This window comes from Phocoena phocoena, chromosome 17 (genome assembly GCF_963924675.1).
Source record: "Phocoena phocoena chromosome 17, mPhoPho1.1, whole genome shotgun sequence".
NCBI lineage: Eukaryota > Metazoa > Chordata > Mammalia > Artiodactyla > Phocoenidae > Phocoena > Phocoena phocoena.
In genome coordinates, this window is record NC_089235.1 from 80,219,130 (window position 1) to 80,331,956 (window position 112,827).

The 112,827-nt window shown below is 59.2% G+C and overlaps 3 protein-coding genes across 11 annotated transcripts; 1 reads left to right on the forward strand and 2 right to left on the reverse strand.

Moving 5' to 3' along the window:
• Nucleotides 1-29,816: 29,816 nt before the first annotated feature.
• Nucleotides 29,817-85,869, reverse strand: LOC136137009 (plectin). Of its 8 annotated transcripts, none has more exons than XM_065895265.1 (32): nt 85,677-85,869; nt 52,245-52,306; nt 51,733-51,822; nt 50,843-50,920; nt 50,668-50,760; nt 49,571-49,737; nt 48,854-48,969; nt 48,670-48,776; nt 48,476-48,595; nt 48,302-48,397; nt 47,960-48,087; nt 47,633-47,726; nt 47,004-47,158; nt 46,648-46,918; nt 46,495-46,572; nt 46,230-46,391; nt 45,971-46,075; nt 45,759-45,854; nt 45,412-45,537; nt 44,167-44,319; nt 43,941-44,095; nt 43,732-43,858; nt 43,462-43,645; nt 43,220-43,377; nt 42,921-43,099; nt 41,584-41,722; nt 41,125-41,481; nt 40,971-41,054; nt 40,703-40,807; nt 40,512-40,610; nt 36,136-39,516; nt 29,817-36,035 (listed from the first exon to the last, which is right to left on the reverse strand). In XM_065895265.1, the coding sequence occupies exons 1-32, from the start codon at nt 85,867-85,869 to the stop codon at nt 29,817-29,819; spliced, it is 13,677 nt and encodes a 4,558-aa protein (XP_065751337.1). The 8 variants fall into 8 exon arrangements, with proteins under 8 accessions (XP_065751337.1, XP_065751341.1, XP_065751336.1 ...); XM_065895269.1 differs by lacking the exon at nt 85,677-85,869 and adding an exon at nt 83,816-83,900; XM_065895264.1 differs by lacking the exon at nt 85,677-85,869 and adding an exon at nt 63,433-63,970.
• A 2,027-nt stretch (nt 85,870-87,896) lies between these two features.
• PARP10 (poly(ADP-ribose) polymerase family member 10) lies at nt 87,897-94,885 on the reverse strand. The gene is given in 11 exon segments (XM_065895165.1): nt 87,897-88,216; nt 88,293-88,467; nt 91,807-91,940; nt 92,025-92,660; nt 92,849-92,945; nt 93,067-93,288; nt 93,399-93,982; nt 94,063-94,299; nt 94,372-94,626; nt 94,704-94,821; nt 94,823-94,885. Coding segments are annotated over 11 exon segments (2,841 nt in total).
• A 2,504-nt stretch (nt 94,886-97,389) lies between these two features.
• GRINA (glutamate ionotropic receptor NMDA type subunit associated protein 1) lies at nt 97,390-100,665 on the forward strand. 2 transcript variants are annotated; one of them, XM_065895331.1, is made up of 8 exons: nt 97,390-97,519; nt 98,502-98,712; nt 98,743-98,889; nt 98,973-99,085; nt 99,157-99,357; nt 99,486-99,614; nt 99,710-99,853; nt 99,935-100,665. In XM_065895331.1, exons 2-8 carry the CDS (start codon nt 98,526-98,528, stop codon nt 100,082-100,084), a joined length of 1,071 nt encoding a protein of 356 aa, XP_065751403.1. In that variant the 5' UTR covers nt 97,390-97,519; nt 98,502-98,525; the 3' UTR covers nt 100,085-100,665. The 2 variants fall into 2 exon arrangements, with proteins under 2 accessions (XP_065751403.1, XP_065751402.1); XM_065895330.1 differs by lacking the exon at nt 97,390-97,519 and having other exon boundaries at nt 98,508-98,889.
• Nucleotides 100,666-112,827: the final 12,162 nt, after the last annotated feature.

A 112,827-nucleotide genomic window follows, 5' to 3' on the forward strand; every position in this document is an offset into this window, starting at 1 on the left:
TCAGGGTACCCAGTGACCGCGTGCTCGGCGGCCAGCGGCTTCTCCTTCCGCTCCAGGCCCACCAGGCCCTGCTGCAGGGCCTCAGACGCGAGGAGCAGCTGGCCCTGCCCGGGGCTGCCTGGGCCTCCAGCAGAGCCAGCTCGAGCCCAAAGGGCAGGAGACCCTGCTTCATGACAGCGTAGAGACGCTGGGCCTGGCCCGAGGCCTCTACGTACACGCCGGCGATGCTCCTGGCCTGGGTGGACGTGGCTGCCTTGGCCTGGGGCCCAGATGGGGTGCCGGTGCCCAGCACGGCCTTCACGGTCTCAGGGACGACAGCCGTCTCAGTGCCATTGGTGACCAGGAGGTTGAGAGGAGAGACATGGCTGTTCATCGCACAGAACTTGCTCAGCCAGGGTCCACCCTCTGCTCCCTGTGGGGATGGAAAGGCTCTGTGAGGGGCCCGAGACAGCCCAGGTGGGTGGGAGGGCAGACACGGTCAGAAGGTCAACCCTGCACCCTGGACCCACCTCCAGTGCAGCCGGCCCTCCTGAGGGAGGGGTGTCACATCCAGCTTCGGTCCCTCCCCTTGCCCTGCAGCTCCCAGGAGGGGACCATGTGAGCACAGGGACCCCACGGTAGCCTTGGGGGGTGCGGGCTCTGTTTTCTCCTATAGGCCATCCTCTGGCCTCCATCTCAACCCCGCACCCTCGTCCCCCTCCCCCCAGGGTCCTGGTGCAGAGGCTCGGCCTCCACCCACCCTTGGCCTCAATACCCAGCCGATGACCAGTCCCTGCCTTGCCCTTGGGTGGTCTCCATGTATTCGTGTGCTTCTCCCTCCCCCTTCCCAGTGACCCCTCCAAATCCTTCCCCACCTTAATCCACTGCTGCCCTGGTCTCTGCTCCCTCCTGGCTCCCCACCGGGCTTCAGCCAGGTCCCTGCCCTCTGTCCCAAGTCTCTCACCTCAGCCCGGCTGTGTGCCCCTCTGCCCACCCTGGCCCCATGTCCTCTGGGCCATGGCCTCTGGAAATAGGGTCTTTGCAGATGTAATTAAGTTAAGGTTAAGGTGAGGTCACACTGGTGTAGAGAGGCCCTTATTCCAACACGACTGTGTCCTCACAGGAAGACAGACAGGGGGACGATGCCCAGCCCACAGAAGCAGACTGGAGGCGTGCAGCTTCAGGCCCCAAACCCAGCATTGCCACCAAACGCCAGAAGCACTGATTCCAGGTCCTGGCCCCTCAACTGTGGAAGAATAAGGTTCTGTTGTTTGAAGCCTCCCGGGCTGCGGTAATTGTCCCCTCCCGGCCCCAGGAGCCAGTCCACGTCCTGCTTCCACAGAACCACACCTGCAGTCCCCGGTCCTGGTCCACACTGTCCTCGCCTCCCGCAGCTCCCCAAAGCCTCACACGGGGTCTCGGGAGAAGGCTCAGCCCCACGCGCCCTCGCCCCCGCTCCGCAGCTCTTGCTGAGGTAACCTCGGACTCCAGCTGCCAAACCCCACAAACGCATTTTCGATTTGACCTCCCGACCTCTGGGTCACGGGGCATGGGGGACCCTCCTCCCTGGTGACATTTCCCCGTTCAGCCAGAGAGCTCCCCTGATCGCAGCTGGAGCCCAGCCTGTCCTGGGGTCACGGAACCGCGTGTCCAGCTGCCTCCTGGACACCTATGCCCAGCGGTCTCGCAAGGAGCCTCAAGTTCCATGGTGCCCCCAGAAGTGCTGGCTGTGAGCAGCTCTCCGTCACCCGCTCTGCAGAGCCTGAACCCTAAATCCCCCCACGGCCCCTCTCTCCCCATAGCTGGGCCCAAGAGGTGCTCCTTTGTGTCTGCTGAGACCCCTGGGTAAAATCCTTTTGCCCCCTTTCCCTGCCCGGATGTTGGGCCCAGAGCCCCGGTGGCGCCTTCAGCTGGTCTGCTGCTGGGTCTCGGAGTGTGTGCCAGGCCCAGGCAGACGTGGAGGTGGTGGCTTGGCGCTCACCCGCCCCGCCCCCGCCCCCGGCCAGGTTCCAGGAGGCACGGCACTTGCTTTCCCCGAAGCGGCACTTGCTTTCCCGAAGCGAGCAGGCCGTGCAGTGCGGGCGCGCAGGGCACATCATCATGCCTTTGAGAAGGTGGGAAGAGGACGTGGGGTGGGGAGAGAGGAGCGCTGTTAAGATCCAGGCCTTGGGCTTCCCTGGTGGCGCAGTGGTTGAGGGTCCGCCTGCCGATGCAGGGGACGCGGGTTCGTGCCCCGGTCTGGGAAGATCCCACATGCCGCGGAGCGGCTGGGCCCGTGGGCCATGGCCGCTGAGCCTGCGCGTCCGGAGCCTGTGCTCCGCAACGGGAGAGGCTGCAGCAGTGAGAGGCCCACGTACCGCAAAAAAAAAAAAAAAAAAAGATCCAGGCCTTGGGAAAGAACACAAAAGGCTTTGTTCGAGTGACCAGCTGGACGCCTGAGCAGGGTTCCAGGGCCCGGTGTGACCGTGGTGGACGCAAGGCTGCCCTGACCTCCTTCTAGGGGTGGCTGAGGCTGCCCTGACCTCCTTCTAGGGGTGGCTGAGACTCTGCACCACCAGCCAGCTTGTCTCCCTGCCATCTGCTTCCTCCCCTCCTTCCCCAGGCCACTCCCTGAAACCGTGTCAGACTCTGCTTCCGGGAGCTGACCTGGACGCGTGCCGTGCTGCCCACCTGCCCAGTGACCAGCCTGCTTCCTTTGTATGGTGTGCCTCGTTCCAGGACGGCCTTCAGAGGGTTTGTGAGCAGAGGAAGCCTCAGGTAACAGGGCCACCGGGGTGGCTGGAGCAGTAAGCTGATCACCTGAAGTCTGGCAGGGGACCAGGGTGGGAAAGAAAAAAGGCACTTCGCTACCCAGCAAAGGCGGGAGGGCTTTCTGGGCCACGGGGTCAGGAGCAGCCAGTGGGAGGGGGGGGGGGGGGCGGGCTGCAGGCTGTGTTGTCCCGCCGGGAGCCCAGCAAGGAAAACCAGAGGAGCAGGACAGACTCCTGAGCGGGAAGCTCAAGTTTCCTGAACAGCAGGGATTCGTGGGAGGGAGGGTGCTGGGTCCCTGAGGGCCATTGTTGGGGGAGGGCCTGAGGGGCTGGGAGAGGCCCTGTGCCTGCGGCTCTGCCCGACGCAGCTGGGTAACCGTGGCTGGGCCATGGCCCGTTTGGTCAGCAGCAACCTTGGGCCTGGTATGAGCCTCCCTGGTCCCTGACCAGGCAGGACATGAAGAGGGGCCTGGGAGTGGGTGCCTTGAGTCTGAAGTGGGGACCTTGGGGAAGCAGCTGGACGGAGAGGTCTGGAGCTCGGGAGAGACAGACCAGGGCATGTGAGGGGTGTCCAGGGCCTGGGGAGTGGGCGACAAAGCAGTTTCAAGGCTGGGAGACACAGAAGAGCCCAATCGCACAGAAGCCAAAAGACAGGTGTCCCAGAGAGGCGGTTACCAGCAGAAGTGGCAATGGCATGTGGCTAGAGGGGAGGGTGGCCTCGTGGCTGGGGGAGGGGCCGAACGGATTTCCCAGGACTGGAAAGGGACTCTGAGAGGAGGCCCCTCCTGTGGCTTCCTGGGAGCAGCCCCACTTCAGGTGGCCCAGGGGACAAGAGGTGGGAGGGCAATTCCTGAGGAGGGTGGGTCCACATCCCTGGGAGGGGGCGTCACCTACCAGTACCCTGAAGGGCAGCCCGCACAGGCCAGGCTGGGCTGGGGGTTGCGGAAGGGCCTCTCTGGCTGTCCATCTAAGCCAAATCACAACAGAACCGGATGGCCAGGCTGCCTCAGGCTCACACATGGAGACAGTGACCTTGGTTGGCCTTTGGCCCACTTTGAGCAGCGTCAGAAAGATCCCACCCCCCAGCACTGGGTGCAGACTGCAGGGATCGGTGGCCATAGGGAAACTCCGCACGATGGGCGGGTCAGGGAGAGAGCAGAGTCACGGAGGCTGGAGCCCATGGCAGAGCCCCTCCCGCCTCTACCTCCCAAGGGCCTCGAGATGGCCCCACGCAGGGGTCCCTGGTGCCCATCCACCCCCGACGGCAAGTAGCCCCCTCCGTCGGTAAGCACTGGCCTCCCTCACCCCAGCACCGGGCCGGGAGCCAGCCCCCCCTCTCAATTCGTCAGCCTAATTGCCTCGCGCCCTGGACGCTCGGACTGGCTCCAGCTGCAAGGCAGGGGGCGGGGCAGGAAGGAATCGGACCTGCACTGCCCCACCCAGGCGCGCACCAGTCCTGCCCCGAAACCCCTGGGCAGGCGGGACCCCTGCTACGTCTCCCACGCCCGTGCGGGGAACCAGGCTCGGGGGCGACTGCCAGGACTCCCGCGCACCAGGGCTAGTTGGGAGGGAACCGGGCCTCAGAGCCCCGCTTGCCCGGAGCGGAGCCCAGGACCCCGGGCCACCTCCGGGCGCGTCGCGCCCGCCCCAGCCTCTGCAGGCCCCGGGCCGAGAGCCCCCGTAGGTGTCTCGGCTTCGCTCGGCGGCCGCCCCTCCCGGGCCGGCCTGGCTGTCCCACCTGCCCGGACGGTGCCCGCAGCACTCCGTACGCAGTTCCTCCGTTCGCTGCTGTGCCTGCGACCGGCGCCTCCCGGTTTAAACCCGCTCAGGCCCCTCCCCGGGGCGGCACGTGGTGCTTCCGATGGGTGCGGGCGCCCTGAAGCCGGGAGGGGCGCGGGACCGGGAAGCCCACGCGGGGCCGGGTCGACGCCCCCGCGCGCTCCCCTTGGCCGCCACGGTCTGTGAACACCCCTAGGCGGGGAGGAGGGCGGCTGCCGAGGAGCAGGGTCCTCTCGCTCCTACCCAGCCCCTTTCGTCAGCTCCCCCAGAGTCACCGCGAAGGAACGCGGGCGGCCGCAGGGAGCAGGGTGCGTCCCGCGCCGCCCTGACGGCCTCTGAACGGAGTTTGCAAGGTAAATGCGGCCCCGCCCGCCGCGCGCAGAGTTTCGCTTTACAAACGTGACTTCATCGCCCGAGGGGGCCCATGGGGCCGCTGGTACAGGTGTTGACCTCGACCCAGGGACCCCTCTTGTCCAGTCCCCTTCGTCGTCCAGGCCTCGCTCCCGCCTCGGGGCCGGCGGCTTGCGCTGCTGCTTCGTCCTGGGGCTGCCGGGCCAGGCTGTCCTCAGAGGCTGCCTCCATGACCGAGTGGCTTCCCTGCCTTGACCGTGGAAGAGATGGGGTCTCTGTCCCCAGCAGGCTTCCAGTCTGTCTGGAAGGGATGACCAGGCCTTGCCCCATGGGTTAAGCACCTCCACCTGGGATCGGAGCAGGCGTTCTGTCCAGCAGGAGGACCTGGGCCCCTTCTCAGACGCCAGTCCCAGCGCCCACCTTCCGGGGCCGGGGACTCCTGGAGCAGCTGAGGAAGAAGGGCCAGAGCCTGGCAGGCTGGGGCCACAGCCCAGGACAGGAGCCACACGTGGATCTTCTGGCTGGTCCTCCCCTTTGCTGCCCAGAGATCCCAGATGGATGGGGTGGAGCAGGTGCCCCTTGGCCCCCAGGGTCGGGACCCAAGGCCTGTCATCCTCTGTCCCCATTCCCGGCCCTGAGGACTCAGTCTTTCCCCTTCCCCAGGCCTCACTTCTTTCGGGGTCATTCTTGACCAGATGCTCATCCAGGGCCACCCAGCCACCTCCGACACGCACCATGAGAGCACCTGGAGACACCTGCGCAGGCACAGGGGCTGGGGGGGCCGGGCTTCCAGGGTAGAGGGTGCCAGCGTTGGCTCCCGTGGCTCTGTCCTCACTCCCACCCCCAGGCCCACGCTCACACCTGCTCACCAAGGCCTCCTGGACCCTGGGCCGACCTTTGGCCGCCTGTGTCCTTGTCGCTGTCTGCGTACCCCACCCTGGCTATGCTATGTGGCTGCTGCTGGCCGCTGGAGAGGCCTGACCTGATAGAGTAGTGAGCTCCAGCCTGGGCCCCTACCCCCCTGCCCAAGGCATGTCAGGCCAGCTGCCTTCGGCCCGTCTCTGCTCACCAAACGCCAGGACGCCGTCCATGAGGTCCTGCTGGAAAACGTGCCGAGATGGCTGCGGCTCGTGGCCGGGAGTGCCGCCCGGAGCCTCTCCTCTGTGGGGTCGGGTCGCTGCAGGCAGCACTGCTGCCAGGCCACGAAACCCAGGTGTGGGCCAGCTCCTCGCTGTGGGAAGGAGGTGTGAGGCTGCCCAGGCCCGGGTCTCTCTGTGCCCAGGGGTGGGTAGCACGCCTGCCTGTGCCGTCCCTGCCCCAGCCGTGCCCGCTGGTCCTCATCCCTCCAGCTCCTCTCGCTGTGGCTCTAGCCCCCTGTGGTGGCCTCCAGCTCAGATCTTCCGGGAACCCTCCCGGGGGGCAAGCCTCGATGACCGTCCTGCTCCCGAGGCCCTTGGGCTGTCCCTGGTCAGCCAGAGCTGCTGCCGTCCTTGGAGCTCTGGTTGCCACTGTTCTATGAATAACCACTCTGGGGACCGCATATAAGTGGCATCACGCCGTGTTGGTCCTCTTGTGTCCAGCTTATTTTACATAGCGTAGTGACTTTAAACTTCATCCGGGCGGTGTCAGACATCAGGATTTCATTCTTTTTAAAGCCTGCCCCGTATTCCATTGTGTGTATATACCCAATGTGCTTTATGCTTTCATCTGTCGGTGGATACTTGCGTTGCTTCGTCTTTCCTTTCTGGAAGCTTACCCTCACTCCCGTTGCATGTCAGGGGCTGGCTGAGGCTCTGCCACCTTCACTTCAGGATCCAGGCTGATGAAATCACCATAATCTGGAATATCGCTGGTCCTCCTGGCTTAAGGAGCGAGAACTTGGGAAGGTCTTATAGTGGCAGCTAAATGCTCTGGTGTGAAGGGGCCACGTGCCGCTTCCTCTCATACCCCACTGGCCAGCACTGGTCATATGGCCCCCCTGACCACGAGGGGTGGCAATGCCGTCCTCCTGTGCACTGGATGGATGGTGAACGGTACTCGTGACCACACAGCCCCTCATTCAAAACCATCACACTTATCCCACCTGTCATGATTTTAGTCATTCAGTTTTATAGTTCATCCTCTAAATCAGCGGTCCCCAACTTTGTGGCACGAGGGACCAGTTTTGTAGAAGACGGTTTTTCCATGATGCGGGGATGGAGGGGGAGGACGGTTCAGGAGGTAACGCGAGCGGTGGGGAGGGGCAGATGAAGCGTCACGTGCTTGCCCGCTACCAGTCCGCGGCCGGGGGCTTGGGGACCCCTACTCTAAATAACGAGGAGCACAATTTGCCGCCGATGATCGCTTTCCTCATAAGTGGTCTGGCATCGTGCTATGGCAGGTTCCTATGATTTCTGCCAAGTGAAGACTATTGACTTTATCCCACGTGTGCAGTTGTTCAGACGCTCTCCTGATCCCTAGACAGCGCCTCGCCCAAAGCTGAACCTACTACAGGCACAGCCCAGAGATCACCTACAAGGTAACATTTCTGCCATTGAATAACTTGGGGTTTAAAACCTGAACTTCATAGAACATGTATATCACTCAGTTCTCTTTCTAGAGATATTTACACAGGAACATTTTATCTTCACATCACCCCAAATCAATAAACGAGCTTTAATCGAACAGTGGGCAGGGGAAATCTTGAATGAAACCTCAGATAGGATGGCTAGATGGCCATGACCACCTGAGGGTGTTGTGCAAAGCTCGGGGTCAACAAATGTCTGTGTGGGTGGTGGGATGGGGTGGGGCTAAAAGAAGCCACGTCCCTGCAGATGGACTTGTTAGCATCCGTGTTCATCGCCGTGTTTGGGAAGCAGTGTGTTTAGCACTTCACACTCACTTATCTGTATGTGTACTGAGTGGCTTTTAGTTACATTATAATTTTCCCCACGTAGATGTCCAACTGATATTTTTGCGGAGAATGTCTAATTCTTGGGAATATTCTCTTGCCGTTAAAGGGAAGAGGCCTGTGTGTGATCAATCACAGTACACGGCCTAAATTTTTTTTTCATATAATGTCTATTCCATAGCATAGGTTATCTTTTTCAAACGCTAAAAAAACTTTGCACACTCGCTATTATTACTGATGTGCAAATCACATTTTCACGTTTACTAAGATTGTGGATAAATGCTTTGTCCCCATCCTCACTCATCAGTTCATTTTTTTCATGCCAAAAGAGGTTGAAATCAAAGCAAAATACATAATCTTTTGAGTGTCATATATTATAAAGAAACCAGGCTCTGGGGCTTCCCTGGTGGCGCAGTGGTTGGGAGTCCGCCTGCCGATGCAGGGGACACGGGTTCGTGCCCCGGTCCGGGAGGATCCCACGTGCCGCGGAGCGGCTGGGCCCGTGAGCCATGGCCGCTGAGCCTGCGCGTCCGGAGCCTGTGCTCCGCAACGGGAGAGGCCGCGACAGTGAGAGGTCCGCGTACCGCAAAAAAAAAACCAGGCTCTACATTTTGTTAAATGTCACCTTTTGGAAGAATACATGTTTAATAAGTTTCCAAAAACATCCTACCCGTGCCCGCTGTTTTGGAGATTAGAAATCTGTATGTGCGGTGGACAGGTTTCAAGACCAGTGTCCCGTGTTTGATATTCCCAGCGGGGGATTTCCTTGAAGAGGCTTGCTGGTCAGTTCTCACGCGTTGTTCTCGACGACGTCAGAGCATCAGCCCCTTCAGCGACTGGACTGTTTCTTCCTCAGGAGGTGGTGTGGAGCCTCCCAGACAACACCACACTCCCTTTCTCTGTCAGAAAGCTGGGGTAAATTGTATATATTTGTATAACTGAAACACTTTGCCGTGTACTTTAAACTATACGTCTATATATATATTTTTTGTGTGTGTGTGGGGTATGCGGGCCTCTCACTGATGTGGCCTCTCTCGTTGCGGAGCACAGGCTCCGGACGCGCAGGCTCAGCGGCCATGGCTCACGGGCCCAGCCGCTCCGCGGCATGTGGGATCCTCCCGGACCGGGGCACGAACCCGTGTCCCTGCATCGGCAGGCGGACTCCCAACCACTGCGCCACCAGGGAAGTCCCAATATGTATACATTTTAAGTAATATAGGATGGTAACTGAAAGAGAAAGATTAAAAAACAGGAAGCTGGAGTAAAATACGACTTTTTGTTCGAACAGACCCTTTGCTGCCACCTGCTGGAGAACTCTCGGAATAAATATCCACTTTTGCCACCAATTTTTGGAGGCCGTGAAGCCATAACTGAGACGCGTTACAGTGGAAATGAGAAGCACTCCTCTGAATCAGGAAGGTGCCGGTGCCTTCTTAGAGCGGGTGTTCTCGCGGTCAGGGAGCCCGTAAGTCTCCCCGCTCCTGCTGCCTGGCCTGGGCCAATCGTGAAGAAAGAAAGAGTCGGACCGAGGAGGACCAGACGGCGGGCGTGAAACGAGCACCCAGATGTAGACCCCGCCACGCCCTGGTTCCCTGGCGGGCCGCGAAGGCTGTCCGAGGGTGGGAAGCGCCGCTGGCCCAGAGAGGGTCAGGGCAAACCCGTGTTTGCACCGTCTCTGTCCAGTGGCCTCAGGTCAGGCCATCGGAGAAGCCCCTGTCCTCTCCAGGATGGTGGGGGGAGGCGCATTTCCCAGCCTCTGCCCTCCTTTTCACCTTGGCTGTGGTCCCTCAGGGTGTGGCTGCCCCTGGGGGTGGGGGAGTGGGCGCTCAAGACCCCAACCCATCAGCCCACTCCCCTCTTTGCAGGGCCCTTGTCCAGCACTCACGGCCCCTTGGTGCCCCCTGGGAACCCCCCGGCTCTGAAATGTATCAGGGTGGGACACGGGTGAAAGCAGCTGGGATTCTGGCAGGCCTGCTCGTGGTCTGGCCTTCCGTCAGGACTCTCAGGGTGGCAACTGTGTCCCATGCAGACGTTCCCACCTGCTACCCGTCCGTGCTCACTGGCTGGAGCGTCTCTGCAGAAAGAAACTCCTGTCTCCTACTGTTTGGTTACCCAGTGTCCCTGTTTGTGTAGCAAAAGCAGGATACATGCTTGATTTTTTTTTTCAATTTAATAGTTCTCCAAATCTTGGATACTTAAGTCGCTTCCCATTTTTCACAATTATTCCCTTCTTTCCTTTTTTTGCTATTGAGGTAAAATACACACGCCGTAAAAGTTATCACCTGAGCCATTTCTTAACGCGTACAGTTAAGTGGCATTAGGTGTATTCGTGACCATAACCCTTCATCTTGTAAACAGAAACAGTATCCATGGAACCACAACTCTCCCCCTGCCCCCAGCCCTGGCACCACCCTTCTACTTTCTGTCTCTATAATTTTGATGACTCCAGGTGCCTCATATGAGTGGAGTCCTGCAGTCTTGTCTTTTTGAGACTGGCTGACCTCACTGAGCAGTTTGTCGTCCAGTTTCGTCCATGGTGGTAGCACATGTCATAACTGCCTTCCTCTTTAAGGCTGAATAATGTCCCATCGCGTGTACAGACTACAGTTTACTTATTCGCACATCCATCCGTGGACACTTGGGTTGCTCCCATGTTTTAGCTATTCTGAATAATGCTGCATTGAACATGGGTGTACAAATATCCATTCGAGTCCTTACTTTCAATTGTTTTGTGTATACACCTGGAAATGGAATTGCTGGATCATGTGGTGATTATATTTTTAACTTTTTCAGGCCCCTCCGTACTGTTTCCGCAGCAGTTGTACCATTTTACATTCGCACCAAAGGGCACAAGGGTTCCATTACTCCACACCCTCACCAGCACTTGTCATTTTCTGTTTTTCTCATAGTAGCCGTGCAGACGGATGTGAGGAGGCATCTCGCTGTAGTTTTTTTTTTTTTTTTTTTTTTTTGCGGTACGCTGGCCTCTCACTGTTGTGGTCTCTCCCGCTACGGAGCACAGGCTCCGGACGCGCAGGCTCAGCTCAGCGGTCATGTCTCACGGGCCCAGCCGCTCCGCGGCATGTGGGATCCTCCCGGACCCGGGCACGAACCCGTGTCCCCTGCATCGGCAGGCAGACTCTCAACCACTGCGCCACCGGGGAAACCCTCGCTGTAGTTTTGATTTGCATCTCCCTAATGATTAGTGGTGCTGAGCACATTTTTGTGTACTTAGTGGCCATTTGAATATCTTCTTTGGAGAAATGTCTATTCAAGTCCTTTGCCCATTATTGAATTGGGTTGTTTGTTTTGTAGCTGTTGAGTTTTAGGAATTCTCTATAAATTCTGAATAATAATCAGGGATATGATTTGCAAATGTTTTCTCCCATTCTGTGGGTTGCCTTTTTACTCTGAGGACAGTGTCTTTAGATAAACAAAATTTTCAAATTTTCATAACGTCTTATTTGTCTTTTTTCTTCTTTTGTTGCCTGTGCCTTTGGTGTCGTACCTAAGAAGTCACTGCCAAATCAAAAGGCATGCATTCTCAGGCTTCCCTGGTGGCGCAGTGGTTGAGGGTCCGCCTGCCGATGCAGGGGACACGGGTTCGTGCCCCGGTCCGGGAAGATCCCACATGCCGCGGAGCGGCTGGGCACGTGAGCCATGGCCGCTGAGTCATGCGTTCTTTTATTCGATGATTTATTCTGAGTGTTTTATAGTTTTAGGTCTTAAAATTAAATCTTTGAACCACTCTGAGTTAATTTTTGCCTCCCCTGCCTCATGCCAGGCCCTCTGCCAGCAGCGTGCGTGGTCCCCAAAGGGCTCAGCCTGGAACCACAGGCTCAGCTTCATGCCAGGGGGCAGCACTGCCTCAGCCCCTGAAGGATGGACCCCCCCATATGTGCCAGGGGCTCTGGCCCCGTCTGGCTGCATCTCAGTCCATTCCTAGACCGGAGGGGGCCCAGCAGCCTGACCAGGAGGTGCCTGCTGGCAGCACGAGTGTGACGATCACTGGGTTTCCAGAACTTCTGGGCACCCCTGTGCCCCCTGACCGGGGTCAGCTGTTTCGACAATAAAATCTGTAATATTATGTGGTCACCCAGGGACCTTGCAGAGCCAGGCTAATAAACAGCAGACAGACCCCTTAGAAACAGGGGAAAGAGAAACCCGTCTGCCGTAGCAGTGTGGGTGAGGAATATCCCGCCACATATCAGTAAACAAAGGATGTTGCGGCGACCCACACCCTGCCACGGCGCGTCCTGAGGAGACCCAGGATAAGAAAGCACAGGATACAGCCCCAGGTAGCCGAGGTGCAGGTCAAAGGAGTTTCAGTGAGCCGGACCCTTGCCTCTTCCCGCAGGTAGAAGAGCGCTAAATTCCTTGAGATGTCTGGGTTTCTTTAATGAACAGTAATCTTTTGATGTTCCGACTACCTGATCTTTGTTGCTGAAACTGCCGTGTATCTCGGCCCCTCCCTGACCTCTTTGGAGCAGAACCTCAGAGCCATCTGAGAGGCTGTCCTCCGGGCGCGAGTCCTCGGTTTTGTCTGCCAGAGAAAACATGCTTCTCAGCTTTTCCATTGTGTGCTCTTTTCAGTCAACGGCAGGCTCAGCAGTTCCCAGCCCAGATCGGCCTGAGGCCACACAGGCCCCAGCCGGTGGCCTTCCCGCCCACATCTTTGTAAAAGATCCCTTTGTTACACACGCCTCACCTCCCCTGCTTCATGTCAGGACTCCAGACCGCAGACACACTGTATTTCCACTCCTTTAAGGGTCAATTTTGACATGAATATTTAACAAAGTGCAGAATTAATCAAAATCCACCTCCTCGTCCTGAAAAATACTAAGGCATTAAAGTGTTTTAACCGGGTGTGCTTCTACTTTACATGTTACTGATGTCTGATACAATTTTAAATCCACCGTTTCTTTCTCATTTTAACCTCTGCTTGTCACAGTACATGAATATCTCACCGGTTGGAAGTAACTTGGGTTACGTGCTGTGAAATGAAACGTATTTTATGGCAAGACAAGAAACTTTTAAACAGAAAGTCTCTGCCCTTTGGCCCCCTCTCCCCGCACCATGAATCAAGTATCTGCCTTACTCACCGACCAGAACTCCCCAGAGGCAGAAATACCTGCTCAACCGTAAAAAGCAACATTCTCCCAGCATCAACAAGACAGCTCCCTAAAAGATAACATTCCTCCTCCATCTTGTAGGGGGCACATGACCCACCAGGATGACGCTTAGACCTGGATTGTGTAAACTGTCAATGATACACCATTTGATGTGCTGTCTCAAAAAACTTACATGAACTGTGTCTTGACTTCTAACCAGGGAACAGTTTCTCAGAGTTTTCTGAGATGTTCTTTCTGGGTTATAATCCTCAAATTTGGCTCAAATAAAATTTTCCATTTCTTTCTGAGATCAACTGGTTAATTTTTCATCGATAGTGGCTTACTTCCAACTTTACCTTCTGTCCAAGAATGCCGCAAGTTGGCCACGTCTCCTTGGGCACGTGTGAGATTTCTCATTGTAGAGACCTATTTGTGAAAAAGCCAGATCACAGGGGTTGATTTGAAGTAGGTTTTGGCTGATGCGTTCCCCAGGCCCTCCTGAGTCTCCTCGTCCCCTCAGCCCCAGGCATCAACTGAGCTACTTGCCATCACTCTAGGTTACTGTGCGTTGCCCAGAACTTTATATAAATGGGATCAAACAATGTGTGCTCTTTTGTTGTCTGGGTTCTTTCTTTCTTTTTTTTTTTTTTGCAGTACGCGGGCCTCTCACAGCTGTGGCCTCTCCCGTTGCGGAGCACAGGCTCCGGACGCGCAGGCTCAGCGGCCATGGCTCACGGGCCCAGCCGCTCCGCGGCACGTGGGATCTTCCCGGACCGGGGCACGAATCCGTGTCCCCCGCATCGGCAGGCGGACTCTCAACCACTGCGCCACCAGGGAAGCCCTGTTGTCTGGGTTCTTTCATTCAGCATAATTATTTTGAGATTCACCCATGGCGTTGCAGGTATCGGTAGCTCACTTCTTTTTATTGCTGAGCTGTTTTACATGGTGTGGTTAGACCACAATTTGTTCATCCACCAACTAGTTGATAAACATCTGGTTACCCTCCAGTTTGGGGCTATTACAAATAAAGCTGCTATGACTAGCCAAGTCTCCGCATGGACACATTGCTGTCTGCTGGGTAAATACCTAGGACTGTGGCTGAACCATTTTACCTTCCCAACAGCTTCATCTAAGAGCTCCCGTGGCCCCACATCTTCACCGACACTTGACGTGCTCAGTGTTTTTATTTTAGGTTTTCTAGTGGGTGTGTAATGTTCTCTCATCATAGTTTTAATTTTTATTCCCTGATGACTAGTGAAGTTGAGCATCTTTCCTTGTGCCATTCACCATCCCTATATCTTCATCGGTGAAGTGTCTGTTCAAAACTTTTGCCCATTTTCAAACTGGTCTGTTTTCCTTTACTGAGTATTGAGAGTTCTTGCCTTGTGGGGTCTTAGTTCCCCGATCAGGAATTGAACCCAGGCCCTCAACAGTGAAAGCAGAGACTCCTAACCACTGGACTGCCAGGGAATTCCCATAAATTCTTAATTTTGATGAAATCTAACCTATCAATTTTTCTTCTATTGATCGTGCTTTTAGGGTTACGTCTAAGAAATCTTTGCTTAACCCAAAAATCACAAATACTTTTCTCATATATTTTGTTTTAGATTTTTATTTTTATTTATTTATTTTTTGCGGTACGCGGGCCTCTCACTGTTGTGGCCTCTCCCGTTGCGGAGCACGGGCTCCGGACGCGCAGGCTCAGCGGCCATGGCTCACGGGCCCAGCCGCTCCGCGGCACGTGGGATCCTCCCGGACCGGGGCACGAACCCACGTCCCCTGCATCGGCAGGCGGACTCTCAACCACTGCACCACCAGGGAAGCCCGAGTTTTATGGTTTTAAGATTCCAATTTGATCCATTCTGAGTTCATTTCTGTAACAGTGTGAGGTTCATTTTCTGCATGGAGACATCCAGTGGTTCCAGCATCATTTGTTGAAAGATTACCCTTGATGCACTGAATTACTTTTGTGCTTTTATTTCAAATCAGACGACAATACACGCATGGTTCTATTTCTGGACTTCATTGATGTATGTTGACATCAATTCCACACTGTCTTGATTACTATACATTTACAGTAAGTCTTAAAGTCAGAGAGTATAAGTCCTTCAAATTTGCTTTTCCTTTTCAAGGTTGTTTTGGTCATTCTTGGTCCTTTGCTTTCTCATAATAATTTTAAAATTAGCTTGTCAGTTTCTTTTTTTTTTTTTTAAGAAGATGTTGGGGGTAGGAGTTTATTAATTAATTAATTTATTTTTGCTGTGTTGCGTCTTCGTTTCTGTGCGAGGGCTTTCTCTAGTTGTGGCAAGCGGGGGCCACTCTTGATCGTGGTGCGCGGGCCTCTCACTATGGCGGCCTCTCTTGTTGCGGAGCACAGGCTCCAGACGCGCAGGCTCAGTAGTTGTGGCTCACGGGCCTAGTTGCTCCGCGGCACGTGGGATCCTCCCAGACCAGGGCTCGAACCTGTGTCCCCTGCATTAGCAGGCAGATTCTCAACCACTGCGCCACCAGGGAAGCCCCTTGTCAGTTTCTTTAAAAAAAGAAATCTGCTGGGATTTTGATGGAGCTGCATTGACTCTATAGTTTGATTCGGAGGGAAATATCTCAACATTGAGTTTTCCCATCTATGAACAAGGTCTTTCTCTCCATCAATTTACTTGTTTAATTTCTCTCAGCAATGTTTTGTAGTTTTCAGTGTTCAAGTCCTACACATCTTTTGTCAGAATTACTCCTATTTCATGCTTTTGATGCTATTTTTAAACGATATTTTAAATTTCCATTTCTAACTGTTCATTATTAGAATACAGAAGTGCAACTGATTTTTGTATCCTGATCTTATATCCCACAGTCTTGCTAAACTCATTGACTAATTCTAGCAGCTTTTTTGTAGAGTCTCTGAGATTTTCTACGTAGACAATCATGTCACTGGTGAATGAAAACAGTTTTATTTCTTCCTTTCCAATACGGATGTCTTCTATTTATTTATTATTATTTTTCCCTTACTGACATGGCTAGAACCTCTAGTACAATGTTGCCTTGTTCCTGACCTTTGGGGCAAAGCATTCAGTCTTTCACCATTAAATATGATATTAGCTGTGGGTATTTCCTAGACGCCTTTTTTTCCAGTTAAGGAAGTTCCTTCCTCTTCAGTTTTCTGGGAGAGTTTGTATAGAATTGGTATTATTTTCTTCCTTAACTGTTCGGTAGAATTTCCCAGTGAAGCCATCTGTAACTGGAGCTTGCTTTGTGGGAAGGATTTTAAACCACAAATTCAATTTCTTTCCCAGATACAGAGCTATTCAGGTCATCTATTTCTTGGGTGAGCTTTAGTAGTTTTTACCTTTTGAGAAAGTTGTGTCTTTCATCTAGGTTGTTGAATTTATTGATACAAACTTGTTCATAACATTCCCTTTTCATGTTTTTAATATCTGTGGTGATGTCACTTCTCTCATTCCTGATACTGGTAATTTTTATCTTCTCTCTTTTTTTCCTGGTTAGTTTTTCTAGATATTTAGTAATTTTATTGTCTCAAAAAAGTAGCTTTCGGTGGCGTTGATTTTTCCCTGTTCCTTATTATTTTTCGGTTTTCCATTTCATTGATTCCTGCTCTGATCTTTGTTATTTCTAGTCTTCTTCTTACTATGAGTTTCATTTCCTCTTTTTTTTTTTAACATCTTTATTGGGGTATAATTGCTTTACAATGGTGTGTTAGTTTCTGCTTTATAACAAAGTGAATCAGTTATACATATACATATGTTCCCATATGTCTTCCCTCCTGCGTCTCCCTCCCTCCCACCCTCCCTATCCCACCCCTCCAGGCTGTCACAAAGCACCGAGCCGATATCCCTGTGCCTGCGGCTGCTTCCCACTAGCTATCTACCTTACGTTTGTTAGTGTGTATATGTCCATGACTCTCTCTCGCCCTGTCAAAACTCACCCCTCCCCCTCCCCATATCCTCAAGTCCGTTCTCCAGTAAGTCTGCGTCTTTATTCCTGTCTTACCCCTAGGTTCTTCATGACATTTTTTTTCCTTAAATTCCATATATCTGTGTTAGCATACAGTATCTGTCTTTTTCTTTCTGACTTACTTCACTCTGTATGACAGACTCTAGGTCTATCCACCTCATTACAAATAGCTCAATTTCGTTTCTTTTTATGGCTGAGTAATATTCCATTGTATATATGTGCCACATCTTCTTTATCCATTCATCCGATGATGGGCACTTAGGTTGTTTCCGTCCCCTGGCTATTGTAAATAGAGCTGCAATGAACATTTTGGTACATGACTCTTTTTGAATTATGGTTTTCTCAGGGTATATGCCCAGTAGTGGGATTGCTGGGTCATACGGTAGTTCTATTTGTAGTTTTTTAAGGAACCTCCATACTGTTCTCCATAGTGGCTGTACCAATTCACATTCCCACCAGCAGTGCAAGAGTGTTCCCTTTTCTCCACACCCACTCCAGCATTTATTGTTTCTAGATTTTTTGATGATGGCCATTCTGACTGGTGTGAGACGATATCTCATTGTAGTTTTGATTTGCATTTCTCTAATGATTAATGACGTTGAGCATTCTTTCATGTGTTTGTTGGCACTCTGTATATCTTCTTTGGAGAAATGTCTATTTAGGTCTTCTGCCCATTTTTGGATTGGGTTGTTTGTTTTTCTGTTATTGAGCCGCTTGTAAATTTTGGAGATTAATCCTTTGTCAGTTGCTTCATTTGCAAATATTTTCTCCCATTCTGAGGGTTGTCTTTTGGTCTTGTTTATGGTTTCCTTTGCTGTGCAAAAGCTTTGAAGTTTCATTAGGTCCCATTTGTTTATTTTTGTTTTTATTTCCATTACTCTAGGAGGTGGGTCAGAAAGGATCTTGCTGTGCTTTATGTTATAGAGCATTTCCTCTTTTTTGTTTCTAATTCCATAAGATAGTAGCTGAGGTCATTGCTTTGAGACCTTTCTTCTTTTCTAATATAGGTGCTTAATGCTATAAATTTCCTTTTTTTAATTTTAATTTTATTGGAGTATAATTGATATACAATGTTGTGTTAGTTTCAGGTGTACAACAAAGTGATTCAGTTATACATATACATACATTCATTCTTTTTTGGGGGGAGGGTGGGATACTGCACAGCTTGTGGGATCTTAGTTCCCTGACCAGGGATTGAACCCGGGCCACTGGCAGTGAGAGTGCAGAGTCCTAACCACTGGACCACAAGGGAAGTCCCTGTTCATCCTTTTCTAGATTCTTTTCTCAGGTTTCTCTTTTATAGGTTAGCCCAGAATATTGAGTACAGCTCCCTGTGCTCTACAGTAGGTCCTTGTTGATTATCTATCTTATCTATAGTAGTGTGTGTGTATGTTCATCCCAAGCTCCTGATTTATCCCTCCCCCCCACGCCATGTTTCCCCTTTGGTAACCATAAGTTTGTTTTCAATATCTGTAAGTTTGTTTTTGTTTTGTAAATAAGTTCATTGGTTTCATTCTTAAAAATTAGATTCCACATATGAGTGATATGTGATATTTGTCTTTGTCTGACTTACTTCACTTAATATGATAATCTCTAGGTCCATCCATGTTGCTGCAAATGGCATTATTTCATTCTTTTTATACGGCTGAGTAATATTCCATTGTATATATGTACCACATCTTCTTTATCCATTCACCTGTGGATGGAGATTTAGGTTGCTTCCATGTCCTGGCTATTGTAAATAGTGCTGCTATGAACATTGAGGTGCATGTATCCTTTCGAATTAGAGTTTTCTCTGGATATATGTCCAGGAGTGGGATTGCTGGATCATATGGTAGCTCTATTTTTAGTTTTTTAAGGAACCTCCATACTATTCTCCATAGTGTAGGAGGATTCCCTTTTCTCCACACCCTCTCCAGCATTTATTATTTGTAGGTTTTTAAATTCTTTTTTCTTTTTTTTTTTTGGCGGTACGCGGGCCTCTCACAGTTGTGGCCTCTCCCGTTGCGGAGCACAGGCTCCGGACGCGCAGCCTCAGCGGCCATGGCTCACGGGCCTAGCTGCTCCACGGCATGTGGGATCTTCCCAGACCGGAGCACGAACGCGTGTCCCCTGCATCGGCAGGCGGACTACTCAACCACCGCGCCACCAGGGAAGCCCCCTCATTGTAGTTTTGATTTGCATTTGTCTGATAATTAGTGATGTGGAGCATCTTTTCATGTGTTTGTTGGCCAAATGTATGTCTTATTTGGAGAAACGTCGGTTTAGATCTTCTGCCCATTTTTTTGATTGAGTTGCTCGTTGTTTTGACATAGAGCTGCATGAGCTGTTTTGGAGATTAATGCCTTGTCGGTTGCTTTGTTTGCAAATATTTTCTCCCATTCTGTGGGTTTTTTGTCTTGTTTATGGTTTCCTCTTCTGTGCAGAAGCTTTTACGTTTGATGAGGTCCCATTTGCTTTTGTTTTTGTTTTTTAAAAAGTTTTCATTACTCTAGAGATGGATCAAAAAAGATCTTGCTGCGATTTATGTCAAAGAGCGTTCTGCCTATGTTTTCTGCTAAGCGTTTATAGTGTTGGCCTTACATTTAGGTTTCTGATCCATTTCGCATTTATTTTTGTGTATGGTGTCAGGGAATTTTGTTGTTGTTGTTTCTCGGGGTTTTTGTTTGTTTGCTTTTTGGCCACGCAGCATGCAGGATCTTAGGTCCCTGACCAGGGATTGAACTCATGCTCCCTGCACTGGGAGCACGGAGTCTTAACCAGTGGACTGCCAGGGAAGTCCCTAGGGAGGTTCTAGTTTCATTAGCTGTCCAGTTTTCCCAGCACTGTTTATTGAAGAGACTGTCTTTTCTCCATTGTGTATTCACTGTATATTCTCACCTCCTTTGTCATATATTAATTGACCATAGGTGCGTGGGTTTATTTCTGGGCTTTCTATCCTGTTCCACTGGTCTATACTTCTGTTTTTGTGCCAGTACCATACTGTTTTAATTACTGTAGCTTTGTAGTTTAATGCTATACATTTCTAAGTACTGTTTTAGCTGTATCTCTCAAACTTTTGACATGCTGTATTCTAATTTTTATTCAGTTTGAAATGCTCTGTAATTTCCCATTTGACTTCTTTTACCCATGAACTATCTAGAAGCTTATTATCTAGTTTCCAAACATTTGGGGATTTTCCAGATACTTTTTTGCCATTGATCTAATTCCACTGTGTCAGACAGCACACTTTTTAATGCCTGAATCATTTTAAAGTGGTTAAGATTTATTTTATGGCCCAGTATATGGTCTATATTAGTAAATGTTATGTGTGCACTTAAAAGAATGTATTCTGCTATTGTTGGGTGGAGTATTCTAAATGTTAATTAGGTCAGGTTGGTTGTAGTGCTATTCAAGATTTCTATAATCTTACTGACTTTATGTCTATTTGTCCTATCAGTTATTGAGGGAGTGGATTTGTCAATTTCCTGTTGCATTTCTGTTACTTTTGGCGTTGTGTATTTTGAAGCACTGTTATTAGGTGCATAAAAATTGGATTGTTATGTCCACCTGATGAATTGACTGCTTTGCTGTTATGATATAAGCCTCTTTATCCCTGGCAATATCCTTTACTCTAAAATCTACTTTGCCTAATAGTAGCAGAGCCTCTCCGGCTTTCTTATGATAAAACTCAGCCTCGAGTATTCAGCTGAGTCCTGATCAGTGCACTTGTGTGAGAAATGGCTGGGGAAAGAACACTCAGAAGAATCAGAACAATCCCAGGAGGTCACATAGAAAATACTGTTATATTTTATTTAAAATGTTGTTTATGTTCATAGGTGACAGCCTTATTGTTTTTAGCTTTTTCTCAGTTTTTATTTCTAATATGGTAATATTGATAGATAGGACCCACATCATCAAAACTCTTGTGGTTCTCAGTTTTTTTTTTTTTTTTTTTTTTTTGTGGTACGTGGGCCTCTCACTGCTGTGGCCTCTCCCGTTGCGGAGCACAGGCTCCGGACGTGCAGGCTCAGCGGCCATGGCTCACGGGCCCAGCCGCTCCGCGGCATGTGGGATCTTCCTGGACCGGGGCACGAACCCGTGTCCCCTGCGTCGGCAGGTGGACTCTCAACCACTGCGCCACCAGGGAAGCCCCTCAGTAATTTTTAAGACTGTAAAGTTGTCCTGAGACCAAAGATTTGAAAACAACTGGTTTAGACAAAGTCGCATATTTGCCATTTTATTTGCTCATCCTCTTCTTCCATGTCAGACGATCTTTCTAAGGTAATTTTGCTTTTCCTGATGTAACTTTTAGGAGTTTCTTTGGTGAGAATCTCTTGGTTTTATATCATCATAGATTTTGTCTTTAAAAGAATGTTATTTCACCTATTAGTTTTTAAATCTTTAAAAAACTTGTAGTAAAATACACCTAACATAAAATTTATCATTTTAACTATTGTAAGCGTACAATCAGTGGCGTTAAGTACGTTCACAACGTGGTGCAACCATCCCCACCATCTACTTGCAGAACTTTTTCATTCCTCCAAGCGGAAACCCCACACCCATAAACACTCTTCTTCCTCCCCCCCAGCCACTGGAAACGATTTCTTTTTTAACAGGACAACTTTATTGAGATGCAATTCACATACTATACAACTCGCCCCTTGAACGTGTATGATTCAATGGTTTTTAGCACATTCACAGGCTTGTGAAACCACCGTCAGTTTTAGAACATTTTCATCACCCCCGAAAGGAATCCTGTACCCATTAACAGTCACTCCCTACTTCCTACCAATCCCTCTCCCCAGCCCTAGATAGCCACTACTCTACTTTCTGTCCTTATAGATGTACCTATTCTGGACATTTCTCATAAATGGATTCATACAATAGATGGTCTTTTATAATTGGCTTCTTTCACTTAGCATAACATTTTCAAGGTTCATCTATTGATGTAGCATTGTTGTAGCATGTATTAGTATCCATTCCTATTATTTCAGCTAACATTCCATTGTATGGATATACTACATTTTATTTACCCACCATCAGTTGATGGACATTTGACATACTTCTACTTTTTGGCTATTATGAGTAATGCTGCTGTGAACATTTGTGTACAAGTTTTTGTGTGGACATATGTTTCACTTATCTTGGGTAGATATCTAGGAGTGGTACTGCCCAGTCATATGGTAACTTTATGTTTAACTCTTGAGAAACTGACAGAAACTGTTGATTTTCAAAGCTGTTGCAGCATTTTACATTTTCACAAGGTATAAGGGTTCCAATTGCCCCACATCCTCTCCTGTTGTTATTTGTCTTTTTTTTTTTTTTTTTTCAATCATAGCCATCCTACTGGCTGGGAAGTGGCGCCTTATTGTGGCTTTGATTTACATTTCCCTGATGGCTCATGACATTAAGCATCTTTTCATATGCTTTTTGGCCATGTGTAAACCTCTTTGGAGAAGTATCTGTTGAGCTCCTTTGCCCATTTTAAAATTGGGTTTTTGTCTTTTTATTATTGAGTTGTCGGTGTTCTTTATGTATTCTGGATACAAGGCCCTTCTCAGATTATATGAGATATCTAAATATTTTCTCCCACACTGAGGTTTTTTTTTCAGTTTCTTGGTGGTGTCCTTTGATGTGTAAAAGTTTTAAATTTTGATAGAGTCAAATTTATCTATTGTTTCCATTGATCATTTGTGCTTTTGGTGTCATATCAAAAAATTATTGCCTAGGGGACTTCCCTGGTGGTCCAGTGGTTAAGACCCCATGTTTCCACTGCAGGGGGCACAGTTTTGATCCCTGGTTGGGGAACTAAGATCCTGCATGCCGTGCGGCGTGGCCAAAAACGAAAGAAAACAAAACCAACCAAACAAAAATTATTGCCTAATCCAAGGTCATGAACATTTACGTCTATGTTTTCTTCTAAAACTCTTGCATTTGGGCGTTTGATCCATTTTGATTTAATTTATGTGTACAGTGTGAGGTAGAGGTCTAACTTAATTCTTTGGCATATGGGTATCCAGTTTTCCCAGCACCATTTACTGAGAAAACTATTCTTTTCCCTGTTGAATGGTCTTGGTATCCTTGTCAAAGATCAATTGACCATAGATATATCGGCTTAGTTTTGGACTCTCAGTTCTATTTCATCCAATTATCTGTCTATCGTCATACCAACATCACATTGTTTTGATTACTGTAGCTTTGAGGTAAATTTTGAAATTGGGAAGTGTGATTCATCCAATATCGTTCTTTTTTTTTTTTCAAGATTGTTTCGACTATTCTGAATTCCTTAATATCCATGTGAATTTTAGGATTGACTTGTCAACTTCTGCAAAGAATGCAGCTGGAATTTTTATAGGAATTTATTTTGTAGATCAATTTGAGGAGTACTGCTATCTGAACAATATTAAGGCTTCCAATCCATGAACATGAGATGCCTTTCCATTTATTTAGTTCTTTAATTTTTTTAACAATGCTTTGTAATTTTCAGAATATAAGTTTTGCATATCTTTTGCTTACTTTATTCCCAAGTTTATTCTTTCTGATACTATTTAAATGCAATTCTTTTTTTAATTTTCAAATTGTTCATTACAAATGTATAGAAATATAATTGGTTTTTGTATACTGATCTTGTATCCCACAAACTTGCCGAACTTGTTTATTGGCTTTCATAGTTTTTTTAGTAGATCCTTAAGATTTTCTATATAGAAAATCACGTCATCTGCAAATAAAGAGAGTTTTACTTCTTCTTTTCCAATCTTGCTGACTTTTATTTCGTTTTCTTGCTTTATTGCCCTGGGTAGACTCTCAAATACAATGCTCAACAGACGTGGGAAAAGTGGACATCTTTATTCACCGTATTTCTTAAGTGGTAAAGCTTGACACACATTTAGCTTAGTGCTTCTCAAGCATTAATGTGGGAAAATACCTCACCTGTCCTCCTCAAAACTGTCAAGGTCAGCAAAAGCAAAGTTTTGAGAAACCATCTTAGCCAAGAGGAGCCTAAGGTAGGTAATATGATGACGAAATGTAATACGGTGTCCAGGATGAGATCCTGTAACATGAAAAGAACATTAGGTAAAAAATAAGAAGAATATATGACTAAAATACAGATTTTAGTTGACAGTAAGATATTGGTTCACTAATTGTGACAAATGTACCGTATTACTGTAAGATGTTAATAGGAGAAACAGTATGGGGTATATGGGAACTTTCTGTATTATCGTCACTATGTTTCTGTAACTCTTGAACTATTCTACAATTTGAAGTTTATTTTTAAATGGCATTAATGTGCTTATTTGTTATAATGCAGATCGTGACTCGGTGGACCTGTGGCAGGGCCCCAGGATCCTGCGTTTCCAAAAGATCCAGGATGCGTGGCCCACACTTTAAGAAGATTTCACTTTTGCTAATGAGTTTAAATGTCATCCTTTTGTGGGTAATCTGTTTTTTCTCTCTGACGGCTTTAAAATTTTTTCTCAGGGACTTCCTCGGCGGTCCGGTGGTTAGGACTCCGTGCTTTCGCCGCTGTGGCGAAATAATAATAATAAAATAATAAATAATAATAAATAATAATAAAATAAAATTTTTTCTCTTTGTCTTTGGTTTTCTATGATTTTGCTACAGTGTGTTTTGATATGGATACTTCATTTGCCACGATTGGATTTTATTATGCTTCTTGGATATAATGACCCATGCTTTTCATCATTTTGGAAAACAATGATCAGCTATAATTTCTTCAAAAATTATCTCCCTATTTCCTTCAGGATCTTCTAGAACTACAGTTAGACCGAAGTTAGAGTATTGTGTTATATGCTGTCTGTTAACCTCTTTCATATTTCCCTGTGTCTCTGGAATGAATTCTGAGTAACTTTTTCAGATCTGTCTTCCAATTTACTCTTCTTCCACTGTGTCTAATCCACTGCTGAATCAATCCACTGAGTTTTAAACATGATTCTATGGTTTATTCCTGGAAGTTCAACTAAATTCCTTTACAATCTTCTTGAGTTTTTTAGATGGAGCCTCATTTCTCGTATTGTAAATGCTTTCACTTCATAATCATTTTCAGCAAACTTACTATATATTCTTTACTGAATAATCCAATGTCCTAAGTCCCTTGGGTTCTAATTCTGCTTTTGTTTATGCTGACTTATTCATAACGGTTTGTTTTCATTTGCCTTGTAATTTTGAATTGTGAGATCGTGTTTGAAAGACTGGGTTTTATCTCTGGGAATCCTGTGAGGCCTTGCGGGCAAGATCCCCAGAGAAGGCTGTGTTCGCTCCACAGCCACAGCCCACCTGGGGCCACGCGGGCTTAGTTTCTCCACGTGGGCTTCCCCAGAACGTACAGGCAGAAGACCTGAGGTGACAAATGTCCAGTGGAGACTTTTCTTTGCACCCAGGGAGGTTCCTTCCGTCAGCATCTGCCCGTGCGGGGGTGTCGCGAGCGCACGTGCTCACTACGCAGAGCCCACTGGGGACACAGGCGTCGTGTAGCACCTGCCTGTGCGGCCCAGGCCCGCGTTCTTGCCCCTGAGGATCTGCGGCAGCCCGAGGTTTGGGCTTTCTAGGGTCAGCAGACTCCTCAGGGAAGCGTCAGCCCCCACGCTGAAGTTCTGCTTCATTTTTCACCCCTGAGGGTTTCCTTTTCTTTCTTGTGACCTCAGGTACCTGAGAAGGTATTGGTTTACAGTGGGAGGTTTACAGAGGGAGGGTGTCTGGGTCTGTCATGCAGCTGCCGCTGTGAAGGTGTCGTTGTTTAAGCAGGTGCAGTTGGTGATCCACTCAGAGCCCATCTCGGGGGGGTGGGTGTGCCCATCCCCCAGCTGCTGTGGACTCACACCAGCGCCCTTAGCGAGAGGTGCCCTTGGACGACAGAGTTGCCTGGCTGACAGGTGCCTGGGAGCCGCCTGCCCCCACCCAGGGCAGCCCGTAGTCCACGGCTGGAGGGGGGATATCAGCCTGGACCCCTTGTCGCTGGAGAAACAGCTCTCTGAGGTGAAACTCACAGTCCTGGGACACCCACGGATCAGGCCACGCGTGGTGGGGTTCGCCGAAGCCACACCTTCACCCACTGCTTTTCTCACCCCCTCTCCCGAGAGCACAGCCCCCGTAAACCAGGTGCACCTGGACCGCCGTCGTGGGCTCTGCTTCTGGGGAACTGATCTGAGACAGGTGGTGCCGGGCGTGGTCCCGGAAGCACCCTCCACAGCAGGGTTCGGGGTTGGACGCGCACGGCTCACCTCCGGCCGTGGTGGACGTTGTTAGTCCCAGCACCTAGAGCAGGACAGGTGCTCAGAGCATATGTGGTGAAACGTGCCGCGTATGGGCAGGGGGAGGGCACAGGTACCATGGCGGGGGCGTGGCCCAAACCGTGTGCCCCGAATCCACGTGCTGCAGGGCTGACTCCTGGACCTCAGGATGGGACTGTGTCCGGAGATGGCATCTTTAAAGAGGTGATCAAGGTACATGAGGTCATGAGGGTGGCCCCAACCCAATCCGACAGGTGTCCTCACAAGAAGAGAAGGTCGAGACATAGACACGCACAGAGGTCGGCCCCATGAGGACTGAGAGAAGTCGGCCATCCACGTGCCAAGGAGAGAGGCCTCAGGAGGAACCAGCCCTGCTGCCTGTTTTTTTTTTTTTTTTTTTGGTTGCGCTGCGCTGCTTGTGGGATCTTAGTTCCCCGACCAGGGATCGAACCCGGGCCCTCAGCAGCGAGAGCGTGGAGTCCTAACCACTGGACCGCCAGGGAATTCCCATCCCTCCCTGCTGACAAGCTGATCGCAGACTTCGGCTTCCGGAACTGAGAGGTACATTTCTGTCATTTAAAAGCCCCTATCCTGTGGTACTTGTTGTGGCAGCCCCGGCAGCAAGAACATGATGTGGGGTCTCCGGCGAGGCCCCCAAGGAGAGCCCCAGCTCTGAAGTGAGGACAGAGCACGTGCGGCCCCCGCAGAGCTGTTCCTAGAGTGCTCCTGGGGCTGGGGGGCTGCACATCTGACCACAGGACGTGGGTGGGTGCGACCACAGCTCCCGTCTGGAGCTGGTGCCCTGAGACCCACCGACATACAGTTGGCGGGCTGGGCGAGGGCTTAGGGTAAGGGGGAGTGGACGCCAGGCCCTGGCTCACGCAGAGCCAGAGGGCTACATGAGCAGGTGGCCCGCACCACCACTTCCCCCACTACTGCCAGACCGCAGCCTTGCAGAGGGTCCCCACGAGGGCACGGAGGAGGAGGCCTGGCCGGGTGCACCATGGCACGTGTGGTGCGTCAGGCCGCACGCAGGCGCAGCCCCACTCGGGGCTGCCAACAGTGGCTGGGGAAACCCCTGGCTGGAGCTTCTGCAGTGCACTGGGTGACCCCCGGAGCGGAGAGGACAGCGGCTCCCGGGTGGCCAGGAGGAGCGGCCGGGCCGGCTGGTCAGGGCCTGAGAGCATCGGGGTGGAGGACGGGAACGAGGGGCTGGCGGCCACGGGAGTGAGGTCTTACATCACGTGCTGACGTCTGCTGGGAGCGGCGTGAGGAGCTACTGAGCCGCCCGCGGACCGCAGGACTTGCCCAATGGGTGCCGGGCTCACAACCGCGCCGGCCCAGCAAGCACAGGCTGGCGACACACCCCCTCCCAGCCTGGCCCGAGGCCACCCAGCAAGAGGGACACTGACCACTTCAGCTCGGCTGCCTTTGCCTCTCAGCCTACCTGCGGGTTCCTGCAAAACATCACCTTGGACCTCAGACCCCTCTTCTGGCACGGGGGTACCGCAGGGCTCCAGGCCTACAGGAAGCTGCTGGCCTGGCAGAATGTTGGACGGCCTCATAAGGAAGTAGCTGACACCCTGAGGGACTGCAGCACCGTCCTTCCGGATGTGGGCGTGACCTTGAGTCAATGACCCCAGAAGGCGGCCCACCGGGTCTGGGAACCCAGGAGTGGGAGCAGAAGCGGCCCAGCCCCAACAGGTTCCGGGACCCGCCGCGGTGCAGGTGCTTCTTGTCCCTGCAACTTCAGGCTGTGAGACCCTCGCGGTCCTGGTCGGCGAAGGAAAACATGGCCACCCGGGGCGTGGCGGGAGTGTCCCACTCAATTCACAGCCACGGCTACCACCTGGCCAGGCGGCTGCTCGTTGCCGTAGACCAGCAGGCCAGGTGGGCACCATCCTGGCCGGGAGGACCCTGACCACCCATGGAGGCAGGGCTGCTGCCCCGGGCATCTCAGTACTTCCACGCTCAGGTTTAACTGCAAGTGGGCAAGAGAGCAGAGCCCGACAAGGGCTGGGTAACCGGGACTTTAGACCCCCGAGGATGAGGAGCCACCCCCCTGGGGCAAAGCAGGGAGATGGCATCGGTCAGGGCCTCATGGCCTCAGAGCCAGTGGCTCACCGGGGCTGTGGCTTGCCCCACTCACCCTCCTCCACCGGCCGCCGCTCAGGCTCGTGACCGCACCCTTCTCTGGAGGGTTACCCTTGGCCGACACGGACCAACTTACCCAGGGGTCACGCTGCCTCTTCCACACAGTCAATGACCGACCGAAGGGCGCGTAAGACCCCCGGCTCAGACGTAAGCGCCAATCACAAACCCAGCCTGGGGGGCTGGGCCGAGGGACAGGTCACCACCTGGGCTGAGCAGGCCCCAGCTGGCCCGGCCTCCACCTCGCCCCACGCTCTGGATCACTCAGCCTGGGTTTCTCTGAGGGGTGCGGCCCCCGGCCAGCGTCTTCACGAGACCCGGTTCTTCTGCCCCAGGCCAGGACACAGTGGCCAAGCTCAGAGCCTGGGGCTGCAGCGCCCCCTCAGCCCCACACACAAGCTGACCTCAGGACAAAAAGTGAGACGGGACCCGCGGCAAAGTTGGAATTGCTTTTATTTGGGCGAGCGCCGCAGGCCCGCCGTGGTCGGGTTAGTGTTCTGTCCTCAGAGGCAGCCGAAGCCTGGGCCTCCACCCGCCACCTACCTGGGTTAGTGGGACGTGCAAAGCTCAGTCGGAGAGCAGAGGCGGGGGCGGAAGCCACCAGGGCGCGGGGCTGGATGGAACAGGACTGGTGGCACCGGGCTGGGCTGCCTTGTCCCCAGGCCCAACACAGGGACTGAGGAGCCCTGGGAGAGGCAGGCAGGCAGGCAGGCAGCACCCAGGGTGGGGTTCCACAGGTTCCAGGGGACAGTGGGCCCACGGAGGGCAAGAGGCCTGCAGAAGCCCAGTCATTCCCGGCCGGCACGCCCAAGAGCTGGGCAGTGGTGAGCCTTTCACCAGGAGGGTCTGTCTCCCACCCCAGGTCTGGGTCCTCAGGGCCTGGGGTGCGAAGGGGGACACAGAAGGCACTTACTAGGGAGCTGAGGCTGGAAGGCTGAAGCCAGAGGCGTGGGGTCTCGGGCGCAGGTTGGGGGCGGGGAATGGAGCCGGGAACAGGCTGGGGCCTGGCCCGGGGCCAGCTGGGTCTGCAGACTGGACCCTCATCTTCCCACGGGGAAGGGGCTTCCCTGGGCAGCCTAGAAGAGATGGCTGACCCAGGACTCGCTTCCTCCCTCCCCAGCAAGGCCCACTGAGCAAGCAGGTCAGTCCCGGAAACGGGAGAAAACGCTGGCGCTGAGGGCCCTGCTACTGGCGGGGCCGATGCCTGCTGGCCGAGCAGGTGGCTGGGGGTTGGGTGGGGCCGGCCTACAGGGCTGGGGGAACCTCGCCCAGATGGAACCCCCCCGGGGAGATGAGAGGGCTGAGTTGGGGGCCCAGCTCTGGACCCTCCAAGGCACCTGGCTGTGGTGAGTGGCAGGTAAAGAGAAGCGGGGAGACCTGGGGTGGGGGGGTGGTTGGGGGCGCGAGGTGGTCAGTGGGGCTGGACTGGCCCCGGCCCCCAAGAGACAGGCTGTCTGGACAACAGATACATGTTAACGTGTTAGTCTGTACTTTTTGGTTAAACTTTAGGCACCGCTTGGGAGGAAGACATCTTGAAACATTAAAGACCCCAGCACCTGGGCGGGGAGTCTGGCCACATGCAGAGCGGGAGGCGGGGTGCGGGAAGGGGTCAGGCTGCCGCTGACTCGGGGCCCCCCGCGGAGGGCGCGGGCCCCGAGGCGTAGCGGCGGCCATAGCCCGAGGACGAGTAGGACGAGGAAGAGAAGGTCATGGAGAAGCCCGAGCCGGTGGCGTCAAAGCTGCCGCGACGGGACCCAGCCCGGGAGCCGGTGCGCGAGCTGGGGCGCGAGCCGGCCGCGGAGCCGGAGCCGCTGATGCTGTAGGGGCTGTAGTAGCCCTTGCTGGACTGGGCGGCAGCCTCCAGCAGCCGCAGGCCCGTGCCCTCCTCCACCATGCTGCGGTCCAGCGCGTCCTTGTAGGAGATCTTGAGCTTGGTCTTGGGGCAGGTGAGGTACTTGGAGTAGGCGCTAACGTCGCGCAGCTTCTGGGCGGTGCGGGCATCCACGGTGCCGCGCTGCAGGGCCTCGTCCAGGGCCACGCGGCCCGGCGTGTCGGGCTCGATGAGGCCGCCCGTCAGGTACTGCACCTCCAGGAAGCGCTGGCCCGCCTCGTAGTAGAGCCAGCCCTTCTTCAGGGCCTGGGCGGCCGACATCTTGGTCTTGGTGCGTGGGTCCTCGAAGCCGCAGAAGGCCTTCTGGGCCAGGTTGATGCGGTCCACCATGATCTTGTCCACCAGGCCCTTGTTGACGGCGTCGGTGACGGGGAAGCGCTCGCCAGTGCTGGGGTCGATGATGCCCCCGGTGCAGGCCTGCGCCTCCAGCAAACGCTGCCCAGTGATGTTGTCCACCAGGTTGCGGTGCATGGCCTCCGTGATAGACACCTTCTCCAGCGTCTCCGTGTCCAGGATGCCAGCCACGGGGCCCGTCTCCTCGGTGGGGTCGGACCAGGAGGCCAGCTGGGTCCTGGAGACAGCGGGGCTGATGGTGTAGGAAGACGAGGAGCCCACGGAGGACGAGCGTGAGCGGAAGCCGCCGGCGTTGCCTGAGAGCATGTCGGCGAACTCGGCGATGGAGAGCGTGCCGGCGCGGTACTGGTCCAGCGCCGAGCGGTCGATGAGGCTCTTGGCGATGGCCTCATCGATGTCGTACTGGCGGCCCGAGCGGCGGTCGATGATCATGGACTTGACCACGCCGTCCGATGAGGAGATGGTGATCTCCTCCCACTCGCACTCCTGCTCGGACAGCTCCAGGTAGGTCTGGTGGTCGATGAGGCCCTTGCGGTAGGCCTCGTACACCGACATCTCCTTGCCCGTCTCCGGGTCCACGATGACCACACGCCGCTTGCGCACCGAGGACTTAGAGGATGTCTTCCGCTCCCGCTTCTTCTCCTTCAGCGGCAGGAGCCGCAGCCCCGTCTGGGGGTCAGTGACGCAGCGCTCCATCAGCTGCAGGTAGGTGAGGTTCTCCTCCGTGTTGGGGTCAAAGAAGCCCTTGGTGTCGTCCGAGGGGTCGGTCAGGATCTCATTCATCTCCTCGTCAAAGAGGCCGCGCTGGTAGGCCACGTCCACGGGCAGGCGGTGGCTCTCCTCGGGGTCGATGATGCCGCCCGTGGCGATCTGGGCCTCCAGCAGCCGGATGCCGTGGTCCTTCAGGATCAGACCCTTCTTCATGGCCTGGAAGAGGGAGATGAGCTTCCCGGAGTAGGGGTCCTTGTAGCCGGTGACAGCACGCTCGGCCGACAGCAGCTTGTCCTTAAACTCGGGACCCACGATGCCCATGCGCACGGCCTCCTCCACGGTTAGCTTGAGCCCCTTGATGGGGTCGATGACGTAGCCGGTGGCCGCCTGTGCCTCCAGGAGCTCGAAGGCCGTGCCGGGGCGAATGATACCCTTCTTCATGGCCTGGTACACCGACAGCCGCTCCTTGGTGGCGTCGACGAGGACGCCGGCGATGCTGCTGGTGCCCTCGAGGAACTTCTGCAGGTTCTTGGAGACCTCCTCGACGGAGGTCAGGCCCTCCTGCAGCCGCAGCGCCGTGGCCTCGTCCATGACCTGCGAGCGCACCAGCTCCTCCACCGTGATCTGCTTGCGCAAGCCGCGGAAGGTCAGCTTGCGGGCATCCGCGAGCGGCAGGAGGAGCTGGCCGCTGGCCTCGTCGCGGCGGCACCGCCGGAGCAGCTGCGTGTAGCTGAGGCGCTCGTCCGTGGAGGGGTCCACGTAGCTGCGCACCTCGCTGGGCTCTGACAGCCGGTCGTGCGTGTCCTTGTCGAGGTAGCCGCGCTGGTAGGCCACCTCCAGCGGGAGGTGGAAGCCTAGACGCGGGTCGATGATGCCGCCCGTGGCCAGCTGAGCGTCCAACAGCCGCAGGGCCTCCTCGGTGGGGATCAGGTCCTTCTTCATGGCCTGGAAGAGCGAGATGGTCTGCTCCGTGTAGGGGTCACGGTAGCCGGTCACGGCCCGCTCAGCCGACAGCAGCCGGTCGTGCAGCTCGGGGCCCACCAGGCCCTTCCGCACGGCCTCATCCACGGCCAGCCGCTCGCCCTTCACCGGGTCCAGCAGGAAGCCCGTGGCCGCTTGTGCCTCTAGTAGCTGGCGGGCCACCTCAGCACTCAGCTGCCCCTTCTTGAGGGCCTGATAGATGGTCAGCGTCTGCCTGGAGCTGGACTGGTAGATGCCGGCCACACAACCCGTGCCGTAGAGGTAGTGCCAGGCGGACTCGGCTTCCAGCACCTCGTGGAGGCTCCTGGTGCCCTCCCGGAGCAGGCCGTAGGACTCGCGGGAGATGACCCGGGCCTCGTACAGGCTCTCGGGGGTGACGCGGCGGCCGACGTGGTCGTAGGAAGCCAGGTTCTGCGAGCGGACTATCTCGGTTTTCTCGATGATCTCGATGATGATGATGATCATACGCTCCTTCGTCACGCGGCCGGCCTGGAAGTCGGCCATCAGCTGGGCCCGCTGCTCCTGGGGGATCAGGTCCGACTGCATCACCTCCCACAGGGACATGGTGGAGCCACTGTGGCCACCGCTCCCAGGGATGTTGATCTGTGTCTCCTCGAAGGCCCTCCGGGTCTCCTCCTCGGTGTACACCCGCGTGGTCTCCACCACCTCTGCTTTCTCTGCCCCTCTCAGCGGCAGGAGCCGCAGGCCCGTCTCGGGGTCCTCCACGCAGCGCTCCAGCAGCTGCAGGTAAGTGAGGTTCTCGTGCGTGTTGGGGTCGAAGAAGCCCTTGGTGTCGTCGCTGGGGTCCTGCAGGACGCGGTTCGTCTCCTCGTCGAAGTAGCCGCGCCGGTAGGCCACGTCCACGGGCAGGCGGTGGCTGTGCACGGGGTCGATGATGCCGCCCGTGGCGATCTGGGCCTCCAGCAGGCGGATGCCGTGCTCCCTGAGGACCAGGCCCTTCTTCATGGCCTGGAAGAGAGAGATGGTGCTGCCTGAGTAGGGATCCTTGTAGCCCGTCACGGCCTTCTCAGCCGACAGCAGCTTCTCATGCAGCTCAGGGCCCACGACGCCGGCCTTCACGGCCTCGTGCACGTACAGACGCTGGTTCCGCACAGGGTCCACCAGAAAGCCAGTGGCTGCCTGGGCCTCAAGCAGGAGGGTGGCGGTGCTGGGCCTGAGCAGGCCGCGCCGCATGGCCTCGTAGATGGTCACCTTCTCTTTGGAGTCCTCCAGGTAGATGCCGGCAAGGCAGCCGCTCCCCTGGAGGAGTGTCTGCACCGAGTCCAGCTCCGAGAGGTCCTTGACCGACGTCTTGCCGTCCTTGAGCTGCTCATACTGGGTGCTGTCGAGGACCCCGGCGGCCAGGAGCTCACTGGCCGGCACAGGGACTCGGAGGCCACTGAAGGAGAGCCTCTCCCGCCGCACGGTCTCCGCTTCCTCCACGATGGTGACGAGGATCTTGATAATCTTCTCCACGGTGACCTTGCCCGTGCGGAACTGGCTCAGCAGCTCCTGCCGCTGCTCGGCCGTGAAGTACTCGGAGCTGATGAGCTCCCACACTGTCACCGTCCTGCCCTGGAAGCTACCCACGGGGACCTCGACGGTGGCCTTCTGGAAGGCCTCACGGGCCTGGAGCTCGGAGTAGAGCTCCTGCTGCCGGGCCCGGGCAGCGTCCTCCGAGAGCGGCAGCAGGCTCAGCCCCGTCAGCTGGTCGGGGCGGCACTGCTGCTGGAGGTGGCTGTAGGTGACGGGCTGCCACGTACGGGATTCGTAGTAGGTCTTGGCGTTGTCCTCGGGTGCTGAAAGGGCGGTGCTGGTCTCCTTATCCAGGTAGCCCCGGGCACAGGCGACGTCCAGGGGCACACGGTGGCTCTTGCTGGGGTCCACGATGCCACCTGTGGACAGCTGGGCGTCCAGCAGACGCAGGCCCTGCTCCCTGGGGATGAGACCCTTCTTCAGGGCCTGGAACAGGGACACGCTCTGCCCTGAGTACGGGTCCTTGTAGCCTGTCACAGCCTTCTCGGCCGACAGCAGCTTCTCGTGTAGCTCGGGACCCACGAGGCCGGCGCGCACTGCCTCGTCCACAGTCAGCCGTGCGCTGGTGGCGGGGTCGATGATGTGCCCGGTGCCGGCCTGGGCCTCCAGCAGGGCCACGGCCGCCTCTGGCCGCAGCAGATCTCTCCTCAGGGCCTCGTAGATGCTCAGCTTCTGCCCTGCCTCCTCTAGCCACACACCCGCGATGAGGCCGGAGCCCCGCAGGGCCCTCCGCACGGCCTCCACCTCGGCTACCTCCTGCACGGAGCGCTCGCCCCGCTGCAGCTGGCGGAAGAGCTCACGGTCAATGACCCTGCTCTCGAGCAGCTCCGCAGCAGGGACCAGGGCACGCAGGCCCTCGAAGCAGAGCTGGCCCTTCTGTTCGTGCTCCTCGACCACGGTGATGACGATCCTGATAATCTTCTCCACGGTGACCTTGCCCGTGCGGAACTGCCGCAGCAGATCCCGTCGCTGCTCGGCCGTGAAGTACTCGGAGTTGATGAGCTCCCAGATGGTCACCGTCCTGCCCTGGAACTTGCCGAACGGAGCGGACACGGTGGCCTTCTCAAACACGTCCCGGGCCTCCGAGTCGGTGTAGACCAGCTCACCACCCTTGGCAGCCTGGTCCGTGAGCGGCAGGAGCCGCAGGCCCGTCTCGGGGTCCTCCACGCAGCGCTCCAGCAGCTGCAGGTAAGTGAGGTTCTCGTGCGTGTTGGGGTCGAAGAAGCCCTTGGTGTCGTCGCTGGGGTCCTGCAGGACGCGGTTCATCTCCTCGTCGAAGTAGCCGCGCCGGTAGGCCACGTCCACGGGCAGGCGGTGGCTGTGCACGGGGTCGATGATGCCGCCCGTGGCGATCTGGGCCTCCAGCAGGCGGATGCCGTGCTCCCGGACGATGAGGTCCTTCTTCATGGCCTGGAAGAGAGAGATCTGCTCCCCGGTGTAGGGGTCCTTGTAGCCGGTGACGGCGCGCTCGGCCGCCAGCAGCTTGTGATGCAGCTCAGGGCCCACGACGCCCTCCTTCACGGCCTCGTTGACGGCCAGCCGCCTGTTGCGCACGGGGTCCAGGAGGAAGCCTGAGGCCGCCTGCGCCTCGAGCAGGATGAGGGCTGTGCCCGGGCTCAGCAGGTGCCTCCTCAGGGCCGCGTAGACGCTCAGCTTCTCGTCGGCAGGCTTCAGCAGCAAGCCGGCGATGCTGCTGCGGCCCTGCAGGTAGCGGCGCACGTCCTCCCGCTGAGCGAGCTCAGCCACCGTGGTGCGGCCCTGCGCCAGCCGCTGGAGCTCCTCTGTGCTCAGAATGCCCGCCTCCTGCAGCCGCTGGGCCGGCACCTTCTGCCGAAGGCCGTCAAAGGCGTGCTCGGGCTCCGCCACGGCGGCCGGGCCGTCGGCTGCGTCCTGGCCATTGGGCAGGGCTCTGGCGGCCGCGGCCTGAGAGGGAGCGACCTCCCCCGGGTGGGCGAGCGCAGCCCGGCGCTCCTCCTCCAGGTGCTGCAGCCGCTCTCGCAGCCTCTGGTTCTCCTCCGCCAGCAGCTTCTCCTGCTCCTGCCGCTGCAGCTCCAGGCACCGCAGCTCCTCCTGCTTGCGCCGCACCCCCTCCTCGGCCTCGCGCTGCCGCCGCCGGGCCTCCTCCATGCTGGCCGCCAGCTGCTCCTTCTCCTGCTGCAGCTGCTGCTGCTGCCGCCGCTGCTCCTCACGCAGCTGCTGCGCCTTGGCCACCTCGTCCCGGAAGAGCTGCTCCAGCTTGGCCTTCTCCTGCTCGATGAGGTGCTCCCGCCGCAGCAGGCTGTCCTTCTCGGAGAGGAAGCTCTGCTGCAGGGCCTGGGTCTCCTGAAGCAGCTGCTCCTGCCGCGCCACCTGCACCTGCGAAGGGGGAGGGGCGGTCAGGGTCACGCGGGCCCCCGGGAGCACCTGCCTGAGGGCAGACCCCGCCCCCGATCCCTGCCCACGCGCGGGGAGATACCTCCTCAGACTTGAGCTGCAGCAGCTGCGCCTCCTGCTTGAGCTTGTCCTTCTCGCGCTCCAGCTCCGCGATGGCCTCCCGCAGGCGCTCGGCATCCTGGTCGCTTTGTTGCCGCTGGGTCTCGAGCGTCTGCACCAGCGTCTCCTTCTCCTGCGTGGCGAGCTCCGTGCGGTACAGCCTGTCGCCTATCTCCTCCGCCTGCTTCCGGAAGCGCTGGGCGTCCTCCTCCGCGCGGGCCTGAGCCCGGCTCATCTCGGCCACGCGCAGCCTGAGCCGCTCCGCCTCGGCACTCATCTCCAGCTGCCGCTGCCGCTCCGTCTCCAGAGTCTTCTGGAAGCCCTGCGTCTCCTGTGCCAGCTGCTGCGCCATCTGCTCCTTGTCCTCCTGTAGCCGCCGGGCCTGCTCTTGGGCGAGCTCCTTCTGCTGCTGCAGCAGCTCCGCCTCCGCCTTGAGCCGCGTGGCCTCCTGCACCGCCTGCATCTTCTCCTTGAGCATCTTCTCCGCCAGGGCCCGCTGCTGGACCAGGTCTTCCTCCGCCAGCTGCCGCAGCCGCGCCGCCTCCTGGGCCGCCACGCTCAGCCGCGCGGCCTCCTCCGCCACCTGCTTCATCTTCTCCGCCTCCTCCTGCAGGAGGCGCTGCGTGTTGTCCTTGTCGCGCAGAACGAGCGCGCGGTTCTCCGCCTCGATGCGGGCCTTGAGCTTGCCCAGCTCCTCCATCTGCACACGCAGCGAGAACAGCTCTTCCTCCACCTGGCCGCGCTGGCGGGCCGCCTCCGTCACCTCCGCCTTCAGTCGCTGCAGCTCCTCGTCCAGGATGCTCTTCTGGTGGTCGGTCTCCTCCAGCTGCAGCCGCAGAGCCGTCAGCTCCTGCTCGACCTGCGCCTTCTGCCGCAGCGCCTGCTCGGCGAACTGCTTGTGCTTCTCCATCTCGGCGTCGGCCGCCTGCTTCTGCCGCAGGGCCGCCTGCTCCGCCTGCGCCCGCCGCGCCGCCTCCTGCTCGGCTTCCTTGCGCAGCTTCTCGGCGGCAGCCTGGGCCTGCGCCCGCGCCTGCGCCTGCGCCTCCGCCGACTGCTTCAGCCGCTCCGCCTCCTCCACTTGCCGCCGGGACTGCGCCGCCTCGCGCTCGGCCCGCTCCCGCGCCGCCTCCGCCTCCTCTGCCGCCCTCCGGGCCGCCTCGGCCTCACTGCGCAGACGCTCCAGCACGCTCTGCTCCTGCTGGAGCGTCTGCTGCAGCTCCTGCTCCTTCTGCTGCACCGCGAACGCGTGCGCCTTTTCCTCCGCCTGCAGCCGCTTCTGGGCGGCCTCCTGGGCCAGCTGCAGCTGCCGAGCCGACTCCTGCTCTGCTCGCTCACGCAGGCGCCGCGCCTCCTCCACCTTGGCCTTGAGCCGCTCCACCTCCTCCAGCGCGGCCTTCCGTTGCCGCGCGGCCTCCTCCTCGGCCGCCAGGCTCTTCTGCACACGCTCCTCGGCCTCGCGGCGCCGCCGCTCCTCCTCCGCCGCCAGCTGCCGCTGCCGGGCGGCCTCCTGCTCCGCCTGCTCCTTGCTGCGCAGCGTGTCCTCGGCGTTGCCACGGATCCGCCCCAGCTCCAGCTCCAGCTCCGCCTTGCCGGCGGCCGCCTTCTCAAAGCTCCCCTTGAGCGCCAGGATCTCCTCCTCCACCTGCCGCCGCTGCCTCAGCGTGTCCTCCACCAGCCCCTTCTGCCGCTCCAGCTCGCTCTCCGACGCCTTGCGCAGCTGCGCCAGCCGCTCCTCGATGTCGGCCTTGTGCTGGGCCGCCTGCTCCTCCAGAAGCCGCCGCTGGAAAGCCTCGTCTTCTGCCAGCCGCCGCAGGCGCTCGTTCTCCGCCTCCTTCTCCTTGAGCGCGATCTCCGCCTCCGTCTTGAGCCGCGTGGCCTCGCTGATGGCGGCCAGCTTCTCGGCCAGCACCCGTTCTGCCTCCGCCCGCTGCCGCGCGGCATCGTCCTCCGCCAGCTGCCGCTGCCGCTTGGCCTCCTCCGCCAGGGCGCGCAGGCGGGCGGCCTCCTCCGCCAGCGCGCGGAACCGGCCGGCCTCGGCTTCCAGCCTCTGCTTGGACTTCTCGCTGGTGGAGCGTGACTCCTCCTCGGCCCGCGCCTTGCTGGCCAGCAGCACCTCCATCTCAGCCCGCACGTTGGCCAGCTCGGCCTCCAGCTCCCGGCGCTTCTGCGTGGCCGCGGCCGCCTCCCGCTGCAGCCGCGCCAGCTCCTCCTCTAGCAGCTGTCGCTGCTGCTCCCCCTGCTCCGTCTCGGCCCGCAGCCGGATCAGCTCCTGCTCCGCCGCCAGGCGCTGCTGCGCGGTGCCCTCCGCCAGCTGCCGCTGCTTCTCCAGCTCCCGCTCGGCCAGCTCGCGCTGCCGCACGGCCTGCTCCTCCGCCTTGCCGCGCCGCCGCGCCTCCCGCTCCGCCTCCTCCTTCTGCTTCTCCGCCTCGGCCTGTGCCAGGCTCTTCTGCTGCGCCACCTCCTCCGCCTGCAGCCGCAGCCGCAGCGCCTCGTTGGCCTTCAGCTGCCAGCGCTCCAGCTCCCGCTCCGCCTCCGCGCGGGCGTGCTCGGCCTCGGCCTGCTGCTGTGCGCGCCGCGTGGCCTCCTCCCGCAGCTGCACCACGGCCACGTGCTCTTCCTTGAGGGTGCGCTCCAGCTGCGCTGTCTTCTCGGCGAAGGAGGCGTGCTCGCTCTGCAGCTCTGCCTCGGCGCTGCGCTGCGCCGTCTCCAGGGCCACCTGCACTTGGCGTGCCCGCTCCGCCTCTGCCTGCCGCAGGCGCCGCTCCGCCTCCTCTGCCTGCAGCCGCAGCTCCTCCAGCGCCCGCAGGGCCCGCTGCTTCTCGCGAGCCGCCTCAGCCTCCGCCTGCACACGCAGGGCCAGCTCGGCCTCCGCCTGCCGCTTGCGCTGGGTCTCGTCTTGCACCTGCCGCCGCAGGCGCTCCGCCTCCTCCTGGGCCTGCCGCTTCTGCGCCTCGGCCTCTTCTGCCCGCGCACGCAGCGCCTGCAGCTCGCCCTCCGCCCCGCCGCGCTGGCGCTCGGTGGCCTCCAGCTGCAGGCGCACCACACGGATCTCCTCTTCGATCCGCAGCCGGCTGCGCTCGGCCGCCTCCACCTGCCGGGCCTTGGCCTGGATCTCCGCCTCCGAGCTCTGCCGCAGGTGCTGCAGCTCCTCCTGGATGCTGCGCTTCTGCTGCTGCGCGTCCACCGCCACCTCCTCCCGGCGCGCCACCTCCTCCTGCATGCGCCGCTGGAGCTCCTGGGCCTCGCGCTCTGCCAGCGCTTTCGCCTGCGCGTGCGCCTCGGCCAGCTGCCGCTGCTTCTCCAGCGCGGCCTCCACCTCGGCCAGTCGCTCCCGCTCCTCTGCCCGCTGCTGCTCTGCCAGCCTCTGCGGCCGCAGCAGAGAGAGGGAGAAAACCAGAGAGAGGAGTGAGCACGGAGCAGGTGCTCCCGGCACACGACACGGTGCCACCACAGCTCACCCTGACAGCGCGGTGCAGGGGTTGGAAGGGGACAGAGGTCCCGGCCCAGCTGAGGGAGGCTGCGTGCACCCACCCAGGGCACTTGGGGCAGTGAGCGCAACCTGGCCCCACAGTGCTCACCGGCCCGGGGGTAGGAGACCCAGATGTTCTCCCCTCTTCCCGCAGACAGGCGAGAGAGACACACAGACGGGGGGCGGGGGGAGGGGGAGGGGGGGAGAGAGAGAGAGAGAGAGAGAGAGAGAGCGAGCGCGAGAGCAAGCAAAGCAGGGTGCTCACAGGGCCTGGGAGCCGCGCCCGCCATACAGCCCTGCCTGAGCACCGCTGAATGCCCGGTGGCCTGGCTCTGGCCACAGGTCCCCTCTCCCTGACCCCGCGGGGCAGGGTGGCCAGCGTGGGACATCAGCACAGATCTGAGCAAGTTCGGAAGGGGGACTCGATAGCCTGCGGTTCTGAGCAGAGAGGAAGCTGCAGGTAGGCCAGACGGAGGGGTCACCCAGGAGGCAGGAGGAACAAGACGGGGAAGGTACCCTTCCTCACCCAAGCACCTCGGGGCACCCCTCCCCGGCCCCCATGACCCAACAGCCCAAAGTTCTTGCAGAGCAAGTGGCCAAGCAAAGAGGCCGATGCAGAGTCCCGAAGAGGCACACATGTGAGAGCCGCTGGGACGCCTGGTGGGGGCAAGTGCCAACACAGAAGAGGAAGAGAAGGTGCCAGCCACCACAGGGAGAGCAGTGCAGCATCGGGCCAAGGTGGGCTGGGCCGCAGGTGAGGCGAGCCTGGGGACAGGCTGTGCTGCGGGGAGCTGGGGGGAGGGCGTGGGGAGAGCTCAGGCGGTCTCCTAGGGGCCACATCTGGGGCAAGGTGGGCAGCAGGATGGCCTTCCCACCCCGGCGGGTCATACCTCCTCCTCCTCCATACGCCGCAGAGTCTCAGCGATGAACTTGATATACTGGCTTGTGAGCGTGCTCAGCTCGCTGTAGCGGGTACGCAGGTCCACGTACTGGGGGGTGGGAGGGAGGAGGCGCCCAGAGTTAGCCCTGCCCCTGCTGACTCAGGCTCAGCCCACCCGCCAGCCCTGCCCCTCAGCCTCACCTCCTGGATGACGCTCTCGGAGCCCGACTGGACCTTGGGCTTCTTGGCTGGTGAGGCCACCGGCTCCAGCTGTGCCTTGTACGTGACCAGCTGAAGCTCATAGTCCTGCAGGGACACGCTGGTTGGCCGCCAGCTCTGCCCTCCCCACCCTGCCCCTGAACCTGCCCACAGGCTTTGCCCAGCACCGCCTGGCCTGGGGGGCCCCCCTGAGGTCACAGGCCCACCACCTGCACGTCTCCCCTGGGACACGAGGCTGCAAAGACCTCACCTTGATGGCATTGATGTACTGCTTCGCGAACCTCTGGCACTCCTCCACCTTCTCTCCGTGGCGCTCGATATCTTCCAGCAGCGCCTGGGAGAGCAGGGTGGTCAGCAGCCAGAGGGCGCACCACGCCCCCCCCGCCCGGCCGGGGCCCACCTACCTTCTCCTGCCGCAGCTGCTCTCGCACGGCCTGGCTGTCGGCCAGTGGCACGGCCTGGATCTGCTCCTGCCTCTGCTTGGCGTCCTGCAGCCAGGCGCCCAGCGGGTCCGCGCTCTCGCGGTAGTAACACAGCTGGCGGCCCAGCTGCTCGAGCTCGCGCTGCCGCACGTCGGTCTGGGCCAGCACGGCCTGCCAGCGCTCCAGCAGCAGGGCGACCCGCTCACGCCAGCGCTCCACCTCCACGTCCCGCTCGCCGTGTCGCTGTTGCAGCCGCTCGCCCACCTCCTGGGCCCCCCGCAGCTCGTCCCGCAGGGCATCGAACACAGGCTGCTGCGCCTCCGCCTGGGCCCGAAGCTTCTGTTGGGTCAGAGAAGAGGGGTGCCGTTTCAGCCTGAGGCCCCTGCCACTGGCCCCGGCGTCTCTGGGCCCTCACGGCAGGGCGCGGGCCTGTGGCGGTACCTTCAGCGCAGCCTTGGTGGCCTCGAGCTCTGGGAGGGTGGCGGGCACGGCCTGGGCCTCCTTGAGCTGCTCCTCGTGGGCCCTGAGCACCTCCTCGGCCCCCTGCGTGCTGCGGATCACCAGGCTGATGGTCTTGAGCCTGCGGGAGAGCAGGGCTCAGAGCGGGGCTGGGGTGGCCTGGAGGAAGCAGCCAGGCCACCATGGTGGAACCCAGACCTGGTGGAACCCCAGACCTGGTGGAACCCAGACCTGGTGGAACCCCAGACCTGGTGGAACCCCAAACCTGGTGGAACCCAGACCTGGTGGAACCCCAGACCTGGTGGAACCCAGACCTGGTGGAACCCCAGACCTGGTGGAACCCCAGACCTGGTGGCCAGCTGACCCCTGTGGTCATGGGCTCCAGGGAGAAGAGTGTACACGTGTAGGCAGAAGGTGGTCGGGGACCTCGGACACGGGGATGCTCCAGCTCCAGCCTGAGTCCTGGAGGGAGGTTGTGCTGGCCAAGGGAGCCCCTGTCAGCCTTCCAGCCCCCAGACTGGGTGAGGGGGACACCATGTGCCTGACAGGGACGCTCCTCACAGACAGCACGTGGGGTGCGCGCAGGAAGGCTGGGTAAGAGACAGAAACGAAGACCAGGGCCTCGGAGGACAGATCACGTCGGGACTGAGAGGAGCAGTGGAGAGTTTACCACTAAGCTACCGCAAGCGATCTTTGAGCCGTGTGAGTGCGTGCACCCTGAAATGCGCTGTGAGGGAAAAAGAGGTACCCATGTCTGGGGGCGGGGGCAAGGAGGAGGCAGGGGCCCTGGTGAGGACTCCGCATTCCCCGGGAGGCACTGGGGCGGAAAGGCCTGTGAGAGAGGGGATCGGGACCCTCTCAGCACCCTGGCCCTCTGCTGTGTCATCCTGCCCACCCTGCCTGCTCTCCGCAGGGCCTCATCCCCACCTTCCGCCAAGAAGCCCCTCCCCCAAGGTTGCCGGTGCCCCCGGATGCCCGGTCCTGACCTACCCCGCGATGCGCCCCGGCCCCTCACCTCTGCCCACACGCCTTCCACATCAGTGACCCTCCCCTACCACCCTCCCGCGGGTGGGAGGCCCTAAGTCCTCCTCTAATAGTCCCTCAACTCCTGTCACCCCACGTCCAGTCATCAGGTAGCCCTGCCTCCAAGGCACACCAGGACTGAACCCCTCCGGCCACCTCTGCGACCCCCACCCTGGTCCACACTGGCCATTCCTTGGCCAGACCCCACCTCGTTGGCACCGTTGCCCTGCCAGTCCACACACTCCCCAAGACGCCCCTTCGGTCACAGCCCCCCGGCCGCCGTCAGGTGCACTCACTTCTCCAGGTAAATGGCGGACAGGCTGCGGACCTGCTCCAACTTGCCCAGGGTCAGCTCCAGCTCTGAACGCAGAGTGGGGGCAGCGGGTGACGGCTCGGGCAGGGCCAGAACCTTCTCGGCCTCGGCAGAGAGCCGGGCAACCCCCTTGCCCAGCCCCTCCACCTCAGCCTGTGCTTTCTACGAGAGACGGAGCAGGAGGCGAGCTGAGCCCGCACGCCCAGCACACGGCACGCGTGCAAGGCCGGGGTCGGGCGCAGCACGGGGTGGGGGTGGGGTGGGGGGATGGACGGGGCTTGCCTGCTGCTCGGTGATGCGCTGAGCGCACTCCCGCGCGGGCTCCTTGTCCAGCGGCAGCCGCAGGCGGTGCACGGTGCGCGTCTCGCAGGCCTCCAGCTGCAGCCGGATGTCCTTGAGCTCTGAGATGCAGCGCTGACAGCGGGACGACTCCTGCTCGCCTGCGGACGCGTCCAGCTCACAGGCTGCCCCAGCCCTGCCCTCCGCCGCCACGCCCCACCCCCCACCCGGCGGCACCCGCCTACCCTGCTCCAGGCTCTGCAGCAGCTGCTGGTAGTGGCGGCTGCAGGAGCCGTACTCGCGCTCAGCCTGCAGCCGGTCCTCAGGCCCGAAGCCACCAGCGTCCTGGCTGTCCCGCAGGAAGGCCTGGTAGTGCAGCTCCAGGCTTCGCAGGGCCTGGCGCTGCTCCTCTGGTTTCAGCGTGCGGAACTGCAGACGGCACGAGGGCTGAGCACGGCCGCAGGAAGACCCCTGCTGCCCGGCACCACCCACAGTGCCCAGCGGGGCGGTCGTACCGTGACCAGGGACCAGGAGCGGATGAGCTGCATGTCGCGGCTGAGGCTCTGCCACGCCAGAAGGCTCTTCATTTCCGTGTGCAGCTGGTGCCACAACGCAACCGAGGCCTGGTGCTGGGCCTCCAGCCTGCCAGGTCGGGGCACAGTCAGAGGCGTCCGGGGACCCGCCCGACACCACCCTCTCCAGCTGCATACCCAGGACCACGCACCTGGCGACGGCCTGCTGGGCCTCCTGGTTGGGCGGGGGCACTAGAAAGCACACGGAGGGCACGGCGGCCTCGCTGCAGGAGCTGCTGAGCACCTTCCAGTGGAATGGCTGCGCAGGGCCTACCATCTGGCACTCGTCACCCTTGTGCACGGTCACCTGAAGCAGTCAGAGCGTCGCAGCGTGGCCCCACCCACACCCATGCCCACCCTGCCCGGCCCAACCCTCACCTCCACCTGCTTGTAGTCGCACACGGCCAGCAGCGGCACGCGGCCCCGCACGGGGTGCGCTGGGTTGCGGGGCTTTAGCTGCACGATGGCCTTGGCCCGCTTGGCCAGGCCCGAGAGGTGCCCCCTGTACTCGTTTAGCTGTTCCTTCTCGTCCTGCAGAGGGAGGGGCGGCTCAGAGACCATCATCCGGCGTCAGACACCGAGCGCCCAGACGGGGGTCTGTGAGGACCCATGTGCCCACCCCGGGAAATGCAGGAGCACCCCTGGACCCCCCAACACCCTGAGATCCCGCGTCCTTCCAACTGCCCCCAGAATGCTGTGGGGCTTGGCACTCAGCCAGGACAGGCGCCCGGTCCCACCGACACTCCTTCCTTCCCAGTTAGGACAGAAGGGCTTCCCCAGCCCCCCTCACATGTGACGTCCTTCGGGGGGGGCCCCACAGCGTCCTCTCCCCTCTGCCCTCCCCTGTCCTGCTGTGGAAGGTCGCCCACCTCCTCCCATCCAGCCACTCTGAGGGATGGAGGACCGTCCAAGGCTGCAGGTCAGGGTCCACGCGGAAGCTGCCTGCACCTCTCCCGCCCCCTCCTGGGCCAATGCTGCCACTGAGGGGGCCTGCTGGACCCCAGGCTTCACTGAGCCCCACTCCTGACCACAGGAGCTCCAGGTGGCAGAGCCTGCCAACTTCCTCTCTCCTCCATCACTCCCTGCCCCAGGGCACCTGAGCAACGCACTCAGCTGCCTGTGTCCTCCTCAGCCCTCCCGACTGCGCCTGCCCCAGACTGTCAGGCCCGAGATGCTGATGGACCTGCCTGTGGTGACATGGCTGGCAACAGAGCAGCTGACTCAGGCCTCTACTCCCTTCAGGGCCTGTGTGGGTGGTGGGGTGCTCGTACCAGCTCTGGCCAGCCACCTGCCCCCAGGCCAGGACCCTGCCGCTAAGCTCTCGGTTCACCCATACCCCCACCCCACTGTGCTGACCTCCAGCCCCTATCGTGCCTCCTGACCCCTGCTGGCAGCTCTAGTCACCACTCTCCGCCTCCAGAGGGACCTTTCCAGGGCATCGATGCAGCCCAGACACCGGGCCAGCCTCTCCCTGTGCTCCCCTGGCCCTGGACCCTGCCACCTCGATGCCTGCCGCTGCCTGTGCCCCTCCAGCCCCACAGGCCAAGAGGCCGGGCCTCAGCGTCTGTCTCCTGCCTGGCTGCACGGCCCTGGGCTCGGCGGGGGCCCGGGTGGTCGGCTCACCTGGGCGTCCTGCAGCAGGTCCTCGAGCCGAGTGACGGTGATAGAACGGTCACAGGTGTACTTCCTGCGCAGCGTCTCCTGCAGTTTCCGCAGCTGCTCCTCAGCCTCCCGCACGTCCGAGAAGAACTGCGGCGGCAGAAATGCGTCACGCTAGGCCAACAGCCGAAAGCCCCCGGCCAGAGCTGCCCCAGCACGGGCCGGAGGGGCTGGACCCAACAACCGGGGAGGATTCTGATGCGAGGTCCGTGGGACAGTGCGTGGGGTCGATTGTCCACGTCCGCACGGACACGGGGAGGGGCTCCTCGAGGTCACTAGCAGAGCCGGGGGTTGGGGAGCCCAGTTCTCACCTGGAAGTAGGCGGTGTTGTCCTTTAGGTGCGCCTCGATACAACAGCACAGCTGCAGCGTCCAGCTCCACTGGGTCTGCAGGGCCGCCTGGAAGGACTGCAGCACAGCACGTGGCCCTGTCGGGCCCTGCCCCGCACAGGGGCTCGGGGGGAACCCCCCAGCCCTGCCCCGCCACACCAGGGGCCCGGGGGGTCCCCGCATCCCCACCCCACCTCCACCGTGGGCCGGGCAGGGTGGTCTTCCCGAAGCAGGCGGTCGCCGGTGCCCTGGAGCTCTTTGATTTTCTTTTCCTTCAGCTCTAGTTCGTGCATCAGGGCCTGACACGGAGGCAAGGGCTCTCAGGGGCGGTGCCAGGGCCGCGTCGGGGTCCACCCGTCTCCCGCCAAGCACCACCCGGGGTCTGGAGCCGGACCCGCGCTGGGGAGGGCAGTCGTGGGAGGGGAGGGCCCGGAGGCTGGCCACCTGCCTCACCGAGTAGCCCTCCTTCTTGGCGGCCATGTTGGTGTTGCGGTCGCTCCAGTCGAAGCCCACCTCCTCCTCCTCCCTGTCACTCAGCCACATCAGCTCCTTGGTGGCGGCGGCCACAAAGCCATGCAGGCTCTCCAGGGACCGGAGGCGGGCCTTGGAGGAGCTCTGTGAGCAGGCAGGCGGGGAGTGTGTCAGCCCCGCGCCCCACTCCCACTCCCCCGCCCCCCTCCCACCCCCCCACCGCGGCTCCCAGCCGGCCGCCACTCACGAGCAGCCTGGCGTACTGCAGGTCCAGCCGACCCAGGCAGTCTCGGTAGGCGCCCCGGGTGGCCGGGGAGAGCTGGCCCTGTGGGAGGTGAGGAGGGGTGAGGCCTGTGGTGGCCAGGACCTGGCCCGCGCCCACCGCCCGGCCCCCACTCACCTCGTCAGTGCGCGCCCGCTCGATCTTGGTCCGGAACTCCTCGACCGATTGGTGCAGGCCTCGGTGGCTGCCCAGCTGCGCCTCCACGCTGGGCAGGTCCACGCCCCACTCAGCGCTGTCCAGCCGGCGCTGGTTCTCCTCCACCCAGGCCAGCAGGTCCTGCAGGTAGCGCAGGGTGGAGTCCTCGAGCTCGGGGTGCCTCGGCGTGCTCCGCAGACGCAGGTTGTACTCGGTGCGGATGGCCACCAGACGCTCATGCAGGCGGTACACCCTGTGGGCGGGGCAGGGGTCAGGAGGGGTCAGCAGAAGCGGGGTGCCCTCCCCAGGCCCTGGGGGTGGGGGGGGGCCTGGCCCACCTGCGGTACATCTGCTCGCCCTGCGGGTGCCGCCCATCCTTGAGAGTCTGCACGTCGTTGAACAGCGTCCGGATCATGCTGTCCGCCTTGTCCAGGTCCCGCTCCAGCTCGCCCGCCCGCTGCGGGGCCTTGCCTGAGGCCAGCAGCCGGACATCCTGCAAGGTGGTCGCCCTGACTCACAGCCTGGCCACCCCACCGCCCGCCTGCCTGCATGAGGCTCCCCCGCTGCCTCGAGGCCCACCCCCATCCTTTCCCTTTCCTCCCCGTCCACCACGGCACGTTCTTCTGATGTTTCTGGCGAAACCTGCAGCCCCCACCTCTCTGAGGGACCCAGGACCAGGCCCAAAGGCCTCCACTAGGGCCCAGGAGCCGGATGGTTCGTGGTCTTGTCCTCCAGCAACCACCCCTGAAAAGTTCTCCCCAAGACAGCCCCTGTCCAGGCCCTCTGGGCCCCATGGGTCTGGGTCCCTCCAGACGGCAGCGCTCAGGGCGGGCCTGGTGCCCAGGAGCCAGCTCTGCCTCAAGCTAGCGGTCTGAGTCTGCGCCACACCCAGAGGGAGGAGCGCTCAGGGCCCGCTTCCCTCCCCCAGGCCTCCCCACTCAGGCCCACCCTCGTGCCCGCCCCTCACCGACTGCAGCAGGGCGTCGGCCTGGTTCAGCTGCTCTTCACACAACCCGGCCTCCATCTGCAGTTTGCTCACGACACGCTGAAGACGCTCTAGTCTGCGGCCCAGAGCAGCCACGGGACCCCCAGTGAGTGGCGTCGGCCACCAGGCTCCCTGCCGCAGAGCGCAGCTCCCCTCCTGCTCCCGGCCTGCCAGCTCAGTGTGGGTTTCCCAGCCTCGGGGAGGGGGCATTTCCTCCCCAGGCGGTGACTCACCCTCGGGGTGGCTTCCCTGCCACCGCAGGGCCCCACCCGCCGCCCAGCTGCCCCGTCCACCCCAGCGCCCGCCCACCTCTCAAACTCGCTGCGGAGCTGCTTCTCCCGCTCCAGGATGGCCACGTGCAGCTTGCCCCACTCCTTCTCCACATCCAGCGGGTGGTAGCCGGGGGGCATCTTGAGCTGGCCTGCTTGCACCGCCCCCTGTGGGCAGGGGCCTAGCTCAGGCCTGGGCCAGCAGAGGCTTGGGGGTCACCCGGGCCCCCGGCCCACCCGACCTGAAACAGCCCTGGTCCCAGCTCTGTGGTAAGGCCGGGCCAAGCCTGCTGGAGGGGGGCCCCACAGGCCCCGGGCTCCCGGGCAGCTTCACTCACCTCCAGAATGCCCCCCGCTCCCCTCCCTCCAGGACACCCCTCACCTCCAAGGACTGGTAGATGCCCTTGGACCGGTTCTTGTCCGCCTCCTTGGCTGGAAGCTCCGTCTCCTTAAACTTCAAGAACTGGCACCACAGGATCTGGGGACAAGAGCTGTCAGCAGACAAACCTGGGGCCCCACAGTGGGCACAGGACCCCGGCTAAGCAGAGAAACCCACCTCGATCTCTTCGAAGCTGGAGGGGAAGCGGCGCTCCTCGAAGCCAGCCGTGTGTGCCCGGATCCACTGCAGCAACAGCAGCACCAGCTCGCGGTACTCCTGCCAGCGCAGCTGCAGCTCCTGGGGAGAGGGCGACGGGCCGTCAGGGGCCCGCCTATCCCCCGCCCGCCCCGGGCCTGCCGGCCAGCACTCACGTTAGCCTTCACCCCGTCCTGCACGTCGGGCACCCGGGGCATGGCATCGTACAAGGATGAGACGTAGGTGATGATGGACTTCTCGTCGGGCTGAGGGACGTCCACATCTGCGGGGGAGGAGGGTCAGAGGGGCCTCAGCGAGCGGCAGGGGAGGAGAGAGTGAGGCGGGGGCCGCGGCACGTACCCTCAGGGTCCAGGAGCCTTGTCACCCCCAGGTCCCGCTCTGCCACGGAGAAGGCCTGGTCCAGGTTCTCCAGGTTGGTCTGACGATACACCTTGTTCATGTCGATGAGCGTAGGCCTGTGGGCAAAGGAGCGGGTGGGGCAGGCAGGCGGGAACACAGGGGCAGCGAGGCCCACCGGGCAGGTCAGCGCACAGACATGCCCTCCACAGGCCCCCAGAGACACAGAACCCCCAGCACACGTTCATCCTGAAAAACACCCCCACCCCACTAGCGTCCAGTCCCACCCACCCAGGCAGCCCACCTGCAGGTGCTGCACACATTGGGCCCTGGCCCCAGGAGCTCAAGGCGCCTACAGTGAGCACAGGCACAGGGTGGGGTGCCGGTCAGCCTGGGCCCCCCGCAGGGCCGACCCCACACAGGCCCCTTCTGGGGTGTCCACGTGGGGCCAGCGCTCATGGCTCTGAAAACCAGCAGGCTGCTGTCCTCTGGCCTCGAGGAAGCCGGCACGGCCTCAGGAAGGTCCCAGGAGGAGGCGCGAAGGGCGTGCGTAGGGCTGGGCCTACTCGCCTGCACCCTCCCAGGGAGGCGGGCTGGCGCTGGTGCCTGTCCCCGTGGGCGGCAGACGCCTCCTCGCCCCCACTCGTTTGAAGTTGCCCAGCTGAAGGGCTGCAGGGATGCCCCCGACCCACAGTGCCCTCCCTGCCCCGGGCCGCGTACTTGTGCCGGTGGATAATGGCGTTGAAGAGGCGGCCATCTCGCCAGCTGGAGGTGAAGTTGTCACAGCGCAGGCCCTGGAAGCCCTCTATCATGCGCTGGGACCACAGCAGCAGCTTCTCCTTGGCTGTCATGTCCTCCGACTGCCCGCTCACCTGGATGTCCGAGATCTGCCCCACACAGCGGGCAGGAGACGGGAGCTCAGCCACGGCCACCGACCTGCCCGGCGCCCAGTCAGGGTGCACGGGAGCTGCCAGACCAGCTGAAGCAGGCTGGGGCCGCAGGGACCCGCCACACCTCAGTGTCACAAGCCGAGGCCACTCTAGGCAGCAGCTGCCACAGAATGTCAGGCCCCCAGCCCCTGCCGTCGCCACATGGTGGGTGCCCTGGGCTCCCTCCTCCTGGGGCACACCCCGCACCCCGCAAGGCAGGCATGGATCAGAGTTGGTGGATGGTGGGCGCATGGAGCTCACCCAGAAGTCCCAGGCCTAGAAAAGGCTGTCACGAGGGGCAGGGGGCGGGGCAGGGCCTCCCTGACTGCAGGCCAGGGTTATGTCCCGGGGTGAGGCCACAGCAATGCCCGGGCCCTGCACTCAGTCCAATCCTTCAGGCCTGGGTCTGCCAGCCTGTCTGCTCCCCCGCCTGCCTGGCCCTAGTTATCTGTCTGTCTGTCGGCCTGCCCGCCTGTGTGACTCAGCTACTGTGCCAGCCAGGCTCTGCCTGCCCAGCTCTCAGATTTGCGGCTTCCTGTGCGGGCCAGGCAGGCAGTGGGTGAGTCAGCCCATGCAGTGGGGTGCTTCTCTAGAACCTTCCCTGGGGCAGGAGGCCACACCAAGAGTAGAGAATGCATTCCTCTGCAGGGAGGCTCTGCGGGCCCTGCCCAGTCAGGGCCAGAGGGCACGGGATAGGCAGGCCTTGGAGAGAGGCCTGGGCCTTGAGGCCACGGAGCTAGCACAGGGCAGCGGCACGGGCTGACGGGAAGGCTCCAAGTGCCAGGATGCTGAGGGCCCCAGCTCCGAGGCCGCACGCCTAGCCGGGTGCCAGGCCAGCCCCGCCGGAGACTCCAGGGGCGGCAGAGGGTCAGCGGGCGGCCATGCTACCTGGAAGTGCAGGATGATGGTCCAGATCAGGCCGAGGGTCAGCTTGGGGTTGCCATCGGCAATATCATCGTTCCTGATGTTCACCAGCTTCACCTGTGAGCAAGCTGCCCTCAGTCGTGCCCCCGAGCGGGCCGGAGAAGGGGGCTGGGGCCTGCGGCCAGGTGGGCGGCATTACCTGGCGGTGCCGGAGATAGTCCAGGGCGATCTGCACGTTCTGCAGCTTGTGGAAGCGCATCCGGCCCTTCTCCCGCGGCTGGGAGGGGAAGCAGGGCCGTTCAGCGGCCCCAGAGCCCGGTCACAGCCCGTCCTACGGCTGCGGTGTCTGCCCGCCCTCCGAACCCCCAAGGTATCCATAGTGAGGGTCTTCCCCAGCAGGGCAGCAGCCCTTCCCTGACCCGGGTCCACCCACCCCAGCTGGGAAGGGGGGGCCACTGGCCCAGGGGCCAGGCCCAGCAGGGACCAGGCTGCGGGAAGGAAGGAGGGGGAGGGGAGGAGACAATAGCCAGGAAGCCACGGTGGGGGGGGGGGGGGAGGGCGGTGGCTTTGGGGGAGGGGTCCTCCTGCTGGGTGGTGGCAGCCCCTGGCGGGTCTCAGGCCCGGCCCAGGCGGTGCGGCAGGCACGATGGCAGGCAGCTGGATGCAGGGCCGTTTGCCAGCCCAAGTGCCATCGGCCCTGGGTGAGCTGGGCTCCTGGTCTCAGGGAGCCCACGTGCCGCCGTGGCCAGCGGGCACAACCACTCACCAGGCGCGAGCTCCTGATTACGTCCCGCTCTCTTGGCTGCCCGGCCAGAGCAGGGCAAAGGGTAAAGGGCAGAGATCAAAGTTCAGAGTCCAAGCAGCAGAGAAACCAAAGCAGAGCAGAGCGTGAGGTTACGGTGTCAAGGCTCCAGCACGGAGGGCAGCAGGGCTGTGTGCCGCGGGCCGCTCCCAGGCCAGGCCCGACACTCCGACCAGGAGGCGCAGTGGGGGGCGAGGCCAGGCCGGACACGGAGAGGGCACGGGGAAAGACCCCAGGAGGGAACGCAGGCGGGGCCTCGGAGGGGGCGGGCGGTTGGGCGCACGTACCAGGCTGTCCCCTGAGAGCACCTCCAGGAGAGAGATGAGGTTGTGGCCATCACGGAGGTCTTCATACAGGTCACTGATGTGCCTCTGTGCCTGCAGGGGCAGAGGACTGGGCTGGCCGCAGGTCCCCAGAACCACCGACAGGCCCAGAGGGCATGAGGCAGGGGCCCACAGAAGACGCCCACCCCCGAGGAGGCACCTACCTCTGCCCTCCAGTGCTACACAGAGAGACCAGGAGAGATGGAGAGAAGGAGGAGGGGGACAGAGACAGGAGGCAGGAGCGAGCGAGGGGAGGAAGCACACAGAAAAGGACAGGTTTCAGAGGTGGGAGGTGAGTTCCCAGGGCAGAGAGGGATGGCCCCGAGCGGCTGGGTGGCAGGAGGGGTGTGGGCCCTTGTTCGGGCTGGAGGGCCAGGGGCACGCTGCTTCACCCCCACCCGCAGTCTCCTCAGCCCCTGCGACACGCGCACGCAACGCAGGCACTTCACACACCCACGTGTGCGCATGCCACCAACCTTGATGAGGTGCTTGTTGACCCACTTGGTGAAGGTTTTCTTCTGCACACGGTCCCGCTCATCTGGAGAGACAGGGCCAGGTTACCTGGGGCCTGCGAGGAGCCCTGCAAGCTCCCAGGAGGTGACCACCACGCAGATGACGGTGGCTGGCGCCTGAAGGGGGCCTCAGCCTCACAAGGCAACCCAGCCTCCCTGCCCCTGCCCAACGACGCCCTCCTCAGCCCTGGACAGGTGGGGAGGGGGCAGGCACACGGTGCCCACCGCTGGGTCTCCTTACTGTCTCCCCCTGAAGCTGGGAGGGTCTGGAGCTGGCAGCCGCACCTGGAGCCACAGCACACAGGTCCCGGCCTGCCCCTCCCCCCCCACAGGCTGCCTCCCAGGGCCCTGGGCTGGGCAGGGATGTGGCGAGGGTGAAGCTCTGTCCTCCCCACAGGGCAGTGGGCCTTTCCCGGCACACAGAGAGCCGTCCCCCCCCCCCCCCACTGCCCGACACCCGAGGCCCACAGGCCACTGCCGGCCTCTCTGTGCTGGGCATGGGTGGCTGGCCCCCCGACCCCGGCAGCTCTGCACCTGGGCCAGGACACAGCACGCTCCCCGTGGCGCCAGCCACCTGTCTCAGTCTGTCCCCCAAATTCAGACCCTCAGAGTCTGGGCCCCACCCCACCCAGTGCCACGTTTCCCACGGCAGGAACTGGGCCCTTCCTGCCCCACGACTGCCCTGCCGAGCGAGGAGTGCCCGCTACCTTTCTTGCCCTCTGAAGCCCTGAGCACAGCCAGGTAGAGGTTGTCCTCCGAGCTGGTTCTCTTGTGACCCAGGCCCTTGGGCTCGGGCACTTGGAGCCAGTTCTGAGACATGATGCCGCGCCCACCCCTTCGGCGCTCTGTCCCTCGGTCCCCAGGTGCTGTGCTCCGCGGCGAAGGTGCTCGCTCAGCTCAGCTCAGCTCAGCTCAGAGCCCAGCCGGTGGGGCCACGCCCAGCCCGCAGTACTCCCCAACTGCTGTCCCCGCCCCTGGAGCCCTACCCCACCCAGCACAACCCCCAGAGAGGGAGTGTCCCTGCGGGAAGGAGGAAGGTGACCCCTCCCCCATGGCCACACCCACAGCCCGACAGAAACAGGAAACCCAGGGGTTTCCTCACCCACCCAGCCTGCTGCAGCCCCCGGCGGGACCCGGGGGTACAAGGGGACCTGGCAACTCGCCGGAATCACAGGGAACCACACGCCTTCCTCACGGCCACTCCAAAGGAGGGCCCCCCCACAGGGAGGGTACCTGAGTGCTGCTGGGCCCAGGGAGCCCACGGGTCACACGTCTTGGGCAAGCACCGGCTCAGGGCTGCCGAGCCCAGGGCTACCCCTGTGCGTGCCCACGCTACCTGCTGGAGGGGCTCTAAGGAGCGACCCCCAAGCTGAGTGACACCCGGCTTGGGGGGGTGCAAGGGCCCATCCCTTCCTTGCAGCCCCCCTAAATCATCCCTTCTTATAGACCTACATGCCCTCTGTGGGGTGGGAGCCAGGCTCCACTGTGCCCCTGGCTCCAGGGCCACTATGGTCCAGTGCCAGGCGGGCCCTTCCCGAGCTGCCCACCAGGCACGTCCTGGAGCAGTGCCCCATCCGAAGGCAGAGCACACAGCAGGGCGGGAGGGGGCACATAGCCGAGCGCTGACTCACCCAGCAGGACTGCCCAGCCCTGAGCCGCAGGAACTCTGCCCCACGGTAGGGAGGGGGGGTCTGGGGCCAGAGGGGAGCACGGGGCGGCGGGGGGGGGGGGGGGGGGGCGGCAGCCAGTGAGTCAGGGATGGGGAGGCCCCCCTCCCCCGCACGGTGACTCACAGGAAAGGAAGCCGCACCTGGGGGCAGTGGGGGCAGGACGGGTGGGGCGCACAGATAACAGCTATTTGGGCTGTGAAGGTGGGAGGACAAAGGGCACCGGGGTGCCGCCTGGCCTGCTCCCTCTGGTCTCGCACACAGCTGCCCCTGGAAGCGTGGGGACTGCCCAGGCTGCCCGACCACCGCAGGAAAGAATGCACCGCCCCGACCACAGAATTTTCCAGGCAGATGTGATGTGATCCAGCTGTCAGCGCTGCCCCCCCCCATGCCCACAGCCTCTGCTCCAGGGAAACCTCACCCCACCCCATCCCCGCTTGCCCTTCTGTAGCCACAGGAGGGCGCCCAAACCCCATGGGGTAGGGGGTGCCCAAGCCAGGTGAAGCTGCTTACACCCCACCCCTGGCCCTAGGGGCACAGCCAGACTTCCGGGGCTCTGCTGAATGTCACATCCCTCCCGACCTCGGAGAGGCCCCTCAGGCCCCAAGCCCAGACTGCACCTGCTCTACACACCCCGCAGCCTCTGTGCAGGGCCTGGAGAGGCCCCACAGACATCAGCTCTTCACCCTCCAGAGGCGCTCCAGAATCCCAAATCTGACCCCACGCTGGCCAGCACTCCCAGGACAGGGTCACCGAGAAGGTCTAACACCCACTGCCCCTCCCCGGGTTTGGATCCTGCAGAAACGCAGCCGCTCATCCTAGCAGAAGTTCAAAAAGCCGGTACTGAGCGCCTGCTGTATGCAGGCTCGGGGCTAGTCCAGCTGTAACAGGGAGGTGAGGTCTCTGCCTGCAGGGGCAGGGGTGTCATTCTGGGGAGGGGCACACACACGAGGCCCCTGGGAATGAGCCAGGAGCTGGAGCAGGGAATCCAGGACAAGCAGGACCCACTGGACTTGGTGAGCCCCCAGCCCAGGCCCCAGCCCCAGCTCCTTCTCCAGATTTCTCTCTGCCACCGAGGGGCCTCCAAGGATGCTGTCTCACCGTCTGGGATGGGGTTCCACCTCCTCCTCCCAAGCCTGGCTCCAGCGCCCGGCCCCCCTGGAAGCCCTCTTGCCTCTGAGCTCCCCCCAGGGTCTCAGAGCTCGTCCTCTCCCCCCTCCACAGCCCCTCCCTCCAGCCCTGCCAACTAGCCCCTCGCCCCTAGCTGTAGATGCTCCCTCCCCTGTCCATCCTATTGGGGCCCTCAAACCCAGAGACAACCCCTCCCAGGCCGGCCCTGCCCCGCCTGACTCCCCACAGGCCAGGCTGCAGCACATCTCAGCCGGCCCTCCCCAGAACATTCCCCAGCACTGGTGCGCCTGCACATCTGCCTGACCCCCGTCCTGTCCACCAGCCCAGCGTCCCCTAGAGCTGCCCATGCCCTCTGAAGAGTATCAATGCCCCCTCCTACAGATATGGAAACTAAGGCTGGAAGCCCCCCACGATTCGTGGAGCCGCTCCTGGGACAGGAAGCTTGCAGACGGAGAAGGGTACCTCGGCCCAGGAGAGGCGGGAGGCCGAGGGCCTGCAGCCCCGCCCCCAGCTCCTCCCTCACCCCTCACGCGGCCGACTGCCAACTGCCTGGTGCCCAGAAGCCGAGGCCCAGGCCCAAGCCGCCCCGCCCACCTCCCCCTCCCCCTTCTCCAGAGGGAACAAAGGGGCAGAGGGGACCTCACTCCGCCTTCCTCCCCAGGTGTTTCCGGAGCTGAGCCTGCGGGTGGGGCTGCACTTGGGCTGGGCAGCACCCGGTGGCGGAGATGACAAGGAGGCAGAGGCAGGTGACCCCCCCTGCACCACCACCCTCCAGCCGCATGCACCCACCTACGCAGCACAGCTGCCCGTAGAGGTAGCCCCTGCGGGCCTGCTCGCAGCCCCCATCCAGCCAGCACGGCCGTTCCAGCACAACCTCCTTCTGCGTGGCAAGAGCGACTCCCGCCCCCCGTGTGCCGGGCGCAGCCATGAGCAAACGGGGCGGTGCAGCGCCTGCTTCCCAGCCCGCCCGCTCTTCTCTCCACACCCTCCCCAGCCGTGGCGGCGGGCCAGACGCCGAGAACCTGCCCCCGGCGGGCGCCCCGCCCCATGTGAGCCTGGAAGCCGCGCCCCTACGTGGAGGGAGAGGACCCGGCTAGGCCTGGGGGACTGGGGGCAGGGGGAGGCTGCCCTCGAAGACAAAGAGGCCTGGGAACTCCCTAAGATAACCGCTCCCTGGGACAACGCTCCCTGCAGGATTCGAGGGAGAGGCTGGGGGCAGTGCGGGGAGCAGGGGCTGAGACAGCCGGGAACAGAGCAGGAGGGGCACCAAGGGCAGCAGGGACGGGGAGCAGGCTAGGACGGCGGCCGAAGGGGAGCCCCTTCCCCACGTGGGGACAGGGCACAGCAGCAGGCTGAGGGAGGGAGGCCAACCCACAGCAAAGAAGTCCTGGCCCGAGCGTTTTTATTGACCGTCCCTGCCGCTGAGTCACCAGCTGCTCCCCAGCCCCCAAGGCCACGCCTAGAAGGCCGGTCCGGACTCAGACCTAGGGCCCAGCGGGCCCAGCATCCCTGCCAGGGGCCAGCTCTGGCCACCCCCACTGAGGGCAAGCCTCCACACTCCAGGCTATGCCCAGTGCGGACCGGCAGGTCCCCAGTGGGGCAGTCCCTCTGGCCAGAACCCCAGTCCCCAGGCCCCCCCCCCCGCCCCCCCCCCCCCCCCCCCCCCCCCCCCCCCCGCTCATTCACTTGAGTGGAGGCCCCACCCTCCTGGGCCGCACGCAGCTGCTGCCAAGGGCTACAGCCCAGAACGGGTGACCTGGAGCAGGGGGCGGGCAGAGCACAGCCAGGCTGCCGGTCCCAGGCGTTCCTAGGCCCTGGCCATGGGCGCTTAGGCACCTGCCTCACCTCTGCGCAGGGGTGGGAAGGCTCCGCCCAGGCCCATCCCCACCTCAGTCCTGGGCAGGAGCTCTCCCAAGACCTGCCCCGGGACACCCGGCCTGTACCTGCCAGCTGCAGTTTCTGTGCATAGTCCCCTGTGCTCACCCTGTCCCTGACTGCTAGAGAGGGACCTCCCTTCCGGACTGGACGCTCCTGCACTGCCCCTGCCGCCCACTCCCCACCTGTCCGGAGCCCCCCCTCCCAGCAGGGGGCTCCAGGCTGACGACGCCACAGAGCCCCGGCCCTGCCCAGAGAAGCAGGGTAGGAGGCGGGGGCAACACCGCCTCTGAGCACGTGCCAGAGCTGCTTCCCCGGGACGGAAGGGGAGGGCGTAGGGAGACGCAGGGGCGGGAGGGAGGCGGCCCCTTGCCCGCCCCGCCCTCAGCCTCCTGACGGGGTGGCGGCTGGTGACAGCAGCCCGGGCAGTAGCCACCAGCGGGCTTACCTTGCTCATCCTGCGCCCGCCGGCGCCCCCTGTGCCAGTGCCACACAGCGGCCAGGGTGACAACGTGGCCCACGACCACCAGGGAAGGGAACAGACTGCCCGACGGCTCCATGGCTCTGGAGAGCAGAGCAGGCGGAATCGCCCTTCGGAAGGGCTGCTCGAGGCCGGGCAGCCCCCTCCCTTCCCCGAGCGGAGAGGACGGCGGGGGGTGCCCGGGACCAGGGACCGCCCCCTGCAGGACCGCCCTACCACCGTCCGCCAGGCGCCCAGAGACCGGCCCTGGCGCTGCTGCCGCTGCCGCTGCTGCTGCACCAACTGTGCTCCCGCCAGCCCCCCTCTCAACCCCTCCCGGCCGCTCCGCGCTCCCCACCCTCCCAGGCGGCGCCGGCTCAGCTGTCCCAGCGCAGCTATCACGCTGTCACGCTCAAGGTTAGCGGGAGCCTTAACCCCTGCCCACCCTCGGCCACACCCGCCAGGAGGAGGGGCCTACGGGGAAGCCAGGCCGAGCGGCAGCCCCCCCACAGCCTGGGCCCTGGGCGGCCTCAGCACAGTCCTGCCCCCACCCCCACCAGGAGGGCGACCGTGGTGCCCGAGCACCCCACTCTGCCTCCAAGGGTACCCTCTGGTGACAGCTGCCAGCACCCCAGCCCTCGCTGGCCTCCCAGGCTGGCAGCTGACCTAACCACCCTCAAAGACAAGTGGCCAGAGCCCCCGACGCACGCCCCTACCCCCACAGGACAACAGACAGGGTGCGGGGGAGGGGCCCAGGTGCCGGCCTGGAGAGCAGACAGTGCACAGAGGTAAGGACAGAGCCTCCCACCCTCGGCCCCAGCCGGGCTTTCGAAGGCTGCCCCACCTACCCGGCACAATCTTCATTGGGGACAGTGGCGGGAGCCCACGGGTCCGACAGGGAATGGGTGCGGGGTGTGGGGAGGGTCACAGGCCCCTCGGAGGGAGCAGTGAGCCCGGCAGTGGCGGTGGTGCCGCTGACAGCAGCAGTGCCTGTGTCCGTGGGGGAGGGGAGGGGTGGGCAGGGGGCCCGGGGGATATAAATATCCAAGGAGGCCCAGAGAGGCCCGTCATGTGTCCAGACTTAGAACATGACGTGCAGAGCGAGGGCACCTGGGCCCAGAGCCTCGCTGGAGCCCAGGCTGACTGGGCGGCGCCACCCCACCACCCGACGCTCCCCCCAGGCTCCCACGGGTGATTCTAATAATAAGAAGCCTCCTGGAACAGGCCGACCACCGGCATGTGGGCCTCGGGGGCTCACGTCCCCCTTGAATGGGGCACAGCCCCGCCCTGCCGGCCTCGTGGAGTAAGGACAGCAGTGGGGGAGCACTCGGAAAGGCCACACAGGCAAGGGCTCCCCCCACCCCCCTGCACAAGTCACAGGACGCAACACCTGGCCCAGAGGGACAGGACGGCCTCCCCAAGGTGACATCTCAGGTCAAATTGGGCTGGGCCACATGAGTGCCCGCCCCCCAGCTCGGGCCGTGCCTCCCCACCCCAGGACAGTCCCAGTGTCTACGCTGACCCCACCCAGACCCCATCAGCGGCGGGTCTGCAGAACGCTTGGGGCCGAGGTACCAGCCCACATCACATCCTGGACTGACCCAGGCCTCAGTGCGCTCAGGAAACAGGATGTGGGGGTCACGGTCCTTCCGCTCTCTTCCCAGCAGCCTGGACCCCTCAGGCCCGAGCAGACAGAGCACTGGGGTTGGTACCCCATTTTGTAGCGCTTCCCCTGTGTCCAGCACCATTCTATTCCAATCCTCAGAGAAAGCTACGGAGTAAGCCCCGTGTATTACTGCATCGTACAGATGAGGAAACCAAGGCACAGAAAGGATGAGGGGCTCACGCTCGGTCACACAAGGCTGTGATGTCAGCCCCGGCGGTCTGCCTGGAGTGCGTGGTCAGCCTGTAGCAAAGCACGGCAAACCACACTTGGCCTCTGGCCGCCGGGATAGAGGCCCCCTGGTCCACATGGGGAGGCCAGGGGCAACGAGAAGAGGACCGGAGGGGTGAAGGGGTGGAGGGCCAGGCCACCCAAGCCTCCTGCCCATCAACCCCGTGCCTCAGAAACTCACTTCTGAAGGAAACTGGCCTGCGGCAGCCAGCTCTGGAGGCTGGGACTGGGCTCCTCAGAGGAGTCAACAGCCGGGGGAGAACTGCTCCCAGAGGCAAGGGTGTCCCTCGCTCAAGGGTGGCGGGCAGCACCCCCCGCCCCCCGCCAGGGACCTGGGGCAGGGCCTGCAGCTCCCGGAGCCTCCATCCCACACCACACACGCCCGGGCACCTCTGAGAGGGAGCCGTGCCCATCCCCGAGTCCCAAGTCCCGAGTCCCGAGTCCTGCCCCTCCAGGGCCCCGGCCACAGGCTGGAGGGGAGAGGCCTGGATCCCTCCCTCCCAAAGGCCTGCAGCCCCCACCCAGCCCTGCCCTACCTTGGCCCAGCTGAATCAGCTCCTCCATGCTGAACCTGTCCATGGCTGCCGACCGGTAGAGAGGAAAGGAAGGGAAGGCAGGAAGGAGGGAAAGGATGGGAGGTGGAGGGCAGGCTCGCTGGAGCCCTGGGAGCCGTGGCTCCTCCTCACGGCCACCCCTTAGTCAGCAAGCCCAGCAGAGCCGAAGCTCAGCGGATCAACAGGTCGGACCAGCCTGCCTGCAGCCCCTGAGCCCTCAGGCGGGGCCAGAGGACCGGTCTCCCTCCGGTGCCTGCCCGGCCCACCCCGGCCCACCCCGCAGCCTCCCCCTTGCTGCACAGGCCCCACCAGCCTGCGCCTCCCTGGCCTCTCCTGGACCCCTCCCCACCATATCCCCCACGACCAGCTCAGGCGCAGCTACCACAGCCTCCAGCCCTGACAAAGGTGACATCTCTTCACTGAGTCCCAGCCTCTGCGCTCCTCCCCTCCCCGGGCGCTGGCCTGCCCAGCCACCGCAGAACCCAGTAGAAGACAAACCTAATCGTGCCCCGCGCGCCCTGCTTAGAAAACCTGCCAGAGTTCTGCAGATTTCTCCGAAGACAGCCCAGACACAAAGCTGGAGACTCACGGAAGGCTGGCTGGGGCGCCACGCGCCGTGAAAAGGAGCACGGCAGCTCTGTGCGCTGACTCTGTGTCCCCTGCATGGGGGACAAGCCGCATGGGAGAGCCAGGTGCACAGCGGGGTCAGGAGAAGCAAGACCCCGAAGGCCACCTGCGTCTGCCGTGTAAGACGCTGTCGGAGCAGCACAGGTGCTGAGGGCGTTCGGATGGTACCTCTTCTCTACAGAAGTTTCAGTTCACTGTGAATTTTAAGCCACGCCGAGCATTACCACTTGAAACATAAATGAAATTCATATATAAAAACCCATTCCGGGCTTCCCTGGTGGCGCAGTTGTTGGGGGTCCGCCTGCCGATGCAGGGGACGCGGGTTCGTGCCCCGGTCTGGGAGGATCCCACATGCCGCGGAGCGGCCGGGCCCGTGAGCCGTGGCCGCTGGGCCTGCGCGTCCGGAGCCTGTGCCCCGCAACGGGGAAGACCACAACGGTGAGAGGCCCGCGTACCGCAAAAAAAAAAAAAAAAAAAAAAAAACCCAAAAAACCCCCCCCAAAAAAAAAAAAAAAAAAAAAAAAAAACCCATTCCACGAGTTTTCTATCACACAAAGCAACCCCAAATTCCTCGCCCTCCCGCCACCTGGCCTCCCTCTGTCCCTCCTCCTGCCAGGCGGCTCTTGGCCAAGCGTGGTCCTCGTCACTCCACACAGGGGCCCTACCTGCTAGCTCTGCATCCAGCCCATCCCCAGACGCTGGGGGCTCCCGGGCCGGGACTCGGCCTGGGTCTGGCTGGTAAGTGGCTGAACAAGCAAGTGGACACCTTCCCACTTGGAGGAGCAGACCAGCAGGGCACAGGTGGGCGGGTGGCCTCACGGTGGGGACCGTGGCGCGGCAGGCACAGCTGACTGCCCTGCAGCGTCCGTCACTCCCCAGCCGGGGCTGGACGTGCACAGGCAGCCCACCTGACCAAGGCCACTCTGGTAAGCAGGGCGGCTGGCCCCAGGGGCTGTTGACCTGGTCCTTCTGCAAGCTGACTGGGGGGCGAGGCTGTGAGGAAGGAGGCGGCTGTGTGGCTCATCACTTGATAATCTTTAAAACTCTGGGACGTCGATGGTTCTAAATGTCATCAGAACCTTCCTAGCCAGAGTGTGGAGCGTCCCAACCCCTGCAGACCTGGATGTAGCCTGTGCCACACCCAGCACCCAAAGCGCCCTAGGCGTCCTCCCGTATCCAGAGTGGCACTCAGATCCTGTGCTAGGCCTGAGGGACCAAGGGGAAGGGGAGCCCACACCCGCCGGCCCTGACTCATCCTGGAGCTGGAGCTCATTTCCTGTTGGAAACTCTGAGCTGCCACCGGCGACTGCGGCCGGGAAGGGAAGACTGAGTCACCTCCGTCAGGGCTGCGGGGTCCCCCCACCCCCCCACCCCCGCTCTGCCCACTGCAGCCACACCCAGTCTCCCCTCCTGGCCCACGGCCAACTGCCCGCCCAGCCACCAGGCCCAGCCCAGCCAGGCCACAGACAAGGAAGGTCTTCCTTCCTTGTCTGTGGCCTGGCTGGGCTGGGCCTGGTGGCTGGGCGGGCAGCTTGGCCCGTGGGCCAGGAGGGGGTTCAGCAGGGTAGGGGCAGCAGCGAGGCGAAGGTTGGGGGAGAAGGCTCAGGCCGAGAGCCGGCCACCGGGTGCTTGGTCACAGCTGACCAAGCACCCAGCGAAGCACTACTGACTCTTTGTGGGTGTCACCGTCACCCCATTGACAGGAGCTGGAGAGGCCGTGTGGTGAGCCCGAGGCTGCCCCTCTGCCCACAGCCTCACTGATCCTCCCAGATGGGCTCCCACACCTAGGCCCGAGTTTGCAGGTCCAACCCAGACCAGGCCAGGGCCGGCGCTTCCGCTCAGCACCTGGGCCTGCGCCTGGGTCCCCAGACCACGTTCATTTACCTGGCAAACTCCTACCCACGCTGCTAGCCTCACCCCAGGCCCCCTGCCCACCCCTCAGAAACCAAGTTCCTCCCCAGGTAGTGAGACACAGAGACGGAAGCAGGTGCGGGCTGCCCCACCTCAAGGCCAAGGCCAATGAGCTCCAGAGCGCACGTGTGAGCCTCGAGCTGCACGGGACCCTCTGCCCATCTGGGTCCTGCAGCACAGGTGCTTAGGGACAGAGGGATGCCACAGAGCAGGGACACAGCAAGGGCTTGCTGGCCACCTCTGGGACAAGAGGACCTGTCCCATCCTCTGAGACCTGGCTCCCGCTGGGAAGGATCTGCCTAGACCCCAGGCTGGGCCCTGCACCCGCCATGCCTTGGCCTCAGGCCCAGCGGCAGATGTTCCTACCTAGGGTCTGCTCTTCTCGCCCCAACCCAGGGCTGCCCGTCTAGGCCATCACCAACCCCAAGCCGACCAAACGGCCAATCACAGTATCACGTCTGTGCCACACAACCATGGGGGCAGGTGCCACCCCAACTGGACAAACTCAAGGCTCAGAAAGGTCAGGGAGTCACCCACACTGTTGGAGAGAAGCTACACCGCTGTCCCATCCCAGCACCTCCTCTGCATGCCCCCACCTCCTGCTGAGAGGGCCTCAGGGCCGACAAGTCGCCGGGCCGGGGGAGGGGGGCATGCGGGGGTGGGGGGGCGGGGGGGGGGGGTGAGCAGGGCATATGACAAGGGCAACGCTGGGGAGGGGGCTGAGGGTGCGGCCAGGGCTGTGTTAACAGCTGGTCCTGCCAGTCCAAGAACCACAAGCCCCACCCCTAGCTCCGGGGTGTGCCTGGGGATGGGCTGGCAGTAACCCACCGGCTCCTCCTTGGCCTACCCACCCCAAGGTCCTCAAGCCAGGAGGAGGAGCCCTATGGGTCCACTGACCAGAGCGCGCAGGCAGAAACAGCGCCCCCTGCTGGCGGGAGCAAAGCTTTTGCACACTGGCTGCCCACCCCAGCCCACCAGGCCCAGGCCCCAGCACCCCCTCCCATCCCCCACCCTGGGGCCAGGACACAGCTACCTGCGGCAGGGGCAGGCTCTGGGCCAGGCCTCGCCAGGGTCCCTGGGGTGGTGGCGGGCACCACAGGGGTCTCAGGTGCCCCCTCCTCAGGCTCCTTCCGGCGGTAGACCCACCGCTCCTCACGGGTAGGGTCCTCGGCTGGCAGCGGCCCCCGCTTGGGCGGGCAGCCCAGGGGACCCTGCACGGCCTGCACGTGGTGGGTGCGGCGGGCAGGCATCACCATGGCGACAGGGCGGCGCACCCGCTGCAAAGAGGCGGGCACGATTTCCGGCGGCAGGTGCAGGTACTGGCGCAGGTGGGCAATACCCTCGTTGGTGAGGTACCAGTAAAAGTGGCGCCAGGCGAAGGTCTCCCGCACCAGGCCCCGCGCCCGCAGAGAGGCCATGGCGCGCGTGACCTGCAGGTTGGTGACACCGGGCACGTGGGGATGCAGGCTGCGGGGCCGCCGGTCCTTCTTGGCCACCATCACGCCCTCGCGGAAGAGCACCTCGTAAATGGTCCGCAGCTGGTCCAGCGGCATAAGCATGCCGGCCACCATGGCTGCCTGAGCCGGTGAGTCGAGGGCGGCGGGCGGGGCACAGGGAGGAGGTCCAGGAGACGCCCTCGGCACAAGGTGCGACCGGGGCCGAAGGGTAGGCAGGCCGTGGCGCTGAGCTCGAGGGCGCGGGCTCCGGGCTTGTGGCTCGCGGCGCCTGGCTCTCTGGCTCCGTGCGATTCCTGCCGGCACTGCGGCCTGCCCACCGCTTGCGCGAGCCTCCCGCCTGCCCGCCCTTCAGGACGCCCAGGCCGGCCCCCTCTGACTCAGCAGCAAGGGCGGCCCCTCCCACCCTCAGCTAACAGGGCCCCTCGCAGAGTGGGGGGCACCTCGCAGCGGCGGCCATCCCCAAGGCAGGCCCCCTCCCTCCCCAGGCCCGCGGCTCCACGTCAGAAATTACATCAGTTTCTAAACACTTCCTTCAGAGTTCCTAAGATTAGGGGGAGGGTGGACGGGAGTGGCTGTGGACCCAGAATCTAAAAGGCTGGCAGAAGGGAAGCGGGAGAGGAGAGAGCAGGAGGGTCCTTAGGCCCAGGACCCAACTCAGGGTTGTGGTCTCAGAGCCTCAGGGATTCACAAGGACCTGAAGAGGAGGGTTGGGCCGTCTGGGCAGGGGGTCCTCTAGGTCTAAGGGAGGAGAGCTGAGGTCTTGGGGGGACTCAAGGGCTGAGGGAAGCGCTGCGGTCTTGGGGGGGCAGAGGTCTGAGGGGAATGGCAGGGGCAGCTGCTGCAGCACATGGACAGGCTGTAGGCACCACTGGCTGCCTGCCATCAAGCAGGCAAAGGGACAGAGCCCCCACCTCCAGATGTCGGATCCAGACAACGGCCACCCTCTTTAACACTTGCTATGCCAGGCCAGATCAAGGGTGGGCCAGGAACAGGGAGTCGGCTGAGAGTCCAAGCACTGTGTGCAGGGCACAGGGTAGGGGCTCTGAGTGGCCTCCATCCACCACCGCCCCAGGCCAGCTGTTGGAGGCCAGAAGCTCTCGGCTGCCACAGGGACCCAAAGCCACCCGCGGCCCAGAGCCCCTGCCGCCAGGAGACACCCCACCCTGGGCAGCCTGAGTGCCTCCTTCGAGCCAGCTGGACAGATGAGGGGAGAGTAGCACCAGGCTAGAAGAGGGTCGGGGGCCCCAGTGAAAGGGGGACCAGCAGCTGTGGGGGAAGGGGCTGTGTGCTCCACGTGAACACCCTGCAGCCTGGCCCGGCCACGCCCAGCAGTCACCCCTAGGCCCTCAGAGCTGAGGCTCCAACCACGGACATCCCGCGCCTCCCCATTCCACCCAATACCCCGCTCTCCCACTTGGTGCTGCACCACTCACACCTGTCCCCGCGCTTTCTCCCCTCCCCCAAGCGGACACACCCATTCCCAGCACTGCTAACTCGGGGACTGTTTATAAATAGGGCGGAAGGGGGGGGGATCCCGAGGTGGGAGGCTCGGGCGGGCAGGCGGCCAACAGGCTGCGCGTGGGGGCGGGTTTATGAGGCCGTTGCCATGGCAGTGCAGAGCCGGCTCCCAACACACACACACACACACACACACACACACACACACACACACACACACACACGAGTTGTGGCAGAGGAAACTGCAGGCACAGCCAACTGTTCCCACAGCCCGGCCCGCCAGCTCTGCGGCGCCGCTCTCCCTCCGCCGGCGGGAACCCCGCGGGACACCGGCCGGGGAGGACGCCCAGCAGGCGCTGGAGTGGGCAACGGCCACGCCCCCTCAGACTAGCGGCGCCTGCGGACCCTGCCGGGCATCACGGCTGTGGCTTCGAGAACCAACACCAGCTGTGGTTTCAGGCCAGCACTCAGGCCAGTGACCCGGCCCGGCCCTGTGCCCACGGAAGACCCACTCCTGGCCTGACCCTCAGCCCTCCCCCGGACCTCCTGCGCTCCCCCTGCCCCACCCCGATCTCCCGTGCACTCCCCTGCCCACCCCACAGCCCCACTCTGACCTCCTCTCCCTCCTAACCACCCCATACGTCCACCGCACATGTCCCTGGTTTGATTCCCCGACCTAACCCCTCAACCCCCAAGCTCCTACCAAGCTGACCCCACAGCATGCCCCCTCCCAAAATGACTCCAGGCCACACCCAAGGCCCCCAGACCTAAGGTCTCTCCTTCCACACAGACTTGCACGGGTCTTTGGCCAAGCCCCTCAGCCCCGTGACAACCCACGCCATCCCCGCAGGAGAGGGCAGCCGTTTGGGACGCTGAAGAAAGGGGGGTGGGGGTGGGCGGGGCACGAAGGGGAATCCCCCTCCCTCCCACCAGCCCCGCCCTCCGGGGTTGAGGGGAGGAGCAGGCAGGAGCCGGGAACTAGACGTTCCCGGTCTGGCCCGCGGTGCCGGCCTCGGCACGCCTCCCTCTACCCCATCCCCCCACCCCCGCGCCCCCCAGGTCCCAGGGCTGGGAGAACACCCCTTTCTGCCCTGCTCCCACCCTGCGGGAACCGCAGCCGCAGTTGCTGATTCAGCACAGGAAGGACCGGGGCGGACAACCAGGGCGGCCTCCTCCACCCGACTCCAGGCCCCTCCGGATCTCCAGGGCAACCAGTCGGGGTCCTTGGGCAGCCCCCAGCGCCCCCCCCCATTCCGGAACAAAGAACCGCAGTGTGGACTTGCCCGGGGCCAGCCCGCCTGGCGCCTCCCGCGCCAGTGATCGATCCCCAAGGCCCTGCCCTGTCCCCTTCGACGCTGGGGGGCAGGCCGACAAGCGGGGCGGAATTCGGCAGAGTTCGGGAGGAGAGAAAGTGCGGATCCGAGAGGTGGCGGAGGCCGGCTCCCACCTCCGCCCCGCCCCCGCCGCCGCAGTAGCCCGCCCCGCCCCCCCGACACTCGCTGCAGGGTTGCAGGGCTGCAGTGCTGCGGGGCTGCGGCTGGAGTCACCCCCGCCAGCTCCAGGCGGACCTCGCGCCAGGTGGAGTCCCGGCAGAAAACGGACATGGGGTCTCCTGCGGCTCCGGCTCCCCACCCACAAAGCTGCCCCCAAGGCGGCAGACCCCGACTGCTGCCCTGTGGGGGCTGCACCCAGCCGGAGGTCACTGCCTGGTCCACACTCCCCACCCCCCGGCTCGGTCCCCATCCCCGGCCCGCACCTTTGAGGGAGCTGATCTCATGCTGGATGGCTCGCGAGGGGTCCATGTCTCCGCCGGGGCTGAGGGCGGCGCGCGGGCCGCCACGCAGAGTCCAGCCCCGCACTGCACTGCCCAGGCCAGAGCCGCAGCCTGGGGGAGGAGCCGGGAGGCGTGGGGCGGGGCTTGCCAGCCGGGGCGGAGCCTCAACTAATCAATGCGCAGTGCAAGGCCGGCCCCGAGCTTGCTCCCGTCTACACCGCCCCCATCCTTCCAGACCCCTGCTCCCGGTCACCTGACCCCGGTAACTCCAGCCGGACTGCCAGGCCATCAGGCTGGATCCAGGCGTGCTTGGACGGCCCACGCCACCCCCCAGTCCCCGGGCCTCCACCGCGGGCCACCCTCAGAGTGCCCTCCTAGCCGCTCCTGCACGTGGCTTTCCTGGCCTCGAAGTCATGGCCACTCACTCCCTACAGGAGATACCCACCGGTCTGGACCTCCTGGGGACCTCCCCAGCCAGCACCCTGGGTGAGGAGAGAAGGTAGATCCCACCGGGGCAGAGGCTGGAGGTTCCTTCATCACCACCATTCACTTCCCCCCCACTTCCATGCCCTCTGCCTTCTCCCCTCAGCTGGGGGCCCTCCTCCGCCCACATGCGCCTCTGGGTCACCTCACCCGGTCCTGTGACACTCTGACTCCCAAGGTGACACATTCAGCCTCTGCCTCTCCAACTCAGCAAAGACCCACAAAGCTTGTCTTGGGAAGTTCCTGTCTTCCCGGCTCTGCGGATGTACCACCATCTACCACCCAGCAGCTCAGGCCAACACCCTAGGGTCCTCACCCCGATGCGTCAGCCCCACAGGTCCTGGTGGCTCCACCTTCCAGTCTGTCCACTTGCCACCAACTGTCCGGCTCAGCAGTCTCCTGACACCACCACCCCTATTGCTGACAGGATCAGCCTCCTGGCCACTGACTGTCACTGCCTGCCCCCTGGGGAGAATGACAGCGCTGGCACTGCTGGGGTGGGGTCAGCGCTGCCCCCTCACGGTGCCGCAGGAAGCTGTAAACAAACGCGCAAGCCTCGCCCACACCTCGGGCATGCGCGCGGGCTCGGCTTCAACGTAAGCCCCAGGATTGGGCCCTCCCGCCCCACCCTGGTCCTCTGTGCTGGGCTGTGGGGGACAGACACAGCCTCCGTCTCCTGCCAGGCCCACATCCAGATTCTTCCTCCATCCTCACCCCAAGGCCCCTCCTGGCCCCTTGGGGCCCACACCTTGCCCAGCCAGGCCGCTGCCTTTAGGCGACCACTCTTCCTGCAGGCAGGCCCACCGTGTGTTGGGTCAGGACTGAGGGGAGCGCGGTGCCCGCAGGTACCGGCTGATGAGCAAAGAAGCGGGTGCGGCCCTATACTGGCTGAAGGCCTGATGTTCTAGGATCCCTCACAACCCCATCCCTGCCCCTCTCAGGACTCAGCCAGTCCGGGGCACAGGCAGGTCTCAGGAAAAAACAGCGGCAGACCTGGGGTAAACAGGAATATGAGAAATTAATAGAGGATTTTGTGATTCCTTACACCTAAATTCCTATTACTTTTTTATTAGCCACGTCCAGATGAACCTAAATCCAAACTGTAACTGAAGAGTACTTCCTAACTAGATCTCAAATGAAACTGATAGATACTTAAACAGAACTAAAAACTATAGGAAAACTCACCCACACACAAAATTAGTGCTGGTTCTAGTTTTAAAACTGCATATAATTGAGAGTTCCCTGGCGGTCCAGTGGTTAGGACTCAGCGCTTTCACTGCTGTGGGCCAGGGTTCAATCCCTGGTTGGGGAACCAAGATCCCACAAGCCACACGGCACGGCCAAAAAAACAAACAAAACTGCATATAATTGAATTTTATAAGATTATAATTTTAAGCTACTGAAAAGATGAGAGCAGAAAGCAAGTAATGGGGTAACACAAGGATCAGGCGCAATTAGGTGGCTTTTCCTAACTTTTCAGAACCATGGGGACAGAGAAGGAATGTCCCAGGCCCTTAACTGCCCCCTCAAGTCACGCTGCCCACCCGAGAGTGGCCACTGCAGTCACCTGCAGCCACTTGCAAACAAGGGCTTGCAGAGAAGGGGTGGCCAGTGAAGAGGCCTTTGGCCTGCCCCTGCCCAGTCTGCCCCAAACGGCAGCCACATGGTGTGGCCTGGGAAGTGGGCTGTGGCCACGGCCCCTGGATGGAGTCCACAGGACACACTGAGCCCATTCCTTAGTTTCTTCCCAGAGGAAGGGGCAGCTAAAGTGGGGCCTTGGAAAGATAGGCTGCAGCTAGCCAGCAAAGGAGGCGGACGCACATACGAAGGCCCCAGGTCAAGAGAAGAGGAGTCTGGCCAACCCCAGAGAACGTGTGCGTGGAGGGCGCCTGGACACAGAGCTGTAGGTGGGGTTCCCCTGGGCCAGGGAGGCCCCTCGGACTGTGGCGGGCAAGGGCCTGGGGGTAAGAGATGGGGGCAGCGTGGCTCTGGTGGGTGAGATGCAACGGCCCTGGCCCTCCCGACAGTCCTCAGCTTTCACGGTCTCGCTGCCCAGGAGATCTAGTCCCAGGGTCCTCAAGAAAGCAGGCTGTCTGACCCGGCACGGCTTCCCCATGCCCAGCCGGGGTCCTGTCAGGTCGCCTGCACCAGGGACTCGCCTCATGCGCAAGGCCGAACGCTCTTGAAGCTTTACTGCAAATTCCAGGAGGCAGCTTACACCCCTGTGGCTCCTGCAACCCAAGCTGAGCCCCTACGCCACAGCCAGGCCCGCTCCTTCCCAGCCCCTCTGTCTGGGACAAAGCACCCCCTCCTCACAAGCTTCCTGAAACCCTGGCAGGTGTGGCCCCAGGTCACAGCCCCCACCATTCAGACCACACCCCTGCTCCCAAGGCCCGGTCCGCCTTCCCGTCCGTGTTCCTCACCAAGGCTCCCCAGCTTCACTCCTGTGCCCAGCCCTGGGCAGCCTGCCCTACCGGGGCTCACTAGTGACTGGTGGGCAGGTGATCCTGTGCAGGGGTGACATGTGACAGCTGTCGGCCCTGGCAGTAGACACCTTCCACACAGGGTCCCCCATAATCACCCAGTGAGACCCCGCTACAGACTGTGCCTGTTCCCTGCAGTGGGAACAGGGGCCATCTCACCTGCACCACCAGGCCTCACCCCACAGCTGTCACCTGGCATCGACCCTGACCTGGGGAAGCTACCAGGCTGGGCAGGAGGAGAACGCTCCTCCACGTGGGCAGCCACTGGCTGACGAAGGCGGGAGCTCAGCTAGACCAGCCACCCTGTGCGGCTCCACCCGCAGGGCCAGGTCCACAGCACTGCGGTGGGTGCCGCCAGGGCCCCAGGGGTCCTGGTGATGGCCCAGGAGGCATAGAGGGTTCCCGTTTGGGTCCCATCCAGCTCTCTCTCCCTGTAGCCCAGTTCAAAAATTGCACCATTACCAGGTGTCCGCCAGAGACCTCGGGCAGGGATCCTGGGTCCCACCCCCATGTTCCATCCATCAGGAGGTCCCATCATTCTGCCCCCCCAAATATCTCTCAAACCTGTCCTCTTCCCACTGTCTCCACCGCCACCCTCCTCCCCTTGGAGACAGCCCTGGCCTCCTCGCTGCCTTCCACCACCAGGCACTCAGCGGCCACAGCCCGGCTGCCACACCTGCTCTATCTCAGGGCTACAGAGAGCCTCCCGGTCCTGTCCTGTCCTGTGTCGTCCTGCTGCACAGACCCCTCTGCGGTTTCCTCCAGCAGGGACAGTGGGGACAGTGCTCTCACACAGGGATGACTGTCTCAGCACCCCTGCACCCCAGGCCTGGTAAGAGGCGTCCATGCAGGGAAACCAAGCAGTGGATGCTTGCAGTTCAAGGATGAGGTACTTCCCAGGAACGCTATTAATAGAGGTTTACTTCGTTAATAGATTGAAGGAGAAAACCTGTATATTGATCTCAAAACTGCTGATAACTCATTTGATAAAAACTCACCAATATTTCTGATTTCTACAAAGTGACCCAGTAAACTGGGAAAGGAGGTCCAGGCACCCTCAGTATCTGAGGGGGATTGATTCCAGGACCCCAGTCAACACCAAAAGCCTCGGATGCTCAAGTCCCTTATAAAAACTGGAGTAGGGCTTCCCTGGTGGCGCAGTGGTTGAGAGTCCGCCTGCCCATGCAGGGGACACGGGTCCCTCACCCAGTGAGACCCCGCTACAGACTGTGCCTGTTCCCTGCAGTGGGTCCAGGAAGATCCCACATGCCGCAGCCCAGCAACGGGAGGGGCCACAACAGTGAGAGGCCCGCGTACCGCAAAAAACAAAACAAAACAAGACAAAACACAAAAAAGCTGGAGTAGTATTTGTATATAACCTGATAGAGTGCAAATGCTATGTAAATAGTTGCAAACACAATGCAGGGGCTTCCCTGGTGGTGCAGTGAATCCGCCTGCCAATGCAGGGGACACGGGTTCAAGCCCTGGTCCGGGGAGATCCCACGTGCCGCGGAGCAACTAAGCCCATGCGCCACAACTACTGAGCCTGCATGCCACAACTACTGAAGCCCACGCACCTAGAGCCCGTGCTCCGCAACGAGAAGCCACCGCAATGAGAAACCTGTGCACCACAACGAAGAATAGTGCCTGCTCACCGCAACTAGAGAAAGCCCGCGCAGCAACAAAGACACAACGTGGCCAAAAATAAATTTATTTTTTAAAAATACAATGTAAATGTAAATAGCTGTCTTTGAGCACCCACAGCAAATTCAAGTTTTGCCTTTTGGAACTTTCTGGAATCTCCCCCCCAGAGTACTTCTTTTTTTAAAAAACACATTTATTTATTTATTTACTTGGTTGCACCAGGTCTTAGTTGCAGCACGCGGGATCTAGTTCCCTGACCAGGGATCGAACCCTGGCCCCCTACATTGGGTGCACAGAATCTTAACCCCTGGACCAGCAGGGAAGTCCCACCCCAATAGTACTTTTTTTTTTTTTTTTTTTTTTTTTTCAGTACGCGGGCCTCTCATTGCTGTGGCCTCTCCCATTGAGGAGCACAGGTTCCGGACGCGCAGGCTCAGCGGCCATGGCTCATGGGCCCAGCCGCTCCGCGGCATGTGGGATCCTCCCGGACCAGGGCACGAACCTATGTACCCTGCATCAGCAGGCGGACTCTCAACTACTGCGCCACCAGGGGAGCCCCCCAATAGTACTTTTGATCTATTACTTAAATCCCCAGTTGCAGACCGTGGATGGGGACGGCTGGCTGCATACCGTTAACATGAGAACAGACGTCCCTCCAAATCTGAGTGGCCACCGCCACCACCCCAGGGGCCTCGCCCATAGGAAGTACCGGAAGCAGGAGCAGCAGGGCTGTAGGCTCAGCATGGTGGCCGGGACACCCCCAAAGCCACTCCCACAGGCGGCCAGGGCAAGCCTCCGGGCTCAGCTGCGGGCGAGGCTGATCCAGGGTGTGTGAGGGGAAAGAACCTAGGCTACGGATGCGGAGCACTGCCAAGCGTTCAGAGTCTGCGCCTCCTCAGCACGTAAACCAGTGCCTCTGACCATCTACCGGCACGGACAGAGGCGCTCACTCGAGTGGCCGGCTTTCAGCACCCTTCTAAAGGCCCAAGACATTTCTTATAGGCCAATAACGAGCTGGCAAAAGAGGGTGGGAAAAACCTTCATTCGCAGTGCAGGACAGAAACTACTCTGGAACAAGATAAATAAAAATCAGTACTTAACTTCAGAAAGCCCCACAAGCACAAAGCAAGAACCAGACCCATGGGGAGACTCACATTCCCAATGCAGAGGTCCGACCTCGCAGGACCACTGTGCCCCGAGCTAGAACTGCGCTTCTGACCCACCCCCGCACCCCACCGCCGGCCCCGCCAGCCCTGAGCTGACTCTTTCTTTTTTAATTAATTAATTAATTGATTGATTAATTTTTGGCTGCGTTGGGTCTTTGTTGCTGTGCGCGGGCTTTCTCTAGTTGCAGCGAGCGGGGGCTACTCTCGGTTGTGGTGCGCGGGCTTCTCATTGCGGTGGCTTCTCTTGTGGCGGAGCACGGGCTCTAGGCGCACGGGTTCAGTAGTTGTGGCGCGCGGGCTTCAGTAGTTGTGGCTCACGGGCTTAGTTGCTCCGTGGCATGTGGGATCTTGGCGGACCAGCGCTCGAACCCGTGTTTCCCTGCTTTGGCAGGCCGATTCTTAACCACTGCGCCAGCAGGGAAGCCCCGCTGCACCGACTCTTAATAATTGCCTCCTTCAGACACTCACATGATTTTATATCAGATCGGCGAGCTTCTGTTGTCTGTTTGAAACCCTGTCACTGGGTGCTGGGCAGGTGTAGGGAGCGAGCCCTTTTGGGCGCTGCTGTAGTACCTAGCGAACACCTTAGGAACTTTTTAAAAATATTGTGTTTGAATAGGAACTATTCCCCGGACGCAAACATGGGCCATACAGGGGAAAGTCTCTGCCCAAGACTGTCCCCTCTCCACCCCGCACACAGTGTGGAAATCACTGTCAGGATTGGCTTCCTCTTTATCCCTCTGAAATTTCTTTATGTGGAAAGTCACATAAATACAAACATGATTCTTGGTTTTCCCCCTTTTAACACAAAAAGTGACACCTCGGGACTTCCCTGGTGGCACAGTGGTTAAGAATCCACCTGCCAATGCAGGGGGCATGGGTTTGAGCCTTGATCCGGGAAGATCTCACATGCTGCGGAGCAACTATGCCCGTGTGTCAGAACTACTGAAGCCTGCATGCCTAGAGCCTGTGCTCCGCAACAAGAGAAGCCACTGCAATGAGAAGCTCTTGCACAGCAACAAAGAGTAGCCCCAACCAGAGAAAGCCCGATCACAGCAACAAAGACCCAACGCAGCCAAAAATAAATAAATGAATAAATTAATTAATTAATTTAAAAAAAAGTGACACCTCGCCTGCACCATCCGACCCCACACCTGGGAGGTCTCCCGCTGCACCCCTGCCTCCGCCCTACCTCAGGGCGCTGGCTGCCATCCTTGGCTCTCACACACACACTGCGTTCTTAGGTCTGATAGACATTTTCATTGGCCTGGTTTCCACCAGTTCACTAATGCAATCCAGAAATTCTGGGTTTCTGGATTTTTACCAATCTGATAGGTGAAAACACGGCACCCTGGTGTAGCTAGAGCTTAAATTTTGCATACTACTTGACCCAGAAATTCTATTTCTAACAATAGCCATAGACACACAATGATCCAGCCACAAAGCTCTTCTATGCAGCAGTTTACAATACCAAAAAACCCCACAAAACTAAACAAAACTAAACCTAATGTTCCATGGGAAGAGATTAAATAGGATATGATTACCATATAAAAGAATATATTATAAATTAATGTCATAGAAAGATGTACTTGTAACATTAAGTAAAAAGAAGTTACACGTGCCTAAAATACTTCATAATATTAGATTATAAAGTTATAAATAAATTAAATTATACTATAAAATACTGTGCACATTATTTTTTGTTGTTGTTTTTGTTTTTGCGGTACACGGGCCTCTCACTGTTGTGGCCTCTCCCGCTGTGGAGCACAGGCTCCGGACGCGCAGGCTCAGCGACAATGGCTCACGGGCCCAGCCGCTCCGCGGCATGCGGGATCCTCCCAGACCGGGGGACATACCCGCGTCCCCTGCATCGGCAGGCGGGCTCCCAACCACTGCGCCACCAGGGAAGCCCTGTGCACATTTTTTTTAAACAAGCATAGGGACTTCCCTGGTGGTGAAGTGGTTAAGACTCCATGCTCCCAGTGCAGGGGGCTAGGGTTCAATCCCTGGTCAGGGAACTAGATCCCATATGCATGCCGCAACTAAGAGTTCACATGCCACAACTAAGGAGCCTGAGTGCCACAACTAAGGAGCTGACAAGCCACAACTATGGAACTGGCGAGCCACAACTAAGGAGCCCTCCTGCTGCAACTAAGGAGCTGTCGAGCTACAACCAAAGAGCTGGCAAGCTGCAACTAAGGAGCCAGTGAGCCACAACTAAGAAGCCCACATGCCACAACTAAGGAGCTCGCCTGCTGCAACTAAGACCCAGTGCATCCTAATATTTTTTTTAATTAAAAAAATCAAACAATAAGCATAAAACAAAAAGATGTGGAGGCTTTACAAAACACCAATCAACCATTGCAGCAGGGCAGCTTGAAGGGAAAGCACTGAACGGTGGCCCCTGGAAGATATGTCCACATCTAAATCCCTGGGACCCGTGACTGTGGCCTTATTGGGAAATAGGGTCTTTGCAGATGTGATTAAGTTAAGGATGTCACGATGAGATCACCCTGGATTATCTGGGTGGGACCTAAATCTAATGACAAGTGTCCTTATAACAGACAGAAGAGAGATACACAGAGGAGAAGCCATGTGAAGATGGGGCAGAGACTGGAATGGTGCAGCCACAAACCGAGGAACACCAACAGCCACCAGAAGCTGGAAGGGGCAGGAAGGGTCTTCTCTAGAGCCGTCACAGAAACTACAGCCATGCCAACACCTTGATTTTGGCCTCTGGCCTCCAGAAGTATGAGAGAATAAACTTCTGTTGTTTTAGACCACCTGTTTGTGGTCATTTGTTACAGCAGACACAGGAAACTAATGAAGACATTTTTACCAGGAGTGACAAATATTTAAAAGCATGGCACTGGTTTTGGAATTGGGTAATGGACAGAGGCTGGAGAATTTTGAGGAGCATGATAGAAAAAGCCTAGATTGCCTTGAACAGGCTGTTGGAAGAAATATGGATGTTAAAGATGCTGCTGGTGATGACTTAGAAGGAAATGAGGCACATACTGCCAGAAGCTGGAGGAAAGGCGATCCCGATTAAACAGTGCAAAAAATGTGGCTGAACTGTGTTCCGCTGTTGGGTGGAAAGCAGAACTTATAAGTGTTGAACTTGGATCTTTAGCTGAGGAGATTTCAAAGCAAAGTGTGGAAGGTGTGACCTGGTTTTAACCTGTTCCTTACGGTAAAGTGCAGGAGGAAAGACGTAAACTGTGGAAGGAACTGTTAAGCAAAAAAAGAACCAGCACTGGTGATTGGGAAACTCACGGCCTGTTCAGACTGCAGAAGATGCTAATGTGGGGAGACTCACTGTTAGGAGAGAGAGACAAGGATGCAACTGGACAATCTTCCTCTGAAGAGATTTGATCTCTGACTCACAGATGCACTCAAACCTCGCAGCACAAGCTGGGGATAGAGAGGGTCATCAAGGAAAGCTCTGTGGAGAAGCCTCTAACCTGATGGCACGGATCTCTGTGTCATACATGGGAGACCCACAAGGTATATAAGAATGTTGTATCAGCAGAAACACTGCCAGCTTGGATGCAAGAGGATAGAGACAGGATGAAAGGAAGGAAAGCTGTTGGAATTCTGGGATACTACAGGCAGGAAATGGGGTGACAGAGCTACTCAGCTTCAAGCATATGCTGCCCGGCAAGAAAAAGGAAAAATGACTTCAAGGCACAGCTTTGGGCCCAGAGGGTGGAGCCATGGGCACAGAGGCAGAGGCCGACAGAGCTGAACATGTACAGAGCAAAGCATCAAGTCACAGAGGAGTATTCTCAGGCCTTCAAACCTATTGAACTTGCCCTGCTGGATTTCAAACTTGCTTGGGACTCCTTTATTCTTTTCTCTTTGTTACCCCTTTTTTCTTTTCTCTTTCTCCTTTTGAGAAAGGGGATGTCTACTCTATGCCTGTCCCACCATTGTATTTTGGAAGTATACAACATGTGTTCTAGTTTCACAGGTCCACAAATGGAGAGCAAGTGGGCACCTGCCTCCCATCACCTGAGAAGGGGTTCCTGACTCCCCCTCCACCCAGCCACCATCACCTGGGGCCACCACCAGATGACCCAGCCCAAGGCCCCTCTTAGGTCCCAGACCTCACCACCCACAGTCCCTGCAGGCAGCCACAGCACCAGCTCTCCCAGCCCTGCATCTCCCTGTCCAGTGTGGGCCTGCTTCTGGCCACTGCCCTTGGCCCCACGCCGGGCGGGGGCGCCTGGCCTCCCACCTGCATCAGCCCTCTCCAGCCTCATTGCATCTGTTCCCAAGGTGCCCAGATCCTGCTGCCAACCCCTGCCCTGCTGCCGGCTCCCCTCAGGTCTCACTGGGGAAACGGAGGCCAGGAGGCAACATCGCCCACACCTTCCCATCCCCACGCCTTCCCTCCCCCATGCCTCCCCTCCCCCATGCCTCCCCGTCCCCCACGTCTCCCCCTCCCCCACGCCTTCCCTCCCCCACGCCTTCCCATCCCCACACCTGTAGAAGCCTCTACCCCTTCTGAACCACAGGGCCCTGGGTGGCAAGGGGCTGTCACACCCACCCCCAGCATGTGCGGTTGGGCAAATGAGAAGGGTCACACAGCACTCGGGCCACCCAGGCCCCTGCCAGCCAGTTCTGCCCAGGCTGCATTCTGCTGACAGCTCGGCCTCCGGGTCACTGCCCCGTCCTGGATGGTGGTCTCCCTCTCACACACTGCCGGACCCCTCACCGTCTCCACCTCCCTTCTCACTTCCTACACACCCCTTGGCACCCCCAATCTGACCACTCCCCCAAACAGTCTCCCTAAGGTCCCGATATCCCTTATGACCACGCCAGGCGCTCTAAGGGCAGCCGGCTCCTGGTTCATCGCTCCTTCCCTTTCACTGGGCTGCCCGGACCACCCCCTGGGGAAGGCTCCCCCTCTGCCTCAGGCATTCCCCCCACACCGCGAGGGCCCCAAGCACAGTGCCCAGCCTGGTCCCCCAGCAACTCGAGTCTTTACATGGTGCCCGGCTCAACGATCATCTGTTTATTTGCCCCCAAGCTAAGCTCCTGTTCTTCCACCGCCCCTGTCGCAGAGGCACCACTCCACCCCCCACCCCCCCACCCCACCCCCGCTGCTCCCCACCCCCACTTCCACTCCCACTCTATGGCAGCCCAGCCTGGGGTCTGGGTTTCTGCAGGGGTCCAGCTCGGGGTCCACTTTCCCTCCCACTCACCTGCTCATTTTCAAACCACATTAAGGAGGTGCAACAGGACACAGACCTTGCCCTCGGGAAGCTGAGTTAGGCGGGGGAAAAGATATTTAAAATCCTCTTTGTTGGGCTTCCCTGGTGGCGCAGTGGTTAAGAATCTGCCTGCCAATGCAGGGAACACAGGTTCGAGCCCTGGTCCGGGAAGATCTCACATGCCACGCAGCAACTAAGCCCGTACACCACAACTACTGAGCCTGCGCTCTAGAGCCCACGCGCCACAACTACTGAGCCCATGCGCTGCAACTACTGAAGCCTGTGCACCTAGAGCCCGCGCTCCGCAACAAGAGAAGCCCCCACAATGAGAAGCCCACGCGCCGCAACGAAGAGTAGCCCCCATTCGCCGCAACTAGAGAAAGCCCCCGTGCAGCAAGGAAAACCCAATGCAGCTATAAATAAATAAATAAATTTATTTTAAAAAATGTAACAAACTGAAAGAAAAATTAGAAACACTGATAACACACAAGGAAGTTAACAGTCATAATAAATAAAGAACTCATAATTCAAAACAAAACACCTTACAGGAAATGAACAATGCTTTTCAATACAAAGAGTGAATAACTATGAAATGATGATCACTTAGTCAAAGAATGCAACTTAAAACAAATTAGAATTTTCTCATCCATCAATTGGCAAGGGATTGGAACTAGTCTGCCTTGTATCTGCTGGCTCATCTACGCCAGAGGACAATTTAGAAATACAATCATTTTTAATGATAAGCCCACATGTTCATGTAAAGGGACCAGATAAACAAGCAGAGATACTTCCATGCAATGGAACACATAGTACCCATTAAAAAGCATGAGGGTGCCAAGACCATTCAATGGGGAAAGAATAATCTTTTCAACAAATGGTTCAGGAACAACTGGGTATCCTCGTGCAAAAGAGTAAAGTTGGGGTAATTATGTGGCGGTCCAGTGGTTAGGACTAAGCACTCTCACTGCTGGGGGTCCCGGGTTCGATCCCTGGTTGGGGAACTAAGACCCAGCAAGCCTCAAGTCACAGTTAAAAAATAAATAAATAAATAAAGTTGGACCCCTACCTCACACCATACTCAAAAATTAATTCAAAATAGATCAAAGACTTAAATGTAAGAGCTAAAACTATAAAACTCTTGGAAGAAAATATTGCCATAAATCTTCATGACTTTGAAATAAGCAATAGTGCTTAGATATGACACTAAAAGCACAAGCAACCAAGAAAGAAACAGGTAAACTGAGCTCGCCATTAAAATCCTTTGTGTTCCAAAGGACACCACCAAAAAATAAAAAGTCAACCCACAGAATCAGAAAACATTTTTGCAAACCATATCTATCTGATGAGGGACTTATATCTAGAATACATGAAGAACACTTACAACTCAATAATAAAAAGCTAAAAACCCAATTTAAAAATGGACAAAGCCTCTGGATAGACATTTCTGGAAAGAAGATATAGAAATAACCAATATGCAAAAGAAAAGGTGCTCAAGAACATAAGTCATCAGGAAATGCAAATCAAAATCAAGAGAAACCACTTCACACCCACTAGGACTAAATGTCTATAATCAAAAAGGCAGATAATAGGTGCTGGTGAGGATGTGAAGAGATTGGAAGCTTCATACACTGCTCATGGGATCGTAGAATGGTGTAGCTGCTGTGGAAAGCAATGTGACAGCTCTTCAAACAGTTAAATATAGAATTATCACATGTTCCAGCAATTCCAATCCTTGGTATATATCCAAGAGAGATGAAAACATACATCCACGCAAAAACTGGCCCACTGTTCATAGTAGCACATTCATAATAGCCAAAAGGTGGAAACAACACGAATAGCCATCAACCTATCCAGAGATAAACAAAATGCAGGTTATCCATACCATGGAATGTTATTCCATGAAATGGAATGAAGAACCAGTACACACTGTAACATGGATAAAACGTTACGCTACGTGAAAGAAGCCAGGCACAAAATTGTATGATTCCATTTATATGAAATATCCAGTATAGGCAAATCCATAGGGACCTAAAGTAGACCAGCGTTTGCCAGGGGCTGGGAATGGAAATGCTCTGAAATGGGTTGTGCTGACCGTTTCACAAGTCTATTAATACACTAAAAACCACTGAATTCTTTCCCTCCCTCCCTCTCCTTCCTTCTCTCTCTCTCTCTCTCTCTCTCTCTCTCTCTCTCACACACACACACACACACACACACACACACACACACACACACACACTATGGTCACCCCAGCCAGAGAGACTAGGGGCCCAAGGTGTGACTTTGACCTTTTTTCTTCATATACTTCCACAATTTTTTTTCTAGCACGTTTTGCTTTTTTTTTTTTAGTATTTACTTCTTTATTTGCCTGCACTGGGTCTTAGTTGAGGCATGCGGGGTCTCCAGTTGCAGCATGTGGACTCTTAGCTGCAGCATGTGGGATGTAGTTCCCTGACCAGGGATCGAACCTGGGCCCCCCGCACTGGGAGCACAGAGTCCTAGCCACTGGACCATCAGGGAAGTCCCAGCACGTTTTGCTTTTGACCATAAACACAGACCAAAAGCCCAACTGCCAGCCTCCGATCCTGCCAGCTGAGCTCTGGCCGCCAAGGATGACACCCATGCTCTCACCCACTCACCCATGCAGGCACCCTGCAAGTGCTGGCTGAGGGCCTGGGGCTGGTGCCAGGGACACAGATAACCAAGCTCAGAGTCCAGGACGGGAGACGGTGGGACACGTGAGGAGGACGTCAGGCGCAATGGCACCAGGCAGGCCCAGGGCCTGACAGGGAGGTGGGGGAACCCTTCCAGCTGAGTCTTAAAGAAAGCACGAGCCCTGCAGCTGCGCTGACACTCCCCACCCCCGCCCGCCTCTCCAGCCCCACCTTCTCTAGACCAATGCAGGCCTTCCAGGTGGGTACCCCCTGCAGGCTGCCTACCCCAGCCCTGCCTGGAGCACTTGCCCCCCCAAACCCCCACCCCACCAACATTCCTCCCCTCTGCCCTCCCCTCTCTACACCCACTGCCCCTCCCCACCCCCATCCACACTGACTCTGCTCCCAGCCCTGATGACACAACCTTGAAGTCTACACACGCCGCCCAGACACTCCCGCTGGAGCTCCCCACGCCCTGCCCTGTACTTCATGCCCTGTCCGCCTGGACAGGCCTTTGGCCCTGCGTGCAAAGAGCTGCCTCGGAAGCTTGGGGGGCTCCTTCCCCACATACCCTTCCCCCGCACCCGAACTCTCGCCCCCGCCCCCAGCCCTGCCCGTGCACCGGGACCACAGGCCCCCCTGGGCTCCCCCAGGCGCCCCGCCTCCGTAACTGTCGCAGGCCAGGCTCTGGAGACCCCGGCCAGCCCACAGGGAGCTCTCCAACCACAGGCCCAGGCGGCCTCAGCCCCGCAGGAATTTGTCCTGGAGCGAAGGCAGGGAGGATGGGGAGGGGCAAGCGGTTCAGGCAGACAGGAAGTGGAGATTGTTCTGGAAGGAGCAGGGCCCAGTGGGGAGGACTGGGGATTTCCAGAGGGAGAGCTGGGGAGTGACACCTCCACTGCTGTGGGGTGGGGGGACATAAAGGTGAGGGGCGAAGAAGCTGGGTCTTGGAGGCAGATGGGCAAGTGCATCTCACGAGCGCGAGCAGGGCAAAGGTGGGGCTGGGGGCGCGTGCAGGTGCGGGGAAGAGGCCAGGAGGCAGAAGCCAGGGCCCTTCGTGGGCCCAGCGGTGGGCCAGAGGTCCCCGAGGGCAGAGCCTGCTAGCGCTTGCGGCGCCCCCCCAGCCCCCAGCAGTCACCCAATGGCGGTGGGATCAGGGGCTTCGCTCTGCTCCCTCACTAGGGGTGGCCTCCTCTCTGGGGCAGGATGGGCCAGGGCCTCAGGCCTCCAGGAGGCCCAAGGGGCTCACAGGATCAGGCCGCGGCCCATAGCCTGGCCGTTTCTGCTCCTCTAGGCCACTCCTGGGCCTTGGCAGTGGCCCCGGCCCAGCCACAGGCACAGCCCCGCCCCCCCCCATTCCCTTGCCTCAAGCCAGGAGGGGAGGTGACTTGGGGTACCCCAGAAGCCTCCCCTCCCCTCGGCCGTCCCCGGCTCCTACGCTCCCACTTCGCCACTCTCACCCGCCCTCGGGCCAGTGCCACACGCTAGGGGGGCTTCACCGTGGCGGTGGCCAGTCCACTTTGGGCACGTGCCCCAGCACCCGCAGGCAGGAACCAGGCGAGCCCGGGAGGGGGCACGGGCCACGGCAGCCCGGTGCGCCCTCACAGCCACCCTGGAAGCCCACAGGGTCCTGTCAGGACTCACTCCTGAGAGATGGGCTGGCATCCCGGGAGTAGAGGGACACAGCTCCTCAGGCTGGGATGCTTCACCTTGATGCCCTGACAGCCTCTGGAACCACACACGGCCCTGCGACGTTATCTGACCGAGGAAGATGCTGGAACAAAGCACTAGTCATTCTGTGTAAGTGTCCCCCACTTTCACTAGAGTGACCAGTTCATAACCAGTTTCGTCCTAGGGTTTGCCAGGAGAGCTGTGGCCCAGTGGGCAGCTGCTTCCTTGCCCTGGACCTGTCCAGGTGGACCCTCCCAGGCCAGGCCAGCCCTCCAGAGGCATACCCTCCCTCCCTGCAGATGCGGCGGTCAGGCTCAGGAGCCCACTGTCACGAGTGTCTCTACCGGGCCCCAGCGAACTGGTCACAGAGGCAAGAGATCGGCGACCACAGTGCTGACAAGGAGAAGCTGACAAGGAGAAGCACACAGCACATCTACCGCCCTGGACCCAGGAAAGCTGTGAGTGGAGGACTGCCTGGTGGAGGCGAGCCCTGGGCCCCGTGAAACCTCCCCTGCTTGCCTGGGTGAGGTCAGTGGATGGACAGCGGCTGCCCAGGCTCCAGGCAAGGTCCCAGCAGGACCTCTCTCCCTGAACTGCCCTTGGGGGCAGAGCCAGCATAACCAGCCATGTGGAGCTGGGACCTGCTCTGGGTCAGCTCTGCCCAGGGCCCCACCTCGACCCTCTCTAAGCCTCTGCGGGCCAGAAGCCAGGGCTGTGTCCACGCCTGCTCAGAGCCCAGCGCCCCAGGCAGCTGGGCTGTGGGCAGCTGACAGCAGTAAGGCCTGGGCAGGTCCAGAGGCCCGAGGGGGTGCGCAGCAGGGCCAGGGGGTTCTGCCAAAGGCACAGAGTGGCTCCTCTGAAGAGGAGGAGGGGGCCGCCCTAAGTTCCCCAGCCCACAGCTGCTCCCCAGGGAACAGTAGAGGGGCGTAACAGGAGTCCCTGCCAAGGCGGGTGGTGGCCTAGGTGCTCACCAACTAGGGGAGGTGAGGAAAGGCAGCAACTATGCGACCCACACTGCCAGGCAGTGGCAGCCACCCGCACCCCTGGGGGAAGCACCTAGCTGAGAGGCAGAGGACAGCTCTGCCTTGAACCACGTGTCTGCTGTGCACAGACTCCGGACACAGGACATTGGCCGGGGCGGGGAGGGGCGGCCCACTCCACCCACCCCACCCACGCCGCACGATGCCTATTAAGGACATGACTATGGGGCTCCGCCGAGCGCGCTGCCTCTTCCTCGGGGGCCGGCGGCCGCGCGGGTCGAGCGAGGCTGGCGGCGGGGGGCGGGGCTGGGCTCCGATCGGGACGACTACCGCGGACGAGGTGTCAGAGGCCAGACTGTCTGGCCGGAGGACCTGTCAGGGCCGGCCAGACGGCAGGCAGCCCGGAGGGGGGGCGGGGGCGCCGTACCTTTGTACTTCTCCCGCACCTCCTCGTAGGCCTGGATGAAATCCTGCTCGTCGGGCGGCGGACGAGGCGGCAGCAGGGCAGCCATGCCGGCGGCAGGCGCGGGACACAGCGGAGCGCTGCGGCGCAGAGCGAGCCTCCTGCCCCCGGCGGCCACTCGGTCCCTGCGGCCGCGCGCGCCGCTTAAAGGGGCCGCCCCCGCCCCGCCCCGCACCCAGGATGCCCCACGGGCGGGCGGGGCCCGGGGGAGAGGCGGCAGCGCGCCCGGGCGCCTCCCGGCGTCGGCTCGGCAGCCGCAGCGGAGCGGGCTGGGAGGCTACGAGTCTGCGTCCCGCGCCCGTCCCGGCGGGCGCACACCCCCTCCCCGCCCCCGCCCCCGCCCCAGTCGCCGGCCTGCGGACAGCCCGAGTTCTCCGCACCCGGCGCTGCAGGGGCACCCTCCGTCCCCAGCCGCGAGCTCTCCACCACCCTGCCAGACCCAGCGACCTCACCTGGCCGCCACCCCCAGCTTCTGCTCCAACCGCCGCTACCTAGGATCCTTCTATTACAACCTGGGAGGTGGAGTGGGGATCTTCAACATGAAACCCTTACACACAAAAACTTAACTACGAATAAAAGGACTGAAATAGGGAATTTACAGAAGGAAAAATGATTGGTTAAAAAAAAAAACCAAATTCTTTGCCACCCATCAGATTGGCAATCCCCCATCTCCCAGTGTTGAGAAATGCCCTCTCCAGAATGCCCCCAGCAGTGTTCCTCTAACTGGAAATGCCACAAACACTGTGGCCAGAAGCCCCACTTCCAGGGCTCAGGGCTAAGAGGGTCGCCAGGCGTACACAAAGAGCGCCCGCAGGGCCTGCTAGTGAAGAGGGTCCAGGGCTGCGAGAGGACATTCAGGGTTCACTTTCACGTGAGTGAAAAAGAACCTCGTCCTTTAACATCCGGATGTGACATGTGAAAAGGACTGGCGGTCCCGTGCCATGTCCACACCGGCTCCCGGGGGTGGGGCAGACAGTGAGGTTTCCCTTCACGCTGTCCCGCTCCCCTGCGTCCCCACAAGCTCTTGCTTGTGCTTCCACCCACAGAGTTCCTTGCTGCCCCCGCCACCATCCTCGCCCAGCACTGGGCTTCCAGGCCTCTTCCCACGCACCTCGGTCCACCCTCCCGGTCTCCTGCAGGGTCAGCCCATCCCCCAGACCCTCATCATCATTCTGTCCTAGCCGACGGGACAGGGTCAGTAGTCCACAGACTGATCCAGAGACCCTCAGCTGGCTCCTCCCTTCCCAGCACGCCCTGCCCAATAGCCTCAAGCCCTAGGTCACCTACTTCTCAAAGGGAGGAGCCACTGTCCAGCTGCCAGCCCGACACTGTCAGGGGCCTTGCACTGGGCCTTCCCCATCCTCCCCGCAAGATTGGCAGCTACTAGAGGGCAAGGCCGGACCCTGGCTCAGGGAGGGGCTGGGGCTCTCGCCAACCAGGTGGCCCCTCCTGTTCTGCTCCTACATGCTTCTACCCACCCCACCCCCATGGTGGCAGCCAAGACCAGGGGCCTCGAAGGCGGCTTTGCCGCAGGATCTCAAGAAAGTGTCATCATCACATCTGGGCACTGGACCCTTGTCCTGAGACCAAGGATGGTGCCAACTCAGCAAGCTCAACCTCAGGCCTCATGCAGCTGACCGGGTGGAGCCAGCAGGTGGCGCTGTGCTGTCTGCAACCACCTGGGACAGGAGAGGCCCTCTCTGACCCGCAGATCACCCTCACGTCTCTCATCCCAGTCCTATACCTGCACAGAGCACACAGCACGTGCTCAGTCAACAAGCAAATGTTTATGAATTGGACAGCCTAAGCTCTTCAGCGTCGTTACCTGCAATGCGGATGACTGCCCGCTCGGCAGGGTCCAAGACACTCCCATTCCCCCCAGGGCCACCTCCGCTTAGCCGGCTCCGCTGTGTTTTCTCCAGGTTCCAGGGCAGTGTGTCCCCAGGGCTGGGCGAGCCACTGCCTCCGTTGGAGCCATCCTCAACCACTGCCCGAACCTCGTGGTCCTCGCCCGACATGGCCTCCTGGAGAGGGAGCGGGGGGGAGGGGGTGTCACACCACCGTGTATGGGGGGGATACTGCATACCGACCACCACATTCTTAACCTAAACATGGACCTCACCCCATCCACCCTGTCATCTGGACACTGACACCCACACCGCTCCTATGTCCCGCTTCATCTACATACTGAACCCCGACCCTCTCAACCCAGACACGGACAACCCTTTGCAGCCATCCACAGCTGGCCTCACCCGCTCCAGCTCATTCCTCCGATACCCACACGGAGACCCCCTCCCAAGACACTGACCTCACTCCCTCCAGTCTATCACTGGGACACTGATACCCCCCCACCCCCCAACATTCACTGCCACTCTCTTCTCTTAGTCACCCAAACACTGACCCCTCCATGCTGTCACCCAGGGGTTCACCCAATCAGAGGACAGATCCCCCCCGCCACCCCGTCACTCGGACACTGGCCTCCGATCCCTCCATCCCAAACCTGGACCCCATCTCCTCTACTCCTCGACTCAGCAAGCAAGCCAGGCCATGAGGAAGCACTGGCTGCTGCCCTCCCCTCCCAGACCCCGCACCTCGCACACTGGCTCTACCTCCAAGCTGTTTGAGCCAATAGCGCTCCCCGTCGCCTTACCCCAGCCCAGCCCCCGCGCAGTCCCACCTCGGTCTCCGCAGTGAACGCCTATAAATAGCCAGAGCCGCATCAGCGTGGGCCGCGGGAGCTGCGCTGCCGCAAGGCTGGGTGGGAGCCCGGGCTGCCCCTCCAGCGGCCCGCCCTGCGCGGAGCTGCCGCGGGGCACCCACACCCGCGCGTGCACGCCCCTCAGCTCCCGGGCCCCACAAGCGCTGCCGTGCAGGAGGTGAATGCGGCTCTGTCCCGGCGGGGCCGGGCTGGCGCGGGGGCACAATGTGGGCTCTGTGCCTCCGCCCCTAGGCTAAGGGCTGGGGAGGAGACGGCGGGCACCGAGCTGGGGGCCACCCTGCCCCGCCCCCTACAGCCCGTCCGCAAGGCGCCTCCGCTCCAGCCCCCCGCCCGGCGCCCCACCGCCAGCCGCACCACCCCAACCGCCTTTCCTGCCCACACCCCGGGCACCGCCCGTCCAGTTCCGCAGTCTCCGCGCGCGGAGGTGGCGTCCTCCCGAGGGAGGATGGGCAGCGACGCAGCCTCTGGTTCCGCGAGGCCTGCGGAGGGAGAGCCCCTACCCCACCCCGCGGCTCCCGCCCGCCGCGCGCCTCTCTGTCCCGGCCCCGGTCTTACGTGCCCGGTGGCTCAGCTCCGCTGGGCTCGGCCAGTGCGGCCGGACGGCTGCTGCCGGGAGAGCTGCGCAGGCTGCGCGGGCGGGGCGAGCCCGGAACCCCGCCCCGGCCGCGAACCGAGCGCCGCCCGTGCGGCCCCTGCGTCCGAGTGCGCGCGGGGCCTGAGCGCGAGCGCAGCTTCTCCCGGGTACCGTCCCCCGCGCGCACCCCCACTGCCCGGCAGGGCCCCCTCCCCGCGCGCAGAGGGCGGGGCGGTCGGCAAGGAGACGTCGTTAGGGAAGCGGAGCGTGCGTGACACTAAGGCGACGCGGGGTCGCTCGGGTGCGCGCCGGGTCCGACCTCTGCCGGCTGCCCAGGGCCGCCCCAAAGCACCAGCGGACTCTGCGCCCCGGCCCCCGCCCCTAGCCACCCCCGCAAACAGGTCGGACCCGAAGCTCGCAGGTCCCCCCGCCTGGTTTCACGTACACGTTTATTCAAACAACACGGTCGCGCTCGGGCGAGGGCCGGCCCCCCTCCTCCTGGGCTCTGCTGACCCCTGGTGGTTGGGCCGGCCCGGGGGTGGGTGGGGGCGGGGAACCCTGCCCGAGCCGTCCTCGCCCGGCCGCCCCTATGGGCACCACTGCGGGAGGTAGGGGCGCCCCCGGGGGCAGCTCGGGCGGGGGAGGGGGCGGTGGGGCTGTGCGGAGCGGGGAGCCTGGGGAGCAGGAGGCCAGCGGCTGGGCCGAGGGGGCGGGGCCTCTAGGGTTAGGTGGCTGGGGAGTTGCTCAAGAGCTCAGGGGGGGTCTCCGGGGGGAGACCGGGACATGTGCTTGCAAGTGATGAGGTGAGTGGGCAGCGCCTGGGTGTCGTGAAAGATGACGAAGATGCTGGGCCGGGGGAGGCAGTCCACCGCGCTGTCGTAGCGCAGGAGCGCGTGGCCGGGGGGCCGCGGGGGGGGTGCCCGCAGCCCGCGGCGGCCCTGCCCGTAGTCGCCGGTCAGCACCCGCGCCACGAACACCGCCTTGTGGCCCTCAGAGTCGGGGGGCGAGTAGCGGTCCAGCACCGACAGGGAGGCGCGCTTGGCGAAGTACACGCCCTGTCCGTAGAGCGTGTCTGCGGGGGGGAGGCACGGGGGTCAGGGTGGTTACGGTGGGCAGAGACCGCGCCCCTTCAGGGACCCAGGCCTCACCGTTGCGGCCGCAAAAGCTGCGGTTGAAGCCGTGCGCGCAGATGTCCGGGACGGTGGCCACCGACGTGCCGTGGTACAGGACCCGCTCCGCCGGCCGCCGGTCACAGCACTGCTCCAGGCGCTCCCGGTGCAGTTCGTACTGCTGCTGCAGCAGCGGGTGCAACACACGCTCCACCTGCGGGCGGCCTCGGTCAGAACCAGGTTATTGTATCCCCTGGGCCACAGGGCACAGGGCTGAGCCCAGGAATCAAGAGCCCTCTCCTGGAGGAGTTCAGGGTCTGGGGAGACCTCACAGCTCCTGTCACGCTCTGCCCAGTAGCAGACATTAGGCGGACGTTCGCCACCTCCACGGAGCCCCAAGTGGCGTTGGAGGGCTTCCAGGGGGGTCTGCGGGTAGGCAGCCCATCCACTCACCAGAACCCTGCACCCACAGCCAGGCCTCTGCAGAGAAAAGCTGAGCTGCCCGCCTGCATTGCCCGCAGGACTTCACTCCCAACACCAGGAGATGCCCCGGACCTCTCAGTGATGGGAGACCAAGGTGACCAACCCAGTAGTCAACTGAAGAGGAGCCAACTCAGGGACCCAAAAAGTTTCTAAAGAAATTCTAACTAGTCACTTCAGAGGGATGCAAATGAATATTATATCCATGAAACAAGACGACCTACTGTGAAAAAGAAACAGTCTGAAAGAGAGTTCTTACATTAAGAATGGAATTGCTGAACTGCATCCAGTGGGTGTGGATAATAACAAGATGATGAAGATGGAGTTCAGGAAGTGACTCAGAGTGCAGAGCTAAAGAAAAGAGTTGGGAACTGTGAGAGGACAGATGAGGGAGGGGGGAGGAGCTCTATGATCTGAGTCATAGGAGCTCCATAAGAAGACACCCAACAGGTGATGGGAGCAAGTGAGGACTTAATGGAAGACAGTTTGCCTGAGCTGAAGGGAGCATCTTCAGATGGAAAGGATCTTGCCATAAAATGCCAAAGACAATGTGGAAAGGCACCTACCTGCTGGGAAAACTTCAACCTTCAAAGTGAAAGAGAAGTCTACAAGCGTCCAGACGCACACGTGCACACACACACACCCCAAAGTCGACATATAGACATGGGAAAAAACCTCACGTTTTCATATTGGGGTCCTCACCAGCAATATTGGATGCTAAGAGACCATAGAAGGATTTTTTTTCTTGCCTTTCCAAGAACAAAAAATTTTAAGGAGGAAACAAAAAGAGTTAAGTCTCTCAAAAGATCTGAAGGAAAACATATTTGGTCTTGAACCCTATATCCAGCCAAACTATTAACGGTGAGGACAAAATAAGGACAGATTAAGGTATGCAAGAACCAGCTGTGCTTAAGTTAACAGAAATATCTTAATAAACACATAGCATCTTTTGTTTGAAAAAAATACCAATATCAAATTATAGTTGCAAATTACTTCTAATTGCAAAAGGCAAAATACGTTTAAAAGTCCAAAATGTTGACTACTCACTCAAGGAGATACTTTTACTACACAGAAAAGGAATCTATGCAAGAAGGTGACACGGTCACCAAGAGTAAGCCAGCAGCCAAGCACCACAGAGAAAAACGAAGAAAGTAAACAAAATCAAGAGCCATTAGTTGGGCATCCCTGGTGGCACAGTGGTTAAGAATCTGCCTGCCAGTGCAGGGGACACAGGTTCAAGCCCTGGTCCAGGATGATCCCACATACCGCGGAGCAACTAAGCCCGTGCGCCACAGCTACTGAGCCTGCGCTCTAGAGCCCACGAGCCACAACTACTGAAGCCCACATGCCACAACTACTGAAGCCTGCAGGCCTAGAGCCTGTGCTCCGCAACAAGAGAAGCCACCGCAATGAAAAGCCCGTGCACTGCAACGAAGAGTAGCCCCAGCTCGCTGCAGCTAGAGAAAGCCCACGCGCACAGCAACGAAGACCCAACGCAGCCTATAAAATAAATAAATAAAATAAGTCTATTATTAAAAAAAAGAGCCATTAGTCCTTGAATCCTAGAATATTCTCTTCCATGCAACATGGTTTCAATAACTAGGTTTTTCATTTCCCCCTTTCCTCTCTGGTCCAGTGGTAAATATTTTTTCATTGTCATTATATTTCGATCAACCTATGGCCCAAGTATGGAGCTTCATGCTTAGAATAGAAGCGTGCCATGCAGAATAGAAGATGACGTTTGTCAACCTTGCCAACTTAAAAATAATGTCACTGGCCAAACTGTGAGATGGAAGAGGGAGGAGGAGGTGAAAGGGGGAAGGGAAGCCCATTCTCCTGATCTTCCGTGCAGGGAGGCAAGAAACAGTCTCTAAAATCGTTAAGTGGAAAAAAGACTCAAGTGTACCACGTAAAGTCACAAAGGTCCTGCTAGAAGAATCAAGCGCACGTGACTAACAGAGCCTCGGGAGGAGCACGTGGCATGAGTGCAGGGCGTCCTCCTCTCTCCAAATGCAGAAGTGACAGCTGCTAAGTCCACCCAGAGTTACAGTGTTCATCCCCAGGAAAGCGGTGGTGGTGCTGCTGGTGGCGGACTGGGCCCGGTCTGGGAAAGGCGTGAGGGTCTGCGTATCTGAACAGATCCGGGTTGCTATTGCTGCTCACCGCCCCCTGCCCCCAGGCCCACCCACCCACAAGTTGGTGCGTCAAGAGGGCCACCTGGCTTCCCACGCACCGGGAGCCCAGCTCTCCACCGCCCTGAGATTCCTTCCCCTGAGCCGGAAGCACTCAGCCCTGCACTCTGCTCCAGCTCCTCTCTGCCCCCTCGCTTCCGCAGCCAGCTCATTTCAGCCTGGCCCAGCTCTCACCTCCCGCCGCTCTCCACCCCTGCCTGGCGCACAGCCCCTCCTCAGTCCTTCCTTCCGGCCCTGCAGGCGCTCCGGCCCTCGCTGCCTCCAGCACCGCGCCTCTGAGCCCCTCCTTCTCAGCCTCCGCTTCCCACCTGCCTGGGTGGCCAGGGCTCACTGGGGCTCCCAGAGCTTCATTCGGGTCCCCCACCCGTGGTGCCCAGCCCTTTCCGCAACCCAACCGTGCTCAGAGTTGCCACATTCAACAAGTGAAAATGTAGGAGGAGGCTGCCTCACTGCAGCCAGCCCTCTTCCTGCTGGAGCAGACCCCTTGGGAGGCAGACGGGCCCCAGAACAGCACCCGGGACAACTGGGGGAATGAGTCATCCTCACAGTAGCCACGAGATGGCATCACCACCCCATGTTCTCGAGGAAGAAACTGTGGCCGGCATCGGCTGTACCGGCGAAGTGGGGACCTGTGCTGGGACCCCCTAAGCTCTACAGCCTTCTGTCTCTCTGGCCGCACACTCGTGAACACACTTCGGGCAGGGAACGGGGCTGCGGAGCCCTGGTGCTCCCCTGCCCCCGAACAGCTTTCAGCCTGCTGGGCAGCTTCTGGCCAGCCGGTCCTGACACAGGCAAGAGAGATAGCCCACAGGCTCTGCAAGGCCAAGATGGTGTCAGGAGCCCAGGAGGCCAGAGGCTGGCAAGGCAGGGCGTGGACTCACCTGGACAACACGGATCCTGCCGTGAGCAGCGTCCAGTGTGTCGTAGAAGGCCTGCACTACCGTATGGAACTCACTGCTGCTCTCGGCCACACACTCCAGCCTGCCCAAGGGCTCCCTCGGCCTCTGCTGTGGCACTGACACACAGGGAGAAAGGGGGTGCGGGCCATGCCTGGGGCACCGGTCCACCCTGCCCTCCGCCATGCGGGCCGCAGACTCACAAGTGGGGCCCGAAGCCTCCAAGGGAAAGGCCAAGCTCTGATCCCGGGGGCCAGCCCACAGCGCTGCTAAGTGGTGGGCCGCACGGGTGGGCTGGGTCCCAAAGCCACGGAGGACGATGCGGTCACCACGAAGGGCAACGCTCACGCCGTGGCGCCGCTCCAGGTGGGCGCACAGCTCCGCGGGCAGCACGCAGCCCTGGGGCCCCACCGTCTCCTCCCGGAGGTGCACTTCCAAGGCCGCCTCTAGGGCCCGGTCCAGCTCATCCATATCCTGCTCAAAGGCCGCGTGCACCTCCAGCTGGGCCCAGCTACCAGGCCCCCCACCCCGGGGCTCCAGTTCTTCCTCCAGCGGGGGCGGCTGGAGTGAGAGGGCCAGGGCCCACTGCAGCGCCACAGCCTCCTCCCGCTCAGCCACCTGGCCTTGTGGCTCCAGTGAGCGGCAGAGAGCCAGCTGCAGCTCAGCCTCCTCCTGCAGCCGCCCAGGCACCCCGGTGCGGGGCGCCACGGGCCCCTCCCCAGCCCTGGGAGTCTTCTCCTCCTCCGGCTGCCCTGCGGGCTCCTCCTCCCTCAGCTCCAGTGGCAGCCAGTCTTCCCCATCCAGGCCCTCCAGGGCGGCCAGCAGCTCTCGGACCTCCTCTGGGAACAGGGAGAGGCACCGGGTCAGGGGTCAAGTCCAGCCAGGATGGGGCTGAAGGAGAGGACTGGTCAGGGGCCGGGTGGAAGATGGAGACAGGGTTAGAGGGTATATGGTCACAGGGCAGAGCAGCAGGGGGTGAGGTCAAGAAAGGGCCGCAGGATGTGCCGGGGTCCCCCGGGAGCCCTACCTAGGCTCACATTCTCCTGGCCACCGTCTGTACTGTCTGGAGGCCACAGGGTGTGGGAGTGGCCAGGGAGCACCTGTAGGGCCTCAGTGGGGTCCACCTGTTGGGAAAGAATGCCAGTACCCCCCAGACACATACCCCTCCCAGGCCTCTGAGCAAGGGTGGAGGAGGTACGGGGGTGCTGAGGAGTGAAAAAGGGGAGGGGAGGGCTCCATGTCTACCTCTCCCAGGTCTGTGTCCAGGGCAGCCCTGGCCAGACGTTCTGTCCCAAAGACGCACTGGAACTGAGCCTCCATCCCCCGCAGAAGGTGCTGCCCCTCTGGGCTCAGCAGGAACCTGGCACTGCCTGGGTGCTTCAGGCTCAGCACGTGACAGCTCACGCTGCCCAGCAGACTTTGCAGGAACTCCTCGGCTGCCTGGCATGGGGCCAGGGCTCCGCAGAGCTGCAGGACCACGGGGCGGGGTGAGGAGGAGCACTTGGCAGGTTTGGGGCACAGGAGAGGCACCCAGAGCCCCCAGTAGTAGAGGTGAGGAATCCTCAGGGGTCGCTTACCCGAAATCCAGTCATATCTGATCCCTCGAGTGGGAAGAGGGCGACGTCTCCCAGGCCAGCAAGAAGGTCCTCGTGATAGAGTTGAATGAAGCGCATTGCTCCCAGCTCCATCGGCAGCACTGCCTCCACCAGGCCCTCCTGCCCCGGTGACCCTACAGGGCCCAGGCTCATTGACACCACCTGCTCCAGAGACTCCACGGCAATCTCCACTGGGCCTGGAGACCCCGTAGGCCCCGGGCTCACCAACCCCTCCTGTTCGGAAGACCCCACGGGCCTAGAGCTGACTGGCCTGGCCTGTCCCAGAGAGGACCTGTCCCAGAGATGCCCTGTCCTCAGCAAGGCTCCTGTTTGCCCCGGTGCCTCCTCAGAGCCCAATGTCACATTCCCTGCACAATTCTGTGCCCTTGCTGGCCCTCCAGCCTCCAGGAGAGCATGCTTGGGGGCCCCAGGCCCCAACTCGGCCAAGCGGTTCCCTCCACTGGTGTGCTCACTGAGCTCCTCGGGCTCCAGGACATCGTAGTGGGGGACAAGGATCAGCTCTGAACCCTGCAGCTGGTGGGCCCGCTGCAGCACCCGTTCGGCCACTTGGAGGAAGGGAAAGGACAGAAGTCGTCAGGGCTCCAAGGTATAGGGAGGGTGGGCCGCCCTGTCCAGCCCCACTCACCCTGCCACTGCTGGAAGGAAGCGATGGTGCCCAGGTGCCCTGGCAGGCTGCGCACGCCCTCCAGGGGCCCCCCGCCACTGCGGCGCTCATTCTCCAGGTACAGCTCCAGCAGCAGCAGGTCTGCAGGGGGGTTGCCACCCACGACACGCACCGCCCGGGCCTGAGGCACCCAGGCCAGGGAGACCTCAGCCCCCTTCAGGCCCAGGGACTGGGCGTGCTCCTCCAGGACACGGGCTTCTGTGGGGAGGGTGCAAGTCAGCTCGGGGCATCTCCCCTGAAAGGCACGTCTGCCCCAATCCCGCCTCTCACCTGCGTCTGAAAGGGGCTTGGGCAGCTGCACCAGGGCCCGGTCTGGTCGGGGACTGGCCAGGGCACGGCACGGCTGCACTGGCTGCCCTGCGGCACAAAGCAGGGCCTGGACATACTGCTCCAGGTGCTGGGGTCCCGTGCCAGCAGACAGTCCTTGGAGCAGTAGGCGCGAAGGGGCGCGTGGTGGGGCAGGCCGCAGGCTCAGCCGAGCGCCGTGCAGAGTGTGCTCCTCCTGGGCCAAGACCCTCGCTGCATCTGCAGGCAGGGGGAGGGGGTGTCAGGGCCGGCGGCCGATGGGGGCCCAGGCTGCCCCTTTGCATGGGTCCACTCACCTGCAGCCTCCTGGAAGGTGAGGATGCCCCCGCGGCCAAGTCTCTGCCAACTCGACACAGGTCCACCCCCAGAGCTTCGACGGTTCTCGAAATAGAGCGTGAGCAGCTCGTCTGGGACGTCGGGGGGGCAGGCCTCTGAGTTCCACGGCTGCCCCCAGCTCCGCCTCTTCCTCGCTCATCATCACAGCCTGGGCCGAAGGAACAGGTGGGGTAGCAGCCCACAGCCCCGCCTCACCCCTCGCAGGCCCCTGAGCAGCGTTCCCTGGCACCCCCGTCACTGTGGGGCTGGCCCACATCCCGCACTCACGCTCCCCCAGCTGCCTGGGCCCCAGCAGCCTAGGCCTTCAGCCGGACTCCTTCCCCTTTGCCCTAAAGCCAAAGGGCTGGGACAAGAAAACAAAAGTGAAACCGTTGGAGGGAGGGAGGGGCCCACTGTGCCGGGGAGAGCATCTGCCTCTCCGGTGCTTCCCTTCTCAGGCCCCTCCTGCAGAACTTTCCAGCCCCACCCCCAGCTCCTCAGCCCTCTGCCCAGCCCACCTGCCCCACCTGTCTGACCTCAGCCCAGTGGCTGGCAGGGTGGGGCACGTGTAGGCTCACCGTCCTCCACTCCCGTGGGCCTGGCCCTGTGAACCTCAGTACGGCCGGTCACCCTCCCTGGTAAATCCACACGGGGGGCTCGAATCATCGCCCTCCACTCAAGACCTCAAGCCTCTGTGTTACCCTCCCCCACTGCATGAGCACCTTGGGGCTCTGGCTGGCCTGGCTAAGGCTGGCTTTCAACTCGCCCCAGCAAGCTGGGCGACGGCACCCGCACTCACCCTTAAACAACACACAGGGGACCGACCTCCCACCCCGCAAGGGTGGGTCGGCAGTTCCCACTCCTGACCTACAAGAGCTTCCTCCCCGCCTCCCCAGCCTACACTGTCCTCGGAGGTGGCAGCTGCACCAAGGCTGACCCCAGAAGAGGCTGATGCTGTGCTCACGGGCCTTGCTGCAGCACATCCCTGAGACAGAGGGGACGTGGAGCCTCATGCTCGGCTGTACCTTTACAGTCCACAATCCCTCTTGCTGCCGCCGAGTACCCCCCTTGCCTGTGCTCCATTGGCTTCCAGCCTCTCAGAGAGTTGTGCCCCCCACTGCTCTCCATCTCGCCCCTCCCACTTATCCCTCAGCCACTAAAACCCAGCCTCTGGCCCTGCTACTTCTCCAAGGAATTGAGGACCTGTCCAGTCTGTGCCCCGAGCTGTACACCCAGCACCCTGGCTGCCCCCACCCTGATCTGAGCCTCCATCATCTCTTGCCTGGATCACTACTCTGACCTCTTAACTGATCTCTCTCTGCCACTCCTGCCCACTCGCACTGTCCCTCCTCAACAGAGGGCCACGTGAGCCTTCTAAGTGGCACCGACAGCTGCTACAGCTGGGTCCACAGTAAAGCCAAAGTCCTTTGGAGGACCTGCCAGGCTGGATTGACCGGGCCCCAGTCTCTTCTGCTGCATCCCCCCTGCATCCCATCCTCCGTCAGGAACTGTGACTTGCACGGGCCCCTCCTAGGGCCCTGGCCTCAACTTCATATTTGTCATTTTTAATTAGTTTTCTTAAAAAAAGACCCCTCAAACTGTATGAGCTTCTAGTTCTACAAAACCTGAAGTCATCCCTGCCTGCTCTGTATTTTCTCCTCTCATGGAACTCATCGTCTTCTAACATGCTGTATAATTTACTTATTACACCAATCCCTGCTACCACAGGCAGCAGTGTGCTGGAGCAACTCACATCGTGACTACATCGTTCAATTTTTAGGAGTCTTTGTGAATCAGCTGTTAAACTGGTGGTCGCTTGAAATCAGCCACCATGGGGCATTTATATGAAGGACAACTGCAAAGGCACAGCTCAGGGTTTGCCCTCCCTGGGGCCCGCCGTTCAACGATGAACCAGCACACCAGCTGCATAGGACAGAGCCTCTTCCCAATCACTGCTGGGCCTGGGAGAGGCCACTGTCCAAAAGGCCGGAAAGTACAGTAAGATTCCTAGGCCCCAGGTGGACAGGCACTCCTGCAGAGGGCTCCAGGGGACCACGTCACAGGGATGTCCCTGGAGGTGGCAGGCAGCACTTCCTCAGGACCGCTGAAGCCGAGGGAATTTAACTTGGCCTCCAGTCCTGGGGCATCTCTAAGCCTCAGCCCCTTAGCAGCGAAACAGGGCTAAGAATGCCACCCTTACAGCTTGTGGTACTGTGATCAAGACAAGTAAGGGTAACTGGTCTAGTAGGGACCTGGACTCGTTTCCTAGAGAGGATAGAGCATTTAAAGAATTAGGCCTCTTGCTTTGGAATAGACCTGGATGAAAGGGGAAGCGGAGTTTTAAGGCCAAGGAGGGATGGAGAGTGCTTGTCAGACTTAGCAAATCCCAGATTTAGGAATAAATTTCTCAAAATTCCCTGACCCAAATTGGAGAGGCTAGGTCTCAGCCTCCAGAGGTCTACAGCCCTCACGGCCCAAGGCCACCCCTCAGCGGACAGGACGGGACGCGGGTCTCAGGCCTGGGGCTCGGAAAGAAGCCAGCAGGGAAACCCAGTCGGGTAGGGTCCATCCGGGAGAAGCCCCCGCGTTCCCCGCGGAGCCCAGCCCACGGCCCCGCCCCCGCGCCGCCGGCCCCGCCCCGTCACAAGGCCCCGCTGCGTCTCCCGAGCCGCAGGCGCAAGCCCAGCCCAGCCGGCCGCGGAGCGGGTGCGGGTGCGGGCGCGGGCACAGCGGCCGTCGACCGCGCGGCCGCGCAGCGGACACCGGGCGCACAGGCCTGAGGCGACTCGCGCGACTGGTGAGTCCCCGGCCCTAGCCCAGCAGCGTGTCTACTCGCTCAGCCGGCCGGCCACTGCCGCCCCCGCGCGGGCCCTGCGCAGCAGACAGGCGTTGCGGTGGGTCAGTCGGTCCCGCCGGGCGCGCGGCCCGCGGGGGCCGGGGGGCGGTGGCGGCGGGGCCGGGAAGCCGGAGGGCCCAGGGCGAGCGGGGGCGGCGCACTGCGGCGACAGCCGGACGGGCGGTCCGAGCGCCCCCCGAACGGGCAGGAGGGCCCACCCCGCCCTCGGTGCGGGTTCCGTGGCCGCCGCCACCACCCGCCTCGTCCCCACGTCCGCTTTGTTCCCCCGCACGCCCTCTGGTCGCTTCCATCCCCCACCGCCCCATCCCCCCCGCAACCCGCTGTTCCTGGCATACCCCGCTGGCAGGCACCCCGGCAGCCGATCCAGGCCTGCTGCCCCCACCCCGGGAGCGAGGGACGCTAGGGCCCTGCTCTTGGAGGGGGTAGTCAGGGTTCTGGCTGGTCACAGATGGCGTGGGGATTTCCTGGGATAGAAATAGCCGCCGGCTCTGGCCCCTTAAAGCTGCTTAAGGGGCGGGATGTGAAGGGGAGGGTCCGGGCACACCCCCGCACCTCCCCGACCGCGCCCCCAGCCCCGACCCGCGCTGAGCTCTGACCCGGAGAGGCCAGCAGCGGTGAGACGGCCCCTCCAGTTGCTTGCAAGAAACGGCAGAAGCCCCAAATCCTGGGGCTGCCAAAGTCATCCCCTCGTCCATCCCCTCCTCCATCTTTGGGGTCGGCCTGTAGGGGCCCCTCCTGAAGCCACACGGCCAGCCACCCGATACCCACCCGCCTCTCCTGGCCCCCCAGCTCGGGCTCCGGACAGCCCTGGGGCAAAGGTCACGAAACCCCCTCCTTCCGTCCCGTTTCCCGGTAGCAGGTGGAGAGGCCCCTGGCTGGTTCCTGTCACCTCAGGGCTAACCGTTCTCTCTCTGTCCTCTAGGGGGAGACCACAGAACCTGAGGCCATGTCCCATGAAAAGAGTTTCTTGGTGTCTGGGGACAGCTATCCTCCCCCCAACCCTGGATATCCTGGGGGGCCCCAGCCCTCCTTGCCTCCCTACCCAGGGGCCCCTTACCCACAGCCCCCGTTCCAGCCTTCCCCCTATGGCCAGCCAGGGTATCCCCAGGGCCCCAGCCCCTACCCCCAGGGGGGCTACCCCCAGGGCCCCTACCCCCCAGGAGGCTACCCCCAGGGCCCCTACCCCCCAGGAGGCTACCCCCAGGGCCCCTACCCCCCAGGGGGCTACCCTCAGGGGCCGCATCCACAGAGCCCCTTTCCCCCCAACCCCTATGGACAACCACAGGCCTTCCCAGCACAGGATTCCGGCAGTGAGTAGTGGGGCAGGGGCGGGGGAGGGCAGGGGCTCCTGGCACCAGTGAGGGGTGCCGACCCAGCTCGTCGTGCTCCTCAGCACCTCAGCATGGGAACTATCACGAGGAGGGTCCCCCATCTTACTACGACAACCAGGACTTCCCTGCCACCAACTGGGATGACAAGAGCATCCGACAGGCCTTCATCCGGAAGGTGGGCCACAGGGGCTGCGGAGGGCGTGGGCAGCTGTGCTGGCCGGAGCTCTGAGCCGCCTCCCTCCCCAGGTGTTCCTGGTGCTGACCCTGCAGCTGTCCGTGACTCTGTCCACCGTGGCCGTGTTCACGTTCGTCGGCGAGGTGAAGGGCTTTGTCCGGGAGAACGTCTGGACCTACTACGTCTCCTACGCCGTCTTCTTCATCTCCCTCATTGTCCTCAGCTGCTGTGGGGACTTCCGGCGAAAGCACCCCTGGAACCTCGTTGCCCTGGTAACCCCCAGACCCTGAGGCCTTCACACCCCGTGACTCACGCTTTGGAGCAACAGAGGGGGACAGGGGTGGGGTGGGGTGGGGGTGGGGCAGCGGCTCCACATGCTCAAGTCTCCGTCTCCCCTCAGTCGGTCCTGACCGTCAGCCTGTCCTACATGGTGGGCATGATCGCCAGCTTCTACAATACTGAGGCGGTCATCATGGCCGTAGGCATCACCACGACCGTCTGCTTCACGGTGGTCATCTTCTCCATGCAGGTAAGGGGCCCCCCGAGGCAGGGCCGCCGGTCCTGAGGGCCCAGAGGCCTTCCAGGGCTGCGGCACCCAGGCCCCATGTGCCCCTGTGCCCTCAGACGCGCTACGACTTCACGTCGTGCGTGGGCGTGCTGCTGGTGAGCATGGCGGTGCTCCTCGTCTTCGCCATCCTCTGCATCTTTGTCCGCAACCGCATCCTGGAGATCGTGTACGCCTCACTCGGCGCTCTGCTCTTCACCTGCGTGAGTGATCGGGGTGGGCAGCGTGGGTGGATGCTGGGCGGGGCGGGATGTCTTTCAACATGACCGTGCTGCCACCCCCAGTTCCTGGCAGTGGACACCCAGCTGCTGCTGGGGAACAAGCAGCTGTCCCTGAGCCCAGAAGAGTACGTGTTTGCCGCGCTGAACCTGTACACGGACATCATCAACATCTTCCTGTATATCCTTACCATCATTGGCCGTGCCAAGGAGTAGCCCGAGCCCCTGGCACATGCGGGGCCCCACTCAGGTGGCATGGCTGGCCTGGACCCTGCCCCCAGCGTGGCAGTTCCTCTGTACCTCCCCTCTCTCATCCCCGCGCACAGCCTGGGACAGAGGGAGCCCCTCCCCAACCCTCCTGTGTGTACACTGCAGACACTTCTGTTCGGACCCGCTGTGGCCAGCATGGCCCCTTGTAGCCCTCCCGCTCTGCCAGAGGGCAGTGGGGCCAGGTTTCTGTGCCACCTCCTGCCCACTCAGTGTTGCATGAGCCCTGTCTGCCAGCCCACCCCAGGTCTGGGGGCAACACCAGGTCCCAGGGGAGAGGGATGGAGCCAAGAGGTGAGGGGGCGCGTCCCCCCTCCTGTCCCAGCTCCCCCGCCTGCCATAAAGTGTCCCTTTCCCCTCCCCAGCCCCATACTAGAGTGCTGCCCTCTGGGGGACCTGCGGGGTGTGAGGGGTCCCTTGTGTCCCTGTGCTGAGCCCTGAGGGCAGAGAGGACAGGTATGTTTCAGGGGAGGAGGACGCCTTCCTCTCATTCTGCTGTCTTTAAACAATAAATGGGACCTTCTGCGCTCTGTGTTCTCTTCATCACTGTCGTCACTGCCACTTCCTCCACAAGGTGGGGAGGGGTCTAGGCACTGCCAGTGTGAGGCAGCGAGCAGGACAGGCGTGGACGGCGGGGCTTGGCTCGGGGTGGAGGTCGTGGAGGTTAACGACAGCAGCTAATCTTTCTCTCTCGGTGCTTCCACCTCCGTTTTTGCAATCTTCCCAGCCACGTCATGAGCTGTATGCCGGGATTCCCAGCTGATGGACGGGGACCCTAAGGCTCCCGGTGGTTACGCGCGGTGCTTGGGTCACACGGTGTCTGCCACTCGTGCCTGGGAACTGCATGGCATGATGGGGAGGCGGGGGCTGCGACACCCTCATCATCTCGCCTCGGGCCTGATGGGCAGCGGCATAGGTCACTGACCGCCCCCAGGCAGGCCTGTCCTGCTCCTCTGGCTCTGAAAGGCCCCCAGGGAGCCCATCAGCGGGCACCTGACACGCAGCCCAGGCCTGGCTCAGATGAAGGCCCTCCACACCCCTTCCCCCTCCCCCGCGAGAAACCTGCACACCGGAGCCCCCAGGGGAGGCTCTGAGGGCCCCTGGCCTGCCTCTGGCACCTTCCGCAGCTCTCCAGGCCCCACCCTGCCGTGGCCCTCAGCCTCAGCTGGTTCTGCGCGGCCTCCCCCGTGGCTCGTGCTGTCTCAGCTCCAGAGCCGTCCACACCTACCCCTGGCCCTGGGATATGCGCTCAGAGGTCAGCCAGCTGTCCTTATCCTCAGCCTCCCACAGAGGGGTCCCTCCGCTGCCTGGGGCTCGGTCGCTTTGAGTGCCTCCCTGCACTGAGCTCTCCTGAGCTCCTAGCCCCAGGGGACACTCCTGACCGTGGCCTTCCCCCACAGGGCCCGCTATCCAGGCCTCTCCCACCTCCTCCCCGCGAGCCCATCAACCCACTCCTTTAACTGGCGCCAGCACCCCAGCATCTCTGAAGGGCCCCCCACACTGCGAGCCAGCACCCCCATGCCCGCGGGCGCCTCGGCTGTGGCCTGCCCCATACCTGCTGCTCCTGCATGAGCTCCGTCGGCATCCATCCGACCCCCAGGCCGGAAACGGGTCTGTCCTCTCTGCCCTCGCCCATCCTGCCCCACCCCCTCTCCCTGCCCACCCTCCTCGTGCTCACCTGTCAGCTCACCTCCACCAAGCCTCTGCCCAGCTGCCAGGTGTGCTTCCGACACACTGATCACACCACCCGCCTGATGGTCACCAGCGGGATGAAGTCCCCCTTCCCCGATGGCTGCCTGCGTTGGCCTTCCACTGTCCCCGAGCTCCTCAAGCCAAGGCCTGACCTTGCTCGGCCTGAGCCACAGGCGGGCCCCACTTCCCCAGGCCCAACGCACACCGCCGTCCCCGCCACCGGGGCCCTTCCTGGATACCACCTCGCGCCTCACGGCTCCCCTTGGTCCCTCTGCTTTGCTCGCCTGCCGAGCGCGGGCGGGCGACACGGCTCCCCTTCCCCACCTCTCCTCGAGCAGGTGCGGCTCCTCATCCAAGGGACCCTGCCTGCAGGCGCTCCAAGCACACGGGAACCTGCTCCGCGGTAGCCCACAGGCCCGTGAGGATTTCACACAGGGGAGAAAACACGGAGCATCTGGGTGGTTGAAGAGAACGCCAGCAGAGGCAAGAGGAGCGGCTCAGGAATCAATGCCGAGCGAGATGTGCAGGGACGGTGTTTTCTCAGGGAGTTCAAGGAGGACAAACTCTTGGCTGAGCTAGTCCTTGGGGAAGGCTCCCTGGGGACGACCAGGGGCTGCAGGTGTGGGCCAGGGCAGGGCCGGGAAGCCGGGGGATGCACGCAGAGCAGAGGCCACCGCGGGAGGGAAGGCCAGGGCTGCACGTGGGTGAGGGCTTGGACCTGTCCTGCCGGTGAAGGGGACTCTGGCAGGAGCCACAGCTGGCTGTGGGTTCAGGAAGATGCGTCCGGCAAGAGAATGTCCAGGAGAAGGGGTGGGTGCCAACAGGTGAAGAAGGCAGGGAGGAAGCAGATGAGATGTGCAGAGAGGAGATCAGGTGGGGCTCGGGGCTGGGGCAGCTGGCAGTGCCACAAAGGGCTCAGGATGGGCCTGGTCGAGGCGGGCAGGGCATCTCTGCCAATGGAGTTTGGCCTGCTGTCTGCTGTGTCCCCCTGGAAAGGAGAAAAGGGCAGCTTGTGATCTGACCGGGTGGATGAGTGTGTAGAAGGAGCCACAGCAGTGGTGAGGTCAGCAGGGGAGATTGTTCAGGTGAGGAAAGAAGCAGCCCCCAACCTCCAGGAGCTGGCCTGGTCCTATCAGCGAGGCCCTAGCATTGTAGGGGCCAGCCTGGCACACTCAGATACAGGCCCTGGTGGTCTCCTGTTTAGAATATGCAGTTTCACATGCAGATCTGCATCAGACAAGGCCCCTCTGTGCCGGATTGGGTCAAGAGGAGGGGACTCTTCTGTAATCATGTCTGAACACAGAACAGAGGCAGGCATTGTCCAAGCCATAAAGAGGACCTACTGCGTGCATCCTGTCCTGCCTGATCTGAGCAGCTGCTGGCTCTTCAGAATGGACAGCTTGAGCCGGCCCCTAGCCCGTCCCCCTCCCAAAGAAGAGGTGTTGAGATACCCAGTATGGAATCCCGAGCAAAGCACTGCTTCTTTAAGCCCACCCCAATTCACCCAAACAAGCCAAGTCCCACAGGAAATCCTTCCAGTCCCCCTTCCTGTGGTCCCCCCACCCCCACTTGCCGCAGTGAGCAGTAAGCCTGACCTGTTCAGCCACAGGGTGTCCTGTGGGCTTCCTCTGGAGCCTTGACACAGCTCGCTATACTAAGGCCACTATGTGAGGAGAACTAATTTATTCTTCAATCAAAAATGTGTATTTACATGAGTAGTCATTAAGTCCATTCTTGTTTTCAAGATTAAACGACACAGGACTTCCCTGGTGGCTCAGTGGTTAAGAATCCACCTGCCAATGCAGGGGACACGGGTTCGAGCCCTGGGCCAGGAAGATCCCACATGCCGTGAAGCAACTAAGCCCATGCGCCACAGCTTCTAAGCCTGCGCTCTGCAGCCCGTGAGCCACAACTGCTGAGCCCACGTGCTGCAAGTACTGAAGCCCACGTGCCTAGAGCCCATGCTCCACAAAAAAGGAAAGCCACCGCAGTGAGAAGCCCGCGCACCACAACAAAGAGTAGCCCCCACTCCCCGCAACTAGGGAAAGGCCGCATGCAGCAACAAAGACCCAACGCAGCCTAAAATAAATAAATTTATAAAGAAAAAAAAAGATTAAACGACACAAAGTCTCCGTCACATTTCCTGCCCTGCAAAAAAAGCAACACCATCGCTGGTGCCTGCTGAAAACCACGGTGAGAGGCCAGCCCAGGACCCCAGCTCACTCAGCATGCCCAACAGATGCCTTGTGCCACCTGCCCTGCTAACCAGGGCTACCGTCAGCATCTCAGAGCTGGTAGTGCCTTCAGGACAGGGACTGTGACCTGTGCATTTTAACACCCAGGCCAGCATTTAGTCCAGAGTGGTGTGCCATTGGTGTCGACCGTGCGATGAGCGGATGAACTCTACGTGGCACGAGCCGCACAGGCACCAACTGCCCCAAGGGTGGGGCAGAGAATGCTGCAGACTTCCGGACTCTGGCTCAGCATCAGCATCAGGAGGGGGCATTTCAGGAGTGCAGGCAGCAAAACTGAAAGCCCAGGAAATGCATGGAGGCCCACTTGGGGGAGCCAGGTGGAAGAAAGCGGATGTGGGAGAGTTGAGGGGTCGAGGTCAGGTGTGACAGCTGTGGATGTAAAGCTCGAGTCTGAACTCTATTTCTCAGGCAGTGACGAGCCACTGGGGTTTTCCAGGGAAGAGCCCAGGAGTGGTTTAAATAAAGGCAGGAAAATCGGCGAGGACCACAGTGACGGGGCGGCAGGGAGGGCCGGGCCTGGGGAGCAGAGGGCGCTTGGGAGGGGAGGCATGGGTGCAGGCCTGGTCCCGGGGCTGTAGCTCCCAAGGCAGCCCTTCCCCATCGGGGCCCAGACGCTGCACCCCGGCCAGCAGCATGGCTTGGCCCGTCTGCTGCCAAACGTTCTGTGTTCCTGAGTGTCTCCTTCGTCTCAGGCTTGTCAGGCACTTGAGACCTTTCAGAACGCCCCAGATGGAAACCACCCGCCACAAACACACACACACACACGCACACACACAACCTCTCAACTCCCACCTTCACTGCTAAAGAAGGCCTCTTCTCCCCGTGGGCCCTCATCCCCCCGGGACCCAGTTCACAAGGTCACCCACGTGTCCACCCCCGCAAACCTTCGGGCTCTTGTGCAGCAACTTCCTCCTTTGAAACCTGTGCCCTCTCCTCTCCATCCAACTCCGGTCTGCTTTTCGCTGGTATCCAGCGGCTTCCCGGATGTGGGAGGGCTCTAGCACCAGGTTCAGAATCCTCCTCTCCATCGCAACTGCTATGACGACCCTGGGGCATTTTGGGTGGTATCTTCCAAGTGCCTCTCTCACCTATGCCCTTCTCTCGAGTCAAGGCCGTGACCACCTCTGAGCAGACCCAAACCATCCTCGGCACCACAGACAAAGAGATGATGGCATGTCCCTGCTTAAATGCCTTCAGAGGACTTCCCATCAGGATGGCGGACTGACTGACCCGAGATCCTGACTCCTACTCTTAACACATAAAACTGCCAGATAAAATACTTTTAAACTTTTAAACAAATGAGCCGGAATGCAAAAATAAATGTGAAGGGAGACCCTGCGGCTGTGAGGGAAGAGTTACAGCTATGGGATTTAGAGAGGTTGTGCTGAGGAAACAAGAATTAGCATTTAGGACCTACCAGGGAAGGAGCCTTGGCGAAACCGCAGGCTCTCAACTATCAGGGAGCCTTAAGAACAGAGCCTTAACAAAGCCACAATCTGGACTTGCCTCAGCTCTGCCCCAAGGGTTGAACGTAATTGGCCCCACTTTATCTGCGGACTCTATCTGTAAGAAGATAACATCACCGGGAACCTCTACGGTCTTTCAATACACAAGTTGTCAGTTAGAAATTGCTAGGCATTTCAAAAGACAGAACTATATGACTGAAAACCAAGAGGGAAAATGAGATGACAGAAACAGACCTAAAAGTGACTCAAAGATGGGAGATAGCAAAAAAGGACTTTAAAATAAATATGATTGATATGTTAAGCAAAATGCAGGGGGAAATGGAGAAACATGGAAGATAATATGGAGATTTCCCAGAGAACTGAATTCTATAAAAAGAATCAAACTGAGCATCTTGAATGGAAAAATACAATTAACTGAAACTAAAAATTCAATAGATGGGTTTAAGAGCCAATTAGACAAGTCAGAAGAAAGGATTAGTGAACTGAAAGGTCAATAGAAAATATCCAAACTTACAAAGGGAAAAAAAGAATGGATAGAGGAAATAGTATAATAGGTGGGGAAAGAGTAAAAAATACACATATGTAGAGTCCCAGAAGAGAAGAGAGAAAGAATGGAGAAGTAACGTCTGAAGAGATAACACCTGAAAATTTCCCCAAACAATAGGACATCAACCCACAATCTACCAAAACTGACACAAAAAGAAGGTTATGCTTACCTCTAAAATTTTCCAATTTGTTTAAGAGTCCACTGTCATGAATTGAATTGTGTCCCCTCAAAATTCAAATGTTGAAGTCCCAATCTCCAGTACCTCATTATGTGACCTTACTTGGAAATGAGGTCATTGCAGATATAATTAATTAAGATATGGTCATACTTCCTCATACTAGGACACAAAGCAAGCCTCAACAAATTTAAGAGGATAGAAATTATTTCAAGCATCTCTTCTGACCACAACAGCGTGAAACTAGAAATCAACCATAGAAAGAGAAATAAGAAATAAACGATTACATGGAGACTAAACAACATGCTACTAAAAAACCAATGGGTCAATGATGAAATCAAAGAAGAAATTTAAAAATACCTTGAGACAAATGACAATGAAAACACAACCATACAAAATCTATGGGATGCAGCAAAAGCAGTCCTTAGAGGGAAGTTCATTGCGATATAGGCCTTCCTCAAAAAACAGGAAAAATCTCAAATAAACAACCTAACCTACCACCTAAAAGAATTAGAAAAACAAAAACAAATAAAACCTAAAGTCAGCAGAAGGAAGGAAATAATAACGATCAGAGAGGAAACAAATAAAATAGAGATTTGAGAAACAATAGAAAAAAATCAATAAAATCAAGAACTGGTTCTTTGAAAGGGTAAACAAAATTTACAAACCTCTGGCCAGGCTCACCAAGAAGAAAAGAGAGAGGACCCAAACAAACACAATAAGAAATGAAGGAGGAGAAATAACAACCAATACTGCAGAAATACAAAAAACCATAAGAGAATACTATGAACAATTATATGCCAACAAATTGGACAAACTAGAAGAAATGAACAAGTTTCTAGAAGCATACATCCCATGAAAACTGAATCAAGAAGAAATAGATCATTTGAACAGACCAATCACTAGAAGTGAAATAGAATCTGTAATTTAAAAAAAAAAACAAAAACAAAAAACTCCCTAAGATTGAAGAGGAAGGAACATTCCCAAAGTCATTCTATGAAGCCACCATCACTCTGATACTAAAACCAAAGACATTACCAAAGGAGAAAACTATAGGCCAATATCTTTGATGAATACAGATGCAAAAATTCTCAACAAAATATTAGCAAACCGAATCCAACAACACATAAAGAGGATCATACACCACGATCAAGATAGATTCATCCCAGGGCTTCCCTGGTGGCGCAGTGGTTGGGAGTCCGCCTGCCGATGCAGGGGACGCGGGTTCGTGCCCCGGTCTGGGAATAATCCCACATGCCGCGGAGCGACTGGGCCCGTGAGCCATGGCCGCTGAGTCTGCGCGTCCGGAGCCCGTGCTCCGCAATGGGAGAGGCCACAACAGTGGGAGGCCCGCGTACCACAAAAAAAAAAAAAAAAAGATAGATTCATCCCAGAGTCACAAGGACGGTTCAACATACGCAAATCAATCAATGTGATACACCACATCAACAAAAGAAAAGACAAAAACCACATGATCATCTCAATAGATGCAGAAAAAGCTTCTGATAAAATTCAACATCGATTAATGATAGAAACTCTTACCAAAGTGGGTATACAGTAAGTCCCCTACATACGAACGAGTTCCATTCCGAGAGCGCCTTCTTAAATCCAATTTGTTTGTAAGTCCAACAAAGTTAGCCTAGGTACCCAACTAACACAATCAGCTATATAGTACTGTACTGTAATAGGTTTATAATACTTTTCACACAAATAATACATAAAAAAACAAACAAAAATGGGCTTCCCTGGTGGCACAGTGGTTGAGAGTCTGCCTGCCGATGCAGGGGATATGGGCTCGTGCCCTGTTCCAGGAAGATCCCACATGCCGCAGAGTGGCTGGGCCCATGAGCCATGGCCACTGGGCCTGCACGTCCGGAGCCTGCGCTCCGCAACGGGAGAGGCCACAACAGTGAGAGGCCCACGTACCGCAAAAAAAAATAATAATAAAGAAAGGAGAAAGAAAGAAAACATTTTTAATCTTACAGTACAGTACCTTGAAAAGTACAGTAGTCCAGTACAACAGCTGGCATCCAGGGGCTGGCATCAAGTGAACAGGCAAGAAGAGTTACTGACTGGAGGAGGGAGAGGAGGTGGGAGATGGCAGAGCCGAAGGATCGTCAGCAATAGGAAATGGAAGGCAAGCTGCAATCTCACTCACACCTGACGTTGATGGCACAGGCTTTGGTTCCTTGATGGATTCAATTCTATCTACCCTCTTGAAAAAACGATCCAGTGATTTCTGGGTAGTAGCTCTTTTTTTCTCATCATAGATGACACGGTAGCACTGGATTGCATTCTGAACGGCTGCTACAACCTTCGTGTACCATTCTACGTTCGGGTCCTGTGCCTCAAAAACTAACAGTGTCTCCTCAAATAAAGAAAATGCCCTTGCCATTTCCTGCATCGTGAATCTCTTCGGTTCTTCAGTTACTTCTTCTTCCTCTTGTCACTCCAACCTCTCAATTATTTTCACTTTTGTTTCCATCGTTATCGCTTGGCGCTTCTTAGCAGTACCAGCTACACACCGCCGTTTTTACGGTTGCTTCCAGACAGCCTGGGCTTGAAATAAAGCTACTGTACTACTATACTCTATACAGTACTGTACAGTAAAGTGCACAAAAGCACAACCATTTGTAGAGGATGCATACGCGTGACAAAATATGCCAAACGTGTGAACTAACTTACGTGATTGGACATGTGAATGCATGTTTGCATCTTTGAAAGTTCACAACTTGGAGGTTTGTATGTAGGGGACTTACTGTACAGGGAACATATCTCAACATAATAAAAGCTATTTATGACAAACCCATAGCCAACATAATACTCAATGGTGAAAATCTGAAAGCCTTCCTGCAAAAATCTGGAACAAGACAAGGATGCCCACTCTCACCACTTCTATTCAACATAGTATTAGAAGTCCTAGCAACAGCAATCAGACAAGAAAAAGAAATAAAACGTATCCAAATTGGAAGGGAAGAGGAAAAATTGTCATTATATGCAGATGACATGACACTATATATAGAAAACCCTAAAGACTCCACGTGAAAACTACTAGAACTGATAAACAAATTCAGCAAGGTAGCAGGATACAAGAGTAACATACAGAAATCTATTGTATTCCTTATACCAACAATGAAATATCAGAAAGAGAAAGTAAAAAAGCAATCCCTTTTAAAATCCCATAAAAAAAAACTTAGGAATAAACCTGACCAAGGAGGTGACAGACTTATATGCTGAGAACTATAAATCACTGATAAAGGAAACTGAAGATGATTCAAAGAAATGGGAAGATATCCCATGTTCTTGGACTGGAAGAATTAATATTGTTAAAATGGCCATACTACTCAAAGCAATCTACAGATTTAATGTGATCCCTATCAAATTACCCATGACGTTTTTCACAGAACTAGAAAAAACAATCCTAAAATTTATATGGAACCATAAAAGACCCAGAATTGCCAAAGCAATCCTGAGGAAAAAGAACAAAGCAGGAGGCATAAGCCTCCCGGACTTCAGACCATACTACAAAGCAACAGTGATCAAAACAGAGTGGTACTGGGACAAAAACAGATGTATGGATCAATGGAACAGAATAGATAGCCCAGAAAGAAACACACACACCTACAGTCAATTAATCTTAGAGAAAGGAGGCAAGAATATACAATGGGAAAAAGAGAGTCTCTTCAGCAAGTGGTGCTGGGAATGCTGGATAGTTGTATGTAAATCAATGAAGTTAGAACAGCCCCTCACACCATACACAAAAATAAACTCAAAATGGCTTAAAGACTTAAGTATAAGACATGACGCCATAAAACTCCTAGAAGAGAACATAGGCAAAACGTTCTCTGACATAACTCACAGTAATGTTTTCTTAGGTCAGTCTCCCAAGGCCAAATAAATAAAAGCAAAAATAAACAAATGAGACCTAGTCAAACTTATAAGCTTCTGCACAGCATAGGAAACCATAAACAAAACAAAAAGACAACCTACGGCATGGGAGAAAACATTTGCAAATGATGCGACCGACAAGGGCTTTACTTCCAAAATATAGAAACAACTCATACAACTCAAACAATCCAGTCAAAAAATGGGCAGAAGATATAAATAGACATTTATCCAAAGAGAACATATAGGGGACTTCCTTGGTGATGCAGTGATTAAGAATCCACCTGCCAGTGCAGGGGACACGGGTTTGAGACCTGGTCTGGGAAGATCCCACAGGCCGAGGAGCAGCTAAGCCTGTGCACCGCAACTACTAAGCCTGTGCTCTAGAGTCCTTGAGCCACAACTACTGAGCTGGCGTGCCACAACTACTGAAGCCCGTGCGCCTAAAGTCCATGCTCCACAACAAGAGAAGCCACCACAGTGAGAAGCTCGCACACCCCAGAGAAGAGTAGCTCCTGCTGGCCGCAACTAGAGACAGCCTACGCACAGCAACGAAGACCCAACGCAGCCAAAAATAAATTTCTAAAAATAAAAAAGAGAAGGGCTTCCCTGGTGGCGCAGTGGTTCAGAGTCCGCCTGCCAATGCAGGGGACATGGGTTCGTGCCCCGGTCTGGGATGATCCCACATGCCGCGGAGCAGCTGGGCCCGTGAGCCATGGCCGCTGAGCCTGCGCGTCCGGAGCCTGTGCTACGCAAAGGAAGAGGCCACAACAGTGAGAGGTCTGCGTACCGCAAAAAAAAAAAAAAGAAGACATACACATGGCCAGCAGGCACAGGAAAAGATGCTCAACATTTCTAATTATTAGAGAAATGCAAATCAAAACTACAGTGAGGTATCATCTCACACCAGTCAGAATGGCCATCATTAAAAAGTCTACAAATAATAAATGCTGGAAATGGTGTGGAGAATAGGGAACCTTCCTACACTGTTGATGGGACTGTAAATTGGTGCAGTGACTATAGAAAACAGTACGGAAGTTCCTTTAAAAACTAAAAACAGAGTTATCATACGATCCCGCAATCCCACTCTTGGGCATATATCCAGAGAAACTCTAATTCGAAAAGATAGGGGCTTCCCTGGTGGCACAGTGGTTGAGAGTCCGCCTGCCGATGCAGGGGACACAGGTTCGTGACCCAGTCCAGGAAGATCCCACATGCCGCAGAGCAGCTAGGCCCGTGAGCCATGGCTGCTGAGCCTGTGCGTCCGGAGCCTGTGCTCCGCAAAGGGAGAGGCCACAACAGTGAGAGGCCCGCATACTGCAAGAAAAAAAAAATAAGAAAGAAAAGATACATGCACCCCAACATTCATAGCAGCACTATTCACAGTAGCCGAGACATGGAAGCAACATGTGTCCACTGACAGATGAATGGATAAAGAAGATGTGATACACTTATACAGTGGAATATCACTCAGCCATAAAAAAGAATGAAATAATGTCATTTGTAGCAACATGGGTGGACCTAGAGATTATCATTCTAAGTGAAGTCAGACAGAGAACGACAAATACCATATGATATCACTTATATGTGGAATCTAAAATATGACACAAATGAACTTATCTACAAAACAGAAACAGACTCACAGACACAGAGAATAGACTTGTGGTTGCCAAGTGGGGGTGGGGGAGAGGGATAGACTGGGAGTTTGGGGTTGGTAGATGCAAACTATCACATTTAGAATGGATAAATAGGGCTTCCCTGGTGGCGCAGTGGTTAAGAATCTGCCTGCCAATGCGGGGCACACGGGTTCGAGCCCTGGCCCAGGAAGATCCCACATGCTACGGAGCAGCTAAGCCCATGCGCCACAACTACTGAGCCTGTGCTCTAAAGGCCGCAAGCCACAACTACTACTCAGCTCATGTGCCACAACTACTGAAGTCTGCGTGCCTAGAAGCCACAAGAGAAGCCACCGCAACGAGAAGCCTGCACACTGCAATGAAGAGTAGCCCCCGCTCGCCACAGCTAGAGAAAGCCCGTGTGCAGCAACGAAGACCCAACACGGCCCAAAATTAAAATTAATTAATCAATTGTTTTTTAAAAATGCTTAGGGATTATGGCAGAGGCTCCCTAAGACCACTCCCAGGTTTGACAATTCAGGGGATTCAGCATATACTCCTGCTTACAGCTACGATTTATTACAGAGAAAGCATATAAAGCAAAATCAGCACAGAAAACAGACTCAGGGGGCCAAATGTGAAGGAAACCCGGCACAAGCTTTCAACAGTCTTCTCCCTGTGGAGTCACACAGGATGAACTTAATTCCTTGAGCAATGAGTTGGGACCACACACGTGCAATGCTGCCTGTCAAGGAAGACTATTAGAGACTCAGCACCCAAGGTTCTCATAGGGGGCTGATCATACAGGCACCCTCTGCCTACAGGTACCATAATTCCAGACTCCCAGAAGGAACTCAGAAGCTGAGCATAAGCCATGTTGTTTGAACCAACAGCTTAGGCACAGTGAGCCATTCTTAGCAGTTTATCAGTTCTGAGGATTATGGGAACTCTCCCGAAATCAAATTTCCAGATGACAACCAAGGCCAAGCAGACTTTTCTTTTTTTTTTTTTTTGAAGAAATATGGACTTTAATGAAGATTCTTTCCCTTTGGTATA

Bases quoted from the DNA above. Each gene is read 5' to 3' on its own strand.
- LOC136137009 (XM_065895264.1), bottom strand. From the start codon at position 63,970: ATGGTGGCCGGCATGCTTATGCCGCTGGACCAGCTGCGGACCATTTAC. The intron at 47,159-47,632 runs GTGAGGGGCGGG...ACCACCTTGCAG, and splicing joins CCGACGCCCTGCTGCAGTCG to GATGTCCGGCTGCTGGCCTC. The intron at 43,859-43,940 runs GTGCGTGGTCCT...CCGACCTGGCAG, and splicing joins GCCCAGCAGGCCGTCGCCAG to GCTGGAGGCCCAGCACCAGG.
- GRINA (XM_065895330.1), top strand. From the start codon at position 98,526: ATGTCCCATGAAAAGAGTTTCTTGGTGTCTGGGGACAGCTATCCTCCC. The intron at 98,890-98,972 runs GTGAGTAGTGGG...CGTGCTCCTCAG, and splicing joins CCCAGCACAGGATTCCGGCA to CACCTCAGCATGGGAACTAT. The intron at 99,358-99,485 runs GTAACCCCCAGA...GTCTCCCCTCAG, and splicing joins CCTGGAACCTCGTTGCCCTG to TCGGTCCTGACCGTCAGCCT.